The sequence below is a fragment of the Alnus glutinosa genome, chromosome 14, assembly GCF_958979055.1.
Source record: "Alnus glutinosa chromosome 14, dhAlnGlut1.1, whole genome shotgun sequence".
Lineage (NCBI taxonomy): Eukaryota > Viridiplantae > Streptophyta > Magnoliopsida > Fagales > Betulaceae > Alnus > Alnus glutinosa.
This window is the reverse complement of record NC_084899.1, coordinates 3607533-3751055: the sequence shown is the minus strand read 5'-3', so window position 1 is coordinate 3751055 and position 143523 is coordinate 3607533. Positions and strand designations below refer to the sequence as shown.

At 36.2% G+C, this 143523-nt stretch overlaps 12 protein-coding genes, 1 non-coding gene and 1 pseudogene across 16 annotated transcripts; 6 read left to right on the top strand and 8 right to left on the bottom strand.

Annotated features, from left to right (window-relative positions):
• Positions 1-10129: 10129 nt before the first annotated feature.
• On the bottom strand, positions 10130-10256 carry LOC133858213 (small nucleolar RNA SNORD14). The gene has a single exon (XR_009898490.1). It is a non-coding gene; the product is annotated as a small nucleolar RNA SNORD14 (small nucleolar RNA).
• Positions 10257-31118: 20862 nt separating this feature from the next.
• On the top strand, positions 31119-32003 carry LOC133857863 (18.1 kDa class I heat shock protein-like). The gene has a single exon (XM_062293221.1). The coding sequence runs from the start codon at positions 31300-31302 to the stop codon at positions 31762-31764; it is 465 nt and encodes a 154-aa protein (XP_062149205.1). The 5' UTR covers positions 31119-31299; the 3' UTR covers positions 31765-32003.
• A 2069-nt stretch (positions 32004-34072) lies between these two features.
• On the bottom strand, positions 34073-41855 carry LOC133858066 (dolichyl-diphosphooligosaccharide--protein glycosyltransferase subunit STT3A-like). Of its 2 annotated transcripts, XM_062293493.1 has the most exons (11): positions 39168-39591; positions 38918-39023; positions 38778-38828; positions 38165-38260; positions 37833-37892; positions 37630-37743; positions 37266-37352; positions 36518-36621; positions 36330-36425; positions 35483-35687; positions 34073-35329 (listed from the first exon to the last, which is right to left on the bottom strand). In XM_062293493.1, the coding sequence occupies exons 3-11, from the start codon at positions 38778-38780 to the stop codon at positions 35303-35305; spliced, it is 792 nt and encodes a 263-aa protein (XP_062149477.1). In that variant the 5' UTR covers positions 38781-38828; positions 38918-39023; positions 39168-39591; the 3' UTR covers positions 34073-35302. The 2 variants fall into 2 exon arrangements, with proteins under 2 accessions (XP_062149477.1, XP_062149476.1); XM_062293492.1 differs by lacking the exons at positions 34073-35329; positions 35483-35687; positions 36330-36425; ... (3 more) ...; positions 37833-37892; positions 38165-38260 and adding an exon at positions 38480-38567 and having other exon boundaries at positions 39168-41855.
• A 7986-nt stretch (positions 41856-49841) lies between these two features.
• Positions 49842-56449, top strand: LOC133857010 (protein unc-13 homolog). Its single transcript, XM_062292099.1, has 5 exons — positions 49842-50745; positions 51344-52210; positions 53026-53481; positions 54683-54872; positions 54964-56449. Exons 1-5 carry the CDS (start codon positions 50221-50223, stop codon positions 55911-55913), a joined length of 2988 nt encoding a protein of 995 aa, XP_062148083.1. The 5' UTR covers positions 49842-50220; the 3' UTR covers positions 55914-56449.
• A 932-nt stretch (positions 56450-57381) lies between these two features.
• Positions 57382-59883, top strand: LOC133857526 (protein phosphatase 1 regulatory inhibitor subunit PPP1R7 homolog; annotated as a pseudogene).
• A 1477-nt stretch (positions 59884-61360) lies between these two features.
• LOC133858067 (SNW/SKI-interacting protein A-like) lies at positions 61361-64646 on the bottom strand. Its single transcript, XM_062293494.1, has 2 exons — positions 64150-64646; positions 61361-63438 (listed from the first exon to the last, which is right to left on the bottom strand). Exon 2 carries the CDS (start codon positions 63383-63385, stop codon positions 61571-61573), a length of 1815 nt encoding a protein of 604 aa, XP_062149478.1. The 5' UTR covers positions 63386-63438; positions 64150-64646; the 3' UTR covers positions 61361-61570.
• Positions 64647-65571: 925 nt separating this feature from the next.
• LOC133857137 (dolichyl-diphosphooligosaccharide--protein glycosyltransferase subunit STT3A) lies at positions 65572-76741 on the bottom strand. Its single transcript, XM_062292270.1, has 23 exons — positions 76522-76741; positions 76023-76085; positions 75714-75769; positions 75467-75538; positions 75186-75291; positions 75046-75096; positions 74435-74530; positions 74094-74153; positions 73888-74001; positions 73526-73612; positions 71717-71820; positions 71529-71624; positions 71002-71122; positions 70841-70921; positions 70616-70747; positions 70282-70512; positions 69610-69753; positions 67419-67605; positions 67250-67347; positions 66989-67068; positions 66807-66894; positions 66098-66187; positions 65572-66007 (listed from the first exon to the last, which is right to left on the bottom strand). The coding sequence occupies exons 1-23, from the start codon at positions 76636-76638 to the stop codon at positions 65945-65947; spliced, it is 2337 nt and encodes a 778-aa protein (XP_062148254.1). The 5' UTR covers positions 76639-76741; the 3' UTR covers positions 65572-65944.
• A 236-nt stretch (positions 76742-76977) lies between these two features.
• On the top strand, positions 76978-85631 carry LOC133857138 (SNW/SKI-interacting protein A-like). Of its 2 annotated transcripts, XM_062292272.1 has the most exons (3): positions 76978-77289; positions 80838-81006; positions 83545-85631. In XM_062292272.1, exon 3 carries the CDS (start codon positions 83598-83600, stop codon positions 85410-85412), a length of 1815 nt encoding a protein of 604 aa, XP_062148256.1. In that variant the 5' UTR covers positions 76978-77289; positions 80838-81006; positions 83545-83597; the 3' UTR covers positions 85413-85631. The 2 variants fall into 2 exon arrangements, with proteins under 2 accessions (XP_062148256.1, XP_062148255.1); XM_062292271.1 differs by lacking the exon at positions 80838-81006 and having other exon boundaries at positions 76979-77289.
• A 1141-nt stretch (positions 85632-86772) lies between these two features.
• On the bottom strand, positions 86773-90562 carry LOC133857659 (protein phosphatase 1 regulatory inhibitor subunit PPP1R7 homolog). The gene is made up of 6 exons (XM_062292951.1): positions 90145-90562; positions 89479-89709; positions 89103-89249; positions 88844-88986; positions 88637-88751; positions 86773-87402 (listed from the first exon to the last, which is right to left on the bottom strand). Exons 1-6 carry the CDS (start codon positions 90418-90420, stop codon positions 87322-87324), a joined length of 993 nt encoding a protein of 330 aa, XP_062148935.1. The 5' UTR covers positions 90421-90562; the 3' UTR covers positions 86773-87321.
• A 2050-nt stretch (positions 90563-92612) lies between these two features.
• LOC133857690 (pentatricopeptide repeat-containing protein At1g77170, mitochondrial) lies at positions 92613-94286 on the top strand. Its single transcript, XM_062292997.1, has one exon. It carries the CDS (start codon positions 92723-92725, stop codon positions 94163-94165), a length of 1443 nt encoding a protein of 480 aa, XP_062148981.1. The 5' UTR covers positions 92613-92722; the 3' UTR covers positions 94166-94286.
• A 923-nt stretch (positions 94287-95209) lies between these two features.
• LOC133858037 (eukaryotic translation initiation factor 6-2-like) lies at positions 95210-101950 on the bottom strand. The gene is made up of 8 exons (XM_062293449.1): positions 101830-101950; positions 98953-98997; positions 98437-98533; positions 98156-98241; positions 97912-97956; positions 96893-97023; positions 95765-95875; positions 95210-95680 (listed from the first exon to the last, which is right to left on the bottom strand). The coding sequence occupies exons 2-8, from the start codon at positions 98960-98962 to the stop codon at positions 95423-95425; spliced, it is 738 nt and encodes a 245-aa protein (XP_062149433.1). The 5' UTR covers positions 98963-98997; positions 101830-101950; the 3' UTR covers positions 95210-95422.
• A 2674-nt stretch (positions 101951-104624) lies between these two features.
• Positions 104625-116625, top strand: LOC133858053 (cell division cycle protein 27 homolog B-like). The gene is made up of 16 exons (XM_062293477.1): positions 104625-104797; positions 105375-105447; positions 105593-105702; positions 105978-106024; positions 106803-106900; positions 108273-108577; positions 109993-110148; positions 111181-111397; positions 111761-111984; positions 112119-112184; positions 112432-112551; positions 113639-113715; positions 114400-114519; positions 114658-114877; positions 114973-115254; positions 116141-116625. Exons 1-16 carry the CDS (start codon positions 104693-104695, stop codon positions 116189-116191), a joined length of 2271 nt encoding a protein of 756 aa, XP_062149461.1. The 5' UTR covers positions 104625-104692; the 3' UTR covers positions 116192-116625.
• A 3347-nt stretch (positions 116626-119972) lies between these two features.
• LOC133857992 (lachrymatory-factor synthase-like) lies at positions 119973-120877 on the bottom strand. Its single transcript, XM_062293393.1, has one exon. The coding sequence runs from the start codon at positions 120808-120810 to the stop codon at positions 120286-120288; it is 525 nt and encodes a 174-aa protein (XP_062149377.1). The 5' UTR covers positions 120811-120877; the 3' UTR covers positions 119973-120285.
• Positions 120878-122160: 1283 nt separating this feature from the next.
• Positions 122161-127677, bottom strand: LOC133857654 (uncharacterized). Of its 2 annotated transcripts, none has more exons than XM_062292945.1 (3): positions 127562-127677; positions 123928-124278; positions 122161-123296 (listed from the first exon to the last, which is right to left on the bottom strand). In XM_062292945.1, exon 3 carries the CDS (start codon positions 123294-123296, stop codon positions 122490-122492), a length of 807 nt encoding a protein of 268 aa, XP_062148929.1. In that variant the 5' UTR covers positions 123928-124278; positions 127562-127677; the 3' UTR covers positions 122161-122489. The 2 variants fall into 2 exon arrangements, with proteins under 2 accessions (XP_062148929.1, XP_062148928.1); XM_062292944.1 differs by having other exon boundaries at positions 122161-123354; positions 127562-127676.
• Positions 127678-143523: the final 15846 nt, after the last annotated feature.

Genomic DNA, 143523 nt, shown 5'->3' with positions numbered 1-143523 from the left:
GAGACATATTCTTAGTGTATGGTCATCCAAAGGGAAGTGTTATGAATGCATTCATGCATTTGATGGATAACCATTTAGTTCCATCTCTTGAAATTTTATACATTCATGCCACCTTTTAGAATTCCTATAACATTCATGTAATACATTGATGTAGCATTTTAATTCATGTCTTATCATTTCCTATTCCTTAACCTCACATTATGATTCTATGTCTATAAAATGGAGTATTGAGTAGTTTGTAAATCATACAATAATAGAGAAGTATTATACATAGTTCCTGAAGAACTACTTTCACATATTGCAATCTCTTTATCTTATCTTGTTATTTTCTTTTATTTTACAATATGTTTATTGCTGAGAATGAAAAATGGTGAAAGGAAATAGTTATTATTTAGTTTAGTGACAAAACATATGCCACAATTGGAATTAAACCAAAATTACTAAAACAATTCATATGATTTTTTTTCTTCCCTAAAATTCCATCCTAATTTTTCTAAAACTCACACGTGCCACAGATTCAAGGTGTTTTTGATATTTTTATGTTTAAAAAAAAAATTGAAACAAAATAAAGAAAAATATTGTTTTTTTTTTTAAAGAAAAAAAAAAGGTTGTTTTAGAAAAATAGTTAATCTTAAGAATAAGTCTATATATAATAATAATAAAAAAAAATAAAAAATAGTTATTCCATAATACAGAAAAGCGGCGATCACATCTTATTTATAAATCTTGGCATCTTTTGCACGTATTAATCACAATTAATTATATATTGTTTGCACGCAGAAAAGTTGTTGTGGCTTCCATTGTTTTGCATGGCTGCGCACCAGAAGACAGATGGCATGCATTGTTAAACTTTATTTTATCCTAAAATCAATTAGTGCTTTGATTGTAAACTTTATATTATTTGTTGCTATCCCCTTTTCTTTTTTCATTATTTGTTGCTATCATAGCCTCTCTTTTTTCTTTTTCTTTTTTCATTATTTATTGCTATCTAGTATCTAGCTAGCCTTTTCTTTTCTTTTCTGTTATTTGTTGCTGTCAAGTTTTCTTTTTCTCTTTTCTCTTTTCTTTATATATATATATATATGGATACCATGCATTTATCATATGTGGCTATGATACAACAGATGGTTTAGAAATGCTTGCATAAATTACAGCAACAAATCAAAAGAGAAAACTTCCATGAAATAATTAATTTTTATTGGTCAGGAATAAAGTTTCTTCTCACATGCATGCCTTTTTAATAATTTTTTTTTTTCTAAATTTGTCTTTGCAATTAAAAAATAATGTACTTCTCACATACAAAGAGACATATTATTTTTATAAACTGGTTAGAGAAAGTTTTTCCAACCCAGTTTGACGAAAATCTTTGTTCATACTTAAAATATTACAGTGAAAAAGAAAGGATTGTTGAAATGCTACAAATTAAGGAGAATGGTCGAGACAATTTTTGAAGGCTATGTAGTTCTGAACGCTTGAATTCGTGATGCCTCCACTGTTCCACACTCGCTCCTTTTATAATTGCAAAAGTGCTGGTAGATAATTGAGCTCGATCACATGACAAACAATAATTTGAATGGTAAACATTCCTTAATAATTGTCTGAAAATTAAAAAAAAAAAATGCTTTATAGTTGGTCTGAAGAAACAGATTCCATGATAATTGTTGAGAATATAATTATTTGAAAAGAAAAAGTAATTGCTAGAGGACTGAAAAAAAAAAATTAAAAAAAAAAAAAGAAAGAATTGTCTAAAAACTGGACTTTTTTTTTATTTCCATAATGCTTCATTGCATCTATATATATTCAAATGATGGTAATCTTCTAAAGAGAGTACTCATAATCTTCATATGGGTCCTAGAAGTCTTGGAATAATTTTGGATTTGGAGAAACTGACGAGATCATGGGGGCCATCTTCATCTCCTGATAATTGTGACACAACCTCGAGTAATTGTCTTTTGTATTCTTCTTTGGACATTGCATGGGCCAACTAAGCTTGAAAGTGGGTCTTTTGAAGCAAGAATTCACACTAATTTTTTGGAGCACATTCTATTCAACCCTTCGAATAATTTGATCGTAATTAATTATATTGGTCCCACCACTTAATTTGAACTTGTCTAGCCAAAACTGAATACTTAATTACAGTATATGGATTAATTATGTACGTAGGATCCTGACTCATAATGCTTGATAATTTGTTATGTAAATAGAATGGCAATAATTATGGAAAAAAAAGGTGCAAGAGGTGGAGGAATTTGGTAATTTTTTGAGAAAATTTCAAGGGTGCATGGTTAACAAAGGAGGAGGGAGAATAATCGATCTATTCAACTCCAAAAGCATTCCACCCTTGATGAAACCAAGTAGAAAGCTAAGCAATTTCAGTGCGATGTTTATCAAAATGGACAAACCAATTAAGAATGACGATAAAGATTATTTTGGTAGGCGAAGGGATGGTACCAAACATCAGTGTAATCATAATAATTGTAGAATTGGGAAGTAAAAGGTTTAGAAAATTCGTCGGTGGCATATAATTATGACTTACCCCACTAACAATGAGTAATAATTTGTTTAATTTGATCTCTTTCAATCCTTTATCCATAGAGATCAAATTTGCAGGCCATATGGGAGAGGATAATTGAATTACTATCAACTAGGATAAATTCATAAATATGTAGGATTTTATTAATATCTATTGGTTTAAAATGCCCATTTGGAGGAAAAACTTGGGAGATAATACTTTAGAGATCATTAGTTCTAGGGAAAACTTCACTTAACCTCCCATGACCTTCCATCACATTTGTAATTAGGTACCCCTTTAAACTTAAAAAACCCCTAAATTTAGTGTTTATCCATCTTTCAATTTTTATTTTTATTTTTTTTTAATTTCTCTCAACCATTAGGATTTTTGGTTAAATCCCCATGGATGGGTGCCATAATTTCCAAAATAACTCTTCTTTTATTAGGAAAAAAAAATTAAAAAAAAAAAAGGGGTAAAGATTTAGGCTTTGGTTAGGACTTAACGGAATTTGCAACAATACCCATACCTAAATCTTTGAAAAATATTTATATATTTCTTAAAAAAAAAAAAAAAAAAAAAACCCGAGTATTTTGATATTATTTAACGGAAAATCCTAAATGAAATTGAAAAAAAATTGAAAGTTGGATACGCTAAATTGAGAGTTTTTTAAGTTTAGGGAGGTAATTGCAAAAGTGATGATAATTCATGGGGTTAAGTGAAGTTTTTCCTTAATTTTAGAAAATTCATGTTCAAGAGGAAAACAATTAATGGTCCAATTAGGTTTAATAAATTGTAAAACTTATTAAAAAGGGTTGAGTAATCGGTTCAGCTAATAGAGAAGAAAGATTAATAGGGCTTAGTGGATAATTGAGAGGTAAACTAGAGTACTCCAGGGATATTTCCTAATTAAGTCTTCCTGTTTGAGGGGTTCGGGGAAGGACATAAATTTCCTACAAACGAAATTTCTTACAACCCACATATAAAAATGATATGTGTCATTTAAACATGTAAACATGTGAGAATTACATATCTTTTTATTAATGCTATTAAAAAATCATGTAAGAAGCACATACTATATAAATAACATGTGATTCTCATATGCCAAAGGACACATGTCAATCTTATATGTGGGTTGTAGAAATTTCTGTCATTCGGGGAATAGTTCATAAAATTTGTTGGGTAGAAGAAGAATATGAGGATGCAAAATATGTGTTATAATGTGCTAAATTTTTTTATTTATAGGTTAGTGAGTAAGTACAAATATGATAATTAAATATAAAATATACGAAAAAAAAAAAAAAAAAAAGATAACATATTTTTCATATATTCTAACGGAAAAGACGTTAGCTCATCCTTGTTTTTTTTTTTTTTTTTGGTTGAATTTATTCATTATTTCTGAAAAACAAGTGGTAAATTAAGCCAGTGAACCTGAAAACATGAAATAAGATTCCTTGCTAGCTTTAATTAGTTCTTTGAGTTTCAACTTTACATTATTTGTTGCTATCCTGCATTACTGACCTCTTTTTTTTTGGTAGGGGGGGGGGGGGGGCCGCGGGGAGGGCATGTTGTGTTGGCCATTGCTGTCTCCTTTTGCATTTTTTTTTTTTTTTTTAGGGGGGCCATGCCTTTTTTTTGGGGGGGAGTGGGGATATTGTTTGCTATCGCTGTCTCTTTTAGCATTAATATTTAGGGTTACATATATTTTAACGACTTTATTTTTTGTTCATTATGATTCATTTCGTATCGTACACGGTATCTTATTTATGGCTAAAGACGGAGATGATACCTCTGTCCAAAAAATTGACGGAAGTCCATGTCACATGCCTTAAAAAAATCGACACGCGTCCCTATATATAATTAAAAAAAAAAAGAAAAGAAGAAGAAGAAGGGATTTACATGTACAGCTGCTCTTTCCTTGTCAGTCCAGGTTTTAACATAAAATTTAGGGTTAAATACATATTTGCCCCCTGTGCTTTACGACCTTTATTTTTTGCCCACTTAGTTTCACTTTTTATCAAATTTGGTACTTGTGGTATATGAAAAGACGGAAATGGTACCTCTGTCTGATTTCCAGTCCAAAACTAACGTCCACCCACGACATTTTCTGTCATGTTGTTGTCTGGATGTTTTAATATAAAATTTAGGGTTAAATACATATTTGCCCCCTGTGCTTTACGACCTTTATTTTTTGCCCACTCAGTTTCACTTTTTATCAAATTTGGTACCTGTGGTATATGAAAAGACGGAAATGGTACCTCCGTCTGATTTTCCGTCCAAAACTAATGTCCACCCACGGCATTTTCTGTCATGTTGTTGTCTGGATGTTGTTGGAAACGATGTGTAAAGAATTGGGTTCTAGGCTTCAAATTTTTAGATACCAATGACGTGAGTGGATGTTAATTAGTTTTAGACGGAAAATCAGACGGAAGTACCATTTCCGTCTTTTCATATATTACAGGTACTAAATTTGATAAAAAGTAAAATTGATGGGACAAAAAATAAATGTTGTAAAGCACATGAGACAAATATGTACTTAACCCTAAACTTTATAAAGGAACCCAAAGCCATTCTCCTAAAATTTGCTCAAATAATTGAAACTTGAAAGTAAAAAGGTTGTGGTACCTTTTTTGTTTTTTTCGGAGCAAGATATATAGTGTGTGCTTGGATTCTCTTCTTTTTGACGCGCATCAGAGAAAGCATTTGTGGCCAAGTCCAATGTATTAGAACAATGGTGTCTTGTTTCTCATCAACAACGTTTTATTGCGTTGCATGGGTTTGCATACATGCATAATAGTCAACATACGTGTTTCACACAAAGTAACAAATTCTCGTCACTCTTTTTGCATGGTTAAATCAAACAGTACTGGTGCGGGGGGCAAAAGAAACCTTGGATGAATTAAAAAGGCCAATGCAAAGAAAATTGGGGGCAGCAAGAGCATGGGAAAAGGTACTTCGTAGATGAAAAGCTCTTTTAAGAGGCTGCAGAAGGTAAACTGGAATGTTGTGGTTAACACGACTAATGGGTGGTTGGGCATGGGTATCATAGATTCATAATGAGGGATCATGAGAGCTATGTCCTCGCAGTCACGAGAAGCCTGACCAAATTGGAAAAATTAGAGCCTGTCACGGCTGAGATTTTGGCGGCTCTACATGCACCAGAATTCAGCAGAGATCTCGGCTTATTAACATTAAGTTTCTGATTGCATTCTTCATTTTGTATGAAACAATGAGAAATAATGAAAGAATATATGAGAGTAGTATGCCAATTAATAAATAAAGAAGAAAACAAAACTGCAGATGGGCATAACAATGAAAAGAAGATGATGATGAAGAAAAAAAATGGCCAATTTCTAGTCCAAAAATTGTGTGGGAACAATGTATTATCAAGTTATTACAAATTAATGTTTATTTTTCTCCTTTTTCTACTCGGAAGGTTGAACTTCTTCTTGTATATATGAAGTTATAATAACAAGTGAGTTTTGGTAAATCAGCCCAATTGAATCATTTAATTGAGTCTTTTAAATAGTTCTAATGTTTTAAAAAATAGGCCACCAAAATATTAATTAATGATGCAGGACGGAAGGAATTTTTACAAAATAGATCAAAAACTACATAAAAGATAGATAATTCTTACATTATTTCAGATTCTCACCAAAATATAAGAGAGAATGGGTTGAATAGGGCCTCACTCGAAATTATCTCAAACAAAACATCAGTATATTTTCATTCATCATAATCAGTCTATTAGAATAGAACATTATGCTTAAATAGCTTAAGAGGCTAAAACCTAACCCTCATGTGACTGGCCCATTATTGAGTTTCAAATAAAACTAATAACAGAAATAAAACTCATAATCTAAATAAAATTAAATGACCAATTTACTCTTGGAGAAATGATATAAATACATTTCATACACATCTCATTTTCAAATCCACCATTAGATTTAATGTGGGTCCCATAAATCTAATGATGGATTTGAAATTTGGCTGTATGAAAATGTGTAGGAGATGCATGTGTATCGTTTCTCTTATTCTTGTCTCATTCTGCATCAAATTTATTCTTATCTTATTCGTATCTCATTCTAGTTTCTTCAATGTTCTCCTTGAAGGGGATGCTAAGCAAGTGGTAAATGATGTTAATCATGGTTCTCTAAATTTGTCAACGGCTAGCCATTTTATTGAGGGGATTTTTTCAAAAATGCAAGGGCTCAGGTATGCATCTTTGGTTTATATGGATAGAAAGGTTAATAATGTGGCCCATTGCTTAGCAAAGGAGGCATCTAGTAAGGTTGTTGATTTAGTTTGGCTTGAGGATATACCTCATTGTATTTTGCATGCACTACTTAGAGACCGTTCTTATCCCTAGATCCTTTTTTTGAGGATTAGTTTTATTCTACCAACGAAGAAGTTCCAACATTGTTCCCCCAAAAAAAAAGAAAAAAAAAATTAACTTCCAGCATTTACTTTTGTTATCAAATAGCAAATTACTAGCAAGATGTTGAATAAATCAACAACCTTACGAGTTCATTTCTTTTGGTTACTCAAATTAAGAACTAATTAAAGCTAGCATTAATGAATATAATTTACATGTAATTTAAAGCACTAATTAACTGGAGAGGTACTTAATTATGTCCAAATAGATACTTTTGAAAAAAAGAAAAAAAAATTATCATGCAGTCACGTTAACTTCTTATTTCTTCTTTCTTTTTCGTTTTTTTAATCCAAAGCCTAATTGAACGTAAAGACTTATACATAGAGGTCATGCTCTCTAATTAGAGTAATGCTTGCATGGCTCATTGGGCTAAAAAAGTTTTCCCCAATATTGCATTTTTGTGGAGACCAATCATTCACTTCCAATTATTATAAGGAAACACTTTTTTATCGGGATGAAAAAGTGTTCCCAAACATTACTCTGCTCTCTTATATCTTAACGATCACTTAAAAATTCTTTAGGCAAACCTAGCATTAAATCTAAATTCTTTAGAAAATTTTAGACTGTTTTTTAACAATCGTCGATGTATTTATAGATGGTTATATCAGACTGTCTGTAATTTCTAATTACAGACGGTTTTTTTATAACCGTCTAAATTTTTATGGACGGTTTTATTCAAACCGTCTATATTTTCAACGACGGTTAAATTAAACCGACCAGAATTTTTTTTTCCTAACGGTTTAAAAAAAAAAAAAAAAGACTATAATTTTTTTTTAAACCGTCTATAAAAAAATTGTCCAGAAATCCCATTTTTTTTTTGTAGTGTCAACTGGTTTTTTCAATTATACTTTATATATTAATTAGTCTAAGGGCGTAAATTTTCTTTAAACTTGCTTTGAAGAATCTTCTTCAAGCTCCTCTATTAAATTACCATATGTCTCTTAATCATGTACTTGAGAAGTACATAATTTTTTAATAATTCCATTAAAAATTATGTGCTTCTTCCATGTACGTTAAGGGACACATAGCAAATTTATAGATCGGAAGGGAGGGAACATGTCATATTTGATTATTTTCTATTAGAGGTAAAAGAGTATGAATATCAATCATAAGCAATATATATATCACATAAGAAAAGAAAAATTAAATCAATCAATCTTAAGGAAAACGAAATTTAAAAAATTCACAAACATACAAATTCGAGCAATATTTTAATTTACAATAGCACAAAATTCAAGCAAATCTACACAATTACTAAAAAAACAAAAACAAAAATTTAATGCTCATATTCACAAAAAATAAAAATAAAAATCCTCTAAGTTATATATTCATATAAAACATTTCATCCGATTCATAAAAAAATTAATTCTCGTAAACAGTATGTTGGGATTTTTTTTTTTTTTCTCGATTTAATTAAGAAACAAAGATTTGTTCAATGGCTGGAAGCTTGAAATGTTTCTGTTCACTTTCTCATCTTCGAAACTCTCTGTTTGTATTGGTAGTACTCTGTATAATTGGATTGCTATGGTTGTTACAAGATAAATACAAAGTGATTACAAATCATCTTATCTCAACAGATTCATTATCTCTTTTTTGAACTGATTGTTGATTATTATGACATTCCTCCTTATCCTTTTCTCTTCAACTTCAAGTGAATGCTTATTTGGTGGTTAGGAGAGTGATGTCTGCGTTGACACTTAAAACTTCAAATTTATTTGGGAGGCCCATATTGACACTTAGCTTTAAGCTGATAGGAATCCTAGTTAGAATGGGAAGCATAGATAGTAGCTGATTTGCATTCTCATCTTTGTCTTTATTTTATTATATTTAGCTTAATTAGTATTATCGTATTCAGTAGTTGGGTAGTATTATATAGGGATAATTACACTTAACCCCCCTGATTTATCCATGGTGTGGCGATTTACCCCCCAATGTACCAAAATTGGTATATGACCCCCCCGAACTTGCAAATGTGTGGCAAAATCAACATTCTGTCCAATCGACCGTTCGTTTGGACGGAAAATAGGTCACGTGCAAGTCACGTGACCGTTTAAGACAAAGACCCTCCCCAAGTCACATGACTTGCACGTGACCGACTTTCCGTCCAAACGAACGGTCGATTGGACGGAAGGTTGATTTTGCTACATGTTGGCAAGTTCGGGGGGGTCATGTACCAATTTTGGTACATTGGAGGGTAAATCGCCACACCTGGATAAATCAGGGGGGTTAAGTGTAATTATCCCTATTATATATTATACTTATCAATAAAAGTAGTATGGTTATCATAATGTAATGGTAGTTCATTAGGTTTCTTATAGTTTTCCTATAAGATGAAGGGCGATGACAATAAGAGGATAATTAAGAAATATTGTTAAGCGTTTACGGTGATTCCTACCTTAAGTGGAACCTTTATCTATCATAATTCCCTTTTTCCATCTCTATATTTCATCCAACATCACAAATCACGCATCAATTGGTTGTAGACCAATGTCGAATTGGTGTTAGAGTAATGTCGACCCAAAAGGATCGCATCAAGAAATTAAAAGGAGATATGCAGGAGCTTAAGGACAATGTCCAGAAGCTCATGACATCCCAGCAACAGCTCGTCACATCCATGACACCTCCATCAAAGGGCTAGAACGTAATGTGCACGAGTTTATGGAGACTTCATCAAAAATCAATGGCAAAACTTCAAACCCCAACCGCGAACTACAACCTACCATCGAAACCAAGGATCGATGCTCTTTCTATCATTATAATCATCATCGTGACAATCGGGAGGAGCAACCCAATTTCCATCAGCCAATGAAAATGGTTTTTCCTCGTTTCTCTGGCGATGAACCCATTGAGTGGTTGGACCGGGGTGTGCAACTTTTTGTAGGGGTGTAAATCGGGTTCCGGTTCTCGATTATTGGCCAAAACTGAGAACCGGAACCGGGGTGCCCAGTTCTTGAATTTCAAAAACCTGGTCCAGGTACCTTGGGTAACCTGTTTACAATCAAAAGAACAGAACAAACACATACAACAACCAAAGAACAGAACAAACACAAAAATTTCAATAACAAATTAACAATATACAATTCATCAGTCAAAACAATAAATGGGATTCAAAAAATATCTTTCCACGGCATCCATGAGATCCAATCATAACTGTAACTAGTCACAATGATAAAAGTATGGGTACAAGCCTCAGACATCCAAGTAAGGATAAAAAGCAGCACGAGCTCTCAAGCCCGGCGAAAGGCGAAAGCTCTCAGGTGGCCACTGCGAATGTTTTTGAGAAACAAGCCTTTGGATTTGTCATCACCGACAACAACGAAACCCCATATCACAATCACGAATATACCCTTTCTGTTCTTTAGATCTACAAACGATTTAAAGAACAAATTCAACAACCCAGTACAAAGAAAAAAAAAAAAAAAAAAACCCCACTTTGAAGAAGAACTGAAGCAGAGTATACGGCCTAGAGCCGAAGAAAGTCGGAGATGACAGATTCACGGAGATGGGCTTGGCGGCGTTGGAGTATGGAGAGTGGTGGCTGAGACAAGTTGGAGACTTAGAGCGACGCTGGAGACGAGTTGGAGAATGGAGAATTGTAAAATGATGTTAGGTCCAGGGACCCATAGGGTTTTTTCTTATTATTATTATTAAATTAAGTAACAAACCCGGTCCCGGGTTCCCGGGTATAACATGGTCTTGGGAAAACAAGGACCTGGGACTAGGTTCAGCTACCCCAGGTACCAGGTTTTAAATAACTTGGTACTTATTCGGTTTCCCGAACCCGGTTAGTGCCCAAATCCGGTTCCAGTCCGGTTATAACTGGTCCGAATTTACACCCCTAACTTTTTGCTTACCAACAAACGACAGAAGAATAAAATGTGACACTCGCTGCATTTTACCTTGAGGGCAAGGCCAATCAAAAGCAATGGATACAAAAGGTGTATTGGATGGATGGCCAAACAATGACCTGGGAGATCTTTGTGAACGAATTGCTGGCTCATTTTGGGCCAACCGAATATGAGGACTTTGATGAATACCTCTCCCATATCGTACAACAGGGTACCTTACGGGATTACCAGAAGGAATTTGAGCAACTGGCCAATCCGGTGGAAGGATGGCCCCAGAAGGTTCTGGTCGGGACTTTCTTGGGTGGACTTTTGGGGGACATCTCGAACGTGATAAAGATGTTAAAACCTTGCACGCTTCGTGAAACAATTAACTTTAATTTGCTCGAATGCAGGATGAGCAGTTATCGTGAACAAAGGCAACGCCATGAGGCGAGAACTCACCACCAATAGACTGCATGCAACCTATTTCAAGTCAAAGGTCTAATGCGTCCCTACCTCCAACGAAGAAGCTATCATCGGAAGCAATGCAAAAGTGGAGGGAGAAATGCGTTTGTTTCAACTGCGATGAACGATTTACACTAGGCCATCGATGTGAGGTGAAACATTTGTTCATTATTGAAGTAGAACCTGAAGGAGAATAAGGGAAAATTGGAGAGAATTTTGAACACGAGGAACTAGAAGAAATTAAAAAATAAAATAAAAATTCGATCTTGTGGACAAGGCTTGTGTCCAAGGGGGAGCAATTGATAGGAATCCTAGTTAGAATGGGAAGCATAGGCAACAGCTGATTTGCATTTTCATCTTTATCTTTATTTTATTATGTTTCGCTTAGTATTATTGTATTCAGTAGTTGGGTAGTATTATCATTCTTATCAATAGAAGTAGTATGATTATAATAATGTAATGGTAGTGCATTAAGTTTCTATTAATTTCTTATCAGTAGAAGTAGTATGGTTATCATAATGTAATGCTAGTGCATTAGGTTTCTAATAGTTTTTCCTATAAGATGAAGGGCGATGACAATAAGAGGATAATTAAGAAATATTGTTAAGCACATTGTGTTTACGGTAATTCCTACCTTAGTTGGAACCTTTATCTATCATAATTCCCTTTTTCCATCTCTATATTTCATCCACCATCACAAATCACGCATCATAAGCTTTATCACCATTTTTATTATAAGTCGTTTTGGCTATCTTAAAAAAATTTGTCAAGTTAATGTATTGCATTCACCACATATTTTTTATTATTTGTTTTTGTTTTGTTGATGCATTTTTTGAGACACTTTTCCTATAAGGATTTAAGGCCACCACGATTGTATGATGACGAGTTTGAGATGAAACCTTCATTGAATTCAATTTTTCTCTTTCCTGTGAAATAGAAAAATCTTAAAGGATTCCCGGCCAGAGCTAAAGACTCTCTGATGCTTAAGATAGCATCTTTTGCTATTTTTTGAAATATAAAAGTTGAGAATTTTTATTTTTATTTCTTTATTTCTTTATTTCTTTTACATGGATGCTTACCCTTTATGTAGTGGCCAGTTTTTCAAAGGGGAGTTGATTCCCTTATCACGTAGGTCTCAAGACTGGGAAAATGGCATGGCTTTAGACGTGACTAGGTGCCATGTGTCGTTGAGAAAATGCTTTTCGTACTTTGTGCATAGAGATATGATTTCCTCCTAACTTTTCACACAACTATCGTAGATGGCAGGGAATCATAGGTTCTTCGAAAAAATATGAAATTAGAACTATTCTATGATTCCCTGCTACATATGATAGTTTCATAGAATAGTTGTGTGAAAAGTTGGCAATGAATCATATCTCTTGTGCATAAGGCTTGAGATCTGCTAGGGCTTATGCGATGTGTTCTTCCCCTGCCATTTAGTGGATCAAGGGGGAATGATGTGAGACTTGAGCATACCTAGCCCTACTTGCAGGTATCTGATTGATGAAGGCTAATGACAACAATCGTGGATGATGATCGAGTGAGGTGGAATCAGGGACGAACCTCCCATTTTTGTTATGGCTGGCAATCGTTGATTCACTTAGAAGAAGGTGATCGTGGGTTATTCAATCCAATGGATAGGGAGTTATTCTCGAGTCCTGATCATTGAGAGGACCTCGGGGCTCGACTCCTTCACATTGATGGTGTTGGTACAGTTTCCGGTATGGTGTGACTCTGCACGTTCCTTTGATGTTCTTCACGCTTCTCAATAACTCTGCAAAACAACAAAACCTAGGGACCCTTCCGGGGGTCCCGCTCCGATGCCTAAGTTAGCTTCTGTGAAAGAAATAATGCTCTATGCATAAAAATTGAGACTTAGTTTATACCTGGGGTATGGGCCTATTTATAGGCCTAGAGGTGGAATCAAACCTGGATTAGGACTCCTGCTCCTTGTTGATCTAGAACTGCTGTCCGAGTTCTAATTGGACTTCAATCCTTTACTAGACTTCTAATTGGATATCTTCTTAGACTTCCAATCTGATATCTTCTTAGACTTCCAATCTGATATCTTCTTAGACTTCTGATCTGATATCCTCTTAGACTTCTGATATGATCATTATTCTTATCTGATCATTATTCTTATATGTTTGGACTTTATTAGACTTTTGAATCTTTGGATCGGGTTGAGTGGGATTTATCCCCAACAGTTACCCCCCAATTCCCTTATCCAAAGCTTGCTTGAATAATGGGAATTCCATGTCTAAGGAAACCCGATCTTTGTCTCCTTCTGAAAACCTGCTAACCTGCAAAACCTGAGGGTTAAATCTTACCCCCCATTACCTTCTTGTTTTTCCTTAGGGTTTTCTCCCTGTCTCTTGAAAAATCTGCAAAACCCGAGGGTTAAATCCGACCCCCCGAGAAGTTTCTTCTTGCTCTCGGCTAGGACTGATCCGGGACTCTCGGCTAGGACTGATCCGAGAGTTTTCTTCTTGGTCTCGGCTATGACTGATCCGAGACTCTCGGCTAGGACTGATCTGAGAGTTTTCTTCTTGCTCTCGGCTAGGACTGATCCGAGAGGCTCCTTCTCGGCTAGGACTGATCCGAGAAGTTTCTTAGCTAGGACTGATCCGAGAGGCTCCTTCTCGGCTAGGACTGATCCGAAAAGTTTTTTCTTGCTCTCGGCTAGGACTGATCCGGGACTCTCGGCTAGGACTGATCCGAGAGTTTTCTTCTTGGTCTCGGCTAGGACTGATCCGAGACTCTCGGCTAGGACTGATCCGAGAGTTTTCTTCTTGCTCTCGGCTAGGACTGATCCGAGAGGCTCCTTCTCGGCTAGGACTGATCCGAGAAGTTTTTCTTGCTCTCGGCTAGGACTGATCCGAGAGGCTCCTTCTCGGCTAGGACTGATCCGAGAAGTTTTTCTTGCTCTCGGCTAGGACTGATCCGAGAGGCTCCTTCTCGGCTAGGACTGATCCGAGAAGTTTTTCTTCTTGCTCTCGGCTAAGACTGATCCGAGAGGCTCCTTCTCGGCTAGGACTGATCCGAGAAGTTTCTTCATGCTCTCGGCTAGGACTGATCCGAGAGGCTCCTTCTCGGCTAGGACTGATCCGAGAAGTTTTTTCCTGCAAAAGAAGCAACATCAACGAGTTCCCGGTCCCTAGACCGGGAACACTCCGATGCTTAAGTCAGCTTTATTCATTTATTCTGAAAATACTTATTCCCAAAATCTGGGGAATTTTCTGTCTAGTCTGAATTAAAAATAAAAGTCTAGTTCTTTGCAAATATAAATACTGAAAAATAAAAGCAAGCCTGAAATTCCCGAGAGTCCTTTTTATGGGATCACGGGTAGATACTGTTGTTGCCTCGGCTCTCTATGCCTAGGGCTTCTGCTTCCTCGGTCTTCTCTTCTTTCTATGTCATCTCGGGGAGCATTCTCTTGATGCCTTTCGTCTAGCTGAGGACGGTCTCGGGGATAGTAATCCCGTGGTTGTTGATCTCGGGGCTGATAGTCCTGATGATTCCGAGGCCTGTTATTTCCTTGATGGTTCCGTCGCTCTCCCAAGAACCGAACCAGCTTACCATTCTTTATGAATTCTTCTATTAACAACCTTAGGGTTACGCACCCCTCGGTGTAATGACCTGCTTGTTTATGGAAATCACAATACTTCCCTGCATTCCTATAAGGAGGATTACCTGGTATCTTTTGCGGTTCCCGAAACGCCGGATCTCTCTTGATCTCCATGAGGACTTCTGATATCTCGGCATTGAGAGGTGTAAAGTTGTAATCTTTGAACTTCTTTACCTGCCTCTGCTCTTCCCAATCAGCTTTCTTGAGTTCTTTCCTTTTCTTTTCTGGGGCTGTCTCTCGGGGTAGTCTAGAACTGGCCATAGACTTCAGCGTCTCTTCCTGATTGATGAATTCTTCTACCTTATCCATGAGGCCCTGCAAGGTACTCGGTTGCTTCCGGATCAACTTCTTCATCAAAGGCTCCTCGGGTGAAATTCCCTGATAAATGGCAGCAAAAATCATATCCTCGGTCGGATCTTCGACCGTAGCCTTCTCTCGGTTGAACCGAGCCACAAACTCCTTAAGACTCTCATTGCCCTGCTGGTGCAATGATAGCAAATATCCCGAAGGCTTCTTCCTTGTCCGGAAAGCCAAGAACTCCGTTAGGAATATCTTGGACAATTCCTTGAACTGATCAACGGAATTCGGGGGCAGCTTCCTGAACCAGTCTCGGGCATTCCCCGAAAGAGTAAGAGGGAAGGCCCGACATGCTACTTCATCGGGTGTCCCGTGAAGGTCTAGATGAGCTTTGAAATTCTCTAGGTGATCCAAGGGATCTCTGTCTCCTGCATAACTTAGAATTTGGGGTACCTTAAACTTATCGGGAAGCTGATAGTCTGCCACCCGTCTGGTGAAGGGTGAGTCTGTACCCATTAGGAGCTTGTCCACCATTACGGATCTGCCTTTGTCCTTTCTTTCCATCTCCATGTCCGTGCACCTTCTCTCCAGCTCGGCAATAATTCTGCTCAGATCTCCTTGACGGTCATCCTCCCTCCGAGGATTAATGTTGCTATTGTGATCTTCTTCCTCACGCTCATCCCTGTTCATCTCGGGATTGGGCTGTCTCGTCCTCATGCGTAACAATTCTGCATTTAAGTCTTCAATCTGGGCTTCCAACGCTGCTATGCGATCTTGATCTCCACCCCCCGGGGGAGGGTTCGGTGGAGGCTGCAAATTATTCTGAATAGCCAGTTCCTGTGGGGCCACGGGCTGTCGATTGGTCTGGCTTCCGGAACGTGTGTTCATCACCATGCTGGATCTTCTTTTTCTTTTATGAGGAACGAATAATCGTTTCCCACAGACGGCGCCAAACTGTTGGTACAGTTTCCGGTATGGTGTGACTCTGCACGTTCCTTTGATGTTCTTCACGCTTCTCAATAACTCTGCAAAACAACAAAACCTAGGGACCCTTCCGGGGGTCCCGCTCCGATGCCTAAGTTAGCTTCTGTGAAAGAAATAATGCTCTATGCATAAAAATTGAGACTTAGTTTATACCTGGGGTATGGGCCTATTTATAGGCCTAGAGGTGGAATCAAACCTGGATTAGGACTCCTGCTCCTTGTTGATCTAGAACTGCTGTCCGAGTTCTAATTGGACTTCAATCCTTTACTAGACTTCTAATTGGATATCTTCTTAGACTTCCAATCTGATATCTTCTTAGACTTCTGATCTGATATCCTCTTAGACTTCTGATATGATCATTATTCTTATCTGATCATTATTCTTATATGTTTGGACTTTATTAGACTTTTGAATCTTTGGATCGGGTTGAGTGGGATTTATCCCCAACAGATGGGATGTTGAACTTATCAAAGATACGTTTTGCTTGTCAAGGAGAACAATTTACGTACCCTATAACTTTTGGCCACGAGATACGACTAGAAGATCCTCATTTAATGCGAGTTTGACAAAGCTTGCTGATCCTTGTAATGCAAGCTATTGTTTCGTCCTCGTACCACAATTGTAATTGGCGATTGCGGCAGATCCTCGTTGACTGTTTTCTCTAAAAGAGCCGATCATGAAGTTGGGCCTCAATCACCTAATAGACCATATCGAGCTTGCAATTTAGTTGTTGTTTGGGCCTTTATCACGCGGCCCGCTTCCCACCATGTTTTAAATCTTTTTTTTTGGGGGGGGGGGGGGGGGGTGGGGTTGGGGGTTGCTTTGGTTCAAAATCTATTTGGGGAGGGGGCGTGAATAAATAAATTCTTCAATAAAAGACCCACATGAAATTTTCGCCTCAAGTTTCACATCATTAATACATTCATCAAGAATAACGTGACACACAAATGTCATCACAAAAAGCATTAAGCATATACTTGCATATCGCATGCAAATTAACCCAAAAAGAACATGAATGCACATGCTCACATGCACATGCACATGCTCACATGCACATGCATGGAGAGGCCGCACCACAGGCGGGTGAACCGCGCTGGGGTGGGTGTCACATGTAGCCGAGGCCAGTAAAGCAGTGAGTGGCGGTGGTGGCAGACACTGACCCATCGACAGCGTCTGTCGGCATTGCAAATGGTCACTCCACGTGCGTTTCTGGGGAACCCGTCAACGCTTCTTCACTACCCTACACACCGGACTGCTGGCCCCTAGGCAGGAGGAAAAAAGTCATAGGGTCCCCCCTTAATTTTCATATTCATAATTAATATATATATACTGATAAATTCTACTTTTTCAAGATTTGCGGCTGTCAGAAAGATTTTTTAAAATACCGACAAACAAAATATATTTCAATCAAAATATAGAGAATTTTATTATACCATGCATTCTAAAAATAGCATTAGTCTTAATTTCCTGATAATTGACGGGTTATGATATTATAATTTAGGGGCCAGTGCCTAGTGGGGCTTATAGTAGACTTCAAGAAGTGCTTCAAAGCTCACTTGGGACCCACGATCCAAAATTGCGATGTGATTGAGGGAAATGTTGTTCACGTATATAATAAAAGCTTTTAATCTTTTGAAAGAATTTGGCTCATAGTGTTTTAGGATTTGCTTCAAATTAAAGCTCGTTAAGTCATATTATGGTCCCTCGACATGTAACCATGATAGTAATTGACGACTCTAATCAACGAAAAGGTTGTTCATGCAAACAATATTATCCAATCTAACCCCATCTGCTAACAAGATGTTGAAAGGATTTGACATATTCATAATACTTATTTAACAAGTTGCATGATAGAGCTCTACGTACGTCACGATGGAGTAGCTAGCTAGAGTCCTAATATAGCCAAGATGAGAAACTACATAATAGTTCTGCATGCCGTAGAAGAAGTCTAAGAGAAAGTAACAAAAGTATAAGTTATATTTATCTTCCTAGCTGTAGTAATTGTAGTAGTCTACCAGGAGTTGCATGTAGTAGTAGTACGTAGTCTAAGTTTAGCTGTAATTCTTTACGTGTTGCATTAATAGTATTACTTTTACGTATTGTTTTTATGAACAATAGTATTGTAAATAATGAGTCAGTGTAAGTAACGATAATTAAGAAGAAAATTATTAAGCAAAAGCTTGTTTTTGGTTTAAGTTTAGCCATAGTTCTTTACGTGTTGCATTAGTATTACTATTACGTATTGCTTTCATAAACAAGATCATGATCATGAGTAGTGTAAGTAACGATAAGAAGATAATTATTAAGCAAAAGCTTGTTTTTTGTTTGTCTTTAATCCTAATTGAATTCACTAATAGTCTCTCCTAACGAAAATGAACTATTGTGTCTCTCTTATACTCTAAATGAGTTAATATTATCAATGTATTTCTGTTATTAGTGCATGGTGGAGTCCATTCATCATATAATTTTATTTTGTTGATCGAGTATTTCTTTTAAGATGGTTTTAAGGTTATGTTATAACGAGGCTCATTATATAATTTTCTTTTGTCCTTTTCAGCTTAAAAAAAATTATATCAAAATTTGCTGATGTGTGCACCAAAAACCTGCTAATTCAAGACCAATTCCCTTCACGTTTGATCGAGCATCTTTCCATAAATAGTTATAATATGTTTGTCGTTGGATTATTCTGTGAGTTTGAGGTGGTTAATTTGTTCCAAGAGAGAACGATCGAGAGATTACGTATGCCTAATTAATTTAAATGGAGGTTCTTTGGCTTTCATGTACGCAGTCGGACCCACAAAGCATTGAATAAACTTAACTGATGATGATGATCATGCAGAGAAAGCAAAGTGCAATTTGTCTGTGGAAAAGCAAAGATGTTTTGGCCTGACTTTGTTAACGCGTAATTTACGTGGCGAATTCGATCGTTATATCATTTTCAACGTGAAAGAAAGCTAGACACAGTACGTACTGTGTGGCTAACAATATAGACGTTTTATATCATCTCCAACGTGAAAGAAAGTATAACAAACTTTAATTTCACTGTACGTGTTTAACTTTACTACTTTATAGTTGGCGATATTTATTGCTCATCTCTTTTTCAGCATGTTTTTCGACATGTCAATAAATCAACAACGTGTGACTGCCTGTCTTCTTGTGTTTTTAACGAAAACGATGTGCGTGGACGGCACACGGCAGTCGGCAGTCGGCAGATCGTCGATATTCTATTCAGGTTTTTTCAAGTTGTACGTTGCAGCTATCTGGGGAGGAAGATATATATATGGGCATTAGAATTAGTTTGTAAAGGCTAAGTGAAAGCCTCTGTTCATCGTGAGAAAGGACTAGATAGCTTGTCTGATTAGTATTGACTTAGAAAGACTTTGGCCAGTTCAATTCTTCTTAAAACATTTGGTACACCTAACATCAACATCGATCTATCTGGATTAGGATACTCTGCAATTTTTTTAAAATTTTAGTTTCTCAAGTTATAATAATTCAGATTGTTTTCTACATTGAATAACATGAAAAATGCTACATATTAAATATATGACATGTTCTCAAGGCAACAAAAAAGAAAAAAATCATTTCAAAATATTTTTTCTTTACTATTGAATAGACGCTTCTTTTTTACTGAATTAAAACACAATTTTTTACTCAAAATTTTTATACGACATAAAGTATATATAAGAACCTGATAAAAATTTACTCAATTCTTATTGTTAATATATCACATTTTTTAATATGTAACAATTTTCATGTCATTCAAGGTATGAAACGACATAAATTCACATAATTTGAGAATCTAGAGATCCTAATCTTTTTAAAAAAAAAAAAAAAAAAAAAAAAAAAAAAAAAAAACCAAAATTTTATAAGTTATTTTCAACTTTATTGGAGGGGACAACCCCTTTTTGGGGCTCAGCCATGAGCCACGTACCATGCTGATCCATGGACCCCCGGAAAATATTTCCCGTTCATGTATGATTAGGTTCTTCCCACAGAAAAAGTTGGACCCCAGAAAATATTTCCGGTGTAATTCATGCATGACGAGGTTCTTTTCACAGAAAAAGTTGGACCCCAGAAAATATTTCCGGTGTAATTCATGCATGACGAGGTTCTTTTCACAGAAAAAGTTGGACCCCAGAAAATATTTTCCGTGTAATTCATGCATGATGAGGTTCTTTCCACAGAAAAAGTTGGACATTAATGTACAGCACACGAAATCGACGGTCTCTGTTCAGAAAAGATCTGTGGGTCACCCTGATGCACCGAATACTTCTCGCCGACTTCATCTCAGTCGTTTGATCAATATTAGGAAAACGTGGCAGTCGAATGAGCCGTTGGATGAACAGAACTAGTCAACATCAACAACTTTCAACGTGTATTTTGCGTGGTGAGTAAATGGTCAAAATCTGACTGGGGGAGACAGCAGACGTGGCTGTAAAAAGTGGGGCGGTGTTGTGGCGTTATCGAGAGGAACAGCGTGTCGGGGCTACAGGATTTGCGGCGTCCACCGAACCGTCGGCATAATTCCAAACTTTTCAACGGAAACTGCACGTGTGCAGCTTTTGAAGACTACTTCTGTCGACCAATGATCAAAGTCTATAAATAAATAAATCAAATTGGAGGGATGAAATTAAATCCCAATAATCCAATCTATTAAATTTGAGTTTATATTAAAAAAATTGGGTTAAATACTTTTTTCTCATTGTGCTTTAAAGACTTTATTTTTTGCCCCTTATATTTCATTTCGTATCACAAATAATAACTCGTTTATGGTTAAAGACAAATGATACTTCTGTCCAAAATTTGAGAGAAATTCATGTTAGCACCATTAAGAAACTGACATATGTCTTATGTCCTATTAAAAATAAAATTAAACAATAAAACAATTAAAAAACTAAAATATTAAAAAAAATTAAAACTAAAAACACGGGTGACTCAGCCACCTCTATGGCCGGCCTGGAGGTGGCCGAAGCACCCCCATGGGTCATGGGGGTGGAGAACCACCCCCAAAGAGCAATTGTGGGGGTGCCCGAGCCACCTCCACGGGCAAAACCTAAACGATTTTTTATTTATTTATTTATTTTTAGTTTTTAAATTTTTAATTAAACATAGAGACCCGTCTTTTTTTAAGGTCAGTGACATGGACTTCTGTCAGTTTTTGGCCGAAAGTTTGACAGAAGCACCATCTCCATCATTAGTTATAAACGAGGTACCATATGTGATATGAAATAAAGCATAAGGGCAAAAAATGAATTCTTCAAAACACCGAGGGTCAAAAATATTTAAACCTAAAAAATTTGGTGTCTTTTGTTTGATTAGCACGTATCTTCATAAGTTATATATGGACTGTGTTACAGGTCCAAATCTAAACCCCACAGAATACTTATCTGTAACACAAAATCTAGTAAAGGACGGTTGGTACGATTTGGCCACAAAATTTGATGATTGAGAACAAAATCTTGAGAGTTAATGCATTGTTTTAGTGAGATGAATTAATTCGTTTGATAAAAAATTCAAAAATTTGGAAAATAAAACATTTTTCTTGTTTTAATGATGAATTACCTCGCTTGAAAAAAATAAAAAGTATTTTTTTAAAATTTTTTATTAAAAAAATATTTTTAATATAATATAAAAATAAAAATAATATAATATAATATTTTTACCTTTTAAAAGTAATTAATTTATTTTTGGCTATACCCACCCGGCTCATGATTGACACGAAGAAAAGTCTAAAAGAAAGGCGACCCCCCACAGCGAGCGATTGAAAAGTCGTGTCCTTTGAAAAAAAGGACTCGAAGAAAATCAGGCAGAGAAAGGAGTCCGTTAAACAAAAAATGACAAGATACAGCTAATTTGGATGGTGACGAACCAATGGAATGGCGCCGTACCAAGTCTAAAGAGAAATTATTTGTTGATTTGATTGGGAAGTCAATCACAATCCCATACTCGTTTCGTACGGCTGATTGTGAGATACTAGACACAAACTAGACCACCACATGCTCGCACAGGTGATGAGCTATCTCAGTTAAAACAATCAACATCAGTATCAGTGATTCAGTATCCACATGATTTTTTTCCTTGTCGCTCCAGACCTCACCCTGATTTACTCCGTAAATACTATATATATATATCCACCATAAAATTATTAAATTAATGATAAATAATAATTAAAAAAAAAGGCAATTACATTTCGACAAAAGACCCACGCCCAAGGGCGTGTTTGCTATAACCAGCTCGTTTTTCCTTTTTTTTTTCCTTAGGAAAAAAAAAAAAGTTAAAACATTAACAAATGACTTTTAACACACAAAAAAAAAAAAAAAAAACTCAGATTTTTTTACATTTATATCGCATCAAATCATTTACTCATCAAAAACACCTCCTAAAAAATATTATCAAACACATCTGAATTCTTTTTTTGGCCAAAAAAACTAAGAGTATATTTGAATTTGCGATTTCAAAAAATGCAATTTAAAAATAATGATTTGAAAAAAAATATTTTTAAAAACGCAGTTAAACGTTTAGTAAAATCGCAGGTTAACCTTTAAAATTACGCGTTTTCAAAATAACACCAAATTGTCTGCGATTTGAAAAGGCAGATATCTGCGCTTTCAAATCTCAATTTTTTCATTTTCTACGATTTGATTTAAAATTATATTTTTTATCTAAAAGATAACAAGCTCAAACGCACCTAAATATTTGTTATTAATGTTTTCATTATATATTAAAAATTTATGCGTTCTAAAAAGCATTGGGCCAGCCCAAGAGACTAGTCCTAAACCCAGTGGAGGACCTTGGGCTCAATTATAGAGCTTTTTCCTAGACCGTGTGTAGGCTTAGGCGTCCATACTTCATGAATGGGTTATGGGTCGGACCAGCCATGTTACTTGTTTACCTCACATCATGTGGGCCAAAAGATTGAATGTTACTTCTTTTTCTTTTTCTTTTGTCTTGTTTGTTTACCTCAAAACTGAAAATACATTTTTTTTCAAAACCATTAATTAACTAACAATTCAAAACATAAAATAACTTTTGAATGTATATTTTACCAAAAAAATAATAATAATTTCATATCACATCAAAATATTTTTTTCAAAAAATAAAAATAAAAAATTGTTTTGAATGGGCTACCACACACTTTGGCAGTTTGGATCCGGTCCAATTATATTTGTGTTCGGAAAAAAACAAAACCGCAAACCCCACTAATCATATCATATATATATAATAGAGGAATCACTAAGAAAATTACATAACATTCAGATAAGTGACATTTTAAAATGCTTCTAAGTGTTCATTTTAAGTTAGACGGTAAGTTTAAGTTTATATTACAATGTGATAGTAAACTCAATCCCTATTTGCATGCTAAATAAAAACTGAATCCTTATTTTTTCTCTCAAAAAAAAAAAAAAAAAAAAAAAAAAAAAAAAAAAACTGAACCCAATTTTTGTGTTAAACATGTAATAGCCAACTCATTAATGCATCAATTATTTTTTTCCTATAAACTAACTAAAACTAAAACGTAGTGTTTCATAATAATTGTAATTGTTTACTGCACTCTCAAAATCACAACTCTTTACAAAATCATTCTCTATACAAAATTCAAAACTATTTACTTCCCCTTGGAGTTCATCTTCAAATCTGATCAACCAAAATGTTCTATCTCTGTAGATTTGTAGGGATCATATGTATTTTACTAGAGTATATATATATATATATATATATTTATTTACAATTATATGATTTTTTTTTTTTTTAATGTCTTTTGTTGTGTTCCTGCGAATGATGTTTTGCTTTTCTTTGCAGTGTCTAATATTATGCATCAACATTTCAACCTATTTTAATATATGTGTGTATGTTTAATTACAAAGTTTTTGTGTAGCGATAATTTATGAATTGTTTAAAATTTGTGGAGCGCAGAGTTCTTGGAGTATTCACTCACTTCTTTGAAGAAGAAAAAAAAAAAAACATCTGAACTTTTAAACTGTCAAATGTGCGTCCAAACTTCAAATAAAACTATGCAAATAAAAAATATTTATTGCACTCTCAGCCCTTTACCTTAAAGCACAACGATTATGATTGTGTTTTTCAACAAAGAAAAAGAAAAAAAAAAGAAAAAAAAAAAAAAAAGAAAAAAAGAGAGAGATTATGATTGTGTGATCATTTCTTTTTACTTTTATAAAATCGTTCTATACAAAAAATACAGTAAACAATTTTTGTTTCAATGGAAACAAACGCTACTTGAGAATTTAGTTTGACTCATTGCATCTGACACCATTTTGTAGGAAATGAATCCCTCTCAAATTCCAATAAAAATTCAGATATTGTATTATTAATAATTTATAATTATCACTTTCATTATTCAAAAGCTATAAGCGAGAGGCTTACATGATTCTTCAAATCTTTACTCTGCCGTATTAAACGTAAGGATTGATTTCTAGATTTTATTTTCTTTGTAAGAAAATAGAGGTTAATGAATGCATTTATGCAATATATGATTAGTACTTTCTTTTCTTTTTCTTTTTTTAATTTTCTGTGATTTTCTTCTTCCTTTCCTTTTTTTTTTTTTATTTCCCCTTATTTTTTCCTTCTAATTTGTATATTATTTTTTCTTTCGTAAATTTACAGTAAATTTAGTAAAATTATGGTGAGAGAGAAAAATTCACATCGTTGTGTTTTGCACAAAGTATGACGATTTTTTTGGTTTACACTGTTAGTTATTAATTTTTTAAATCCTTTTTTTTTGGAACGTGTAACACACATTTTTTACGTACTTAATTGATGAGACGGCATTGCTTTCAAGGTTTCATTAGAACGGGAAAAATTATACATAAAATACAGTTATTTTCGGTTATATTAGTATGTTTGATTCTTTTTTCTCTTCTTTTTTTGTTTGTCTTCATTTTTTGTCAAAATAAATAATGCTCTTACTTTCTTATTCTCTCATATAAGTGGTTTTTGATTTAGCCTATAGCAAAAATTTGGAGTACACATACACTCCATAATTTTGTTTGCTTTATTGGAATCGGGAAAATATACAGCAAATAATTGTTTTCCTTTATTTGACTAATTTCTCTTCTTTCTTTCTTTTTTTTGTCCCTTTTTTTGTCTTTATTTTTTATGGTCATGTTAGTTTGTTATCTTTTTTTTTATTTTATTTTTGTTATAATTTATATATTATTTTTATTTATGTTCTAAAAGTAGTTTATATATATTTTAATTTTAATTTTTTTAACATTATATATGCAAAGGATGATCGTAAGAAAAATCTCTAAAGTTTTTTTTTCCTATTATGAGTATATTTCGTTTGCCGTTGGTCATCCGTTTTCATTATTTTTTTCTTCCTTATTTGATGTTATAATTTATATACAAAAATACAGCTATTCTATATTATATGAGTATTTTTCTAGTTTCTGTTTATTGTCCGTTTTCATATTTTGTCCTTATTTTTTATTCTAATTTATATATTATTTTTATTTCTATTCTAAAAGTAATTTTTTTTTTTTAACGTTATATATGCAAAGGATCGTCGGGAAAAAGAATATATGTTAGACATAACTTCTTCCTATACCTATGAGGCTATGAATTTTTTGTAATTGGAGAAAATATACAATAAAAGAAAAATAAAATTATTTTTATACTATATGAGTATTTTCTTTTTCTTTTTTTGTCATCTATTTTCATTTTTTGTCCTTATTTTATGTTATAATTTATATATTATTGCTTATTTTGTGCTAAAAGTATTTTATTTTATGATATGTATTGTAAGGACAGTGGTCGAAAAAAAAAAAAATCTCATTTTGTCGGGATTTCTTTCTATACCTATTAGTTTCATTGAAACTGAGAAAATATACAAAAAACACAAATCTTACGTTTCAATTTTTTGTTCTAAATATAGTTTCTTTTACGTTATACATGCAATACATATATACACCTCTAGAATGTTGTATGAGTTACACTTCATTTCATATTGCCCTCAATTTTAAAGGTAATAAGAAAACAATATTTATAAAGATGACAATATAATATTTGGCTTCATGTTTGATGGTTTATAAATTGTTTATTATTCATTATTTGATTACGGTAAGAGTGCGATTTTCTTTAGTTTAAATATGGGGTAATTACCTTTTCCCCCCATGAACTATCGGCCTGTGTCATTTTGCCCCCACGAACTACTACTTCGACCAAAAGAGAGCATCAAACTACCATTTTTACACACTTTGGCCCATTCCGTCAGGAATCCCGTTAACTTGGATGGAATATGTCATTTTTTACTGTTAATTTTTATTTAAAGACCAAAATGCCCTCTACAGTAATTAATAAAAAAAAATATTTAAATTAATATATATTTAAAAAAAAAAAAAAAAAAAAAAAAAAAAAAAAAAAACACACCTGAAGGAAAAGGGGTGGCGGCAGCCACCCCTGAGGTGGCCGGGTGGCCTGCGAGCCACCCCCAGAGGTGGCTCCGGCCACCCTAGAAAAGACCTAGGGTGGCCGTGCGGCCACCCCTTAGGCCGGGGTGGGCCGCGAGCCACCTCTGGGGGTGGCTCGCAGGCCACCCGGCAACCTCAGGGGGTGGCTGTCGCCACCCCCTTTTCCTTCATTTTTTTTTTTTTTTTAAGATGAGGGTATTTAGGTCATTTTTTAAATTGAGTTAGGGCATTTAAGTCTTTGCATGAATTAGACCAACGGAAGGGGCCAAAGTGTGTAAAAATGGTAGTTTGATACTCTCTTTTGGTCGAAGTGGTAGTTCGTGGGGGCAAAATGACACAGGCCGGTAGTTCATGGAGGAAAAAGGTAATTACCCCAATATGTTAATTGTTAACAAAATTTTCTTTTGGGTGTTTTTTGTAAATATTAAATACAAGTTATAGCAATGATGTGAGTACACTATTTTGTTCTTTGTTTTTGTGAATTCCTATATTATGTAAAATGTCTCTTGAATTAATGTTTATAAAAATTGAATAATGTTATTACTTATAAATAAAAAAATTGAATACATGTGATTTATGTTAATTCCTTACAAGATAATTTACAATATACATTTACGTATTTTCAATCTTATTCCTAAATTTTTATTTTGTTTCTTAAATTAAATGTAACATTCTAATTTGTTATTTAATCAGTAAAAACCCGCACATGACATGGGTTACATGCTAGCTGTAATAGGATACTATATACATTCCGACTCTCATACTTGCTCACTCCCTAACGTAACTGTGAAAATTATCATTGAATATAATTCAATAGTAATCAATTAAAAATTTAATGGTGATCTTTACCTCCACGTCAGGGAGTGTGCCCTTGAGAGTGAGGGTATGTGTAGAGCATTTCTCATTGTAATATAATATTGCCTCTCCCAATGACATTGTGTAGGAATTATGAAATTTTCATAATGGTCTCTTTCACCCAGTTTTTCTAAAGAAAAATCTTTATAAAGATGAGAAAATATTCATAGACCAAAAATGTAACTAAATAAAGTAATTTGGGCCTATAACAAAAACCATTTGTTGGATTTGACTGTGGGTTAATATATTGATGGATCATTTAAAAAAAAAAATGTTGATGGATGGATTTAATTAACTTAAAAGAATGTCATTAGGTCACAACAACAAAATAAGCATATTTTCGTGTTTTCAGAGGTTTCCATCCTTCCTCCTCCATGCTCGCTGGTTTCTCCCCCACTTTGGTGTCCGATTTCAAAGCTTTAAGATTTGTTTTTTTCAAAGCTAGATCTACAATCTTTCGTTGGTCCTGGCATCACACGCTTCTCTCCACTGCGCTCACTGACGAACCAGCTTCCCGACGCTACAAGTTGAGTCCTTTTTTGCCTCCCACGCGCTGGGCTGACTCCACTGGCTAGTCCCTGTTGTTTCTATGTTTTGGGTTTTATTGTTGTTTTTATGTCTTTTTATTTTACTTGGGTTATTGTCTCATTTTATGGGAGACTTTTATATTTGAATTTGTGTTGGTGCTTTTCTTTTTTGTAGTTTCAAATTTGAGCTTTTATAGTGTATATATATATATATATATATAGTAATATTTCTTGCACAACTATTACATAACTTTTATACAACTCTAACAATTTTTTTTTAAGATCAACCATTAAATATTTTGGGCTCACATGTTGGAAAACAAATCCAATGGTTAATCATAAAAAAAAAAATAAGAAAAAAAGAAAGAAGAAGAAGTAGTTAAAGTTGTGCAAAGGTTATGTAAGAGTTGTACAAGAAATATTACTCATATATATATATAGAGAGAGTAATGATTCAACACTACTTAAATATACAACTTTTCACCACCTTGCCTATATGACAGGATAGTTCCTTACATTAATTTATTGGAAAATGTTAGATTTACAATACCAAAACAACAACTGCACAACAACCCCTCACATAAGGGTAGGCCCTACACACTTGGGCCCATCCTCATGTGAGGTATTTTTAAAAAATAAAAAAACTCAAAAAGTAGTGGAGAACCACCTTGTCACATAAGCAAGATGGTGAAAAGTTGTACCTTTGAGTGGTGGTGAATCATTACTCATATATATATATATATATATTCTACTTTTTCAAGATTTGCAGCTGTCAGAAAGATTTTTTTAAAATACCGACAAACAAAATATATTTCAATCAAAATATAGAGAATTTTATTATTCCATGCATTCTAAAAATAGCATTAGTCTTAATTTCCTGATAATTGACGGGTTGTGATATTATAATTTAGGGGCTAGAGGGGCTTATAGTAGACTTCAAGAAGTGCTTCAAAGCTCACTTGGGACCCACGATCCATAATCGCGATGTGATTGAGGGAAATGTTGTCCACGAGCTTTTAATCTTCTGAAAGAATTTGGCCTATAGTGTTTTAGCTAGGATGTGCTTCAAAGCTCATTAAGTCACATAAGAGTTCATTTAGGTTTATGATTTAAAAAAAAAAATGTAATTTAAAAATAATAATTTGAAAAAAATAATTTTTAAAAATGCAGTTAAGCGTTCGGTAAAATTACAGTTTGACCTTTAAAATTACGCATTTTTAAAAAAACACTTCATTGCCTGCGATTTGAAAAAGCAGAAATCTGCGTTTTCAAATTGCAATTTTTTAATACGTAATTCCCAAATAATTCATTTTTTAGAATATGGTTTAAAATTGTATTTTTTACTTATAAAATCGCAAGCTCAAACGCATCATAATATTTGTTAGTAATGTTTCCATTATATATTAAAAAACATTGGGCCAGCCCAAGAGACTAGTCCTAAACCCAGTGGAGGACCTTGGGCTCAATTATAGAGCTTTTTCCTAGACCGTGTGTAGGCTTAGGCGTCCATACTTCTTGAATGGGTTATGGGTCGGACTAGCCATGTTACTTGTTTACCTCACATCCTGTGGGCCGAAGGATTGAATGTTACTTCTTTTTTTTTTCTTTTTTTTTTTTCTTGTTTGTTTATCTCAAAAATACTTTTTTTTTTTTCAAAACCATTAATTAACAAACAATTCAAAACATAAAATACCTTTTAAACGTATATTTTACCAAAAAAAAAAAAAATTAATTTTATATCACATAAAAAAAATTCAAAAAATTCAAAAAAAAAGTGTTTTGAATGGGCTACCACACACTTTGGCAGTTTGGATCCAGTCCAATTATATTTGTGTTTGGAAAAAAAAACAAAACTGCAAACCCAACTAATTGTAATATGGATGCCCTACACACTTCGACTTTCATACTCTCAAGTACTCACTCCCTGGCGTAACAGTAAAAATTACCATTGAATCCAATTTAATAGTGATCAAACAAAAATTTAATGGTGATTTTTACTTCCATGTCAGGGAATATGCACTTGGGAGTGAGGTTATGTGTAGCATTTCTCATTGTAATATAATATTGCCTCTCCTAATGACATTGTGTAGGAATTATGAAATTTTCTTAGTAGTCTCTTTCACCCACTTTTTCTAAATTAAAATCTTTATAAAGATGAGAAAATATTCATAGACCGCAAATGTAACTAAATAAAGTAATTTGGGCCTATAACAAAAATCCATTTGTTGATAAAAGGATTTGATTGTGGGTTAATATGATGGATCATTTCAAAAAAAAAAAAAAAAAAATTATATATATGGATTTAATTAACTTAAAAGAATGTCATTAGGTCACACCAACAAAATAAGCGTATTTTTCCTTCTTCCTCCATGTTCGCCGATTTCTCCCCCGAGGTGGTCGAAGCTTTAAGATTTGGTTTTTTCAAAGCTAAATCTACAATCCTTCGTTGGTCCTGGCATCACACGCACCTCTCCACCGCGCTCACTGACGGACCAACTTCTCAACGCTACAGGTTGAGTCCTTTTCTACCTCCCACGCGCCGGGCCGACTCCACCGGCTAGTCCTTGTTGTTTCTGTGTTTTGGGTTTTATTGTTGTTTTTGTCTTTTTATCTTACATGGGTTATTATCTCATTTTAGGGGAGACTCTTGTATTTGAATTTGTGTTTATGCTTGTTGTTGATCCCAAGTGAGGATATAAGACAGGCTTGTCTTATTCTGTACCTCTTTTGCTTATGAAACCGCCTTGTGCGGCCCCTTTGAAGGACCCGGTCATTTATTTGTCAAATTTCCTACTTTTTTTTAATTACTTTAGCACTGTTTTGATTTCTTATGGGTCAATTGTTGGGGAGCCCACCCATTTTTCTCTTACACGATCAGCCACTTAAACACACTATATATATAATTTTGTTTAAATTTGTCTAAATTTGTAACCGCCACATAACTGCTTTCCAAATTTGTAAGCCAAATAGACATTTTAGTCTTATAAGTTCTACCCACCTCATTTGGGCTGGGTTTTGGTGCAGAGCCAGACGGGAGAAAAGGGAGTGAAAGTGATCGATCCAACATGTAAAGGTGTAGGAGCCAGGAGGTTATAGAAGTTTCTCTATCCAGTTAGAAGATCCGCGAAAAAGTAGTTATAGAAGCTTCTCCATCCCTTTATGATTGCTCAGAAGAGCCGAGTACCAGAAAGAACCAGAATCCCTTCTACTCTTCTTCTTAACTATATAAACCACGCACTTGTGCATCGTCTTCATCATCAAGAACAATTTCTAAGCTTCTTGTACGTCTACTCTCAAACAGACAATCTTTCATACCAACCAGCTAATCTTTCTTCATCAACCATGTCACTCATTCAACGAACCAACATCTTTGATCCCTTTTCTTTGGACATCTGGGATCCCTTCCAAGGCTTCCCTTTCACCAGCACCATCGCCAATGCTCCCGCTTCAGCAAGTGAGACCGCTGCATTTGTGAACGCGCGTATTGATTGGAAGGAGACCCCGGAGGCTCACGTATTCAAGGCTGATCTTCCTGGGCTTAAAAAGGAAGAGGTGAAGGTCGAGGTGGAGGAAGGCAGAGTGCTCCAGATCAGTGGGGAGAGGAGCAGAGAACAGGAGGAGAAGAAGGATAAATGGCACCGGATTGAGAGGAGCAGTGGGAAGTTTCTGCGCCGGTTCAGGTTGCCCGAAAATGCAAAGATGGATCAGGTGAAGGCTAGCATGGAGAATGGCGTGCTCACTGTGACTGTCCCAAAGGAGGAGGAGAAGAAGAAGCCTGAGGTTAAGGCCATTGAGATCTCCGGCTAATTCAGAAAATATGTTGATCTAGCTCTGAGACTGTTTTCTACCTGAAATAAAAGAGTATTATGATAAATGCTCTAGTTTGTTTGTCAAAGTGTGTGGTGAGTGTGCTTTAATCTTTACTCTGTGCGGTTTGTGTCTATTAAAATGGTGGTCTGCATCATTGTAATGTTACTGGTATGCTAGTGAATGTATCTGAACTTGTCTCTCTATTCAGAGAAAGGCCCTAAAGTTCCTTCTTTGCATCGTAGACTTGACCCTAATCGTCTTGTTACAAGTTGCAACAACGTAAAATTTCATCTATTTTCACTCGCTGCTATGTTATTCGGGCATATATTCTTTCAGCTTTCAGCTTTCAGCTTTCTACAGAACAATATGCAGAGCTCATCTCTCAAAGACAAGGCCACTAATCAGGCCCATATGTGGTAGACCCTTGCATAACTATCTCATAATTCTGAGATAGATTGGGTGAGACCTACATCTGGGACCCACATGCATAAATCCCACTCAATGTGTCTTAGTTGTGCAATATGGATTGTGCATGAATTACTTCCTAAAAGGTTATCCATTACTTAAAAAGCAGATAAAATATAAAGAATCCAAAGCAAAACCGTGTCAGATAATAGCACAAACACAAGCAAGCATCCTTAAAACTCTTCAGGCCACAAATATAATAACATAAAAGAAACAGAAGCCTTTTACAGATTCAATAATGCCAGCGCAATCCTACTCCAATGGCTCTCAGGTACATTTATAGTTATCAAATACAGTAACTGAATTGAGAAAAATTGCCTATCAGAAAAGAAAATATAACGTTCAGTGCCATGGATTCTTGTTTTTTGTTCCACCTCTTTTCGCACTCGATGTTGAGCTTGCTTTCTGCCAAGCCCAAAAATAATTAAAGCAGTTATTTAGATAACATTGGGCCCAATCTCAAGACATAACTGAGTAAGGAGGAAGAAGAATACATACCGATTTTTATTTTTTTGCCTTGCCCTTGATCCTGTTCTTCGGAGGTTTCAGTTTGTATATGCGAACGATCCAATGATGAGTTGTGAACACCTAAATTGATATTAAAGCCACAGAAATCCAATCAGAAAAAGAACATGAACTTCACATGAGAAAATTTTCAAATAAATTTGACTAGTTGCACCAAGATCAGTAAAGCTCATCAATCATTGGTTGCCCTCATAATGAAATGAGAATGAGCACTTGCTTATGGTACCTATTCTTTTTTTTAATAAACTGCTTAAATAAAACAACATTTTGGAAAAGAAATCCACGCAAACATCACAAGAGCTAACCAGTTCAAATCATATAGAAGAGGCGGCCAAAACTAGCAAAGGCCCAAGGGGCCATATTTAATTATGTGACAAGAAAGAAGCCGCTTTATTGGCAATGTTCTACACCCTGGGGGCCACTGTTTAACAGTATGGAAGAATAACAGAGGTTATGAAAACCAGATTCCAGGACTACATAACGTTTGCATGGATTAATCAAACTGCTTTTATTTCAAAGCCCACCACATTAAGCAAGAATTGGAATAATAACCAATTAAAAAGACGCCCTAGCAAAATTTAATAGTCATATATATCAAATATTTTAATCACATACAATGCTAAGTATATCCCACAATGCATTTTTTTTTTAATAAAATGGATGTTCAGATCAACTGACCTCTTCAAAATGGGTAAGTTTGAAATGCTTCTTTCCAATTTCTGTCCGCCTGACCCTATCAAAGGCTTTAGCATCTGTCTCCACAAACCTGTAGTAAAGAGATGAAAAAAAATTCAAAATTTAAACAGCCAAAACAAATGTACCCTCCATATAGAAACCACTGACTTCACAGCAAAATCAGACCTGTAATAGGAGATTTTGTACATGAGGCAGTTTAGCATGGTGGGTGTGGCCTGAGAATCGATCTGATATTGACCATCTCTGTGCAAACAGAAAGAAAACATAGTAAAACACATTGCTAACTCAAATGAATTACATAGTAAGCTACAATATCATCCAGTTCCTTTGCGCAAAAATAAAAAATCCAAGACCCTTTTTGTTAGTTATTACTTTTTTTTTTTTTTGATAATCACTTACAAGGTAATCGGGTTCCTTGAAATGAGGAAATACACCACCTCCTATACGGACCATCCACAGGAACTTATTAATATCGTCACTGGGGTAGCCAACAAGACCTGTAAAGAAAGACATCAGAAGAAAGTACCTTTTTTGGAGGGTATATCTCAGCATACCAGACAGAAATTACCTCCAAAGACAACAAGCACATATTTTACGTCCAAAGAGTTAAGAATTTCCCAAGCTGCCTTTTCTGGAGAAGACATGGCAGTACCAACAATTGCAATGTGTGTGTGTTGTTCCATGTATTATTGTCAACAATGACAGTACGATTAGCCATAGCAGTAGTTTGGTACCCATAGTCCCAACAAGATGCAACCTGAAAGAATAGAGCAAGAATCAGTGTCAGGGAATATCTTCGTTTGGTCAGGCGATGCTATGTTAGTGGTCAAAGTTTATTATTAGCAGACTCAATAAGCTGTTATATAGGCCACTAAATCCATCTAGTGGAGAACTCATGCTCCAGCAAATATTCTAGTAGAAATACCATTAATTAAGAGCATTCTCAATGGTTTAGCCTTTTTTCTTTTTCTTTTTTATACGTAACAAAGTAAAAGGTCAAAAAGGTACATTTTAAAGCCATTTTTCAATGCAAAATGGCTAACCAAACCCTGTTTTTTTGCTAGTTTATCTAACCAATTTTCAAAACCTCATCCATAAGCTTATCTAAATTTTTCACTAATATATGAAAATAATACTTCTTAAATTTTTTATTCATTTTAATTAAAAACTCATCTCCACCATAAACCACCAAATTAAACAACCAATCACCCAGAATAACCCTTTTCTTATAACTTTTTCTACTTTCCCTTTCTTTAAACACCGGTTCTCAGCAACCAAAACCACATACTACTCCAGCTCCGGCATCCCAACAAACTCCAGCCCCTCCAATTGCTCCTGTGGCGCTGCCGCCTCAGCTTGTATTTTTGCCGCATAAGCCATGAGCACCAACACCAAAAACTGGTCTACCTCCATCTCCAAATAAGGCACGGCCACCAACACCCAAAAATGGTCCAATTCCTCAACCAAAATCATCTCCAAATACAGCAATACCACCAAGAGGATACAGCAATACCATCATCCAACAATTTCCTTATCTGACGATTTCGCACACACTAGGCAGAAAATTCCAAAAATCACAAATCACAAATAGGAATTCCAAAGAGTAGTGGAGAGCTCAAATCAGAAGTTCTCTGATGTCCTCCCTCACCACGCCAGCCTTGGTCAGGAAGTCCTCCAGAGTCATCTCTTCCAGCTCACCCTGCCTTATCAGATTCTCAGACCCGGCCACGATCTCCTCCCAGACCTCGTTCCCTATCTTGTTGCCTAGCTCCTTCGGCTGGGAGATCGACGACGAGCCGTCGGGGAAATGGGGCTCCGGGACTTTGCACACTGGGTGGACAAAGCATAGTCATGGAGGGTTGAAGGAAGAGAAGACCTTCCATTTCGTCCATGGTAAGCGACAAAAAAGTGAGTGAGATGTTAAAAAAAGAGGGGAAGGAAAAAGAAATTATAAAAAAAGTGAAAAAGAATAAAATAGATTCTTAACAAAAAGATTACTATTGATGAAGAAAGAAAACAAATCCAATACCACATAGAAAGCACCCAGCAACACAAGCAAGAGAATAGCAATGACAGATGCTTCCAAACGTAAGACCAGCAGTCTCTTCTTAATTTGGGACTTAACGGAAGGCTTTTCCACATGCTCCTTTTCCTTCTTCCTATTCTTTTTTGAGGGTCGTTTCTTTAATGCATCCTCACTTTTTTCAGTCTCACCATGACTCCAGAAAAATAAACTGATGTGACAATATAAAGGACCACAAAGCAGCTTGCATCAGACAGTGGTGAGAAGCACTCCTACCAAAGTAAACTGACCATGTTAGATGTATAAGTATATACCTTGAATTGAAAATTCAAAACTTACATAACCAAGAATGCCAAGACGTTAATGTCCATAAAATAAGAAGGCCAAGTAGGAGGTTGATGCTCACTAACACTAGCAATAATTGGTATGTACATGCTTGCATATGTTCTGTCAAAACAGAGTGAAAAAAATAATAATAAACAATGTTGATTTATTACTACAAATATCAAAGCCATAATAAGCACCATTCCGCATAATAATGAGAAAAGCAATAGAGTGACAAATAGGTCACACGGTTCTTTTACGTCTCAAAAGAGAAAAAAGGGGCTGCACTGCGTATGGATTTTATTTTTATTTTTGGTGGGGGGGAGTTGTAAAAGTTCGATGTATTAGTAACTCATGGGCAGACAAAGCCTACTTATGAAAACACACTGTACCAACCAAAAGGACAGTCAATTGGGAATCAGCTTGCAGTTAACTCTAATTATGACTTCTATTGCTATAATAATTATATCATTACAGAAGAGTCGAGCAACTAAACAAATAAGACGTGAAGTATGAACTAGGTACTTACGGATCAAGCAGACTCAAACTTCGTCCACTCCATCCCATTGTCGGACTGGAAGCTACCAATGCTACAAGTACTGCTAACACAGCACAACACACTACCCTGAAGAGTAAATAATGCAAAAAGAGTGGAAATCAAATTTGTGTTCTGCCATGTTATGAATATATTAAAGAAACTGAATAATGGAAGCTTACAGGCCTATAGATATAACAAAGGTAACAGCAACTTTGAACATTTTTGGAGAGAGAATCCCTTTGATATAATACACAAGAGCCACCACATGGATAATAATGAAAACCTGCAGACGAAAATTAGCAACAAGAAATCAAGATAGGAAGAAATAAAAGAAAAATGATATAAAATGGACAATGTCAAAAGTAAAAGAGAACAATCTTGTGGCAAGCTGAACAAAATCTAAAAGACTCAGTGGACCACATTGAATCAATGTCATCTAGCAATTTATCTTAAGTCACGTCTCTCAATGATATATTTCAAACACTTCTCGCTTCCTGTCCCTTTTTCTTAGTCCTTATGAAACTCTTCCCTGTTTGCAAGACATCTCCATTTGAAGATGCTGTTGGCCTCCAAAATACCATCATAGAAGTAATTTGTCTTTACTTATAACTCTTGAAAGTGGCATGGCCCAGATATGTAGTCCCAATAGTGGCTATTACAAATCTAGCTGGAACTTATTTATAACAAAAAACAGTAGATAAGGCAAGCAAAGCACTCAGAAACAGAAAATCATTGCTTAAACAATTTTATTTTTATTTTTTTTATGACGAAGAACCCTTCCAAAGTAGGGCCACTTAATATAACCACCCCCTATCGGGTAAACCTCGGACACGTGCAATTGCTTAAACAAATTTTCAAACTAATATTTTTTTTTCTTCATATATATACATATCAAAGCCGATTATCTGTGGGGAAAAGACAACTCACCAGAAGTGATGCAAAATGTTCTGATGTCATGACTGCATTGAATCCAACAACAGGCACTAATGCAGCTAACAATGTTCCCAAGACAACCTGCATTGAAAAAGCTATAATTTGGACGAGAACCAAGAGAATTCATTTATGAATTGAAGAATATTTTCCCAGTGACATAACCTCAATTTCTAGTAAAGGAGATCACTGGGAAAATTTGTGATCTGCAGCAGTGATATTAGTAGTTCAGACAGCAATGGATTAGAGACTACACACCAATCAATTTTAGCATGTATTCTACAATCTTCATATACAATGCATGTTCATTTTTTTTTTTTCCGCATACATAACAAGTACAATGAATGCAATGGATACTTACAAGAGGAGCATACGCAATGTATAGTCGAGAAGATAAGCGACCAGTCACAATGCACATAAGAACATGCATTGAAATAAGGTTAATAATAAAGGTGTAGCCTCCCCAAGAGCAAACCTGAAAGAAATAACATTTTTGCACACAAAAATAAATATGGTGAAATATGAACATAGAGGACTCAAATAGCATTAGGAAAAAAAGCTTACCATGTAAAAGTATGCTATGGCATTCAAAGTGGCATAGAAGAGGGATCCTGTATTCAGTGTCTTGAAGAACATATTTGTAGTCAGCAACAATCAAGTAGATAAGACAATAATCCATGTAGAACATCCAACACTACATCAGTGGGAAAACATTAACCGGACAAGTACACCCTACTATTTCTTTTCTTTTTTCTTTTTGTATAACAAATCAGAATGGTAAAACTATTAATTGGAAAACTACGCCTTACTATTTTTTTTAAAGAGACACCATTTTAGAAGTAAATACAACACCACAAAAATCTAAAAGAGTATACTGAAATTTAACAAAAACTAACCTTTATGTAAAGGTAAAAGGTAAAGATCAAAGCAAATATAGCTACAGCTTCCTTGTCATAGCTGCCAGCCACAGATCGGGATATATATGACGGAACCTGGAAAGAAAATACAAGAGAGTACAGTGAATATTATGCAATTGGTCATATTAATGTGTTGCAAAGAACTACCAGTAATAATACACAATGGTTCTGCAATCTCAAGAGAAACTTCTTCTATTTACAAGACCAATGTTCTAAACTATAGAATAAAACAATTCATAAAAATTCCAGAGATAGGCAGCAAGACATATTTCTTCAAGACATTTAAAATTCCAGACCATTTAAAATGCATCTGTTCCTGTTTTGTTTCATTTAGTGAACTTTTTTTCCAGGGTTCTCTCCTTTCAGACTGAGATCAGAATATCTGATAGAAAAGAATAATAGAAATTCAGATTAAAATACCTCAGCTGAAAGAAAGATACATAGCAAAAGAAACAGGATGAAACAATCATAGATCAAAACTATTTAGGACAACTCAGAAGAAAATGACTTTGTTTTGCTGCTATTCTCAGTCTTACAAAATTCAACTATAAGAAAAACTTGCAGAGTTACGAATACCGGCTGTATAATTTACCATGGCCAAAAGAACCGCCGCTGTCAATCCAGCACCAGCACCTTTAACTTCCTGTAAAGGTGGGAGTGATTTAAGATCATCATCAAAGCTGGGGATAAAATCCAAATTCTGAGGACACACCTTTCAGTTAGAATACATACCTTTGTCAGAAGGTAAGTAGCCCATGAGGCAAATGCAGAGAATATAGGTACAGTAAATACACAAACAGTTTCCACAAACAGAGGAATGTTTAAAGAATTCAAATACCTGCATTCACAGAATAATTTCTCAAACATATTAGTAACATAAAACTCGTATAAAACAAAGCTCCTGTTGCGCTTTTTTTTTCTGCTGTACATCTATTGTTAAAACCTTCATCTACTTATTTTCAAGTTCAAAATAAATCACAACCTTATAGAGTGTTTTGTTTCCAGCAGCGCTTGCAAAAACACACAATCTCTCTCACTGCAGCCACTTTCCAGAATTTCCAAGGAAGAAGTGCCTTCATCTACTTATTTTGAAGTTCAAAAATAAATCACAACCTCATAGTGTGTTGTTTCCAGCAGTGCTTGCAAAAACTCTCTCTCACTGCAGCCACTTTCCAGAATTTCCCAGGAAGAAATGCCTTCATCTACTTGTTTTGATGTTCAAAAAAAATCACAACCTTATATAGTGTTTTGTTTCCAGCAGTGCTTGCAAAAACACTCTCGTTCCTCTCACTGCAGCCTCTTTCCCGAATTTCCCAGGAACGAGTGTCTTGCTCCTGTTTTATACTCACCCTAGCTGCGGTGTTTCGATTCAAGTTCAGCAAATTTTCCACTCTGCCAAGGACCTTCATTACCAGTTGTCCTTGCAAGAGCACTTCCCTCCAATGAAATGATGATATCTGTTTGAATCTCTCAAGATAATTGGTCGTCCAATTATTTTGGATACAAACTTCATAAACACATGGCAATCTCCACAAACACGAATATTCTTTATAATCCTTAAGGGTGTCCCTCCCTGAGGTTTTCGAATTAACCCATATGCAAGGGCAAGTTTCTCGCTGTGGTAACAGATAGATTCATACTTTTCCTTTTCCCCCACATCATGTAGAACCAAGTTCGTATTAGGAGCAAAGCCAGCTTTATGGAGTTCCCTAATCAGTCTGTTTAGTTCTTCATAAATTTTTTCTGTTTCCGGATGAGTCCGATCTTCTGAAACAAATTTGTGTACTTTGTTATCAATCTCAATCCAACTGTAAGCAGCAAACTTTTTTACATTCTTGTTCTTCATGAGAGATCTCATGGATGCCACATCTTTCCATCTTCCACAAGCAGCATACATGTTGGAAAGCATGATGTAAGGTCCAGCATTGAGCGGATCCAATTCAAAGAGATGCCTAGCAGACATCTCTGCTTGTTTGATGTCACCCTTGATTGCACTAACAGATAAAAGGGTAGACCAGATTAGACAATTTGGTTCATGGGGCATACCTTCAATAAGATCTGCTGCTTTGTCCATGTAACCTGAACGGCCAAGGAGATTGATCATGCATGCATAATGATCCAAAGTGGGTGTCATACCGTGCTGTTTGCTGATTGAATCAAAATATTCATGTCCTTGTTCAATCAAATTAGCATGGACACAAGCAGATAAAACACCTATAAAAGTAACATTATCAGGTTTCAACTTTTCTTGCAGCATTTTCTCATAGATGGCCAAGGCCTCTTGATGCTGTCCATTCTGTGCATAACCTCCAATCATCGCATTCCAGGAAACCACATTCAAAGTTGGCATTGTTTTGAAAACCATCCAAGCATCTGAAGTGACTCCGCACTTGCAATACATATCGACAAGGGCACTAGACACAAGCAAACCATCATCAACTCCCATATGAACTGTTTTTCCATGAACAGCCTGGCCATTATACAAAGAAGCTAATTTGGCACAGGAACTAACCACGCTTGAGATGGTAAAACTATCAGGTCTGACATCTGCTAGTAGCATCGCGCCAAACAACATCAAAGCATCCTCTTCTCTCCCATTTTGTGCATAACCTACTATCATTGTGGTCCAACAGATCTTATCCTTCTCTTTGATCTCATTAAATATCTTACTAGCTTCATCTACATATCCACTTTGAAAGTAAGCACCGAGAACATTTGAAATTGTAACTTGGTCAGGCTTCAAACCCCATAACTTCATTTTATGGAATAACTCGATGCATTTCTCAGGCTGCCCATTTTTCACATACCCAGAGATAATCGAATTCCAGGAAACCACATTCCTGTTAACCATTCGATCAAACAACCATCTCGCGCGATCCATGTCACCGCATTTGGCATATATATCTATCAAAGCATTCCAAATAAAAACATTCCCACACAAATTACCGACAGTAATCCTCCCATGAATCTGTTTACCACGCCTCAAATCCAATAACTGCGAGCATGCATGCAATGCGCTGACATGAGTATACTCCGTAGGCTCAAAGCCTTCTTCCTGCATTCTCACAAACAACTCCAAGGCCTCGCTCGAACACTCATTTCCAGCAAAACCTGCAATCATCGTATTATACGAAACTGGATCACGGAAAGGCATCTGACCAAAAGTTGCCCGCATATCCTTGACCGACCCCGTCTTCGCATACGCAGATAGCATAGCATTCCACGAGAAAACGTCCCTTTTAAGCATTTTGTCAAACAGGTTTCGAGCATCCAAAAGTTTCCCAGATTTGGCATACATATGAAGAAGACGATTTTGAATGAAAGTGTTGTCGGGTTGGAAGAAGTGAAGCTCCATGTGGTGTTGCAGTCGCTTGGCTTGGTCGACTTCGTTGGCTCGGACGCATTCGAGCACGAGACGAGTGTACGCCTCAGAGGTTGCAGAGCCACGAGAGTACAAGAGGTCTACCGCGTGGCGAAGCTTGTAGTTGATCATCCTGGTGCAGAAAAAAGAGGAAAGGATAGTCGTTTAAGACGAGCAACAAGCTCAATTGACAACTGGTTTAGAACAATTGAATATGGGTACAGAACAGAAAGAAGATTCCGTTTTTCTCTTTCAAAAAAAAAAATCGCAGCTTTTTCTCAAACACGGCAGTTCCACAGCCATGGTCGTTGCCGCACCTTTTCTCAAAAAAAAAAAAAAAATCGCCGGTCCTTCTCTTTGTTCTTCTTCTGTCCTTCTCTTTATTCTTCCAGAAAACTCTCCCTCTCCCTCTCCCTCTCCCTCTCCCTCTCACCGAATCTGTCGTCTCCTCTTCCTTCTTCTTTTTTGTTTTTCGTAGTACCAAAAACAAGAAGAAATCCTTTCCTCTTCTTCCTATGGGAGAGAATAGGAGAAAGAAGAAAGAATGGACACGGGAAGGAGATGTAGCAGGTGAAAATGAACGAGCAGTTGGGGAAATAAACGCGGGAAGGGAAGGGAAGGAGATGTAGCAGGTAGAAATGAAGAAGGATTTGAAATTTTGAAGAGCTTGCTATGCAGTTCCCATGAATCGAACCACCGTCCTGGTGCACTGTGCACTTAAACTGAAAGCGCATTTAGCTTGTTTTCGTTACTGTAGATAAATACCTTGAACAATTTGGGTAAAACGGTAGCGTCACGGTGAGCATTTTAACATTTATGTTTTTGCCAAGCAATTTAGCTCTATTTTTTTTTTTTCATTCATTTTCCATGAATCTTTATTTTGTTTCTTTCTTGGAAAACTTTTCCAAAAGTATTTTGGCTTAAAATTTTTCTCAAAAACTATGTAACCTGATTTTTAGAAGTGGCCCACCATTAACACTTTTCAAAACAAACAATAAAATTCTACTCAAAACACATCATTTCTCAAAACAAATAAAACACAAAATACTCTTTAAAAAATAATTACCATGAACTTTCGGTGGACTTACGATCGTCGTCAAGAATGTTCGGCAGCCTCACGGTGGTCTCCAGAAACGTCTGATGGCTTTGTGACAGCCATCATGAACTTTTAACAACCCCGCAATGGCTGTCATGAACTTTCGACGACCCTGTTACGGTTGCCATGATCTTTCGGTGACTACTTGATTCGTTCGACGGCCCCACAATGGTCACCAAGACCGTCTGGCTTGGACACCATAGTGGCTACTATTGTGAAGTGTGCAATAGTTTTTTCTTTTTTTAAAATTTTTTCAAAAACATTTCTCAAAAATTTACAAAACGAATTTTTGTTTGTGGACTCCAAATTTTTCAGATGTAGCCCTATCAAATCAATTCTCAAAATTTTACCTTTTTCATAACCCTTTTCAAAGCCCAAAACTCAAAACACTTCTCAAAACTTTATCAAATCCACACTCTCCCTCACACGTGAGCTCAAACTCCTCACTCAACTAATAAATATTTCACCATGCCTAACATGTGAAATTGGGTGAATTGTGGAGTTCGGGTTCGAACTCATGACATATGTTACAATGTTATGTTAAATCATCAATTACTTAAAAAGCTTAAACTGATAAAAATTAATAAATTTAATCATTTAATTAATGTTCCAACAACCTTCCATTTTAATTTAATTAGAATATTCATTTCTTATCCGCTTAAACTTTTGGAACAACCACCTTAAGTGTCACATAATGATGTTTGAGAAAGTCTCTGGCCTAATCATCTTGTGGATCATATTTGGAGCCAAATGTCAATAGATCAACACTATAAATTCCATAAAGGGTGTTATCAATGACCTAAGCGTCTGAAATTGGGCACATATATGGTTGACAACAACCTAATAAAAACCAAAAAAAAATACCTTAATAAAACAAACTAAAAAGACAGAACACTACTAATTTGAATACTAATATGAAGCGCCAAATGTAAGATTGCCCCATGGAGTGTGAAGCCGCCTTGCAGGCCATTTCTTCTGTGTGGTTTAGCTTGAGTGAACCCTTGCGCTTTGAACAAATTAGTCAGTATCAAAACTTTCAATTTTCCCGTTGATAATTCATATTATTTGTGCAGGGAAACCTACACAAATATTGATCTTTTGATGCTAATAAAGGGTTAAGAAATGTGTTTTAGCTGGCTTCAAAATCATGAATAAACGAACTAGCTAGAGTGCAATTTCGTTAGTGAGTAAAAAATATAAATTAAACATTTTTTTTTTTAATAAAAGATAAAAATTAACTAAACTATAATGTTTTTGTTATGTCCTTTTGTTGAACTAATAAATATAATGAAATTTTAATACGACCTTAATGAGATATATAATTCATTCATTGGAAGAGCCAAGTAAGAATTCTTGATTATGAAGAGATATTTTGTAGAATATAATAAGATTAACTAATGACTATACTAGTCAATGAAATTAATTAAAATAATAAATTTATTTTTATCAATAATAAAGAGTAAAGTTACTCATTACACCTATTTATCACATTTATTTTATACCGACAAATATGACATATTTTAAGTGATTTTTCATGTCAACCATTTAAAAAAATATTATAACAAAAAAAAATTATTAAGTCGAAACAAATGAAAGCCTACGAGATAATTGAACACGAGTAGTTATAGAAAGGAGATCAGGTAAAGGAGGTTCTTGTGCCTCATGGATGCAATTCTTTTTAGGGTTAGCGCTGAGGTGTACCACGAGGACAGGTATCATGCATGCACGCCGACACCTGTAAGATGGCATGGCTGGACGTTAGTTTTTGATGAAAAATTGGACGGAGGTACGATTTCTGTCTTTTTCCATACCACAAGTACTAAATTTGGTAACAAATAAAACTGATGGGACAAAAAATAAAAGTCGTAAAACACAAGAGGCAAATAAGTATTTAACCTTTCTTTTTAACTAACACCCTTCACACTCCTTCAAGCTAAAGGAAAAAACAAATGATAAAATAAAAATAAAATCTGGTACAAAAAGTAACACATCTAATGAATCGGCTTGTGGTAGTTGGATAAAATATGAAAAAAAAAAAAAAAAAAAAAAGAAGAAGAAGAAGGAGAAACTATAAAGGGGACATTAAGCCAAGCTAAAGTTGGCAGTTATGTTAGCAAAACTATAAAGGAGAAATTCATTTCCACTTTCATGGAAGAAACTTTTCATACCGACGTAGTGGTTGAGTAAACAAATGCATCATCATAAAAGCCACGACAATTCCACCAGCTATAGTAAATAGTACTAAATATACAAAGATAAGGAACTTAAATTTTTTATAAATCGGTTCGTTAAAAATTTCATACAACTCATATATAAGAATGACATGTGTCATTTAAACATGTAAGAAATACATATTTTTTTTATTTTTTATTAATGTTATTAAAAAAACATGCTATTAAAATAACAAGTGCTTCTATTTTTTTTTTTTTTTAAAAAAAATCCCTTCTAATATATATTAAAAGAGACCAACTGGTAAACAACGCAGGGTTCCAATGAATCCCTAATACACTAAGTCACAGCACAACGATGAGAGTTTCTTCCACCCAGGCAAAATAGATTAAGACCATTACAGAATACAGCTGCTCAAAAAACCTAGACTACAGAAATATGCATCTACAGCACCATAAAATCCTACTTGATCTAGGAGAGGACACACAAACTAAGCTATAAAATAGCTTTGAGTACCAGGTTTTGATCTTACAAAAACAACCCAACAACTGCATTCAACAACAACCATACATAAACAAAGACAAAAAACTACAAATGTAGTACTAACGGACATGCTAATGAACATATGTCACTTTTATATGTCCCTCTCGTATTATTATTTTTTTTTCGTGGGTGCTTTTGAATTGGATTTAAGATAATTATTCTCTTTATTTTTTTGGTTAAAGCCAAAATTAGTTATGGTGCTTTTGATGATGATCATATTACTTTTGTCAAGAAGCCATTTGCTACCTGTACAGAAAAATGAGCTTATCGAATCAGATTACGTGTATATATCTTCACGTAAACCTCGTTAGATCAGTACATCTGGACAAATCAACGGCAATATCTTATATCTATTTATTTTTAATAAAAACATAGTGGTTTAGAAGTTGATTAGGAGTGGCGACTGGGAACAGCAAGTTCTAATCCGATTTCCGTAGAAAACGCGAAGTTAAAAAGGCGGCGAATAGACGGTGGTGATGGTTCCATATTGATGATTTGGCCGTTCCCAATTCGCCGCCAACAGTGAAGGCGCATGTAACAGGTCCTTAGTAGCCGGAAGGGTTGAATTGTAATAACTGAAATAATTGGTTAGTTAGTCACTTGATTAGTTGAACATAGTGGTTACAAGCTAGTTAGTTAGTTGTTATGTTAGTTGAGTCTTGAGTTGTATAAATAGAGAAGAGAAGGCTGAGAGAAGGATCTTGAATCATTTGTATTGTTCTTGGAACAAGAGGAGATTAGCACTCTCGAATGTTGCTAAGGAGACCGGCAATCTCGAATTTGCCATTATCATTACTACTTGATTCTCTTTCAATTGTTCATCTTTTCCCTCTCAAATCTACTTCCATTTTCATATTTCTTGTTAAATTCTGTAACAGGTTAGGGAATTGTTACAAGTGGTATCAAAGCCTAGATCCACTGATTTTTGATTTTGTTCCTTTGCAAACCCTAAATCCATGGATCTTCACCATTTCGACGGAAAAAACCTTTCAATTTGGATGTTCCAGCTTCAGCAAAATTTCCTTTACTATAATACTCCCGACGATCTTCACAAATATATGATGGCCTCATATTACATGGAAGGAGAGGCTCTAACTTGGTTGGAAACAATGGAGAGAAGTGGAGTTTTCACAATGGATGCTGATTGGGAGAAGTTTGTGCAACTCATTAACCTTCGATTCGGACAAGAATCAGAGGAACAAAAATGTGATACAATCCACAAGTTAGAAGAAGATTTTGATGAAGAAATTGAAGAAGCAACCAAGGAGCAAATCCAGACCACTGTGATAGAAGAAAACCTAGAAAATTTCAAGAATGCAGAAGAAGAGAAGAGAGACAATCCTGAAGCAAGAATTTCAGTTCCTGAAAATGTAGAAGACCTAAAAAAAATCAAGAACGGAGACGAAGCTCAAGACACGGATCCGGCCACAGATCATCAACAATTGATCAACGAAACAGATCCAAACAAAGAAACAAATACGGTTGAAGCTCCCTACCACTTGTTCGATGAAATTTCCCAACCGAAGAGTTCAGATACTCTAGTGGAGAAGCAATTTCCTGATTTGATTCCTAAGGAGGTAGAAAACGAGGAGGAATTCACGACCGAACAAGAGGAAAAGAGAGACAAAATTTCCCCAAAAACAGATTCGGATGAAGCTCCAAAATGCACAATACACCACAAGTTGATTTCAGCAACAACTCCAGTTGAAGATGCATCTCACCTGTTCGACGTCATTCCTCAACCGGTTGAAGATTTGGTTCTCTTTCGGATTGGGTGTGATGAACGGTGGGATTTTTGTGTGATCATTTTCGAGGCCTCATTTCACATTGTGAAGTCCTTAGTGTCTCAGTATTCGTATGAGGATGCGGTGGACTTTGTTGTCCTGAAACACCGCTGGAGATGGAAACAAATGGCCGACATAGAGGGTGCGGCGGCTGAAGCGGAAGCGCTGGAATGTGAAGCCGTGCACCTAGTGACTCGGACCGGGTCCGGTGGAAGGCCGAACCTGGAAGAAATGAAGAACCTGAGAAGCTTGTAGCAGCTTTGCACTTCTGTAGGGTGGTATCATGACGAAGGGCAGAAACGTTAGATTTGAAAAAGAAACTTGGTACTTGGGCTTGACTGTGGAAAGCTTGGGTGTGGGTTGCGTTTTGGACGTGCGTGGCGCTACGTGGCCTACGGAGATATCACATATTGCATCCGGCTTGGTACTCTTCGTAAAGATAAGGACAGGTGTCATCTGAATATTGGGCTTATGTGATAGCTGGAGTCTATTACAAGTCAAAGCCATGAGTGTACAGCTAGATGCTACGTGGCAGTAGTGGGCCTTTGAACAACTTTTCCAAATGGCTGGATTATATTTTGTGCTTCTAGAAGATTGTGGGCAGCAGTCCCTGGGTTGGCAAATAAATAAAAAATGGGTTACAGTTTTTGCTCAACCAGCACCTTGAGGGCAAGGTGCTTAAAAGGGGTGGGTAATGTAACAGGTCCTTAGTAGCCGGAAGGGTTGAATTGTAATAACTGAAATAATTGGTTAGTTAGTCACTTGATTAGTTGAACATAGTGGTTACAAGCTAGTTAGTTAGTTGTTATGTTAGTTGAGTCTTGAGTTGTATAAATAGAGAAGAGAAGGCTGAGAGAAGGATCTTGAATCATTTGTATTGTTCTTGGAACAAGAGGAGATTAGCACTCTCGAATGTTGCTAAGGAGACCGGCAATCTCGAATTTGCCATTATCATTACTACTTGATTCTCTTTCAATTGTTCATCTTTTCCCTCTCAAATCTACTTCCATTTTCATATTTCTTGTTAAATTCTGTAACAGGTTAGGGAATTGTTACAGCGCATTATCAAATCATACGCGCTTCGCTGTTGTGTGTCAACCACTTCCCCACGGACAGGTCACAGGTGCCAGAAATTTAACCTTTTTTTTTTTTTTTGTTGGATTCGAATAAATCGACAAGAAATAAATCGGAGAAAATCCGGTTTGTGTAATGTGAAAGACAAAATTGTTTACAAAAATGTAAAAATATAATTTTACCCTTTGCATTATACTAACGGGATACTCTCCAGTTCATTTGAATATGAGAAGATCCAAATCTCAAATAGATTGAGTGGAAAGGTTTCGGAGAAATCGCTAATAGAAAAATTATCCTTAAATACCTCTAAATATTTTTTTTTTCTTCAAATTTTGAATAAGGATAGGGACAAAATTTTCCTCCAAATTAAGCTAGTAGAATTAATCTGATATGAGTAATGTTATATTTCTTACATCCCACCCCCAATTTTACTGGGTTGATGAAGTTTAGTATATAGCATTACTCATGCCTATTAGCTCTTAAAACAAACGTTAAAAAAAATAAATAATTTCAAGAGCTGATGATATTGCCACATCAGTCCAATAGAATGGATGTGAATAAGGGTGTAGTATGTAGCATTACTTTTTATCTATCACATGCTCTACTAAAAAAAATGTAAGAAATAGAAATTCATTTGAAATTTGAATTTTGAATTTTGAATAAATATTAATTTAATAGACTAATTTATTTATTTATTTTTTTAAAAAAAATCTCCCAACTTAATTTGGAGAGAAGCTTTGTATGTAAACACCCTAATACTCATTTTTTCAACTTTGCTAATCAAGTCTATTTATGGAACACTTAGTCTTGGAGGTAAAATATTATTGCACATCTAAATGATGAAAATATTGGGTTTTATATTGATATAATTGGAATAAAAAAAAAATTGTTAGGAAATTTAATAGAAAGGGATGGATTTTATCAATTACAATAATAAAGTATCACAAGAAATGTGATTACAAAAACAAAAACAAAAACAAAGAGAAAGTGCATTTTACCCTTTACTTTAATCAAGCATTAAAAAATGACAAAGATTTCTTCAAAACATAGTCTATAAAAATGTCACATGTCTATTTGCATGTAAGATGCACGTGCATTTTTAATAGCAATAACAAAATTGAAAGAAATTTATTAAAAAAACACGTCATTCTCACATGATACACATGCTAATGGACACATGGTATTTTTGGAGTTTGTAAAAAATTTCTTATAAACCAACTTATAATTGTGGGTGCATTCTTTGCATGTGAGAAACACATATTTTTTAATTATACGTGCTTTTTAATTGTTTTTTTAATAATTTAAAAGACACGTGCCGTTTTTAAAGACTGCTTTGTATGAATTTCCTACCAAGCAGTTCGTAAGAAATTTGTGTCTTGGTATTTTTATAGACGGAATTGAATTAAGTTCTTCCAACTATATATGTGGAGAGAAATAGAAAAATTCTGTCCTTCAAAATAAAATATAAAAATATAAAAAAAAAAGTCGAGTATGACAAAGAGAAAATACACTTTACCAGTTTACCCTTTACTTAGACACGCGCACCGACCCCACCTCAGACCATCATCAATGGTGACTGTGTCTCACATCTTTATCAAATATCCAACTCCTCAACCTTTTCAACTCTCCGTGCTTTTTTCTTCCTCTCTCCCCAACCCCACTCCACCTATTCTACCCACCACCCAACTCGTCCTTCAATCCCAAATTCCCATCTCTCTCTCTCTCTCTCTCTCTCTCTCTCTCTGTGTCAATACAATATATACAGATATACTGGTATACAGATTAGAGATTCCTTCTCTTCGTGCAACAGAAAGAGCAAAAACAGATAAAACTGTCAGCTTTGCGATTGTTTTATCTAAAATTTACTCTCCAACCTCTTCTTCCTCTGTCACACCATCATGGGATTTCTTTGAAGTCAAGCAACAATAAGAGAACCAACCCCACAACCTAAAAAGGGACACGCACATACACGCACAACAATAGAACTGACCCACCCATCGGACCAACAATGGCCAGCATTTTGAGGGACAGAATATTGGGATCCTCCAAGAGACACTCACTTGGCGGCTCCAAAAGACACGACGAGTTCCAGAAACCCATGCAGCACCAGCAACAGCAAGTGTACCCGGTCGAAGACCTGCCGACCCCGTTCGGCGACCTGGGTACGAACCTCTCGGACTCGGAGCTCCGAGAGACGGCCTACGAGATCCTCGTCTCGGCGTGCCGGAGCACCGGGACGAGGCCGTTGACCTACATCCCGCAATCGGAGAAGGCCGACCGGGCTCCGGCGATCGCGCCATCGGCTTCGCTGCAGAGGTCGCTGTCGTCGTCGGCGAGCCGGGTGAAGAAGGCCTTGGGGCTGAAAACGACGTCCTCGAAGAGGAGAAGTGGTGGTGGTGGTGGTGAGTCGGTGAGCCAGGGGCGAGTGAAGAAGGCGGTGACCGCTGGGGAGCTTATGAGGGTGCAGATGAGGGTTTCGGAGCAAACCGATTCGAGAATCAGGAGAGCCCTGTTGAGGGTCGCTGCTGGGCAGGTGAGAGAACTAAGAATGAAACTAACTTTGACCTTTTCTTTCTTCTTTCGAGAAATTTACAACTTGGGTTGGTCTATTTTTTTTAATTCTAATTTTTATTTTGGTTTAATTATTGGTTTTGTGATTTGGGTTCTGTTTGGAAGCTGAGAAAGTTGAGGGAAATGAAAGGACGGAAAAAATAAATAAATTGAACTTGTTCTCTTTTATTCCTAAATATAGTATTGAAAGGAGAAAACGCAAGTGAGGACTATGTTTAGGGTCTGTGAACTTGTTTTGGATTGTCTGAATTGACTGTCTGGTCTCGCTTTACTGTGAAAGCAAAGAATATATGATTCCAAATTAATTTCTTTTTTTTCGTATTAATTTAATGATTGAGGATCAAGTTCTGGCACCATTTGTATTCATTATCTTCTTGTAATTTTGCACTTATTAGTCGTTCTCGTGTTTGTTTTTATATTGATTTTTGGGGATTATGTTTACTTACCCATTTGGATAAGGCCATTGTAGCGAGACTTGCTTATATAATCCATGGTTTTCTCTTGCTTGTGTCCTTTTAAGACGGTACATTAATTTATTTGGTTTCTATATCATGAATCAGCTTGGAAGGCGAATAGAGTCAATCGTTTTGCCACTTGAGCTATTACAGCAGTTCAAATCTTTAGATTTTCCCAATCAGCAAGAATATGAGGCTTGGCAAAGGAGGAATCTGAAGGTTTTGGAAGCAGGACTTCTTCTGCATCCTCATCTGCCACTGGAAAAGACAGACACTGCAGCACAACGGCTCCGGCAGATTATTCGTGGGGCCCTAGAGAAGCCCCTAGAAACCGGGAAACACAATGAATCGATGCAAGCCTTGCGGAGTGTTGTTACGACTCTTGCTTGCAGATCATTTGACGGATCTGCATCTGACACATGTCACTGGGCAGATGGGTTTCCACTGAACCTCAGGCTCTACCAAATGCTCTTAGATGCATGTTTTGATATCAGTGAAGAGACAACTATTATTGAAGAGGTTGATGAGGTTTTAGAACTCATAAAGAAGACCTGGGTAATCCTCGGATTGAACCAGAAGCTGCATAATCTTTGTTTCTCATGGGTTTTATTCCACCGTTATGTTGTAACTGGTCAAGTAGAAAGTGACCTGCTATTTGCATCCAATAATCTGTTGATTGAAGTTGAAAAAGATGCCAAGGCAATAACGGATCCAGTTGACTCAAAAGTTTTGAGCTCTACGTTGAGTTTGGTATTGGGCTGGGCAGAGAAAAGGCTTCTTGCTTACCGTGATACTTTCCACAGTGGTACTATTGAATCAATGCAAAGTGTTGTCTCTCTAGGAGTATTATCAGCCAAGATTTTGGTAGAAGATCTCTCTCGTGAGTATCGTAAGAAGAGGAAAGAAGTTAATGTGACCTTTGAAAGGGTTGAAACCTATATAAGATCATCGCTACGCACTGCTTTTGCTCAGGCAAGTTTCTTCCTTTCAGCATGATATCCCTAAATATGAATATACTTACAAAATGAAACTGATGTCCAACAACCAGTTGATCCTGACGTGTATATGGTAGGCTTTTGACAGTGAACATCAGTTAAAACTGTTCAGTTGGTGAATCCTCTATAAAAGCATTTGACTCCAGAAAATGACTTCCACAGAGGACTTCACCATTCTGATGTACTGTTCGGTTGGTGAATCCTCTAAAGGTATTTGCTTCCAGAAAATGACTTTCATACGGGACTTCACCTTTCTGATTTAGAACTTGAATCTTTATCACAATTTTGTAATATTGAGGAGGAGTTTGTGACCATTTCCATTCTTTTTGTGACACGCTACCCAACCAGATTCATCACGGAATAAAAATTTTATGAATTTCTCCTTTCTCCTGTACTCCTATGATAGCTTTTTCTCTCCTTAACTAGATCTGTTCTTCCCCAAAACTTGAATCTACTATTCCTTGAATTCTTTTTACTTGTCAATCATCATTAGTCAATTGACATTTTCAAGAGTGTAAAGTCCAGGGGGGTACAAACCATGTGCGTTGACTGTTAGGAGTATATTTTATTTGTATCTATGTGCATGGTGTGAAATCCTGACAATGCACTTTGACCTATATGTATTTTCCAAGTGTATTTCTTTTTTTAAGTCAATGTTTGGGTGTACAAAATCCAAATTATTTTTTCCCCAGTTTATGTTTAAATACGTTTATATATTTTTTAATAAGCTCACTTCTTAGTCATGGAATGAAAAATATGACTCATGGTTCTAATTGATTTGTCTTAAGTCAGAAAATGGAGAAGGTGAACTCGAGCAAGCGTATATCTAAGAACCAGAACAGTCCTCTTCCTGCCCTTTCCATCCTTGCACAAGAGACTAGTGAACTGGCTCTTAATGAGAAAGAGATATTCAGTCCAATACTGAAGAGGTGGCACCCTCTTGCAGCAGGTGTCGCTGTAGCTACCCTTCATTCTTGCTATGGGAATGAGTTGAAGCAATTTATTACAGATATTAGTGAGTTGACACCTGATGCAATACAAGTGCTGAGAGCCGCTGACAAATTGGAGAAAGATCTTGTGCAGATTGCAGTTGAGGATGCAGTGGACAGTGAAGATGGTGGGAAGTCTATTATACGGGAGATGCCTCCTTATGAGGCTGAAGCTGTAATTGCTAATCTGGTAAAGTCATGGATAAAGACAAGAGTGGACAGACTGAAGGAATGGACTGACAGGAATCTGCAACAAGAGGTTTGTGATAGAAGGTTCTTGTTGATTTTATATTTATGTATTAATGGGATGGGATGATTTTCTTTAAATTTGATCAAAGTTGATTGCAGCCTGGATTTGGCCAGCACCTGCAGATGCAAATTTGACAGGGCTTAATATTATGAGACCTGGATATGTTTTAGTTTATTTATTTATTATGTGATTTAGATCAATATCATCTGCGATTCAAAAGGACATGACCACACAGTTACAAAATATAGTGATATCCCTGTCACATTTGTATTGCAATGCCACCATCATTATGCATTGATTCTCTCCTGGACCACATGGGGAGGTCAAGAGTGAAAAAGTGCATGATGAGAAAACAAGGCAGACAAACTCTGGAGTCAAATAATAAGACATCTCCATATGCTCTGCTTGTTGATGAGTATCTTTTTTATGCTTATCAATGAGCTTTGGTATGCAGTACATATATACGGGGCAACCAGTGAAAAAGTGCTTCTGTGTATTAGCTTAGGTGTTAAGGGATGGGGTTTGGTTGGGGGAAGTCTTGCAAAAAAGGGAAGGGAAGGGGGGGGAGATGATGGCATCATCTCAATATCTTGAGGATGACCCAATAAAAGGTTGTTCTCATTGTTGGTTTGATTGGGTTTGGGGAGATGTGGGTTGTTGTTTTATCTCTATTCATTGTCTACACTTTTGTTGCACAACTAATTAATAATATTAGAATACAGGTTTTTACTTTTAGGAGTGAAAGTATTTGCTTCATCTTTTAAAAAGGAATAGCTAAGATGCTAGCTGTGTACAATGGGTAAAATCTCTTGGGCATCATCTTTTAGGATATAAACCTTTTAGCCAGGTTCAAGTTTCCACTTTGCTTGAATATGGTTTCACCTGCTAATACGAGTCACTTGCTAAAAATGTTTGTTTGTTATAGTATCTTGCTCCAACACCTTTGAGTTAAGGCTTAATTTATTTGTTGATTTTGTTCAACTTCAAATATTTTGAGTCAACCTTATGGCGATGAGATTCCAATCTTACAGAAATTTGTTCAAGCCTGCAATACATTGTCCAGTTTCCTTCATATGTAGCATGTGATGGAAATTGGCTTCTGAGCTTCATAAACACATTTCCAAAATGATGTCAGTCCTTAAAGATCAGTGTTAAAAGTATCCTTTTGTTAGTTGTCCATGACCAAACCGTGTTGACCTCTTTCCTGTAGGTATGGAATCCAAGGGCCAACAAGGATCGGTTTGCTCCTTCTGCAGTTGAAGTTCTCCGAATCATAGATGAAACTTTGGACGCATTCTTTCTGTTGCCAATTCCTATGCATCCAGTCCTGCTTCCTGAATTGATGACTGGTTTTGACAGATGTCTTCAACATTACATATTGAAGGCCAAGTCTGGCTGTGGTATTATTCCATTCCCAAAGAAAGATGGATATATTGATTTTTAAGTTATTACTCTTTTCAATGATCCCCAATTTTTTTCTTTGATCTGCAGGAACCCGAAATACTTACATTCCTAGTATGCCTGCTTTGACTAGATGTTCAACTGGATCAAGGTTCCATGGTGTATTCAAAAAGAAGGAAAAATCACAAACAATACACAAGAGGAAATCTCAGGTTGGAACTTCAAATGGGGATAACTCCTTTGGGATACCCCAGCTTTGTGTTCGCATAAATACTCTGCAGCAGCTTCGAACAGAGTTGGGAGTTTTGGATAAGAGGACAATCGCTCATCTTGAAAATGCTGAATGCACTTATGCGGACAATATTGAAAATGAGATGGGAAAAAGGTTTGAGCTTTCAGCAAATGCTTGTGTGGAAGGGATCCAACAACTCTGTGAGGCAATAGCATATAAGATCATCTTCCATGAGCTAAGTCATGTTCTTTGGGATGGCTTGTATGTTGGGGAAGTTTCTTCTTCTAGGATTGAGCCCTTCCTTCAGGAGCTTGAGCGAAATTTGGAAATTATTTCATCGACAGTGCATGACAGAGTCAGAACGCGTGTCATTACGGACGTAATGAAAGCTTCTTTTGATGGGTTCCTATTGGTTTTGCTTGCTGGAGGCCCTTCTCGTGCTTTCACTCAACAAGATTCTGAAATAATAAAGGAGGATTTTAAGTTTCTTACAGACCTATTTTGGTCCAATGGTGATGGATTGCCAGCTGATTTAATAAATAAGTTTTCAGCCAAGGTTAAAAGTATCCTCCCTCTACTTTGTTCTAGTACAGAGAGCCTAGTTGAGCAATTCAGACATTTAGTTCTTGAGACCTATGGCTCTTCCGCTAAATCTAAGCTTCAGTTGCCTCCAACTTCCGGTCAATGGGATCCAACCGAACCGAACACTATTTTGCGAGTTTTGTGTTATCGAAATGATGAGACTGCTGCAAAGTTTCTTAAAAAGACTTACAATCTGCCCAAGAAATTAAACAATGCTGGGTTCTGAAAATATCAAGTTGATGCCCTCGTGGGCAAGAAATGCTATACCATCATATTTCCTAGGAAAAAAATATAGTTCATGTATAGTAATCAATTGACAGCATTCGATTTGTTCAGAGCCTTCACTTCTCAGTTGCGAGAAATTCATGGGAACAGTGGACTTGCTCCTTGGTCTATGATTGAAGAAGCTTGGGAATCTATAATGTACGAGGAATCTCCCGTGAAGACAACTCTCGTGTCCAAACTACCACGCAAACATTTGTTGGACATGGTGGGGTTCTTTGATCTCTCTTTCGTTTGACCTCATTTTATTTCTTTTATCTCACACTGCACAATGACAAAAGCGTAGAATACAAAAGATAAAAAGGTTTGGTAATAGCCTAATAGGAATGTATTGTTCTTTAAATTTGGTGTGTGGGCATTTTTATCTGGTAGCTTCTTGTCAGATGGCTGAGCTATTATTTATTTGTATAATCTAATATTATTAACTTTTCAGAATTTTGGCAAATAATGAGAGCTGCTTGTTGGAGGAGTTCTGCAGAACCAATTGCATGTTAGGCTGGGACTTGATTTTCGGTTCCTTTTCTCAGATTAGTTAATCTAGATCTTGGGAGGCATTTCAATACGATAAGACCTGGTTTGGACATAAATTAGTTACAAACTAATCTAATAAATTGTCAATGTCTTTTAATACGTGAGAAACGTACATTCTTTTTTTAATAACAATGTGCTTTCCACATTTTTTTTAGTTGCATTAATAAAAAAGGAATTGCTTTTTACATGTTTTAAAAACACATCAATTTATTAGATTGGTTTGTAGAAATTAGCTGCAAACTAGTTCTTATTCGTAACTAATTTCTGTCCACAACGATGCCAATATATAAACAGATTCCAAAGCCAACGGTTGCATCCCTTGTCGCCATTAGTCACAATTTCTGCCCTCTTTTGTTGTTTCTTTTTGTGGTCGGATTGAATTTTGAGGATGTTTGGAGGAATTGTGGGTCTCTATTGATTGGATTAGTTATACATTTAACAATGTTATTGTGACTTAAAAGTGAAATTTTAAAGTTGGCTACGACTTCAACTTTGGACTTCAATCTTGCTAAGAATATCTTCTCGTATCCTCAAGTTGGTACAGAAGGCCAAAAATGTAGCTACTGGAGATGTGCCTCCACCCAGAAACAAAAGAGCGTTGTCAGAATGTAAAGAACCCATTGAATTTGTTAGGGAAAGAAAAAAGGAAAAGAACAAACAATATAATCCAAGTGGGTAATGCCACAATGCATTACATGGCACGAACTACTCTTAAATGGATCATAGAAGATGTACGCTGAATGTAGCACTAGGTGCCAAGCCCAAACAACTAATCCAAAACTCTTCTCTCCCATCCGCTCTACCCAAGTGTTAAAAGACTAAGATAAGTACAAAATCTTTGACCTGATCATTTGCATTTCTGTAAGGAATATGACTTAACTATGCCAGCGCAATCCTTCTCCAATGGCTCTCAGGTACATTTATAGGTATCAAATACAATAACTGAATTGAGAAAAATTGCCTATCAGAAAAGAAAATATAACGTTCAGTGCCATGAATTCTTGTTTTTTGTTCCACCTCTTTTCGCGCTTGATGTTGAGCTTGCTTTCTGCCAAGACCAAAAATAATTAAAGCAGTTATTTAGGTAACATTGGGCCCAATCTCAAGACATAACTAAGGAGGAAGAAGAATACATACCGATTTTGATTTCTTTGCCTTGCCCCTGATCCTGTTCTTCGGAGGTTTCAGTTTGTATATGCAAACCATCCAATGATGAGTTGTGAACACCTAAATTGATATTAAAGCCACAGAAATCCAATCAGAAAAAGAACAGGAACTTCACATAAGAAAATTTTCAAATAAATTTGACAAGTTGCACCAAGATCAGTAAAGCTCATCAATCATTAGTTTTGCCCTCATGATGAAATGAGAATGAGCACTTGCTTATGGTACCTATTCCTTTTTTTAATAAACTGCTTAAATAAAACAACACTTTTGGAAAAGAAATCCATGCAAACATCACAAGGAGCTAACCATTTCAAATCATATAGAAGAGGTGGCCAAAACTAGCAAAGGTCCAAGGGGCCACATTTAATTATGTGACAAGGAAGAAGCCGCTTTATTGGCAATGTTCTACATCATGGGGGCCACGGTTTAACAGTATGGAAGAATAACAGAGGTTATGAAAACCAGATTCCTGGACTACATAATGTTTGCATGGATTAAACTGGCTTTTATTTCAAAGCCCACCACATTCAGCAAGGAGTTGGAATAATAAACAAATGATTTATTTATTTAAAAAAAAAAAAGAAAAAGAAAAAGAAAAGCAAAAAAAAAAAAGGGGTGGCGCCCAGTCACCCCTATCTTGATCTAGGGGTAGCCCGAAGGCCATCCTCATGGGTTGTTAAATCAGTAACATGCTCGGTTAAGGTTTCAAGAGTTCATGCTTGTTCTGTTGGCGAGAAAATATGGGAAAATAGTATAGTTTTTTACTTCTCCTGTTTTGGTACGTCATGGGGTTGTTGATGCTTGGCCTCTGCGTGCGTGTGTTGTGTGGTTCTCTTGGTGCTCTGTTTGGATGGTCAGAAAATGTTTAAAATGAAAAATGAGTCGAAGGCTTTGAAGCCCAGAATTTCTTAAACTAAAGAAAAGAGTGAATGCATTTGTGTGTGTGTTGGATGCTCAGATGATTCGTTTTTGTTATCAGGCTGAATGAAATTATGCTTCTTATACATCCTTCATTTTATTCTTGTAGTATGTAGATTGTTGCTAGAATGACATGGAGGTTATAATTACTTTTGCAGGAGCTGGTGCTCAGGGATAATAAACTAAACGAAAATTCCTGATGCCAGCATATTCAAGAAGCTTTTGGTTTTCGATTTTTCTTTCAATGAGATCACTTCGTTGCACGGATTGGCCAAGGTCTCCAACACGCTCAAGGAACTCTATGTATCAAAAAATGAGGTTACTAAAATGGAGGAGATTGACCACTTTTATGATCTGCAAATTCTTGAACTTGGCTGCGACAGATTGAGGGTGAGCTCTCTACTTTCTTAAAGTATCTTTCTGATGCGAAACAAAATAACAGTTTATGCGTACACATAATTGGTGGGTGTAAGCCTTAGTATGGTTGTTTAATTGAGCACCCTTTGGTCAGTGTATCCATGTGAAAGTGTGAGGTATTGACTAGGATGGAACAGCAATAGGTTGTATCATTTGTCTTTATTGGAGTACTGGCTAAATCCTTCATGTTTTTCTACTTCAGGTAATGGAGAATTTGCAGAACTTAACAAATTTACAGGAGTTATGGCTGGGGAGAAATCGTATCAAAGCAGTAAACCTGTGTGGGCTGAAATGCATCAAGAAGATTAGCTTGCAAAGCAATCGTTTAACTTCTACGACAGGATTTGAGGTATGCCAACCTGGTGTTGTAAAAGAGTACATCTTTTGGCAATGATGCAAACGCTCAAGACATTCTGTTATGTAAAAATTGCACCTCAACATGTTTTTTCCTTTGATTATCTCTATAAGGATTGCGTTGCTCTGGAAGAACTATACTTGAGCCATAATGGTATTTCTAAGATGGAAGGCCTGTCCTCTTTAGTCAACCTCCGTGTTTTGGATGTATCATCAAATAAGCTAACATCAGTGAATGACATTCCAAACCTGACGCGGTATGTGTAGTATTCCTCCCCAATCCTGTGGGTGATATTGTGATTTTCTTCTATTGGTAATTTTATCACCTGAATGGAATATCTATTTACAGGTTGGAAGATCTATGGCTTAACGACAACCAAATAGAATCACTTGAAGACCTTGCTGAGGCTGTTGCTGGTTCAAGAGAGAAGCTCGCCACTATCTACTTAGAAAACAATCCATGTGTATGGCTATTCACAACTTGGAGAACCCAAGTCTTTTAAAGCTTCACTATTGCATTCTGCCACTTTGCTTAGCCATCTTCCTGGTTGTTAGTATATGTTAAGTCTTGTGTTTGTTTCCTTCTGGTATTGCTGGCTGTTCTGACTATTCATATGTAAACCAACAAAGCCCCTTGTCTTAAATGTTTTTACCGTTGAGTTCTAAGTGGGGTCATAAATTTTATCACTTCTAGGCCATTACAACTTGATATTGACTTGATCCAGTCTTCTCAACCTTCCTCCCTTCATAGAACGGCTTAAATCAACACATTCCGTTTTGGTGTGCTGATTTGTTTTCAAAGCATGTTACTTCTTACCCCTTTTTCAATAAATTTTTGTTTATGACCCTGAAAACAGGACTGATGGTATTCTAGAGAAAGCTGTGACAACCTCAAAAATCTACTTTAACCATTCAATGGTAAACAAAGAAAACATAGAGAGTCTAAATGGAAAATGGCAGGGGAAGAAAAAAATCAAGTACCAGTTGGCTAGAAGCCGCCGCACTCTCATTTGAGCTTGGAGCTGTAACAAGTGCCAACTCCCAGCCTGTTGCTCCATTTGCTTGATTCAGAGCAGCAGATGTTGGTTGATTAGCTGCAACAACCACCACAACAAAACAAGGGAACTCACTCCAATCAATTGACAAATTTCCAAATCTCAATAAGTTTAATCCTATCAGAAAAAACTAAAACTTATATTCTTTCCTCTCAAGTTTACCATATCCAGAGCTCTATATTCTCAATGTAAGAGCTCTGAATCTTGAAACAGAACCAGTTCAAGTTGACTTTATCAGGGACTAAATTGAATTCTCAACCTCTTTGGGTGCTGGCTAAACACTACAAATCATTGGATATATTAAAAAGGAAAAATGCCGTACCAACTGGAACGATTGCCAAAGCCATAGCATTCTTCTCATATAATTCTGAAGCTTCTGGATTAGAATCATTCAAACCCTAGCAAACGAGAAAAAACGCATTACCTTAGGAAACTATTAAGGATTCAGCGAGATTATGGACATGCCCAAGTGGTAAAGGTGAATTCCACTATAATGCAAAGTCTTTGAGGAAAAAAATGTACAGGCTTTGTTAAATCTAGGTATAGTATAGGCTTTGTTAAATCTAAAGTACGGTGAGGGAATGAAAAAGAAACAAGAAACGAAACACAAAATCATACCAAGAAGTAATTGAGACACTGGGTTGGACGGGAATGCCTGCCCTGTAAATGATTAGATCAACTTGATATTTCAATTCCAGATCAACTTGACATTCACATATCAGTTTCACTAGAGCTCCGCACAAACTGGGGTGTAAAACTCTCTTGTTCATAGCATGAAAAGCATACCATCCATTAATCACGATGTTAAACAATATACATTGTACGGTTGGAACTGCACCACTTAACCTAAATATGCATTCTAGTTTCAAGCCCCCTCTGCACTGCTTAAATGAATATGGTTAAAGACAACACTTCTATTTCGACGGGCATGTATAGCACGAGCTACGAATGAGAAATAGGTTAATTTGCAACTAATAACGGATAATAATACATTGGTAAACAAAAGTAAACGTCCTTCATACAACCGCTTCCAAAGCTAGGATTCGTTTTTGCAACTACAAGCTGATTGAGCAATAAGACAAATAACAGCAAGAACTTGTTTAGTACGACTCAAACCAAGAAAGAGAGAGAAGCTAAAAAAGAATGAAAGAAAAGCTACTTAACGCCCTCTTTCAAACCCAATACGACTTCTGCCGGAACCTCCTTCATAGCCATCTCGCATTGAAGACCCTGCACTTGCTTTCATTGTCCCTCCAGTACCAACTTTCTCGAGGGCTTTCTTACCCTTCTTCACCTCTGTCAAGAACTGATCCAGTCCAAATGGATCAGCCTCTTCAGCCACCTTCTCAAACTCAACTGGCCCATCTCTTGGACCGGCTTTTTCAGCAGCGCCTGTAAAGCCCTTGTCAGGCTTGAAGCGATCAGTCTTCATGATATTCTCCAACTGCTCATCTGCACCTCCATACATCTCAGCATCGGCATCTTTCTTCGGCCTGTAAAGGGTTGAAAGCGTTGGCTGAGCAGTAAACAAGCCCTTGTCATACACATTGTACTGGTCATCAGTGGCAAATCCAGAGTCCATCCCTTTCTCCTGGTTGAACAGTCTCTGGTCATACATAACCTCTCCTCCTCTTCCTGCTCCAGTAGAAGCCATGCCAAGAGCAACCTTCTCACTGACATCACGATCTCTATCTCTTGTGATCTTGCTCTTCTTTCCCATTGCAGCATCCTTGGCCTCCAATCTTCTCTCCCTCTCCCTCTCTCGGCGTCGCTCCTCGCGAATTTTCTCACGCCGAAGCCGTTCTTCTCTTTCCTCCCTAGTCTCCTTTGGGAAATCCTTCTCTTTGTCCCTTCCGTGCTCATAATCAACTCTCATATCAGAACTATCCATGGCTCTCTTCTCAGAAGGGATTGGAATAGCCGCCGGGGGTGCCACACCGGTTCTCTCAGCACGTGCTTTTTCAGCAAGCGCCCTCAGTTCATGCTCTTTCCTTTCCTTTTCCTTCATCATCATCTCCTTTTGAACCTTTGATCTCATGGCTACAGCTTCTCGAGCCTTCTGCTCCGCAACATACAAGGCTTCTGAAAGCTTTGCAAAATTATCATTGATCTGAACATCTTGAAGGCCTCTACCATCAGCTGCAAGACGCTTATCAAGAGGGATGGTATAACCTTTTGGGTTCTTCCAATTTGAAATACAAGGTGGGATCTTCCAATCTTGTTGATCCTTCACAGTCACAGGCCGAGGAGGAGAATGCATCACCGGCACAGGCGGGGACCCAGAAGCCTTTGGGACTCGCTTATGCTTGAACTTAGGAGGTTCAAGTGGATCCACAGGCATCTGCATCATACTGATTATCCTCTCCTTAGCACCTGAGTTGAATGCTGCCGATTGCTGTGATGGCTTATATTTGATAAACTTTGTCTCAGTGGACTGCTTTGGTACATTTTTTGGCTGCGCCGCACTCAATCTCACATTCACAATCTTTTCAAGTGCAGCTTTTGTCTCTTGTGTTGTCTCCTCAATCTCTTTCTGAATCTCCTCATCAGTTTCTGTCTCTTCGCTATCATTCTTCAGAACCTTTGGTATAAGATCTTTATGCTGCGAGTAAACAATCTTCTTTGCATTCTCATTCTGCTTCACAATCGCATCATAGGCAACATTGCCATGGGCATCAACTGTAACAGGAAGAATCTTTGATCCGGGCTTCGATGATCTGTCCCTACCCATGTCAAGTGGGTACTGAGCCACGTGAATCTCTGGAAATGCGCCCCCATCCCCAAAATCCTCTACCTTTCGAGGAACAAAACCTGCACGCTTCAAGTAAGGAGGCACAGGATTGTGCTTGATAACGGAGGATTTTTCTGCCTCAGAGGAACTGAATCTCTGCTTGAACCATGGATCATTGGAGTGATCATAAATTGAAGTTGTGGTTGATTTTGCAGCCGGAAGAAGCTCCTTCAAAGCCGCCATGATAATCAGCTATTCAATAACCAAAAACCCAATAGAGCTTCAAAGGTGAGGAACTGCAAATAAACCACAAAAATAATGGAAAATCAGTTAGTGCAGAGACGCAAGTACATAGTAAAATTCATTAAGAGAACAATCAGTACCTTTCATCAGGAAAATATATAACCCAAAATTCATACAGGAACAACAGAATCTGTCTAGTTCTATTTCTATTAGCACATCCAGGCTAATTTTTATTTTTTCGTTTTTCTAAAACTCTTTTGCCTTCTAAAGCAGAATATAAAAAATGAAGTAAAACCCAGAGGTTATTTATTTTCTTTTCAGACCAATTCTAGGAGACCAAAGAGAGCATAAAGATTGGATATTTCCTTTTTTCGCAAAAAAAAAAAACAAAAACGTGTGAGCGTTTTGTGAGTGAATTTTTTCGCAATGAAATTTGCCCATTATCTATCTACTTCTACTGCATCACATGAACAATGAAGGCAGACAACAACAGTTCACTCGTCATTTTTACCAACTTTCTTTCACACATACAGAACAACAAATCAATTTCTAATACGCCAGCAAGTTAACCTCATCAAATTATCAATGAAAAATCGAATCCCTAAAATGAAACCCTAAAACAAACAAATGCCCTAAATCAAAATCCCAGTGACACACCCTAAATCAAAATCCCACACACTCACACAGTACACAACACACCCTAAAAATGCCGAGACAAAAGCGTGAGAAAGAGAGAGAAATTGAGAAAGAGTGGAGAAGCTTACAGTGTAGCAACGACGGAGACAAACGGCGGCGAAGACGAGATGGGCGAAGAGGTAGAGGCTGGGCGTCGTGGAGAGCGGAAGGGAGACGAGAGGCAGAGGCTTGGCGACTTGGCGTCGTGACTCGTGGGCGAGCAGCAGCCGGCAGAGCGCAGAGAGAGGTGAGGAAAAAAACAATTAAACCCTAAACCTAAAAGAGAAAAAGATGATTTATGGGTTGTAAAAAACGACGCCGGACGCCCTTCACGTTTTTCACTTTTTAGTTCATGTATAGTAAAAAAATATAGTTCATGTATAGTAATCAATTGACAGCATTCGATTTGTTCAGAGCCTTCACTTCTCAGTTGCGAGAAATTCATGGGAACAGTGGACTTGCTCCTTGGTCTATGATTGAAGAAGCTTGGGAATCTATAATGTACGAGGAATCTCCCGTGAAGACAACTCTCGTGTCCAAACTACCACGCAAACATTTGTTGGACATGGTGGGGTTCTTTGATCTCTCTTTCGTTTGACCTCATTTTATTTCTTTTATCTCACACTGCACAATGACAAAAGCGTAGAATACAAAAGATAAAAAGGTTTGGTAATAGCCTAATAGGAATGTATTGTTCTTTAAATTTGGTGTGTGGGCATTTTTATCTGGTAGCTTCTTGTCAGATGGCTGAGCTATTATTTATTTGTATAATCTAATATTATTAACTTTTCAGAATTTTGGCAAATAATGAGAGCTGCTTGTTGGAGGAGTTCTGCAGAACCAATTGCATGTTAGGCTGGGACTTGATTTTCGGTTCCTTTTCTCAGATTAGTTAATCTAGATCTTGGGAGGCATTTCAATACGATAAGACCCAGTTTGGACATAAATTAGTTACAAACCAATCTAATAAATTGTCAGTGTCTTTTAATATGTGAAAAACATATGTATTTTTTAATAACAATGTGCTTTTCACATTTTTTTTTAGTTACATTAATAAAAAAAATATGCTTTTCACATGTTTTAAAAACACTTCAATTTATTAGAAAATGATTTTGTAAAAATTAGCTGAAAACTAGTTCGTAGCTAATCTGTGGATGCCAATATATAAACAGATTCCAAAGCCTCCCTTGTTGCCATTAGTCACAGTTTCTGCCCTCTTTTGTTTCTTTTTATGGTCGGGTTGAATTTTGAGGATGTTTGGAGGAATTGTGGGTCTCTATCGATTGGATTAGTCATACTTTTAACATTGTTATTGTGACTTCAAGTGAAATTTTAAAGTTGGCTACGAATTCAACTTTGGGGTTTCAAAGCTAAGTGGTTCTAAACTTTTTCACTCCATACATTACATGGCACACAATCTTACTAAGAATACCTTCTCGTGTCCTCAAGTTGGTACAGAGGGCCAAAAATGTAGCTACTGGAGATGTGCCCCCACCCAGAAACAAAAGAGCTTTGTCAGAATGTAAAGAACCCATTAAATTTGCTAAGGAAAGAAAAAAGGAAAAGACGAAACAATATAATCCATGTGGCATTACATGGCACAAACTATCCTTCAATGGACAATAGAAGATGTACACTGAATGTAGCACTAGGTGCCAAGCCCAAACAACTAATCCAAAACTGTTCTCTCCCATCCGCTCTACCCAAGTGTTAAAGGACTAAGATAAGTACAAAATCTTTGACTTGATCATTTGCATTTCTGTAAGGAATATGACTTAACTATGCCAGCACAATCCTTCTCCAATGGCTCTCAGGTACTTTATAGGTATCAAATACAGTAACTGAATTGAGAAAAATTGCCTATCAGAAATGAAAATATAACGTTCAGTGCCATGGATTCTTGTTTTTTGATCCACTTCTTTTCGCGCTCGATGTTGAGCTTGCTTTCTGCCAAGATCAAAAATAATTAAAGCAGTTATTTAGATAACATTGGGCCCAATCTCAAGACATAACTGAGTAAGGAGGAAGAATACATACCGATTTTGATTTCTTTGCCTTGCCCCTGATCCTGTTCTTCGGAGGTTTCAGTTTGTATATGCGAACCATCCAATGATGAGTTGTGAAAACCTAAATTGATATTAAAGCCACAGAAATCCAATCAAAAAAAGAACAGGAACTTCACGTGAGAAAATTTTCAAATAAATTTGACTAGTTGCACCAAGATCAGTAAAGCTCATCAATCATTGGTTGCCCTCATAATGAAATGAGAATGAGCACTTGCTTATGGTACCTATTCTTTTTTTTAATAAATTGCTTAATAAAACAACGTTTTGGAAAAGAAATCCATGCAAACATCACAAGAGCTAACCATTTCAAATCATATAGAAAAGGCAGCCAAAACTAGCAAAGGCCCAAGGGGCCATATTTAATTATGTGACAAGAAAGAAGCCGCTTTATTGGCAATGTTCTACACCCTGGGGGCCACTGTTTAACAGTATGGAAGAATAACAGAGATTATGAAAACTAGATTCCAGGACTACATAACGTTTGCATGGATTAATCAAACTGCTTTTATTTCAAAGCCCACCACATTAAGCAAGAGTTGGAATAATAACCTATTAAAAAGACGCCCTAGCAAAATTTAATAGTCATATATATCAAATATTTTAATCACATACAATGCTAATTATATCACACAATGCATTTTTTTTTTTTAAAAAAAAAATGGATGTTCAGATCAACTGACCTCTTCAAAATGGGTAAGTTTGAAATGCTTCTTTCCAATTTCTGTCCGCCTGACCCTATCAAAGGCTTTACCATCTGTCTCCACAAACCTGTGGTAAAGAGATGAAAAAAATTCAAAATTTAAACAGCCAAAACAAATGTACCCTCCATATAGAAACCACTGACTTCACAGCAAAATCAGACCTGTAATAGGAGAGTTTGTACATGAGGCAGTTTAGCATGGTGGGTGTGGCCTGAGAATCGATCCGATATTGACCATCTCTCTACAAACAGAAAGAAAACATAGTAAAACACATTGCTAACTCAAATGAATTACATAGTAAGCTACAATATCATCCAGTTCCTTTGTGCAAAAATAAAAAATCCAAGACCCTTTTTGTTAGTTATTACATTTTTTTTTAATTAATTTTTTTTTTTTTGTGGAAAGTAGTGATAATCACTTACAAGGTAATCGGGTTCCTTGATATGAGGAAATACACCACCTCCTATACGGACCATCCACAGGAACTTATTAATATCGTCACTGGGGTAGCCAACAAGACCTGTACAGACAGACATCAGAAGAAAGTACCTTTTTTGGGGGTTATATCTCAGCATACCAGACAGAAATTACCTCCAAAGACAACAAGCACATATTTTACGTCCAAAGAGTTAAAAATTTCCCAAGCTGCCTTTTCTGGAGAAGACATGGCAGTACCAACAGTTGCAATGTGTGTGTTGTTCCATGTATTATTGTCAACAATGACAGTACGATTAGCCATAGCAGTAGTTTGGTACCCATAGTCCCACCAAGATGCAACCTGAAAGAATACAGGCGATGCTATGTTAGTGGTCAAAGTTTATTAGCAGACACAATAAGCTGTGTTATATAGGCCACTAAATCCATCTAGTGGAGAAGTCATGCGTCATGCTCCAGCAAATATTCTAGTAGAAATACCATTAATTAAGAGCATTTACAATGGTTTAGCCATTTTGCTAAACCTATTTTTGCTAATTTAGCTAAACAATTTTCAAAACCTCACCCATAAGCTTATCTAAATTTTTCTCTAATATATCATTTTAATTAAAAACTCATCTCCACCAAAAAACACCAAATTAAACAACCAATCATCCAGAATTCCCCTTTTCTTCAAACTTTTTCTACTTTCCCTTTCTTTAAACACCGTTTCTCAGCAACCAAAACCACATACTACTCCAGCTCCAGCATCCCAACAAACTCCAGCCTCTCCAACTGCCCCTGAGGCGCCGCCGCCTCAGCTTGTATTTTCGCCGCATAAGCCATGAGCATCAACACCAAAAACTGGTCTACCTCCAGCTGCAAATAAGGCACGGCCACCAACACCCAAAAAGGGTCCAATTCCTCAACCAAAATCATCTCCAAATACAGCAATACCACCACGAGGATACAGCAATACCATCATCCAACAATTTCCTTATCCGATGATTTTGCACACACTAGGCAGAAAATTCCAAAAATCACAAATCACAAATCGGAATTCCAAAGAGTAGTGGAGAGCTCAAATCAGAAATCCTCTGATGTCCTCCCTCACCACGCCATCCTTGGTCGGGAAGTCCTCCAGCGTCATCTCTTCCAGCTCACCCCGCCTCATCTAATTCTCTGACCCGGCCACAATCTCCTCCCAGACCTCATTCCCTGTCTTGTCGCCAAGCTCCTTCGGCTGGGAGATCAACGACGAGCCGTTGGGGAAATGGGGCTCCGGGACTTTGCACACTGGGTGGACAAAGCATAGTCATGGAGGGTTGAAGAAAGAGAAGACCTTCCATTTCGTCCATGGTAGGCGACAAAAAAGTGAGTGAGAGAAATGTTAAAAAAAGAGGGGAAGGAAAAAGAAAAAAAAAAAGAAGGAAAAAAAGAAAAAGAAAAAAATGATGCATTGAGCTACAGTATTACGCCATATGTGGCGTGATACTGTAGCAAAATGGATTTTGCATTTGGCTTTAGATAAGTTGATGGATGCCCCATTTAGCCTTTTGCTTAGCCATTTTGGCTAAAAAGAGGAAATGCATAGTCGGATGGGAGTGCTCTAAGGTGAAAATCACCCTAGGTACCCTGAACAGAAGCAGTTAGTGGCAACAAATTGCTATTGAAGACAAGCCCAACATGCTCAACATGTGCATTACTCATGATGTAGCTTGAAATACATCAACATATAGTATGACAAAAAAATAAACCATGATTTCATTCTTGCATCAAGATTATATATTAGGACATAGTTGGCTCTAAGCAGTTTTACTCTCCAGACATTGGCATGCATTTTACATTACACTAGATTGAAAAGCAAAAATAGTTGACTAAACCCATGGCAATCATCAAAATCACACTCCTAAAGCGAGCTTAAAGCCATCTGCCACCCATTTACTCTCACCCAGGCAGTTTAGCTATCGTAGATGATCCATTTAAAGCTCCACAAGTAACCTTTTTTCTTTTTCGTTTTGGCCATAGAAAAGGATTCCTCTAGTACTAATAAGAGTGAGCCCATTGGTGAAAATAACTGCAATCGAAATCAAGATGAAAATATTTTCAACAAAACATGTGCAATGAGAAGTACCAGGCTCAATAATAAGTTAGTATAACCATGAAGGCTATTTTTTTTTTTTTTGATAAGACCATGAAGGCTAAAATTATAAACAAGATCATGATACAGCTGCACTTCAAACCATAATACCAGAAATAAACTGAAGAAATAATAGTTCAGACTTCAGATTCATGACAACCAAGTCAGTGTTAAAAAGAAGAAGACAAGCACAGTAAAAGAAAGGAAAATACATGATGCTGAACTCACTTTATCATCCACCTCAGTGTTGTGGCTCAACCATGCATAAGCCTCTCGAAAATCATCAAAAACATGAAGACCATCATGTGAATAAGATGTTAGAACAATAGAAGGAGCTGAATAAGCTTCTGCTGCCGCCCAAACAGAGTGAACCTACAAAAATAAATGTCATTCAAATTAGAGGCCTTTCTTATTACGAAAAATATTTTACTAAACAGAAAGGGGAACAGAGAAGGAAAGGAGCAGGTATCCCCTAAAAAAATGCTAATAAAATAAAAATTGATATATGAAGAATAAATTTTGACTAGTAAAATACATGGAGAATATATTTTTTCAATTTAGAATCCTGTACAGTGACATTTAATGTCAAATATAAAGCTTTCAGATGGATGCTAGTATTCACATTCAAAGGAAACTTACGAAAAAAATAACAATTCTTTATAATAAGCAACAGAGAGCAGTAATGTGCAAACTTTAGAATCATTCAACATGAAAAAATTGGTTGACATATAATTGAAAGTTGTTAGAAGTTTAATTGATATTACTTATCAAAAAAAGAAGTTTAATTGATATTAATTGAATCTATAAGTATATATTACTTCAGCTAAAAAGTGAAAAAGAATAAAAAAGATTCTTAACAAAAAGATTACAATTGATGAAGAAAGAAAACAAATCCAATACCACATAGAAAGCACCCAGCAACACTAGCAAGAGAATAGCAATGACAGATGCTTCCAAAGGTAAGACCAGCAGCCTCTTCTTAATTTGGGACTTAACGGAAGGCTTTTCCACATGCTCCTTTTCCTTCTTCCTATTCCTTTTTGAGGGTCGTTCCTTTAATGCATCCTCACTTTTTTCAGTCTTTACCACATCATCCTGTGCTACAGTACTATCAGAAGTAGAATCCCCTGCCTTAATGATCAAAAACAGAAAATGAACTTTAGCCTGATTAAACTTATTAAGCGAGGCCAGAAGAATGCAAACTGGCAGTATAGTGTAAAGAAAACAAGCTTACATCAGTTTGGGATTTTCCTGCTACTCCAGGTAACTGAAATTTGATCGATTGTGTGAAAACATCAAAAGCTCCTGAGAGAGCAATCCCAGACACGATGCATGCTGCTGGAGCAAGTACAAGCATAAGACGTACCTGTAAAATTAGCGGAAACGATGATGACTGACATAGAAAAATAAGAAAATGAAGAAAGACAAAAAGACATTGGCTATCTCAACATTATCTCACCATGACCCCAGAAAAATAAACTGATGTGACAATATAAAGGACCACAAAGGAGCTTGCATCAGACAGTGGTGAGAAGCATGCCTACCAAAGTAAACAGACCATGTAAGATGTATAAGTATATACCAAATAAAGCAAACTTGAATTGAAAAATCAAAACTTACAATAATGCCAGCAGGAACCAAGAATGCCAAGACGTTAATGTCCATAAAATAAGAAGGCCAAGTAGGAGGTTGATGCTCACTAACACTTGCAATAATTGGTATGTACTTGCTTGCATATGTTCTGTCAAAACACAGTGAACAAAATAATAATAAACAATGTTGATTTATTACTACAAATATCAAAGCCATAATAAGCACTATTCCGCATAATAATGAGAAAAGCAATAGAGCGACAAATAGGTCAAACGATTCTTTTACGTCTCAAAAGAGAAAAAAAGGGCTGCACTGCCTATGGATTTCATTTTTATTTTTGGTGGGGGGGAGTTGTACAAGTTCGATGTATTAGTAACTCAAGGGCAGACAAAGCCTACTCATGAAAACAAACTATACCAACCAAAAGGACAGTCAATTGGGAATCAGCTTGCAGTTAACTCTAATTATGACTTCTATTGCTATAATAATTATATCATTACAGAAGAGTCGAGTGACTAAACAAATAAGACGTGAAGTGTGAACTAGGAACTTACGGATCAAGCAGACTCAAACTTCGTCCACTCCATCCCATTGTCGGACTTGAAGCTACCAATGCTACAAGTACTGCTAACACAGCACAGCACACTACCCTGAAGAGTAAATAATGCAAAAAGAGAGGAAATCAAATTTGTGTTCTGCCATGTTGTGAATACATTAAAGAAACTGAATAATGGAAGCTTACAGGCCAATAGATATAACAAAGGTAACAGCAACTTTGAACATTTTTGGAGAGAGAATCCCTTTGATATAATACACAAGAGCCACCACATGGATAATAATGAAAACCTACAGATGAAAATTAGCAACAAGAAATCAAGATAGAAAGAAATAAAAGCAACATGATATAAAAATTTTTTTTGATAAGTAATAAAACAACATGATATAAAATGAACAAGGTCAAAAGTAAAAGAGAACAATCTTTTGGCAAGCTGAACAAAATCTAAAAGACTCAGTGGACCACATTGAATCAATGTCATCTAGCAATTTATCTTAAGTCACGTCTCTCAGTGATATATTTCAAACACTTCTTACTTCATGTCCTTTTTTCTTAGTCCTTATGAAACTCTTCCCTGTTTGCAAGACATCTCCATTTGAAGATGCTGTCGGCCTCCAAAATACCATCATAGAAGTAATTTTCTTGACTTATAACTCTTGAAAGTGGCATGGCCCAGATATGTAGTCTCAATAGTGGCTATTACAAATCTAGCTGGAACAGCCTATATATATATATATATATTTTTTTTTGATAAGTAAAATATATAAAAAAGGCGCAAAGGGGCACAACCCAAAGTACACAGAAAGTATACAAGGAACCCCTAATGAAAAGAACATAGAGAACATCTATCTAAGAAATCTAAATAGGAACAATCATACAATAACTTAAATCTATCTTTCCACAAAAACAGCATTTGAAGCATCTTTCTCTTCAGATTCACCAAAGAAGACTCACAATCTTCAAAACAGCGAGCATTCCGTTCTCTCCAAACGCACCACATCAAACACAACGGAGCCATGCGCCAAATTTGAATCGCAATCCGATTACCCTTCTGACCCCTCCAACTCCCCAACATGTCTATCACCGACCCCGGCATAACCCACTCCACCCCAAACAATTGCAGCAGAGCCCTCCACAAATCTGTAGCCACCATACAATGCTGAAACAAATGATCAATAGATTCTCCAGCTGTCTTACACATAGAACACCAATCCATGACGATAATGTTTCTCTTTCGAAGGTTATCCAAAGTTAAAGATTTCCCTAAAGTAGCCGTCCAAACAAAGAAAGCCACTCTCGAGGGAACATTAACTTTCCAAATACTTTTCCACGGAAAAGAAGACTGAGTAGGACTAGACAACAACTTATAGAATGACTTAACCTCAAAAGATTTCTTTCTCGCTGACACCCAACACAACTTATCCTCGCCCTCGCTGCTAACTTTGAGGGAATACAACATCCCAAAGAACCTACTAACCACTTCGACCTCCCAATCATGAACTGAACGAGAAAAGACCATATTCCATAAGATGGTGCCATTTTGTCTCTGCATGATATCCTCCACCCAAGCATCCTTATTTCAAGCAATCAGGAACAAATCTGGAAAGAGGATCTTCAAGGGAGTTTCCCCACACCAAACATCATGCCAAAACAGAACTTTCGAACCATTCCTGATCTCATATCTCACATGCGCAGCAAAAGTATCCCATCCCCTCCTAATACTTTTCCACACGCCAAACCCATAAGAACCCCCCACCTCATAACAAAAATCAGTAGATAAGGCAAGCAAAGCACTCATAAACGGAAAATCATTGCTAAACATTTTATATATATATATATGATGAGGAACCTTTCCAAGGCAGGACCACTTAATGAAACCACCTACTGTCGGGTAAGCCTTGGACCCGTGCAATTGCTTAAACAAATTTTCACACTATTATTTTCTTTTTGATATATATATCAAAGCCGATTATCTGTGGGGAAAAGACAACTCACCAAAAATGATGCAAAATGTTCTGATGTCATGACTGCATTGAATCCAACAACAGGCACTAATGCAGCTAACAATGTTCCCAAGACAACCTGCATTGAAAAAGCTATAATTTGGACGAGAACCAAGAGAATTAATTTATGAATTGAAGAAAATTTTCCCAGTGACATAACCTCAATTTCTAGTAAAGGAGATCACTGGGAAAATTTGTGATCTGCAGCAGTGATATTAGTAGTCCAGACGACAATGAATAGAGACTACACTCCAATCAATTTTAGCATGTATTCTACAATCTTCATATACAATGCATGTTCATTTTTCTTTTTCCGAATACATAACAAGTACAATGAATGCAATGGATACTTACAAGAGGAGCATATGCAATGTATAGTCGGGAAGAGAAGCGACCAGTCACAATGCACATAAGAACATGCATTGGAATAAGGTTAATGATAAAGGTGTAGCCTCCCCAAGAGCAAACCTGAAAGAAATAACATTTTTGCACATAAAAATAAATATGGTGAAGTGTGAACATAGAGAAGGACTCAAATAGCATTAGGAAAAAAAGCTTACCATGTAAAAGTATGCTATGGCATTCAAAGTGGCATAGAAGAGGGATCCTGTATTCAGTGTCTTGAAGCAAAATATTTGTAGTCAGCGACAATCAAGTAGATAAGAAAATAATACATTTAGAACATCCAACAATACATCAGTGGGAAAACATTAACCAGACAAGTACACCCTACTATTTCTTAAACAAACATTTTTTTTTTTTTTGTAAAACAAATCAGAATGGTAAAACTATTAATTGGAAAACTATGCCTTATTATTTTTTTTAATGAGGCACCATTTTAGAAGTAAATACAACACCACAAAAATCTAAAAGAGTATACTGGAATTTAACAAAAACTAACCTTTATGTAAAGGTAAAAGGTAAAGATCAAAGCAAATATAGCTACAGCTTCATTGTCATAGCTGCCAGCCACAGATCGGGATATATATGACGGAACCTGGAAAGAAAATACAAAAGAGTATAGTGAAAATTATGCACTTGTTCATATTGATGTGTTGCAAAGAACTACCAGTAATAATACACAATGGTTCTGCACATTCAAGAGAAACTTCTTCTATTTACAAGACCAATGTTCTAAACTATAGAATAAAACAATTCATAAAAATTCCAGAGATAGGCAGCAAGACATATTTCTTCAAGACATTTAAAATTCCAGACCATGCATTAATGTACATCTGTTCCTATTTTGATTCATTTAGTGAACTTTTTTTCCAGGGTATTCTCCTTTCAGACTGAGACCAGAACATCTAATAGAAAAGAATAAGAGAAATTCAGATTAAAATACCACAACTGAAGATTCATAACAAAAGAAACAGGATGAAACAATCATAGATCAAAACTATTTAGGACAACTCAGAAGAAAATGACTTTGTTTTGCTGCTGTTCTCAGTCTTACAAAATTCAACTATAAAAAAAACTAGCAAAGTTACAAATACCGGCTGTATAATTTACCATAGCCAGAAGAACCGCCGCTGTCAGTCCAGCACCAGCACCCTTAACTTCCTGTAAAGGTGGGAGTGATTTAATATCATCATCAAAGCTAAGGATAAAATCCAAATTCTGAGGACACACCTTTCACTTAGAATGCATACCTTTGTCAGAAGGTAAGTAGCCCATGAGGCAAATGCAGAGAATATAGGTGCAGTAAATACACAAACAGTTTCCACAGACAGAGGAATGTTTAAAGAATTCAAAAACCTGCATTCACAGAATAATTTCTCAAACATATTAGTAACAGAAGACTCATACATAGCTACTACTTCAATATTATTAAGATGGGTAACCCATATCAAGACAAGTGCACCAAATTCAGAAGAAAAATAGAACGACAAAATACACTCCACTAACTTAATATGAAGTCTCAAATACCCACCACCATAAGGTGCCTGCAGTCAATGTCAATCCAGGGTAAACAGTTCCACCAATAACACGACCGAGAGGATACCTTGAGAAAAGTGAAACAAACAAAGTACCTTTAGAACTGTTAAATAAGAACCTCAGTTGAAGGGGAAAAAAAAAGGTGTAACAAGAAGTCTGCATGAGAGTTCGTTTTTCTTTTCTTTTCTTTTTCGTTTTTTATAATGAATAAGAATCCTTCTCCTATATATAGAAGAAATTACCAGGTGCGATCGTCAAACCAGTTCCAAAAATCATATATTCCATTCTTTGTCAGGTACTGAAACCAAAAAATAAGGCTGTCATCTTCTGCATTGCTTTATATTATGACAAATAATGAAATTTGTCGATACAGGCACTGCAGACTTAGATACTGAAGTTCAACGTAGTTACGTAGAAGTGAACAGTTTTCAAGTAATCAAACAGAAACTTCAAAACATTGTGCTTACCTACGCAATATAAGCAAAAAAACACTTAACAAAATAAAAATAAAAAATAAAAAAACTAAAGCTTTCACTTGACGGAAAACAAACCTGAGTGACTCTATAATTGAAATAAGGATCGAACTCGTGAATCACACTCTCGTACTTTATAACCTGCATGTTATTCCACAGAACAATGTTACAGCGAGCACTAGCTTCACGCATAAAAAGAAAAGAAAAGAAAAAAAAAAATCTAGAAAGACACGGCTACACTCCATTTGGTTGCTGACAAAATGTAAGAACACGAACGAAATGCAAATTTAGGTCAGGCCTCAGTAGTACGGAAAAAACCTCCAGCAAACTGATCATACAGCAACTATTTTGTTTTGCTGAGTTATATACAATCAATTCCTAAATGGCCTAAAGCATTTCCAAAACCATAAGACACATGAAATTACTCGAGAAAGTTTGTGTGAACGACTGTAAACTCAAATTTACTTCCATTCCCTTCATTTTCACAGCAGCCAAATGGAAAGACTTCAAAATTGAAGACTGAGAAAAGATCGGATCTAGAGGGAAAGTGAGGAAGGTTAAGGATCAGATAGCTTACAGAGAAGAGACGGATCGAAAAGGCCAGAACGCCGATCAGGACGAGGATGAAGAAGGAAAGGACATTTCCGAAAGCATATCTCAGGGATGTCCCTTTGGAGGTCTCTGAGGCCTCCATTGACGAGCAAATCGAGCTTAGTTAGTGCGAGAGAAAGGTAGAGAGAGGGTGTGAGGGTGGTTTTGTAGGTCGTGCGTGGAGAAGACTTTGGAGCGAGAGAGGGGGGAGGGGGTTTGATTTGTTAGAACTACGAAAGTACCCTTATTATCTTAAATGACAATGATGGGTCTTAAATATCTATCGAAATGACGGGAGTATCCTTTTTATTTACTTGTGGCGGAAAACTATTGGCTACCCAGGACGTGGGTCGTCGTTTTGGTCCTGGACTACGTGGTTTGCAACGTGGTATGATCTTATTGGAAAGTCTTTTGGGATTCTTGGTCTTCGGACTTCATAATGTGTGAGGGAAGAAGTAGCTCCGTTTACTAATATAACCATGTAGAAGCCAATTCGGTTCGAAGCGGACGATCAAGATTTGTTTAAAATCTTCAATTCGATACGAAGAAGGCGAAGAGGCCTCAGGGTTGCCCCTCTCAGCTCTCAGGACTTTTGTGTAAAATCTAAGCTCTCTAGATTTTGTTTCCTCGACCCTGCCTAATCATATCGACCTTCCAGTTCGATTCGAAGAGGGCGATCAACCTTACGACGTCGCACTCTCGTTTTGAGGGTCGATTCTTGCTTTGAATCTCTGCCCCACTCCTATGATTTAAGGTTAGTGTTTCGTTCAAACGGTGTTTGTTTCCCCAATCTAGGATGTTAGGGTTTCGTTATTTTGCGCCCCAACGTTGCTGGTCAATTTGGTCTTTCTTTTAATAAATTAAGTCTATTCTTTTTTGGATTTGGTTTGCTTTGGACGTTGTTTTTATAGTGTTATTGAGCTTAATCTATTCGATATTTTTTGTGAAAGTTTGTTTGATCGATTTATTTGTTCACAAATGGGAAATATTTAGTTGCCTTCTAAAGTCTAAGACCTCTCATCCTCCCTTTTCATTAAACAAATTGATTTTAATGAAAAAGTAGTCTCTGATGTCACATCAGAGACTACTTTTTCATTAAAATCAATTTGTTTAATGAAAATGGGGGAATGAAGGGGGATGAAGGGATGTTTTTTAGCATTTCTCATGAAGAGGGGGTTAGCTTCTAGAAAATAATGGAGGTTCGGCCCACATTATGGAGGCTCACTGCATTGATTTCAATCTTCTAGAAGCTAAGTGGGAGTGTGCATCCAGCTTATCACGATGTGGTTCTTTGCTTCTTGCTCCAGAAAAAACTAGAGTGCAGCGATTTGGGCCGTGAGTCAGTTGGGTTGACAGCAGAACGGTCAACCTTGAAGAAATTTTGCTACAGTCTAGTGGGCCTAAAAGTCCATGGGTTAGCCAACAAACTTCACCCCAATAAATAATGGGATTACTTTTGTTTAGTTCAACCCGCACCTTGAGGGCAAGGTGCTTAAAAGGGGTCGGTAATGTAATGGTCCCATTAATAATAGATGGGCTGGGTTTAGTAGAGGGCTGAATGGGCTTGGTCCATTCCAATTGTTAGAATTAGCTTAGGGCTAAGTCTATATAAAGCTCAAAGTCTAATGATAGGATTATCGAAATAGATCGTAAAGTCTTTGGACTTTTGGAGGTTTGAGCACCTCAAATGCTCTAGGAGATTGGCACTCTCGAATGTCGCCATTTGCATTGTAAATTCCGTTCAATCAATTTACTGTTCTTCTTCCTAGTTCTTTCAATTCTTCCATTTTAATTCATCAATTCTGTCATTTCTTCCAATTCCATTACAAAATCCCTAAACCTAACCCTAGAAATTATTAACAGTAAATCGGTACTGTTACATGGAGCCAGTTACCCCGATTACAACCGGGTTTTTAAGAATCTAATAACCGGCTCTGGCTCCGGCTCCGGCTCCGGCTCCGGCTCCGGATGCCCGGTTATAAATAACCGTGTACCAACGGTTACCCAGAGCTGGTTGGTGCCTGGTTACACCCCTACTTTTGATTACCAACCATAGGAAAAAAGAGTGTTAAGAGATAGCCATGGGAAACCAAATCAGCTTATCCAAAGCCACTTTAGGTAACGTCACTTCAACAGTATCCCAAGTATCCCTACTAGAAAATCTATTAGACTTTGAGAAATGCTAAAAAACATCCCTTCATCCCCCCTTCATTCCCCCATTTTCATTAAATAAATTGATTTTAATGAAAAAGTAGTCTCTGATGTCCATTTTCATTAAATAAATTGATTTTAATGAAAAAGTAGTCTCTGATGTGACATCAGAAACTACTTTTTCATTAAAATCAATTTGTTTAATGAAAAGGGAGGATGAGAGGGGGATGAGGGGTGCATGTGTAGCACCCCTCATTGTCTTTCCACTTAAATGATTCTTAAGTAGCCTCCAATTGTTCCTCGTAATACTTCAACTCCATCAAAAGGAGGACACGTAACCGTATCTGATACAAGTTGAAATCCATTCTTCAACTTCAACATTTCTTGACTTTCCGAATCTGCCCTTTGTCTATCTTCGTTCTTCTCTGTTTGTCCACGGTGCAGGTTTGACAAGAGGAAAAAAAATGAGGGGTGCGTCACATCAGAGACTACTTTTTCATTAAAATCAATTTATTTAATGAAAATGGGGGAATGAAGGGGGGATGAAGGGATGTTTTTTAGCATTTCTCAAAGACAATTCAGCTTCAATAAATAATGAGGGGTGCATGTGTAGCACCCCTCATCCCCCTCTCATCCTCCCTTTTCATTAAACAAATTGATTTTAATGAAAAAGTAGTCTCTGATGTGACATCAGAGACTACTTTTTCATTAAAATCAATATATTTAATGAAAATGGGGGAATGAAGGGGGGATGAAGGGATTTTTTTAGCATTTCTCAAAAAAAATACCGGGTCCGGTCTCCTAGAGCACCGCCCCCATTTCGGCCTCTCGGACAGCCGATCCCCTGTCTCGCTCGGCTCTGATGACAGCAGTGCCGTCATCCTCGCCCAGCTCTCTTCTTCTGCCACAGGCTTCCAACGCCATCTGTGCTTCAAGGAAACAACATCCACCTCATCTTCCTTCAAGTATTGAGACACAAAGGAACTCAGGAAGTGAATTGAGGCCTCCAAATTTTCAGCCCTAACTTGAAATTGCTTCACCACGGCAGATTCTGAAAAGCGCGGTTGAGGAATTCCATCGATCAGTTGGTATGTGGCTTCAACCAGATTTGTTTCTTTGTTTGGATCTGTTTCGTCGATCAATTGTTGAGGATCTGTGGCCAGATCCGTGTCTTGAGCTTCGTCTCCGTTCTTGATTTTTTTTAGGTCTTCTACATTTTCAGGAACTGAAATTCTTGCTTCAGGATCGTCTCTCTTCTCTTCTTCTGCATTCTTGAAATTTTCTAGGTTTTCTTCTATCACAGTGGTCTGGATTTGCTCCTTGATTGCTTCTTCAATTTCTTCACCAAAATCTTCTTCTAACTTGTCGATTGTATCACATTTTTGTTCCTCTGATTCTTGTCCGAATCGAAGGTGAATGAGTCGCACAAAATTCTCCCAATCAGCATCCATTGTAAAAACTCCACCTCGTTCCATTGTTACCAACCAAATGAGAGTCTCACCTTCCATGTGATATGAGGCGAACATGTATTTGTGAAGATCGTTGGGAGTCTTATAATAGATGAAACATTGTTGAAGCTGGAACATCCAAACCGAAAGGTTCTTTCCATCAAAATTGTGAAGATCCATTCTGTAGGATTTAAGGCTCTGTAATTGAACAAAAACAAAGCAGAAGCAGTGGAAATTTCCGTGGATCGAATGCTCTAATACCACTTGTAACAGTACCGATTTACTGTTACTAATTTCTAGGGTTAGGTTTAGGGATTTTGTAATGGAATTGGAAGAAATGACAGAATTGATGAATTAAAATGGAAGAATTGAAAGAACTAGGAAGAAGAACAGTAAATTGATTGAACGGAATTTACAATGCAAATTGCGACATTCTAGAGTGCCAATCTCCTTGAGCATTTGAGGTGCTCAAACCTCCAAAAGTCCAAAGACTTTACGATCTATTTCGATAATCCTATCATTAGACTTTGAGCTTTATATAGACTTAGCCCTAAGCTAATTCTAACAATTGGAATGGACCAAGCCCATTCAGCCCTCTACTAAACCCAGCTCATCTATTATTAATGGGACCATTACACTCCATATATATATTTCCTGCTCACAATACTCTTCCGCCTTTTCTAAGTTTTCTTTCTTTTCTCAGTATCCGTGGCGCCTTCACCCGATCAGCTTCAGTGCATTCACCCTTCGTCTTTCACCCCTTCACTCTTCTTCTCTTCCGTCTTCACTGTCTTAAGCCAAATCAGAGTGGGTTTCAGGCTTTCAGTGGAAGGGGAAGCAGTTTTTGAGAGCGATTCGCTCCGATTTCTGAGGTAGTCTTGGTGGTTTGGTTTTAGGGTTTTCCTTTTCTTTGGATTCGTGACTGTTAGGGCTTGTGCTTGGTTTTTTTGGTTGATCTGTTCTGTTGGTTGATTATTAGACCTGGTTCTTTCTCTTCCTGAATGCATTTAGATCATGTGAAAACGTTGATGGATGTTAGCAATAGAAAGCATCTATTTGGGAAACTTGATCCAGTGTTTACCGGAGAGCTGAGATTGTTTTGTTTGTGTTTGCTTTATAAAGTTTTAATTCATCCAAAAAAAGGGGGGCATCATCTTACAGGCCTTGGTTCTTTGGACGGTTGTATCACTGATACAGTAGAATATGATTGATTGTTGTTCTTAGTTGAATGAAATTTCATGGTGTAATGAAACTGAGTGTCCGTGCTCACCTTGTGTTTGTTGAATTGCAAAAGAGAATGAATTTGTGAAAATGAACTGTATTTTATAACTTGGATAGATTCTACAAGAATAGCTATTTATGAAATATGGGTAACATGCTTTAAACTTGGAGATTAAATGTTTGTTAATTTATTTTGGGCTTTTTTTATTATTATTATTATTTATTTGATAAGGTGTTTTGATGGGTGAAATTGTTTTTGTGTTTTGGGATGTTTATTAATAATGTCTTTGTTTTTGAGAGATATAATTGCATTGTGTTTTTCAATTGCACTCAGAGAAGTTTGTAGTTTCTGTGGGTCTTTGAAAAACGTTTCTGTGGCAGAGGAGGTTACAAGTCTACTGTGTTCTTACAACATCTTGCTGCGTTTTTGTTGCCATTTTGAGTCTATAATAAGTATACACTTTTTCAATGCATTGTTGGTGGTTACCTCAAGGTTTCAAGATGATCTGTTTGATTTTAGAATAGCTGAGTGTCACTATTTGCAGTTTTGATATCTATTTGTTTTGGGATCTGCATTGTTAAACAGGGGAATGTGTGACATTGATAGGACTTATTTATGGACATGATTTTGTTCTGTTATGTTTAAGGGTGTATAGAATACTAGGTTATTTAAATTTCTTTTTTAAATGACGCAGCAATAATCATTAAATATGTAAAATCTAATTTGAACCCTGAAATGGAACCAAATTGAACTTTTGGTTATGAACTTTTGGACCATGCTTGGATATGTTTAATATGTTTATGAACTTTTGGTTGTTGGTTTGTTTAAAAATGGTTGTTGAATTTTAGTAGACTTGCTCTTAATCATTTAATTCCAGGTTTCTGGAGGTTTGAGTCAGTTTCTAGAGGTTTTGACATTTTGATATCTATGTATGTATGTGGAGTTTTGCCCGAGGTTCTGCCATGGAAGGCAAAATAGTTGGAATGTACTTGCATGCCTTTGCAACTGCTGCACTGTATAGTCAAAGAGATATTTTTTGGCAGCTCTTTTGTTTAAGCATCTCTGCGAGAAGAAATTACATATATTTTATTATTTTTGGTTTTTATGTTTAAATTCTTTTACATCCATAGATAATTTTTGTTTGGAAGTTTGGCAGATGGTAGGTGATTGAATTAGGCCCAATACCTTAAAAAATGGCTAAAAACATTTAAATAAAGCCCAAAAAACGTTTAAATGAAATCCAAAAAGTAGGCCCAATGCCTAAAATAGGCTCAAAAAGTCATTTTTTTAAAAAAAATTCAGTACCCGGTCGGGATAACCGGGGGTAGCCGGTTACTAATTATCAATAATCGGGGACCCCGGAGCCAGTTCCCGGTTTTAGCCAATAACCGGGAACCGGCTCCGGGTTTACACCCCTATCAAAGACTGCCTCTCAACTGGAGATAGACTATTGAAATGGGTCAGCTAAAGGTGAGACAAAATGCCTCTTTTTGTAGGAGCTGCATTGAATGTAGAGATCACTTGTTTATTGAGTGTAGTTCTAGTAGAAGATTGTGCCAGGAAGTGTTGTTGAGATGTCAGCCAGGGATGAGACTCTTAGTAAAGGTTTGAAGAAATGGAAGGGTAAATCAGCTAGTTGTTGTTAGAGCTTTCGGTATGGAGTTGTCTTGTATAGTTTGGTGGTCTGTTTGTATAGTAGTTGTTGGTGTCTTCTTTCTCAGAAGATTGAGATTGATGACTTTGTAAAGGCTGTGTAATTGTTGGTGGTTGGCCTTTGGTTTCTAGCTCTGGCTAGTGTGAGTTGTATTCTTTGTTTTGTGTCAATATAAATCATTTCATCCAAAAAAAAAAAAAAAGGAAATATCCAATCTTTATGCTCTGTTTGGTCTCCTAGAATTGGTCTGAAAAGAAAATAAATAAACCTCTGGGTTTTACTTCATTTTTTATACTCTGCTTTAGAAGGCAAAAGAGTTTTAGAAAAATGAAAAAAAAAAAAAAAAAAAAAAAAAAAAAATTAGCCTGGTTGTGCTAATAGAAATAGTACTAGACAGATTCTGTTGTTCCTGTATGAATTTTGGGTTATATATTTTCCTGATGAAAGGTACTGATTGTTCTCTTAATGAATTTTACTATTTACTTGCGTGTCTGCGCCAACTGATATTCCATTGTTTTTGTGGTTTATTTGCAGTTCCTCACCTTTGAAGCTCTATTGGGTTTTTGGTTATTGAATAGCTTATTATCATGGCGGCTTTGAAGGAACTTCTTCCGGCTGCAAAATCAACCACAACTTCAATTTATGATCACTCCAATGATCCATGGTTCAAGCAGAGATTCAGTTCCTCTGAGTCGGAAAAATCCTCCGTTATCAAGCACAATCCTGTGCCTCCTTACTTGAAGCGTGCGGGTTTTGTTCCTCGAAAGGTAGAGGATTTCGGGGATGGGGGCGCATTTCCGGAGATTCACGTGGCTCAGTACCCTCTTGACATGGGTAGGGACAGATCATCGAAGCCTGGATCAAAGATTCTTCCTGTTACAGTTGATGCCCATGGCAATGTTGCCTATGATGCGATTGTGAAGCAGAATGAGAATGCAAAGAAGATTGTTTACTCGCAGCATAAAGATCTTATACCAAAGGTTCTGAAGAATGATAGCGAAGAGACAGAAACTGATGAGGAGATTCAGAAAGAGATTGAGGAGACAACACAAGAGACAAAAGCTGCACTTGAAAAGATTGTGAATGTGAGATTGAGTGCGGCGCAGCCAAAAAATGTACCAAAGCAGTCCACTGAGACAAAGTTTATCAAATATAAGCCATCACAGCAATCGGCAGCATTCAACTCAGGTGCTAAGGAGAGGATAATCAGTATGATGCAGATGCCTGTGGATCCACTTGAACCTCCTAAGTTCAAGCATAAGCGAGTCCCAAAGGCTTCTGGGTCCCCGCCTGTGCCGGTGATGCATTCTCCTCCTCGGCCTGTGACTGTGAAGGATCAACAAGATTGGAAGATCCCACCTTGTATTTCAAATTGGAAGAACCCAAAAGGTTATACCATCCCTCTTGATAAGCGTCTTGCAGCTGATGGTAGAGGCCTTCAAGATGTTCAGATCAATGATAATTTTGCAAAGCTTTCAGAAGCCTTGTATGTTGCGGAGCAGAAGGCTCGAGAAGCTGTAGCCATGAGATCGAAGGTTCAAAAGGAGATGATGATGAAGGAAAAGGAAAGGAAAGAGCATGAACTGAGGGCGCTTGCTGAAAAAGCACGTGCTGAGAGAACCGGGGTGGCACCCCCGGCGGCTATTCCAATCCCTTCTGAGAAGAGAGCCATGGATAGTTCTGATATGAGAGTTGACTATGAGAACGGAAGGGACAAAGAGAAGGATTTCCCAAAGGAGACTAGGGAGGAAAGAGAAGAACGGCTTCGGCGTGAGAAAATTCGCGAGGAGCGACGCCGAGAGAGGGAGAGGGAGAGAAGATTGGAGGCCAAGGATGCTGCAATGGGAAAGAAGAGCAAGATCACAAGAGATAGAGATCGTGATGTCAGTGAGAAGGTTGCTCTTGGCATGGCTTCTACTGGAGCAGGAAGAGGAGGAGAGGTTATGTATGATCAGAGACTGTTCAACCAGGAGAAAGGGATGGACTCTGGATTTGCCACTGATGACCAGTACAATGTGTATGACAAGGGCTTGTTTACTGCTCAGCCAACTCTTTCAACCCTTTACAGGCCAAAGAAAGATGCCGATGCTGAGATGTATGGAGGTGCAGATGAGCAGTTGGAGAATATCATGAAGACTGATCGCTTCAAACCTGACAAGGGCTTTACAGGGGCTGCTGAAAAAGCCGGTCCAAGAGATGGGCCAGTCGAGTTTGAGAAGGTGGCTGAAGAGGCTGATCCATTTGGACTGGATCAGTTCTTGACAGAGGTGAAGAAGGGTAAGAAAGCCCTCGAGAAAGTTGGTACTGGAGGGACAATGAAAGCAAGCGCAGGGTCTTCAATGCGAGATGGCTATGAAGGAGGTTCCGGTAGAAGTCGTATTGGGTTTGAAAGAGGGCGTTAAGTAGCGTTGCTTTCTTTCTTTCTTTTTTAGCTTCTCTCTCTTTCTTGGTTTGACTCGGTACTAAACGAGTTCTTGCTGTTTTTTGTCTTATTGCTCAATCAGCTTGTAGTTGCAAGAACGAATCCTAGCTTTGGAAGCGGTTGTATGAAGGATATTTACACTTTTGTTTACCAATGTATTATTATCCTTTTTTAGTTGCAAATAAGCCTATTTCTCATTCGTTGCTCGTGCTATACATGCCCGTCGAAATAGAAGTGTTGTCTTTAACCATATTCATTTAAGCGGTGCTGAAACTAGACTGCATATTTAGGTTAAGCGGTGCAGTTCCAATCGTACAATGTACATTGTTTAACATCGAGATTAATGGATGGGATGCTTTTCATGCTATGAACAAGAGAGTTTTACACACCAGTTTGTGCGGAGCTCTAGTGGAAACTGATATATGAATGTCAAGTTGATCTGGAATTGAAATATCAAGTTGATCTAATCATTTACAGGGCAGGCATTCCCGTCCAACCCAGTGTCTCAATTACTTCTTGGTATGATTTTGTGTTTCGTTTCTTGTTTCTTTTTCATTCCCTCACCGTACTTTAGAGTTAACAAAGCCTATACTATACCTAGTTAGGACGGACTACCAGCTCACCCAGTGTCAACAAGGATTCTAACACTAACATGAAGAAGAAAAAAACCGTGAGGTCTCGCACTTATTCAGTGTATTCACCCCCTTTTTTCCTGAGCTCCTATTCCCTCATTTTGAGATAATGAGAACCGAATCTGGCTCATTTGGTAAAGAGTACTATTATATACCACATTTTTATTTCGCAATTATTTTACGATACTTATACTATTGCAAGAGTCTCAACAAACTCTAAGATTATTTTTTATTTAAGAATTAATGGTTGGTTGAATAATTATAAGATAAAAATATAATTTCTAGCATTATTCGTTGGCAAGGCATCAAGCTGGATTGGGAGGACTGGGATTGTAATGGCCAATAGGAGAGAGTCTAGCAGTGGCTACTCCTACCACAAAGATCAACAAAATCCATTCCAATCTTCTCAGGATGGATGCCAAAGCAGCCAAACGCGTTTAACCCTATGGGGGAAAAAAAGTTGTTATTGGCCAATCGGCTGCCCTACGTCCTGCCCTGGAATTCTCAAGGAAGAATCAACTTAGTTACAACATTGCAGAAAGCCTTATCTGATGCTTGAAGAAGGCTCACAACTCTACCAATGTCACTAAGCAAATGCCAAATCCCTAGTGAGAAATTCAGCAGCGAGTTGAGCCAACTCATCCCACATCCTATTTGTATTTGAACCATTACACGCAAAACATAGACCTGGTTGAAATTTGATGGCTCTGGAGGTCAAAGTGAAACCTTTTGATACAATGCAAGGGTAGTGCAAATCATGCATGAACCCTCAAGTCAACATTATAATTCTTTGAAGACCCCCTAAATCAAGTTTCTAATACAAATTACACCTCCATGAGTTCACAGCATTTCATAACACATCCTTCCGTAACAGGAGTAACAAAGTTAGCTTAAAATGACCATAACAAAAACAAAATTTAGTTCAAAAGTGGGCCGGAAAAAGGAAACAAGGAAGAAGGTGGTCCCAAGAAACATTTGTTAAACTATCTCAAATGCCTCATAACCAATGAGCAATCATGACTCTTGAATATGCCATGCTTGATCAACATACAGTTCCTCGTATAAAGGGTGTTCTTCCAAAACCACTACTTTGCCTTTTAAGCGACCTCCAGAACCACGGTTTGCCTGAAAGCCAGATTAGTGAACACTCATCCTATTAAGCTGAAGGCAGTAACACTCAATCATGTAGGCTTATTACTTTTGGCTGGGGCTTTCTACTACAATGGTCCTCACAACAGCTGTAGCCACAAAAACCTTTTAAGCAAATACATCAGAATCAATTTGTTGGATGTTTGGGAAGATTTGTCTGAGTGTAGCAGAATAGCTTGGAGACTTTGCCTGGAATAAAGAAGCATGATCAGATATAGAAACTGCAAAAGGAATATCAAATACAAATGCCAAAGTAGAATGAACAATATAGGTTAAACATCCTTAACTATATAGAAAGAAGTATTATATTCATCAAAAAAAATATAGAAAGAAGTACTACCCATATATCACATACAAATGGCAATAAAGCAGAATCATGAGTCTGTTCTATAATTAAACAAGTTTCTTTTACAATCATCAAACAAGGATCATTACAGTCTCTATCAGTTAATTAGACACCCGAGAAAATGTGATAACCTTCCATGTCTGCTTTCTATGGTACTTTATTAAAGTTTGTGTTTTAATAAAACAAATAGGAATTGTCATTGATGACAGAACTTCCTAACAGGAAATCCTAATAGGAGTGAGAAGAGAAAGAGGATAGCTAAAATTTCTTTATTTGGTACATAGCTCTCAGATATTATGGCATAACAATACCTGTGAATATATAAGCACCACTATATTTTAGAGATACATATTTTTCAGCAAACCATCAGCTGATTTATAACTCCCCAGATAGGTGTGCATGACCCCTACTGAATGCCCGCTTACCATCTCTAACATTTGTGAACAGACTAATTTGTAACTTCCTCTATGTTTTCAGTAACATCGTCTCATGAGACAACTGTTGGGAAACTTGTCAAGGAGACCTATTAGGACAATGAACATCAAACATGGGGTGGGAAAATAAAGAGCAGATTATACAGCTGACGAGTAGATAATCTAGATGACACTATAGAGCAAAATGAAATTGTATTTGGTTGCTAAGCGAAGGATGGTAACAAAAAAACTTGCATCATCTCACTGTTTTTACAAGGAGAAATCATGACACCAAATTTATTGAAAAAGGGGTAAGAAGTAACGTGCAGTGAAAACAAATCAGCACACCAAAATGGAATGTGTTGATTTAAGCCGTTCTATGAAGGGAGGAAGGTTGAGAAGACTGGATCAAGTCAACATCAAGTTGTAATGGCCTAGAAGTGATAAAATTTATGACCCCACTTAGAACTGAACGGTAAAAACATTTAAGACAAGGGGCTTTGCTGGTTTACATATGAATAGTTAGAACAGCCAGCAATACCAGAAGGAAACAAGCACGAGACTTAATATATACTAACAGCCAGGAAGATGGCTAAGCAAAGTGGCAGAATGCAATAGTGAAGCTTTAAAAGACTTAGGTTCTCCAAGTTGTGAATAGCCATACACATGGATTATTTTCTAAGTAGATAGTGTTGAGCTTCTCTCTTGAACCAGCAACAGCCTCAGCAAGGTCTTCAAGTGATTCTATTTGGTTGTCGTTAAGCCATAGATCTTCCAACCTGTAAATAGATATTCCATTCAGGTGATAAAATTACCAATAGAAGAAAAGCACAATATCACCCACAGGATTGGGGAGGAATACTACACATACCGCGTCAGGTTTGGAATGTCATTCACTGATGTTAGCTTATTTGATGATACATCCAAAACACGGAGGTTGACTAAAGATGACAGACCTTCCATCTTAGAAATACCATTATGGCTCAAGTATAGTTCTTCCAGAGCAACGCAATCCTTATAGACATAATCAAAGGAAAAAACAGGTTGAGGTGCAATTTTTACATAACAGAATGCCTTGAGAGTCATCATTGCCAAAAGATGTACTCTTTTCCAACACCAGGTTGGCATACCTCAAATCCTGTCGTAGAAGTTAAACGATTGCTTTGCAAGCTAATCTTCTTGATGCATTTCAGCCCACACAGGTTTACTGCTTTGATACGATTTCTCCCCAGCCATAACTCCTGTAAATTTGTTAAGTTCTGCAAATTCTCCATTACCTGAAGAAGAAAAACATGAAGGATTTAGCCAATACTCCAACAAAGACAAACGATACAACCTATTGCTGTTCCATCCTAGTCAATACCTTACACTTTCACATGGATACACTGACCAAAGGGTGCTCAATTAAACAACCATACTAAGGCTTACACCCACCAATTATGTGTACGCATAAACTGTTATTTTGTTTCGCATCAGAAAGATACTTTAAGAAAGTAGAGAGCTCACCCGCAATCTGTTGCAGCCAAGTTCAAGAATTTGCAGATCATAAAAGTGGTCAATCTCCTCCATTTTAGTAACCTCATTTTTTGATACATAGAGTTCCTTGAGCGTGTTGGAGACCTTGGCCAATCCGTGCAACGAAGTGATCTCATTGAAAGAAACATCGAAAACCAAAAGCTTCTTGAATATGCTGGCATCAGGAATTTTCGTTAGTTTATTATCCCTGAGCACCAGCTCCTGCAAAAGTAATTATAACCTCCATGTCATTCTAGCAACAATCTACATACTACAAGAATAAAATGAAGGATGTATAAGAAGCATAATTTCATTCAGCCTGATAACAAAAACGAATCATCTGAGCATCCAACACACACACAAATGCATTCACTCTTTTCTTTAGTTTAAGAAATTCTGGGCTTCAAAGCCTTCGACTCATTTTTCATTTTAAACATTTTCTGACCATCCAAACAGAGCACCAAGAGAACCACACAACACACGCACGCAGAGGCCAAGCATCAACAACCCAATGACGTACCAAAACAGGAGAAGTAAAAAACCTTACTATTTTCCCATATTTTCTCGGCAACCGAACAAGCCGCCGAGAAAATCACGGAAACACGACCAACCCCAATTTTATGGTATTAAAAAAAATAGAGGAAAGAGATTGAATACCTCGAGGCCCGATAATGCGTCCCAGCGAGAGATCGGCTCAACGGCGTTGTCGTCGACGAGGTTTTGGCGGAGAGACAGCTTTTTGAGGTTGGAGAGGTGCCCAATCCGAGGGTCCAAGGCCGACAACCGGTTTGCCGTCAAGTCCAACTCGGTGAGACTCGGGGGCAACTCGACCGAGTCGAGATCGTGGAGTTGGTTGCTGGTAAGGTCGAGGACTGTGGAAGAGGGATCGTCCTCCACCATCGGATCATCCGGCAGTCGGATCTCGTCGTCCATTGGAGAGAGAAGCACCGAGGTTGTAGAAAACGGAAAAGTCGAGAGAGGTTCCGCTGTTCTTGATTGTTCGCGTATGTATTGTGAAAAAATGTCAAGCCAACGACATCATTGGATTGACATGGCTGCTTAGATTAATATCGTCTCAAATTATTTGTTTAAATTCCAGAGATTTTCGGCGATTATGAGATATTTCTTATAAGATAAGACCAAATAAAAATTAAATTATTTAAACAAAAAAAAAAAAAAAAAATTGGACAAATAATTTGTGAAACAATAAATTTTATTGTCATGATTTAAAAGTACGTTCATCAAATGGTTTACAGTTTTTTATATAATTTTTTTCATTCAATTAGGTTGGACAACAAATTGCTCGATTCAATATTTTTAAGGGTGTATCTATATAAAAAATATTTTTAAGGGTGTAATTTTGACATGTATTTTTAATATAAAAAATATATATTTACATAAATTTTAAATGCATGTGAAAATCATATTCTCTAAAAACATGTCAATTTAAAAGGTTAGACCAAAAGAATTTTCGCCAACCTAATTTAAAAATAAGAAAAAAATATAAAATCAGTCTATGTGGTTGGCTTAAATTACAAATTATTTACTGTAACATCAAAGTGAATTTAGAAATCCCTAAAGTATGCCAAAAAAATAATTTAGTCCTTATAATCAAATTTTATCAAAACATTTTATAAATTTTGTTATGTGCTACGTTAACAGCAATACAAGAACAAGACATGTCACTTTTAATAATATATATATAAACAAATGATTTATTTATTTATTTAAAAAATAAATAACTAAAATGAAAAGGTTGGCACCCAGCCACCCCTAGCTTGATATAGGGGCAGTCTGAAGACTGTTCCCATGGGCTGGGGGTAGCACATAGGCCACCTCCAAAGGGGTGGCTGCCCAATCAACAGTCACCCCTTTCCTTTTTACCATTTTTTTAAAAAAAAGTAATAATAATAAATAAATTTATTTAGATTTATATATTATTATTATTCTTATTAAAAGTGACATGTGTCATTTTTTATTGGTGATAATGTAGCACCTAACGGAATTGATTAAATGTTTTGATGGAATTTGATTCCATTAAACTTCTTTTTTTTTTTTTTTTTTTGCGCTTATATATCAAAGACCTCTAAATTCACTTGTGCGGAGGTGGAGATCCACTCCCATAGATGGGCAGTCACAGTGGCTTTATCCCAGATTCACTCCCACAGTGCCGGTAAGGGTGGAAGCCACTCTCACTGCTCCTTGTGTGGGGTTGATTTTCCATCTTCGTAGAGGCGAAAATGGTAGAGCCACCCCACTCACCACTTTGTGGGGATGAATCGCCACTATTATCGAGCCAACAAAGGGGCATAGTCACCCTCCACTCCCTCCCTCCCACTTTGGGAAGGAGAGCGGCTAATAAGCCATGTGGGTGGTTCTTTATCTTTTATTTCTCGAATATGATAAAATTTTATTTGTTAAAATTTTAAACTGGAATACGAGGCAAAAGCTGGTAAAACTCAAGAGATTTGAGGACAATATTCAAATAATTTAGGAAAAATTGCACCATTAATTTTTATAATTGGCCTAAATTATAAATTATTCAATATGGTATAACAAATAATTGTAAGAATGTTCTTGTAGTAGGCGAAAATTACAATTTATTCTCTAAAGTCGTTTTCTATCCACAAACTTAACAGAAATCGTTAGGTTGCTACCTCAGTCTAATAAAAACATGACACATGTTACTTTTAATAAAAAAAAATATATATTAAAAATTAAAAACTTCAAATTTTGTTTTTTGTTTTTTTTTTAAAAAAAAATGAAAAATGAAAAAGAGAAGTTTGGTGGGGAGGGTGGTGGCTCGCAGCCTCCCCATGGGCTGGGGGTGGTCGTGCGCCACCCCAATCCCATTTGAGGTGGTGCCAACCACCTCTGGGGGTGGCTCGCAGGTCACCCCAAGGCTCAAGGGAGTGACTCAACAGTCATCCTATATATATATAAGTGATACGTGTCGCGTTTTTATTAGACTGACGTAGCAATCCAACAGTTTCTATCAACTTTATGAACAAAAAATAACTTCATAAAGTAATTTGTAACTAGGTGCAATAAGCTTCAATTATTCTATCACTTGAAAAAAAAAAAAAAAAAAAAAAAAAAAAAAAAAAAAAGGAGGAGGAAGAAGAAGAAGAAGAAGAACGAACGTCGTGATTGATGATAATTTTGAGATCAAAGTTCGAATACTCTTGTTACACCACCGAGCGGGCTAGGACCCTATTCACAGTTCTCATAACGTATGAGCTCCATTCAGCCCCTCCTGCTCAGGCTTTCCAAATCACAGCCACCCAAATACCTCACAATTTTTCCCCATCTCAATCAAAGTCTCTCAACAACTAGTGGCGCCCCTTTTGACACTCAATTCAATGCTGAATCTCCAACAAACCTGGGACCCTATGACTCAACCCAAGATCCAGCAAAAATCATTGCGACCCAATTGTCAAATTGCAGTAACTTATTAGAACTGAATCAAATTTATGCACATATTCTCCGGACCCAACTCCTACACTTGTACCCTGCACCATTTCATTGGAACAACATTATAAGATCATACACAAGGCGAGAGGCTCCTAGCAAAGCGCTTTGTGTCTACGTTGCCATGTCACGAGCCGGGGTCTTGCCCGATTCTTATACGTTCCCCATCATCTTGAAAGCCGTGTGTCAACTTTTTGCCACTGAGATTGGTCGGCAGCTTCACTCGTTGGCCATAAGGCTCGGGTTGGAGTCCAATGAGTACTGTGAGAGTGGGTTCATTAACTTGTACTCAAAAGCGGGAGAATTCGAACATGCGCGGAAGATGTTTGAGCAAAATCGTGAGAGAAAGTTGGGTTCTTGGAATGCAATCATAGGAGGTCTTTCTCAAGGTGGGCGTGCCAAAGAAGCGATAGAAATGTTCTCGGAGCTAAGGAAATGTGGGTTCCTTCCGGATGATGTGACTCTGGTTTGTGTAATATCGGCTTGTGGAAGTCTTGGGGACTTGGGTTTGGCTCTTCAATTGCATAAATGCGTTTTCCAAGCTAAACCCATTGAAAAACCGGACATTTTGATGTTGAATTCGCTTATAGACATGTATGGAAAATGCGGTCGGATGGCCTTGGCATACAAAGTATTTTCGAGGATGGAGCATAGAAACGTATCGTCTTGGACATCCATGATTGTGGGTTATGCGATGCATGGGCATGTGGATGAAGCACTAGAATGTTTCCGGTGCATGAGAGATGCAGGAGTGATGCCAAACCATGTGACTTTTGTTGGGGTGCTTAGCGCGTGCGTGCATGGTGGGACGGTGCAAGAGGGAAAACATTACTTCTATATGATGAAGAATGTTTATGGGATAATGCCCCAGTTGCAACATTACGGGTGCATGGTGGATTTGCTTGGCCGCGCTGGGTTGTTTGAGGAGGCTAGAGAAATGATAGAGGGGATGCCGACGAAGGCGAACTCAATAGTATGGGGTTGTTTGATGGGTGCCTGTGAGAAGTATGGGAATGTGAAGATGGGGGAGTGGGTGGCTGAGCACTTGCGAGAATTGGAACCTTGGAATGATGGGGTTTATGTGGTTTTATCAAATATCTATGCCAGCAGAGGCTTGTGGAAAGAGGTTGAGAGGGTAAGAGAGTTTATGAAGCAAAGAAGTCTTGCTAAGATTCCTGGCTATAGCTTGGCAACCAGTTCAAAGTGAAACCCAGAAGTTTTGTTTTATAAATTGGAGTCTTCCTTACACCTTCTAGTTGTGTCCATTTTGCGAAACATTCTATGTTTATAACGATTTATTTGCCAATTGCAGTCAATCCTTCCTCTAACAGTTCCCATTTCTCTTACCTTCCCTTGTGTTCATGTGTTCGTGGCTTTTACATTTTTATTTTTTTTTACTTCAAAAGTATGAAAAAACATTTAGGACTAAGATAACCAAAAAATTAAAAATGATCCGAATTTTTTATGGAGAGCATTCTCCTCTTCATTCAACACTTTCTCAGGCAAAAATATCCGGTGCAATGGCCTAACTTGGCAGAGCAAAATTTTGAACTTTTCTTCGAATCAATTAAAAATGCCCCCAATTTAATTGTGTAGATCTTTTTCTCAATCAGGATAACAAAGTTCATGCACCTAACGGTCTCAAGACTCTCGACAAGTTATATCAAGGTCTTTCACTTGGAGATAGACTTCTTAATATTTATCTTCGGAATAAAATAAAATAAAAGTTGAATTTCATAACAGGAATTATAATCCTTTTTTGGGGTCTTAACAGAAATTATTATTTAAGTTAAAACTCAAGAAAATTGTCGCTTCAGTTTAGGCTCGTATATCACATTCTTACACCAAGAAATATTCTAAAAAAATATGGGGAAAAGAAAAAGAGTTGTATCAATTTGAATGTATATCTCTACTGAACTTTTTTCTGCTACAAAGTACAAACCAGCCTAGAGCTTGGAGAGAGGGAGAGCCGGAGAGTTCAGACAACTTTGAGCCTTGAGGGTTGAAGGAGGGACGGAGGACAGGAGGATGGCGCCATTGGAGATTGGAGAGAGGGTTAGGAAATGACGAAATGTGATATTGTGAGTCTAGGGTTAGCCGGGTTTTCTGTTTTCATTCGGTTATTTTTATTTTTTATTTTTTAAAAGTTCACGGGTCAACTAGACCCATTTGACACGATTGTAAACGCGTAATAAACCGATTGACCTGTTTATGACTCGAATCGGGTTAATATAAACGCAAACTCTATAACTTCATGTCAAATTTATAGATCTTATAAAAAATTGACAGCTCTACTTACAACTACTTGTCCGTTTCCAAATTCATGCTTCTTGATTGAAACAGCGTATTAAACATCTGGAAAACAGAATAATAAGTAACTGCCAAACAAGTCGAAATTAACATGTTCTTCAACTTTATGCAACTATTTGTCATCAGTCCTTGGGATGAAAGCTGAAAACACAACTCAAACGTAGCTGTCAATTAATGATTTCCTCATCTCCTCCACAATGGAGCTAGGCTGGGCTTCCCTCAATTTGAAAACGCTCTCAATGACAGAGAGTTCTGTTGCTGTGGTATCCGAACCACAGAATGATGTCCAATCGTTCACTGTCATGCCAGAAGCTATCACTTCACTACCACGGTTCACAGTCCCAGCCACCAGAGGGACCTGAAGAAGTGTTGAAAGTTCATCCAAGTCTTCAATGGAAGTATGGGGATGGACCTGCAAAAAGTACTTGACAAAGACAGTAAGCGTACATAATATGCCTCAATAAACACCGTTTCAAGGAGAGCCATTTTTACTTACCAAACCACCTCTGTTAGAGAGGGCACAGTAGCTGCCCACAAGAATATTACCAGCAATTGTCTGCCTAAAAACTTCTACTCCGAGAACGTCTGCAATCATCTCCTCAGTTTCCTGTGCAAAAATAAAACAAATTCAATATGAACATTCTGAATAATTTACCAACTTCCAAGTTGACAAATGAGAAATTAATGGTGACGGCTAAAAAAGGAGGAAGATTTAAGTGTTCACACTTCTCTTTGTTCATTTAGCTAATTAAGATTATCAATCACTCGATTAGTGGAAGGAATAGTGCATCAGCGGTGGTTCTCAGAAGAGAGATCATCCCACCACACAAAAAACTACAATACCCAGAATTGCTTGCTTCAAAACAAAGAAACTACATAAAGAAAACTAAAATACACAGAGATTGCTTGGTTCATTACAATAGACACTAGCTCACATTACTAAACCCTTGGTAATCATCCAACCAAAATTTATCTGCTAAAAGATTCTAGGATATGACATCCCAACTCCAACCATCCAACTAATGAATGCTAAACGATTCTATACCAAATCGTTGTTAAGAGGTTCTTCAGGTGCCTTTTAGGGTAACTTCAAGGGAAAATAAACATGTATCTAAGCGTTAAACTCTGCATATTCTTTCATATTATCCAATTACTTTTGGTGCCTTTGCAAAGGAACCTTATGCATCACCTCAAATTTCCACAGATTTATAACAAACAATGAAAGCAATACAACCAATCGCAGTTTACAGTAAAGTTTTGATGTTATCTATTCTGTATGCTTTTAAGAGAAATTTACCATAATTGCCCTTTAAGAACCAAGCATGTCTCAATAGATAATTTGGTCAGAAACAGAACAAAGGAAAGCAAAGGGTATCTAAGGTTTACAAGGCCCTGTTGGATTCTCCCCTTGTTTGTCTACGCAAAGATAATTTATCGTCACTTACTAAAAATTTCTAAGAACACTTTGGCAAGGGAGATTAACATATGAAGAGAAGAAAAGGGGGAGGGGAAGGAGAGGTTCATGAAATGAATGCAGTCACAAAGCCTCTTTTTCAGATTGAGCTTGTAAGTCAGAGATTACAAAATTATCAGCTCTAAATATAAGACAATGATAGTATGATACCCTGTCAAGATCTGTGTGCGTGAGAGCAACGTGGTCATTGCACGCTATACAATTTCCTAGAGCAGAAAGTCTCTCCTCTGTGCGCTGAACAACTACTTGATCTGGTAGACTGTTTCTCAAGTGCTGAAGTTCTGCAGCAATAGCCACAAGACAATAAGACCTCAAGTAAGTCAGTCAGTAGATAAAATTAAATATACAATGTTAATTTGCGTGCACATAGAAAAATACAATGAGATCTGTAGTAATCACACCCCCATTGGCGTTTATAATAAGCAGACAATCAAAACTGAGAAAGCTTCGTTTTTTACTATTTTTTTTTTTTCCTTAATGAACAGAGAAAGGATCAATTATGCTGGCCCCAAGAAAACTTGAAACTTAAGGCACTGTAGAATATAACAACAGATATTCAAAATACTGCGAGACTGAAGGACCAAGCATGCAGATTCCAAGATATTATTAAATAAGATAACATGCAGCTTAAAGAAGTACATGAACTGTTGGAGACCATCCTCACGTCTCCCATGTACAAATGAAGAATTGAACAGCACCATTATTGTAATTGTAACGAGGAGTTACAAGTTAATTGCCCATTGTTAATGAATTTAAAAGAAAATGTTTCTAAATTACAAGTTAATGGCCCACTACATCTTCTTATTAGCATCACCAGTGCACATGAATAAATTAATTAAAGTTATGATATTATGCATTTCCCTCTCCCTTTGGCCGAAGTTACAGAATTGCTCTCAAGAAAAACCTTATACAGCCTGAGATACTTCATAGAACGTCCAATTTTAATTTTAATGGCCTCCATCAAACACACCGCATTTTTTCAGTTTAAATCAAGGCCAATAGTATTTCCTCCACAAATCAGAAGCTGATATAACACATCTTCAAGCCAAATCAAACAGAAGCAATGGATATGTGGCAAACATTACCTATAATCAGGTGCAACTTAGATAATGATTTGTAACATGAGAAAAAAATTAGGCCTCAGTCCAGAAAATGAAAATGATACAAACCTTGGTCGGTGGTGGTGTGAGGCACGAGAAGCCCATTTTTGTTTCCTGCAAATGGCAATTGAAAGTAAAGTGACATGAGGTTTTCTGAATGAAAGGGAAATATGATATGTGAAGGCAGGCAGCTATATATATCTCTATCTATCTTTCTCTAACAGCAAAATAATACAATAAAGAGAAGAAAAATAGTAGAATCAAGAATACTGTATAAAAATAACGGAGTTGAAAGAAAAAGGGTTATTAGTACCAGCACAAAGGCGCCCAATAATGCGAGTACCGCTAATGGAGGTCTTAACAACAGGGATAGCATCTGCTAACTCGGACTCGAACGTACTGTAAAGGCACAGGCAAAGGCAAAAGACGTGCATTTGCATTGTAACCACATTAGTTTATTTTAATTCATTTTACAATGAATAAATGATAACTAAATAGATCAATAAAGAAATAAGAGTAAGAATAACAACAAGAAGAAAGCAGAAATTGGAAAGAGAAAAAGAAATTCTAGAGAGAACCGAGAGAAAAGGAAACCTGTAGAAATTTTCAGAACCACCAATAGCAACTAAACAGTAAGCATTGGTGAGCTTTGAGAACACGCCCACCTCGCACGAGTTCTCAAACTGAAGTCCTGTATGTATGTATTTACATATTCAATTCATCATATCTCTAGCAATTGTAAATAACTAAATTAATAAATAAAAGTAAAAAAATATTTTTTAAAAACAAATACGTTTGATAAAAATGGTAAATAATAAAAATAGAAATTTTTGGAGCCACCAATAGCAACTAAACAGTAAGCATTGGCGAGTTTTGAGAACACGCCCACCTCGCACGAGTTCTCAAACTGAAGTCCTGTATGTATGTATTTCCGTATTCAATTCAATTAAATTCATCCTCTCTGGTAATTGTAAATAACTAAATTAATAAATAAAAGACAACAAGTATTTTTTAAAAACAAATACCTTTGATAAAAACAGTAAATAATACAAATAGAAATTTCAATAATTTTCTCCATAAATAGCAGAAAAGAAGAACAGAAAAACTTACTCGTCGCCATGATAAAACTTCAAATTAGAAATTTGCCAACTTTATCTACAATAAAAACAATTAAGAAAAATACGTAAGATCGAGGAATATCAAAACTACAATGGCCGACGTAAGGTTTACATGGTGCGTTTCAGTTTTCTCTGCTCCCGAATATCAAAAAGTTCATTCACAAAATTTCAGATTTATTTCACTTCCCACGTTTTCTCAGTAGGCAAACACACATAAATGGATACACAAAGCAAAAATAGGAAAATCAACATATCGCCACAAAATAAGAAATAAAAACAAGTAGTCCTTGCACATCTTGTCTTTTGAAATATATTTGACAGTAAAATGAGGGATAGGGAGATAAATAGTACTTGAAAAGGTGTTCCGATGACTAACAGCATTTGGAGGGGCGGTAGATCTTACAGCAGGAAAATGCTACGTACTCTCCCACTCTCACACCCACACTTTCAGGTACACGATCCTTAATGTGACAATTAAAACTACCATTATCCGAAATTTAATATTGATCCATCCAAAATCTAATAGTGATTTTCACAGCTACATCATGGAGTGGGGGGGTGAGGGTGTGTTTAACATTTCTCTTTGTAGCATTTGTATAATTTGTTGGTTCATTATTAAGTTGTCGAGTTTGGCTTACCTCGTGTGAAAAAAAAAAAATCACTTTTTTTTAATAAGTGCCTCTAGTGAAAAAATACTGGAGATCTCTTGTGCAAAAATTAACGGTGAACATTGAATGATTGGGAGATTTTTAGTTATTTTTTCACTAGAGGCAATCTTCACTGTTAATTTTTTGTAAGATTAGTGATTTTTTCAGGGGGATAAGCCAAACTCTAGGTTGACTTGTAAAGTCTGTATTTATTTGTTTTTAGTCTGGTTTTCATGTTGCTTAATGCTTTTGTTCCAATTGTTATGACTAGTATATATATATTCTTTCTAAGGAAAAGTTCACGTACTCAAACTATCACCCTATTGACAATGTCTTCCCAAACTTTCAATTAGGACAATGTCCCTCCCATATTACCAAAAAGTTGTCAATGTCCATCCCAATGACGAAAATACCCTTAATAAAATTAAAAACTGAAACTAAAAATTAATTTTTTAAAAAAATATCCAGGGGTGGCAGCCACCCCCTTGGCCACATGTTTTCTTTTTTTATTGCCAGTCCATGGGGTTTCAACTGCACCAACCATTATCGACCTTAATTCCAATTTCCATCCATAAGCCATCTCTTCACATTCATTCGTTCTCCTCTACAACCCTTCTCTAACCACAAACCCTGATCACATATACATATACGCCTATCCTACAAACACCCAGTCTCTGCTCACCATGGGTTGCTCCTCATCTCTTCCAGTGATATTCTCATGCACACTTTTTTACTCCCTTGTATTTCTAGGGTTTTTGCTAGTTTAGATTGATTGAACCCAAAATTCTCTTTGACGCTTACAAATTTGTACCCAACTTCATATATTCTTATTTGGGTTTAATATTGGGTTTTTTATTTAATTTGTTTGTTTTTAGATTTTTTTTTTTTTTTTGTTCGTTTTAAATTTTATTTTATTTTTCGAATTTTATAGGGATATTTTTACTGACTTTGGAAGGGACATTGACAACTTTTTGGTAATTTGGGAAGGATATTGTCCCAGTTAAGGGGGCACTGTCAATTGGGTGATAGTTTGGGGGAAGTATGTGGACTTTTCCCTTCTTCTAAGTATAAAGGACTGCATCTATTTCATACCACCAGAATATTAATATGTTCTTTCTTTCTTATTAGTATCAAGAAATCTCACATGGTCAACTGAAAAGCGCACCATGCATTTTTAATAAAAATGAAGACAAAAGAAAAAGCAAATAAAATTACACAAAAAAATAGTATATTATAAGATAGAATAAAGCATAATATACTGCAATTACATGACAAAGAGATGTACTGCTGTTCCTAGAGCAATACGTGGATTTATAGCAGCAAAAACTAAAATAAAATGTACTTTGGCAGACTTACAATGAGAATTAATAAAATAATGATGTTTAATAAACTCATTTTGAATACCAGTTAAATATGTTTTTCAAACATTTGAGAGGTAGAGACAAGACAAATACAACAAAAAAGTCTCAATTCCAAAATCAGCAAAACTTTCAAAAGCCTACGCAGTCTTGGGTATATGCAGCTAAACACATAAGCTTTAACACTCTGCTAGCATAATATACAAGCTTCAACCCTGTTGGTTGCTAAAAAATTCTAATAAAAGAAAACAATGAAAAACAAACACTTTACTCAGTCTGGGCAATACGAGTTACCCATCTTTCTGATATAGCCAAACAACAAATAACATAAAATTCAAAAGTTTATTCTATTTTCCTCAGCTTCCTCGCCAACCAAAAAAAAAAGGGGTAGGCAAAACACTTATACCCAAACCCTTAGTCAAAACACCAAAAATCATCATTGGGAACAAACTGCCTCAATACAAAATCAGCAAACCAATTCAAGCGCATGAAGATATATGGTAAAGAATGAAACGCCATCAAAAGTCAAGCATTCATATACATAGAAATAAAGGATAAAAAAAAAAAAACCAAGTTATAGTTGCAGAACAGACAGAAAGAGGAAAGGTTTCAACTTTGAGACCCTAGGCAAATGGCGAAGATTCTCTTACTAGAATTGCCACTGTGCTCTGTAAACCCTAGTTTCATCAATCTCAATTTCATCTTCATTTCTCCATCTTTTTCTCTCGATTATTCTCTCTCGTTCTCTCAATTCAGTTCTAAAATCAGTAACAGCTCTTGAGGACTGTTACAATTCATTATTTCGAACCCTGTCAGGTTTCGAAGTATTTAAAGCTTGGAAGGACCGAAATTGAGAGAGAGTACCTGTAGAACTGTAAGAGTAGTCTCTCTGTCTCTCTCAGTTTGGTCAGGGTTTGCCGTTTGTGGAGTACTCTGCCTGCTACGAAGCCTCTACACACACAATGCCCGTTTAGCAACTCCTGCCCCTCAAATATGAGGAGAATTTTTTTTTTTAGTGATATAAAGGAAAAAATATATATTATACGAAAAAGCGAAAAAAAAATTATACCGTAGTAAATTTTTTTTATTTAAATAATAATAAAAATATGTTAACGTGATATAAAAAGTAAAAAATATTTTAAAGTTGATATTTTTTTAAATGGATAATTGCATCGTTGTTTCATGTGATATGCCATAATTATTTTTCACTCCCTATGGTTTAAAAAGTTCATGGGAGGTCCCTGTGGTATACAATAATTACGTTTTACTCCCTGAGTCGATTTTTCGTCCACTATTTTGATGAAATCTGTTTGACCTACACGTCAGCGCCACGTGTCGCCAATAAGATGGCGATACGTGTCCATCTTAATAAAAATAAATAAACTTATTTTTTTAAAAATTAATAAGATGGCGACACGTGTCCATCTTAATAAAAATAAATAAATAAACTTATTTTAAAAAAAAAAACAAAAAACAAAAAAAAAGAAAACAGGGCAGGCTTGGGGTGGTTGGGCCACCCCCAGCTACCTCTGAAGGTGGCCGCAGCCTCCCTAGTGGCAGGCCGCCATCTTTTTTTTTTAAAAAAAAATAAGATTATTTATTTTTTTTAATAAATTTATATATTTTTATTAAGATTGACATGTGTCGCCATCTTATTGGCAACACGTGGCGCTGACGTGTATGACTAACAGATTCCGTCAAAATTGTGGACGGAAAATCGACCTAGGGAGTAAAATGTAATTTTGCATACCACAGGAACCTCCCATTAACTTTTTAAACCATAGGGAGTAAAAAATATTTATGACATACTATAGGGACCAACGGTACAATTATCCATTTTTTTAAAGAATTGAAAATAAGAGAGAAGGAAGGGGTTGCCAAACGCCTAGTTTTCTCAGGACAATTATCACTGGCTTTCTCTGACACAACGTTCCAGAAAAATTTGCTGGCGTAATACTTGGAAGTTGGAATCCAAATTATTGACAGTGCACGGCAAGTACTGGGTTGATAATTTTTAGAGTTAGTAAAAATTAATAGATGTGATATGCCCATTTAATAATTCCCTCCTCAGAGTCCTCTCCTTCTTTCATTATTTTTACATTTCTTAAACAACATCAATTTCAAAACATTCTTAACTTTTTTTATTTTTTATATCACATCAATCATTTTTTTATTATTTAAATAAAAAATTAATTACAATACAATTTTTTTTTTTTTTCAGTTTTTCATATAAATTCTTTTTAATTTATATTACATCAATCACTTTTTACTTTCACTCATCCAAAAAATTCTCCCCGTAAGGGGAGGGGAGGGAAGGGAGTTATTAAATGAGGCCTATAAAGTAAAAAGTTTTGTATAAAAAAATGAAATTTTTTTATTTGAATAACAATAATAAAATTATTGATGTGATATAAAAAGTGAAAAAAGTATAAATGTTTTGATGTTGATTATTATTTAAAAATGTGAAAAAGTAAGAAAAAGTACATAAATAGTATAAAATCACTATTCTAATATGGCAAGCCACTTGCAAAACATGGCCATTATGGCTTCTTTATATTAAAGCTATTATGATTCGTTTGGTGTATAATTTTTAAAAAATTGTGAATATCGAAATAATTTATTTTTTAAAAATTATGTTAAATGGTTTAGAAAACCTATGATAAAACTAAAAAGAAATAGATAAAATTTGAGTAAATTATAAAAAAATAGTATTTGAAAAATGAATTTCATCTAAACATGCCATAATGCTTACTTGTGACCATGACATACATTTACAATTAGGAGTGGCAAAATGGGTTGGCGTGTCAAGTTTGAATTAATCCATCCACCTATTAAGGTCAACCAAACCTGGCACAACTAATTATATGGGTTGACACTTGAAACCCAAACACGATACTTTTATAAGTCGAATAATCTGAGACGACGCCGATGTACCATACAATTATTTAGTTGCAATGACGGAGAGAGGGGGGGCGGTGGGGCAAAAAACCCCCGCCCCCCCCCCCCCCCCCCAACTCTTAAAAAACAAAAAATTAAGGTAAAATAAAAATAAAAATAAAAAAATTAAGGTTTTTTTGACCTATTGGCCCATAGTAAAAAAATTTTGTGGCTCAATTCTTGGTCCCTTCCTTTTTATCATCTATTTAACTAATTTCATCTCATTTGGAACGATAGTTTTATTGTCAAAAAAATTTCTTTTAATATTTCACGGGTAGTAACGAACATACATGTTTGAGAATGGTAACAATGGAAGGAATTTTATAAAGTTGTAGAGATTTTGTTCAAAGTAAATGAAAAATGTTTAGTAAATCAGTGTATTGAAAGAAAACAAATGTGGATTTGAAGAGTCGCACGCCTGATAAATAATTTTTTATTATTATTTAAATAAAAAAATTAACTACAAAACAAATTTTTTTCCTTCACTTTTTTTTATAAAATAATTTTAAATTTTTGTATACTTTAATCACTATTTATTATTATTCAAACAAATATTTCACGATAACCACTTGTCAAACAAACTCTTAAGAAAAGTACGACCGGGCACGGCAATTAGCAATACAAAACGATGACGTTGTCATGTACATATATTTTATATTCCCGTCGCTCTCACGTGCCTCGTTTTGGTTTTTGAAATCGGATGTTACACGTGCCGCCCTGATTTGAACCTAAAAGAAGCCCCCAAAACCAGAAATCACTCCTCTCTCTCGCGGTGAGAATCGAAGCAGCCATGGAAGCAATACTCACAGACTGTGTACAGAACAGCCTTCGTCATTTCATGCACCGGAACGCCATTTTCATCTGCGAACGTCTCTGCGCTGAGTTCCCCTCTGAGGTTCCTGTTCTTTCTTTTTTCCTTTTTGGTATTTTCCACTCTCTCTTTAACCGTGCCAAAAATAAAAATAAAAATAAAACATTTTCTTTGAAATCTTAATGTTGTCTCTCATTAGCCAAAGGAGACATTAGCGCATATAATCAATATTGATACTTCGCGTTATCAAAGCTCTCAGTTTAATTTGTTTTCTATTAGTTCCTTTTTTTTTTTTTCTGTGGTTAGTATTATGAGAAATTTGTGGTTATTCGAGGGAGGGGGGTGATTTAAATGCAGCATAGAGTGCTGGATGGAGTTGTGGGTGGAATTGTAATGAAATTACTTGTTCACTACCTAAAAAATGAAAAAAAAAAAAAAAAAAAACAACTGTAAAGTAGTGGGTGAAATTGCAAAAACGGTTCAATGGGCTTGGTTAACTAGGACTCTATCTTGAAATAAAGACAAAGCAAAGTAGTTTTTAGGTTTTTTTATTTAAGTATTGATTGCTGTTCATCACGGGATACATCAATTTTTTGCATTTTCTGAATCATTCCTCTTAGTTTTTCTTGAATCCTTGATACTTACTTTTTGTTATATGCAGACGAATATGCAATTATTAGCTGGCTGTTACTTGCACAACAGTCAATCTTATGCCGCGTACCATATTTTGAAGGGTATCTGTCATAGTATTAATGTTTTTGCCATTTTTGAACCAATTTGTTGTTAGGGTTCTTCTACGTTTCTTTATTGTGGTTGATTTTTTTGAAAAAATTCTCTTCCATTAATCTCTCTTCTTTTTTCGTTCATTGTTCTATGAAGGAATGCAAATGGCTCAGTCCCGCTACTTGTTTGCACTATCATGCTCTCAGATGGACCTTCTTAAAGAAGCCGAAGCTGCATTATGTCCTGCTAATGAGCCGGGTGCAGAGGTATTGGAGAGTAACTTGTGTACAAGTTAACTTCTTCTGACTTTGCTCTTTACAAGCAAAATATTCTTAACCATTACATTTATTTTCTTCAAAACTGTGTTTCAAACAAATTGCATGATTTATACTTTGGTCACTGTAATTTTTTTGATGTTCCATCACTGCTATTTATTGATCTTTGGTTGTCTGGTTTTTATTTTTTGGGCAAGTGTCTGCTTGTTCAGTTGCTTTTTGGGATGATGATGACTTGCTTCTTGTTGTTTATCTTCTTTATGCAGATTCCAAATGGTGCAGCCGGTCATTACCTTCTGGGGCTTATTTACAGGTCACTCCTTTTTTTTTGGTCAAGTAGGTTGCTATTTTGTTGTCCCATAGATCATTTTCTAAACTTCCAGAAATGTATTACGCGATACTTGAAATACATGTACAGTACAAATGAGAGACAAATAAGTCAAAAAAAAAAAAAAAATCAAAACAAAAAGAAGTGAAAGAGATACCCTTAAAACGGGTTTCTCTCATACAGTATATGAAGTGGATGTCTTACGAAGCGGTCTTAAACTTATTCTCAAAGTTACAAATCTATTTGCATTTCAATTGACAGAGTATCCGGTGAAAGAAGCATATTTAATTAAAGTTTTTCCCCCTCCTTCCCCATGAAATAGACTCTCCCACTCTCTGTGTCTCCTTTCATGTTTCTTTGCTGATAATTTGTAGTAGAGGTACAAAGCTGCTTTCTCTTATTTTGTGTTAGCTTCTATTCCTTAATTTATTTCTATTACTTGCAGCTCGAGCTTATCCAAAGTCCTGGATTGAATTAGTGCTTGGACGATGTAAACAGGGTCATTAAGCGCAATTAATTGAATTTTATTACTATATATCTTTTATCCTCTGTGCTCTATGAATTATACTTCCTTCATCTCATGACTAGGAAGTGATTCTGAATTTAATTCAATTCTCATCTTTGAATTTTGGAACTAACATAAAGTCTGAAATGGGTAGTTGTTATTGACGTGAGTATTGCATAATTATGTCTATTTGTGTTTGTGCAATTTCTTAATTCAGAATATTAGCTTCTTATTTATTGAGATTTTATGTTGTTTTAGGTACACTGATAGAAGGAAAAGTGCTGTACATCATTTTAAGCAGGCATTATCAGTAGATCCTTTAATGTGGGCTGCATATGAGGAGCTGTGTGTATTAGGTTTGTACAAAACATTTCCACATGGTCCAAGTTCTTGAACTGCTGTGCTACTAGCATAATTGATAATTTCACGCAGCAACTGATCAGTTAATTCTCAGGGCTGAAAATGTTATGTTTAGAAATTTAAGTTGATTAAGAGCCAACTTACTTCATATGTTGAGTTTCATTTTGACTTGCTAATTAGTGGATTAAAATTCGATTCGGTTATCATTGTTAGTAGATGTTCTCCCCCGCCCCCCCCCCCCCCCCCCCCCCCCCCCGCCCCCTATTATCTCATCTTTGTACCTTTTGTCGTGAGAATGTAAATTCCATGCATATTCTAATATTGGACTAGGCCTCATGCCTCGTGGATGTGTAATATCATATTCAAAATCTGAGTTTGCATTTTAAGGTAAACTGATCTGTTGTTGGGCAGCTGCTTTTGTTTCTCTTGTGGTGATTAGTAATCATGATTTTCTTCTTCTTCTTCTTCTTCTTTTTTTTTCTTCTTTTTTTCTTTTTTCTTTCTAGCTAGGTGTTTTCTCTTGAATACTCTATGTACCTTGGGGCGCCTTACGCTTTTAATGATATCTCGATTACTTATAAAAAAAATATGTTGTCAGTTGAGTTTGATTGTTAAAGGATAGAAATAATGTCCTGCATGTTGGAATGGTTTTGATCAATGCTAGTGCTGTGATCAATGCCCTTTAATTTGAAGTTCTTTTCAAAAGATGTATGTCAGAGAATTTAGCTATAACTTTACCCTGGCTTTGTTTAATATGACCCTCCTTTATCAGGGAGTTTGATAATGTAACCATCAGTGTGTCATTTGGTGGTGTTGGGATAAGGATATTAGAAATTATTGGGACATATGAGAAAATGCATTGTAATTTTGGTGGATGATGGTTGCCCCTTTTATTGAGACATGCACTTTGTCCTTTAATCATGATTTCTAGTAGTTCTGATTTTCTTTTTAAAATTTCTATCTGACCATGATCATGTAATTAGGAATATGACCCATTTCCATCCCCACTTATATACCATGCCTCTGTGTCTGTATTTTAGTTCCCTTTGCTGACTTGGCCTTTATTCAACGTATACGCAGTTGTTGCCACAGGGCATAGGATGGTGTCCTTTTAGGCTGATAAAGTTTGAGACTTTGAAAATTAATTAAGCCATAGCTATAAGGGCCGGATTAATTCTTAATAAGTTCGTAGTAAATGCATTCTATGTTATGGATATGACTGCACTGCTAGACTCTTTTTTTATTTTTATTTATTTATTTATTTTTTTATGAATTGACAATGCTCACGATTGAGATATATAGTTTGGGGCTTGATCTTGTACTTTTGATCCATATTTAATCAAGGCCTTTCTTTTTTGATCATTTTAGGCGCTGCTGAAGAAGCAACTGCAGTTTTTGGTGAAGCAGCTGCTCTTTGCATACAAAAGCAGTACTTACCCCATGGATCAGCTTCCCCAAGCTTGAACATGCCAAATGAGGATCGTAGCTCAGTTTCGTCTAGGAATTTTGGTCCCGGCCCAGATGATGCCAGTCCAAGTCAATTGAAACACATGCAAGGCAATAACCTAAGAGACATTCCTGGAAAATATCATGGAGCAGCTGCTATTCAGCCTTCAAATGGTGGTTCATCAAACATATCATTCTATAATACTCCTTCACCAATGGTTTCACAGGTAAAATACTTTGAATACACCTCATAATGTTATATCAGTGTATAAATCTTTGAAACTCTAAGGCAAGCTAGTTTGTTTGCTTTGCTTATAAAAGAATGACTAACTTGCTTCCAAACTTCCAGTGGAGCTATCCCATTTGTTTTCACTTTTTAATATTCAGTTTATTATAAAGAGGAGAATGCTCAAGAAATTCAAAAAAAGAATATGAACAGACACTGCCTAAAGCAGTCATCTAGTTATACAAAGATTTCAAGAATAAAGATTTAGTTGAAACTAGATTAAGCTCAACCTTTCAAAACTCTGACTTTTCTTTTCCTTCGAGATTATCCATTTAAGACATGGCATAATTGCATTCCAAATTAACCACTCACATTGACCATGTTTAACATTCCTGCATGCATGCGTGCGCACAATGACCATTTCTTTCTGTTTAGGATAACATGATTTGAGTTTCTTTTTTGATTTGACGTTGATGTGTTGGTGAAATATATACTAGGATTATCTTTGTCAGTGTGTAGTGTTCACACTTTCTGTAATTATATTCATATCAAGTTATCTTTAACTAAGGCTGTATTGTTATGCTTCACATTTATTCTAGGCGATTTATTATTCGATTTCTCTAACTTTCATAATTTTCAAACTTTTAGAATTATCGAAGTTTGTAATGGAGGGATTTCTTGATTTTACATGGAATGATAATTTTCCTGTCTACATCAATGGCCTTGGCTTCAGTCTCAACCTAAGCTTAAACACATTCTTAACCTGCTTGCTTATCAATTATGAAAGGAAGAGGTTGTTTCTGATGAATATACACGTGTGAGTGTAAAAAGATTGAGTTCTACGTTGGAAAGATGTCACAAGTGAGTGGTTAATACATCACAGTTGGACCCAAACTCATAGGCTTATGCTTTTGGGTTGAGTGGTGTCCCAACATGCTATATTATAGTCTCACTGAAAAACTCCCCAAAATCTCAATGTCCCTAATAGTTTCATATATAAGATGTATCTTTATTTCTGGATTTTGTAATCCCTACTACTCCTTTGCATTTCCCATATTTCATAAGTTCCCTCATAATTCTTGTCTTTATCCCATTCCTTTTAGCTTCTTCTAAATCTTATGCTGGTGAATTGCAAGTTTCTCTACTGTAGTTGCTTTAATTTTCATGTAGGGTGTACTTAACTTTTATATGAGAAGTTCTGCATTCATAATCCTTTTTGATGCTACCATAAAACCCTTGGTAGTGAAAATGTGGAAATTTGCCACCACTTTTGCACCTTTAGATTATGGAGATGATTTACTTAATAAGATTTTGTTTCTTTAGCAAATGTATTGAGTTATCTACATCTTTGTTAGTTTCTATTTCCTTTCTACTGTAAAGATCAATCAGTGCTCTTAGATCCCCTATGTTTCACAGTTGTCAGGTGTTGCTCCACCACCTTTGTGCAGAAATGCGCAGCCAAATGGCCCAAACCCTAGCATACTCAGTGCTGATAGCTCTCCAAGGTCAACCGTGAACTCTACTATTCAAGCTCCTCGAAGAAAGTTTGTGGATGAAGGAAAATTACGGAAGGTTATAGATTTGTATGTTCATGCTCTTTTTTTTTTTTTTTTAAATGTCACTTATGTAAGAGGGAATAAGGAAGAGCGAATGGAATCTTTCAACTGGAATCACTCATCTCTCAACTGTAAACTGGGCCTATATGATATATATGCTCCGGCTTGAGGGGGACTGTAGATATAAAAGCATAATTACCTGTAGCACCGCTTTGATGCATCACGTCTTTTGGTCAGAATATAGTGATAATACCATTGTGCAGTAATTCCTTATTATAAATTTCAAAATTTAAATTGTCAGGTGTCCATTTGTGGAGCATTTGTTTATCAAATTACTTGGTTAGATTTTCAGAGTGCATTTACTGTGCAAGAAACCTGGAAGCCTATATGAGTTATTTGTAACGTGTCAGGATACCATATACATCTTTTGAATAAGTACTGAGCAGGGGACTCTCAGCTTTAGATACACATTGGCTTGAAAACCCAAGATTGAATTGTTTTAGGTATCAGTTTTTTTGTTTTGTTAAATTTTTTCTATGTAAAGTTGTGGGCTTTCACAGCTGGCACCAATGTATTAGTTTGCCTTTTAAGATCATTTTGTGGTTTGGTTCTGCCTTTTTTTAGGTTATTGAGTAGTTTCTGCTTTTCCTCGCCTTTTTTGGGTACAAATTCGGCTCATAGTTAGGTTGTTTTTCGTTTTTGGCTGATGCAGCCTTCAGTTCATTACATAGGTTGCACTGTCATACTTTAATCTGTAGGTTTAACTTGTCTACATATCTTATAGCATCTTTCTGCCTGATCTTAATAATTTGGTGGACGTGGTTTTTCTTGTTTTTGTGTTGAAGGTTACATTTTCATTTTGTTCATTAAGTGATTGGAGCTTGTCTTATTAAACCATGTTTCTTGCAGTAATTTTTTATATTGCTTGCTTGGTATATCCATGTAGACGTTGTTTGTGGGAGGAATATTCTTATTTCATTTTTAGATCTTTTTGATGCACAATTTGTAATCTTCCCCCTTGAAATTATTTTGTTTCCTTTGTTTTCAGATTTCTGGAAGGTTATTTTCTGATTCTGGCCCTCGACGAAGTACAAGGCTTTCTGGAGATGCAGGGGCCAACACAAATGTGAGTGCCACATTGGTTGTTGGAAATGGAACTAGCAACTCTTCTAAATATCTTGGTGGTTCCAAGCTGAGCTCTATGGCATTTCGTGCCATGACAGTTCGTAAGAGTCAGTCATGGACAAGTGAAAATATTGATGAAGGTAATGAATCTCTTTTATCTTTTACCAATTCAATGAACTTATACTATCATATGAGGATTGAAAAGTGCAAAAATAATGATCTTTCACTGATATTCGTTACAATTAATTGTTCTCTACCACTTGGTTAACGATAAAAGGACTTGATTGCAACTATAGCTATAATAGTTTTCTAAGCCACGCATGAACTCAAATTAACTGCATTATGGATCCAAGATTTCTTTCCTACAGATTACAGATGATGACTTCAAATATGTTAATGTGAACTTGGTCATACCTGAAGTCAAATTTTTTTATTATGCTATATTTTTGCGTACTTGCTATTGAACTGACACTTTTTAACCTTTCAAATTTTATCTCATAAAGGGATACGCAATGAGACTTTTGATGATTCTCGTTCAAACACCACATTGACAACTTCTAGTTCATCTCCCTCTGGTGATACTAGATCTCTTGAACAAGGAGCAACCATTCCAATTAGTGCAGCTATCATGAATGGCTCAGGAGTCATTAGCGGTGCTTCAGAAATAATGGGCCTTTTGAGAACTCTTGGGGAAGGCTACAGACTTTCCTGCATGTACAGGTGCAAGGTATTACATGATTGTTCTTGAATAAATGAAATATAATTTTTATTTAAATAGAACCGAAAAGAAGAATTGTTTTGAAGATGATTTTGTATTTCCTGTGTCATGCTTAATTGTCTGACTGGTTCTTGGCTGTACAGGAAGCACTGGATGTCTATCTTAAGCTTCCACTGAAGCATTATAACACGGGCTGGGTGCTTTCCCAGGTAGTTTGGTTTTTCAAAATTTTGTTCTCAACCCTTTTCTTGATTTTATACCTTTTTCTACTATGCTGATCATGTACTTACATAAGCTGAGTTGTGACTATATGTATAAATGCATTTTTTTTAATCAATAACTGGTTTATTTACATGCCATTGATCTGTAAATGACTCTTCTGCTAGAGCAGTAGAATGTCTGAATATTACTGACTATTTGGCGTGTTAATTCGTTCATGTGTTAAATTAAATGCAGGTTGGAAAAGCATATTTTGAACTGGTAGATTATTTAGAAGCTGAATGGGCCTTCAGTCTTGCCCACCAGGCATCCCCTTACAGTTTAGAAGGAATGGATATGTATTCTACAGTTCTTTATGTGAGTTCCCACTATATTGTACTTGAAAAAATGGTCCGTTTTTCCCCAGGATGCAATCTGAAAATAAACTCCCTTAGAGCATCTCCAGCAACACTTGTTATTTTAGCTGACCAAAAACACATTTTTTATATTTTACCTACTACTTTTTCAATAAAAACTCCAACAGATTCTATTTTCTTTAAATATTATTTATTTTATAAATAATGTCAATTTATTAATAAAGCGAAGAGGGGCGCAACCCTAATATACAGGAAGTATACAAGAGTGTCCCTAAAAGGAACGAACAGAAAATAAGTTTAAAAAATCTGCATCAGTAAAAACATTCAAACTATTGTTTGTTTATTAATTTTTTCTCTACTCTACCACCGTCTCTCTCTCTCTCTCATGGAGAAAAAGAAGCAGAACAAAATAAGGTGGTTCTTGAGCTCACTGGTGACGGGCTAGTGATCCACCAGCCCAATTGCTCCGGGTCTTGGGTAAGACCAGAAAACTATGAGCCCGTCTGATGGAGTGGGAATTGAGGCTGAATCTCTGGGGCTTCAAAATGGGACCTGGTTGGCAATGTTGCTCCGCATGGCTTTAGTGGAAAATTTGTGGATTTGCGAAAGGGAAGAAAATGATCGATTTGTTGCTGAGAATCGCAGAGTATATTGGGGTTTTACTGATGGACATCAATTTGCTACTAGAGGGAGAGAGGGAGAGAGGAGAGAGAATATGAAAGAGAATAAAAAACTCATCTAGTATGCTAGCAAGAAAATTGCTATTCATTGTAGCAATAAATGTATTTTAGCTAGTCTCTAGCTAATCTGCTGAAGGAGAAAAAGAGACAATATTAGGTAAATTTAGCTAATATTGTCCCTTTAGCTAATCTTCTGGAGTTGCTCTTAGATGGGTAACGTCAGTGAACTTAAGCTAACCACAAAATGGGGGCTTAAAGTCATTGTTATTCTACTTATTATGTCATAACTACTCTAATCTCAAGCAAACTCTTAATCTATTATCTTGCATTTATGATACTGGATGGTTGCATTAAAAGTTTCTCTTTTACTTTATTGCTTCACTGACAGTTACTCTATCTCCATTGCAGCATTTGAAGGAAGATATGAAGTTAAGTTACCTGGCTCAAGAACTTATATCAACTGACCGCTTAGCTCCTCAATCTTGGTAGCGTTATTAACCTTTCCTCAAATAACACAGTGCATTCTAGTCTTAGTTTTCTTATAAAACTGCTTAGCATTAGAATCCGGGAGTGACTTTTTATTTCTCACATTTCGCATCCTCAGAGCTGTTTCTCCAATCAATTTTTTTTTTATTACTTTAATCTTGTGTTTAAAGTTTAGCTGCAATATGCAGTACAATTTTTAATTATCTCGTCTTAATGAACATGGATTTTGGTTTTTTCCTCTCTCGTGCGCCACAAGGTCTTTAACCTTGGAGTGCTCAATTGGAAAAGTACTATTATATTCTCTATTGAACTCTGAAATCTTGAGTTATGCAGACTCATATTTAGAGAAGTATAAATTGTTCCTGCCTACTTGTTCAGCGGAAGAAAGGAAAGGTCTTTTTGGCATTTATCTTTCAATTTTGCCTTTTGAGCTATGTTTATTTTTTGGCCCTCCTGTTAAATGGTTGTAATTATGATGGTTACTCATAGCAGTTCAGTGATTTTTGGTTTTTTGGCATTAATTACCTACTTTACACATAGCTAGGAATGTGTCTTTTGCAAATTGAGGGTCAAAAGGATGTGAAGCTCTTAGATTCTTGATTTTGATGGCTGCGTTAGGACTTGTTAATTGTTATATTCAACATTATTATTTCTTATATGTTTCCTTTTGAATGGAAATGCAGGTGTGCTATGGGAAATTGCTATAGCTTGCAGAAAGACCATGAAACTGCTCTGAGAAATTTCCAGCGATCCGTTCAACTTAATCCAAGATTTGCATATGCACACACACTTTGTGGTCATGAGTATGACAGGCTCTTTTCCCACCCTGATTTTAACCCATAAAATTGAATATCTACTAGAGTCAATTTTTGCAATGATGGTTAATTCTTACTTTTTAGAGCTAGGTATTTATGATCTTGCAATTGCATTCTTATCTGCAGATATGTAGCTTTGGAGGATTTTGAGAATGGAATTAAGAGCTACCAGAGTGCACTTCGGGTTGACACAAGACATTATAATTCCTGGTATGGGCTTGGAATGATATATCTTCGCCAAGAAAAGTATGAGTTTTCAGAGCATCACTTCCGGATGGCTTTCCAGATAAACCCATGTTCTTCCGTTATAATGTGTTATCTTGGTACAGCTTTGCACGCCTTAAAGGTTTGACCTCTTGCTATAATGATTCCAATATTTTTGGCTTCAGGAAGCATACCTTCTTTGAAAGCTCTCTTAATTACGTTTCTATCATCCGACAGAGAGATGATGAAGCTTTGGTGATCATGGAGACGGCTATTTTAGCAGATAAGAAGAATCCTCTTCCCATGTATCAGAAGGCTAATATACTAGTGAGCTTGGGAATTTTTAATGAAGCCCTAGAAGTCCTGGAGGAGCTTAAAGAGTATATTCCTTGTGAAAGCAGTGTATTTGCTTTGATGGGTAACATTTATAAGCGGCATAATATGCATGAAAAAGCGATGCTTCATTTTGGTCTTGCATTGGATTTGAAACCACCTGCGACAGATGTTGCTGCCATTAAGGTGATTGACTTATTTCATAGTTATCTTATTGCCTGTAAAATTGGATATTATTTTTGAAATGCACCTTCAGTTTTCAGAATTCCACATAAGAAAAAGATTCTCTTTTTGAGGATCGTGGGAGTTTAAATGATTGGGCACAGTTCACTATATTCCATTGATTCTCGCAAGAAATTGTGAGCTCTATGAAAGTGGTATTATCAAATTTCTTTGGAATACATTCATCAAGGTTTTAATTTGTGAACCAATGGTTTTATAGTCTAGCTGTATTTCTTTTCTCGTTCAGGAAGGAGTTTTGGGATTTGACCCAATATGAGTGTGGTGGACATGTGGAGTTGGGGATTCTTCTATCATTAGTTAAAAAGGGTTTAATGTTTCAATTATCCCACAAAATAGAGAAGCACGGGCAGGGATTCCTCAAAGGCCTCACCCCTCTTCCTGGTCAAGATAGATGGGAAGGGACCCTACCAAGTAAAAGCCATAACCAACCTCTTTTGTTTCGTACATACACATTTGTTTAGGGGAGGGGCTGCTGTTCCTCCTGTTCTGCCATTTCCAAATCTCTCTTTTCCATCCATTAAATTTAATGCAGGCCTTCTCAATTCTTGTGATTCGAATCAGCCCCCTTATCTCATTATTACAAACAAGTTTGCCATTCAGTTTTGTCATATGATTAGTTATGCATCTTTTAGCTTTTCCTTTGCATGTATATTGTCATCAACATGCTCTTTTCTTTTTTTTTTTCTTTTTCGTTTGAAAAAACAAAAGCATTTATTTTAGGTCTGATTACTGCACAAATAGATTGCATTTTTCTTTTTTAGTTAGTTGTTTCTTCCTAGAGAACAAGGAATGTTTGCTATTTTCATCATTTCTTCTGATCTTATAACAGTCTGCCATTGAGAAGTTGCATGTGCCGGATGAACTAGAAGAGGAGTTGTAGATCTACTTGCTTTGACATGCAGAATTGGAGAATGATCTAATTCGGCTCAGATCATTTGGCCCCAAGGAGTTTGGCCTGCTTGTGCTTTCGATGGATGATGAATAAGATGGCTTGATGCTTGAGGCCTGGTTTTTTGTGCTGGCGCCCCTTCTAGTTGACAGATCATGTGAAGTGACCTCAGTTCTGTCTGTGATTCACATACTGACAGAGGATGATGTTACGAAGGTATTAAAAGCTCTCATGCTTGTATGGACGGTGGTATCGTGATGCCAAAGAAAAAGTCTAGTATCATTAGTCTGTATTAGTTGTTCATAGTTGTAGTCAACTCGCCAATCCATTGATACTAGGGCTTAATATTCATCATTGTTTAATTCTGTTGTTGATCGTGGGTTACTTTTTTATTTCAAAATTGTGGGACTCAAGTTTAGCCTTTACGTGAGTTGGCTCTTCAGATTATAGCTCGTTTGTTATTTGTGCTAACAGGCCTTTGCTGCAGCCATTCCACTGAAAAATTTAAGGTTTTAGGGTCAAATGGTGTCCATATAGATGAATAAACTGCAGTATATATATTTCTATACAGATCTTTTGGTATGTTTACAAGATGTATTGTTTACTACCACAACATGTGTCTATTTTGGAAGCCATTTGTTGTGAAGAAGTCCTCCAAGAGAGGCCATACTCGATCTGCCTTTGAGCCCTGTTAGCTTGGTAGTAAGCCTGGCTTCTCGTTTTCTTTTCACCTTGAATTTATTAGGCATGAATGGCTCAACAATGTGGTCAAAAAGGAACAAAAGAGGCGGTGCGTGCCTCTATGCTCTGCTACATTGTGTATGGGATTCTGTAAGGTACGTGGGCATGGTGGTTCATTGGCCTTGGGTCACTCCTGTGAGTGCAGTACTCCCCAAATCTGGAGAACATTGTTCATGCTCTCCAAAATTTTCACCAAATTGGAGAGCCGAAAAGCGGCATTTTAGCATTTTGACTCACCAAATTAGGGATTTCAGCAAAATAAGGAGTCAGATGAGAATGCTCTTAGAAATTATATTTTTATCTTATAATTATCTCACAAGGGGTTGACTCAAGTGGTAAGGGCATTGGTTTTTGTGGTAGTCCCATGAGGTCAAAGGTTTAAATCTTTTTGGGTGCAAACAATTTCTTGGAGCTAGTTCGCCGGCGAAGCTGAAGTATTACCCGATTCGTGTGGAGGGGGTGCTTTACATGGATCCGATGTTTACCTAACAGGGGGTACACGAAGAAGTCCTGCCTTGGATGTGAGTTTTTTTTTTTTTTTTTTTTTTTTTTTTTTTTTTTTTCTTTTAAACAAAGATTGATCCAATGATTGGTTGAGTCAGTATCGTAGATAATTAGGAGAGCTGTAAGATCAAAATTTAGATCCTTACATTATTCTTAAGCCATAAAGTTTTCTATTGGGACTTTGGTTGGGAGTCACAAAAATAATAAAATCTCTCTCTTTTCTATTTCTTTTTCACACCCAAAAAGCGAACGTTCATTTTCATTTCTTTGCTTGAATGTAAATAACATTTTTTGTAAAATAACTAAAAAAAAAAAAAAAAGAAGTAAAAAATATAACCATTAGGATAAGATAAAGACAAGAAAATATGATCGTTAGTAAAAGATTAATTTTTAAAAATATGGCTATTAGAATAAGATTTAAAAATATGATCGTTAAGAAAAAATAAACATTTAAAAATATAAATGTTATTAGAGAAAGAATAAAAAAATCTTCTAAAAATAATATTGAAATGAAATAGTAAAAGTGAATAATTAAAATAATGATGTTGTTGGATGTGCTTTCACTGCTTTAAAAAAGTGAATAGTTAAAATATAAAAAATGTAATTTTTAACAATTTAGGATAGTAAAATTTGGTAAATCTACTATAATTGCTAGCAAAGCACAAATGCTGAACGTTCGGGTCAATGCTCTAAGCTCAATATACCTCTGGGCCTCCCCCGTCCTCCCAACACCTCCCTCTCCGTCCACTGATTCCTGGTTGTGGAAAGCATGCGGATCAGCTAACAGCGGTAGGCAAACCCATAGAAGACGGAGATTTGATCGGGTTCGATGTTTTTCAGAAATCAGATTACTCATCAAGTGAGGGCAGAGCTTCTTTGTTTTTTCATTGTTCATGTGATGCAGTAGAAGTAGATAGATAATGGGCAAATTTCATTGCGAAAAAATTCACTCACATACAGCTCACATGCCTTTTTTTTTTTTTTTTTGTTAATTTTTATTGCTTTTATGGCTTGTGAAGAAGCATTACTCAACAATCGGCAACTAAAGCAGGGGGCATGTTAATAACGATGGTGCAGAAAATGGCAACAGTAAAACCAAAACCAGCAATAAGAACTACCAAAGCATGAGTAGTAATATATCTACGTGAATGATTTCACAAATACGCAACGGGATTTTAGATTTCAAAGGCAGTCTAAAACTTTTTTCAAACACAACGTTTGAGATTAATTCTGCTTACTCTTTATGAATTGATTATCCTTTAAATAAGAGACTACACATACTACACGAATCAAACGAAAAGACATACTCGGAGAAAAACTTTTACTCTAACTTAAAAGAAAAATATAAACTTACTAATAAATGACTTTTGCATTATAGTGCTACAAATAATTAAGAGATAACTAAAAGACTCTGACTTTGAAGAATAACTATCCTTATTTAATTAAGGAAAAATTGCACCATTGGTCGTTATAGTTGACCTAAATTACAAATCGCTCACTATAGTATAAAAAATAATTGTAAAATCCTTGTGATAGGTGAAATTTATAAATGACTCATTGAAGTCATTTTATGTCCACAAACTTAACAGAAACCGTTAGGTTTTTTCTACGTCAGTCCAATAAAAACACGACACATATCATTCTTAATAAAAATATATATTAATATATTAAAAATTAAAAACTTCAAACTTCAAATTTTATTTTTTATTTTTTAAAAATAAAAAATAAGAAATAAAAAGTAAAAAATGGGAGGTTTGGAGGGTGGCTTGCATACCACCCCCAAAGGTGGCTGGCACCACCTTTGGGCCATGGACTAGGGGTCTGGGGGTAGCTCGTCACCACCCAATGGGCTGGGGGTGGCCGCACACCACCCTTGGCCCCATCTGGAGTGGCTTGCAGGCCACCCCAGAGTAGGTCGGGGGTAGCCACGCGACCACCCCATAGGCCAAGGGTGGTTTGCTGCCAACCCCCTACTCTGGGGTGGCCCCCCAAATTCGCAAATTTTTTTTTTAAATAAAAAATAAAATTTGAAGTTTTTAATTTTTAATATGTTTATATATATATTTTTATATATATTTTATTAAGAGTGACATGTGTCACGTTTTTATTGGATTGACATAGCAACTTAACGGTTTCTGTTAAGTTTGTGCACGGTAAAATGACTTCAAGGAGTAATTTGTAATTTTCGTTTATCACAAAAACCTTACAATTATTTTTTATATCATAGGGAGTGATTTGTAATTTAGGTCAACCATAATTTAATACTATTGGTGTAATTTTCCCTTTAATTAAACTACAATTACTCTAAAATAAGGTACAAAAATTAAAGATAACTTCAAAAGCTTCATAGGATACATGCTTGTGGCATGGGTCATGCCAACATCTTCTCCCCAGTGTAGATTTCTACTCTGATAATGTTGCGTAAATGGCTTATTGAACACGCAATTGCTAGGTTCCGAAAAAATTTAGACCTTTAGATTTTGAGGGAATCTAGATCTTTTCAAACACAAGCTTTGGGCTTAATTTTGCTTTATTTTTATTAACCACTCATGCATATAAATAAGAGAATTATAAAGACATAGAATATGAGATGAACTCCTACTTTTACCTTAAGATGAACTTCTAATTAATAGAAATAAACTACTTGAAGATAACTCCAATTCTAATTTGGAGAAATCTACTAGTAAATAACTTTTGCACCATAATGATACAAATAATTAAAAGGATCTGACTTAGATAGATAACTACAATTATCCTTATTCAATTAAACTACGATTACTCAAAGATAAACTAATTATGCAAGTTATACCAACGTCTTCTAGTGTTGTAGAATTTTACTTTCATGACGGGTATACTAATGATGGCTTCTGGTTCGAGCTTGCATGGAGAGCTTCTTCCATTCTCTTTGCCATGACCATGACCTGCAAGCCCGAGCCGATAAAAGCGTCCAAATCCTCCAGTTTCCAGCCTTCCACTGCTTCAACTTCATACCACCAGTGAATGTTACACCCATCTTCACCGGGAACCACTTTCACGGTCGATATGTAGGAGTTGAACCCAACATTTCCATCAATAATGGAGTAGCTAAAACTGAGTTCTGTTGGGTCAATGGACAGCAGCTTCTGCTTCGTCCAGTTCACAATTTTGTCGCCGCCATTGACCGGCGTTTTGAAGCCAGCGCAGTAGCGGACGCACCCAGGTTGACCATTGATGCCTTCAACACCAAGGCAAGTGGTGAGAGTTGGGAACCACTTGTTAAGGCCAAAGAAGTCTTCCAAGAGAGGCCACACTTGTTCTGCTTTGGGGCCTGCTAGCTCTGCGCTAGCCTTGCCTTTCCATTTACTTTGCTGCTGATCATGAGCCATTTGGTTAGTTACAATCAGCAGCTTCAATGAGATGAAAAGCCAAGGATGCTTAGAGATACATACATAATATGGAATCATACCATTATATATTCCACCTAGCTAACCATTTTTTCTTTTGAAGAGTGGTTACCGCCATTTCTCCACCACATGATGGATGTGGTCCTCGTTCTATATGAATATGGTCCTCCAATTTCAAAGTGGTACGATCGATCGCGATATCTTTCTTGTTTTTTTTCTTTCTTTCCTCCCCACATCCTCGTACTGTGTTATGAATAGTGGTGCTCTCCAATTTCCAATCTTTTGATTTAGTTCACACGTAGCTAGAGTAAGGGAGAGATAATGCACGTTTTTGTTTTGGTAATCGTTGTTTCCGCAAACTTGTCTTTGTCTCATGGGGCCTTCTTCCATCTTTTATGGGGCCTTCTTCCACTGGGAGCCTTAAGCGACCGCCTAAGTCTCCTAGTGAAAGAGCCGACCTTGACACAGACACTGGAGTAAAGTTCGCTAAATATCATGATAATTGAGGTTTGCAACAATTACGTTTTACAGTTTACATGGTGTGTGGGGGGGGGGGGAGGGGTGGTTGAGTTGTAGATTGTGCTGGTTTGATTGCACCAACCTGATAGACGTATCAATCATTTCTTAGTTGATGAGTGAATTTGATTTCATGTCCCTCGAGTTTGAAGTATTTAACTCGGTGCGATCGGGTTTTTTGACACGCAATCTTTCAGAATCAGACTATAATATTTATCTCCATTAAAGACGCTCTTTCAACTTCGAAGTCCAAATGAACAACCCTTTTACCTTTCCTAAGGAATAATAATCTCATAATTTATTTTAGAGCAATAGAATGAAATAAAGAAAGTATATAAAAATATATATTTCAAGTGCTCTTTGGTGAGAGTCTTTATAGACGTGAAAGTTGGCTTATAAAAGGAAGCTGATTTTTTTTTTTTTTTTCTCCTTTTAGAATCTACTAGAATCCAAAGGTCTTGAAAAAGATTTATGACCAAACGGTTGCGTGGGTTAATTTATTGGAGAGAGTGGTGATGCCCCAACTCTGCTTCTTACATTGGTCTCTGATGTGAACCAAGGCCCTGCCACTCCGGTACTTCTGTTTATTTTTTTACTGAATCCACTAGAAATTACAATTATTTTAAATTTGTAAAGAAAGATATAAATTTCTTGTTTTTCATGGACTGCTAATTGGCAACAACTATCCTATTTAATAGATCAAAGTTTTTGGATTTTTAACATAGGAACAAGATCTGCTGCTATAAATGGGGGTGAGTGTAAGTTAATGATCATATATTATCCACAACTGTAAAATGATACAAGAGAGTCAAAGAATTTGGTTCGAAAAATTACTTCAATTGCAGAGCTAATATAAATTCAACATGGTAAAAGGTAATAAAAAAAATAAAAAATTGTTTCTCCCCTGACTGGAACTAAAACCTCACATGTGATATAGCAGTGAGGCTAGGGTGCTTAGATAACCAAATGGGCAGATCTTTGTGTTTGTGAGCTCCACATGAATGTGTTGCTAAGAAATAGAATGAGGATCTTCTGTGTCTAATTAATCTATCTTCTTGTGTTGCTTCTGAAACATGATTGATGCATGAGGTTAATTTGAGAAGTGATTAATTACTGCATGACTCTTTGAGTCTTCTAAGCTGCTTTTATTCTTTAGTTTCTCCATGATCAGCAGCTAACATGTCTTCTTGGGATGCAACTTCTTCACTGAATCTACTATGATAATTACTTGAATTTAAAAAGGTTTCTTGATGTAGAATGTTTGCATGATCATCTCTTGACTCTAAAGGATCGTTACCATCTTGTGGAACCCCATTCTCATCATGAAAGCCATGGACTCCATCCAACATTTCGCTTCTGCCAACAACAGTACCATTATTGGCCACTCCAATCTCCTGTTTGCTTTCTATAATGTTTTTATCTTCTTCATTCTCCCTAATTAAGCTGCCTGCTTCAATATCTTGGTCTTGTTTAAGAGTATCATCAGTAATTTCCTTATTCTTTTCTGGTTCCTTAAGTTGTACTCTTTCTAAATCCTTGTCAACTCCCTTGTTAACTTGTTTTTTAAAGTTTCCCCATGAATCATTATTTTCTTTCTTGGAATAGACTCCTTGATCCAAATGCTTGTATAAGCCCACTGCTTCATCTGTTTTGCTAATGACTTCAACATCAGAGTTATTTTCCTCATTGTTTAGAAATACCATATGCTGTCGTTCCAGTTCCTTTCCAAATTCTTCTTCAAAATTTCCATCTAATTCATCATCTCCAACTCCTCCATCCTCTTTCCTTTTTTCATCTTCTCCCACAAGATTCATATCCACACTAGACCACCCTACATCCCCTTTACGCCCCAAAACACTAACACCATGTTGTGAGTGCTCAATCTGGTATAGCAACCAGAAGCAAACACCCAGAAGGAATGCCAACTGTAAAGCCTGCTTTGCCTTTAGCATCTGGTAATTCATCACACCCTTTTAATAACTACTTGTTCCAGAGTGGTGGACTAACCAACTAAATAATCACAGGGAAAAAAAAAAAAATAAATTACAAAACGGGCATATTCTAAGAATATATATAATTAACATGCAAATAAAAGAACAAATTCTTAAAGTTAACTGTTGAAAGAATAGATATGCACCATGAATTGCATCAGAAAGTGAATGGAAACCAATGGCAGATGTCTTTTGAGCAAAATAAATAGCAATTCCCCTTGGCCCTTGGGCTTCCAGAGCAAAATATCATTACCTGAGCATGAAGATTTCTAACCTAAATATTCTCAACATCGTCAAATTCACCAATCTTTTTCCTTCTCCCCCCCACCCAAAAAAAACAGAATCCTATGTTGCTTTTGTTTCCAAAAACTCAAAATTTTCATATGTTCCTCAATTCAAAACAATAACGATAATAATAATAAGTAGTTTCTTTCTCTAGTTTTCGACAGCCAAGCAACTCGGAAGAGATCCATCAGTTTTGACAGAGAAATAGAGTTCAAGCAAGATCATAAATATCAAATATAAACAAACTGCATATTCAATCAATGAAAACTAAAATTACAATATTGAAAAGAAAACGAATATAAATTACCTTTGTTCAGTAAATGAAAAGTGCAAGAAACCCAAAACCGGCCTGACGACAGAACTAACCCACAACTGTGTAATGTCTTGTTCTTCTTGCTTTCTTTTCATTTCCTCTTTTTAGGCGTCTCTACTTTGAACGTTGAAACTGGGACATGATTGAGAAGAAGAAATTAACGGCTATTTTTTAACGTAATCCCCAAAGTGCCCTCTGGTTGACGGATGACCTGCTGACCTGTCGTCTTAGGAGTTGGCGGTTTCACGTAAATAGGTTGAGAAAAATGTGGTAATTTGGGAACTCGGAGATTATATTGCCATTCATGCCGCCTTCGCGATCGGACCACTCACTTGGTTGACTCCGCTGGTGACGGGGGGCACAATCGGTTGTTACCACGTGTCCAAGAACAAGCTTTGAGAATTGAAAAATTGGTACTTACTCTACTGGTCCTAGGGTATGCCATAATTACGAATTACTTTCTATGATTTAAAAAGTTTATAGAAGGTCCTTGTGGTAAACTATAATTACAAATCGATCCCTGAACTCAAATTCTGTTAAAAAAATTGACAGGTTCGATTAAATGACACATCAGCACTACATCAAACCAATAAGATGGCGACACATGCCTATTTAAAAATAATAATAATAATAAATTTATTAAAACATAAATAAATAAACTTTTTTTAAAAAAAAAAAACTAAAAAAACTAAAAAAGAAAGGAGTGGCCACACGCCACCCTAAGTGGCCGGCAAAGGTAGCGCGCAGCTACCCCCAGCCTCTAGGGAGGCCACGGCCACCCCTTTCTCTTTTTTTTTTTTGAATTTTTTTTAAAAAAATAAATAAATTTATTTATTTTTAATAAATTTATATTTTTTTATTCAGATAGACACGTGTCGCCATCTTATTGGTTTGATGTGACACTAACGTGGCATTTAACATAATCTGTTAAAATTTTTAACAGAATTTGATTTTAGGAATCGATTTGTAATTATAGTTTACCACAAGGACCTCCCATGAACTTTTTAAATCCTAAGGAGTGATTCGTAATTATGGCATACCCCATGGACCAATAGTGTGATTATTCTATTGAACAATATACAAAGGAAGCGGGTTAATATTAAATAAGAAACGATTCTTTTATTTTTATTTTTTTCATTTTTCTATCTTCGCATTTTTTAAAATTATTATTGACACTGTAGGGTATAAGTGGGTTCATTATATAGAAGAGAAACTTAACTCATAAAATAACGGTTATTTTATGAAAGAATATGTGAAAGTTTTTAGGAAAATCAGGTGATTATCTATGCGCTTTTCAGGTGATTTTTATTTTTAATATCTTAATTTTAATTTGTTAAGTTCAATACTCGAGTTTGGGTTCAACATAATGAAAGAAATTTCCTCCTCCAAGTTGCAAAAAGAATTTTCATTAAAAGGGTTTAAAAAAGAATGAGAGGAATAATAAAATAGAAAAGTAATCTGATTGCCATAAAAAATAAAAAATAAAATAATAATTTCTTTATTAATTAAGCTTAGAAAAACAGACAAACTTCATTATTTGCTAACTTTTCCCATATCTCCACGCACTTACACGCGCCGACTCAGAGTTGTGCTCGTCTTCCTCACGCGCTCAGGCGCCTCCAGTCCCTCTTGTGCATCTTCAAAACGCGCATCACGAATCCGTTTTAGCCGGTCCGTCAAGGCTAGTCCAAATCGGCCCGTTTCATGCGTTATCAACTCAGTTTAGGCCTCCAAAGACCCAGTTCAGTCAGTTTTAACTCTGTTCCAGAGCCTCCAAAGTTGGTTCACAACTGGTTCATCCCCATCCAGTGTTTCAAGCTTTTCTTAGTCCAGTTCAGGCCTTATCAACCCAGTTTAGGCCACCAAAGACCCGGTTCAGTGGGTTTTTGCTCTGTTCCAGAGCTTCCAAGGCCAGTTCACCACAAGTTCAAATGTCTTCAAGGCCAGTTCATCTAGTTCATGCCATTTCAGTCCGGTTCAACCCAATTCATTGGGGTTTTCAGTCCATCTTTAATTGGTTCAAGATGGTTTCTAGGAACAACCCAATTTTCAGCTAGCTCAACCAATTAGGCCAGCCGCTTTCCACCCCAGCTCAACCAGACAGGCCAGCCCCACCCATTATTGAACCGGTCCAGAAAGCTCACCGAATAGGCTTGCCACTCAACCTGTTCCGTGGGGTGAGACCCGATTCCTTGGCCCAGGTGTCAAAGTCGGCCAAAATAGGCCAAACACGACACAATCCGTTAACCCAGCTCACCCATACAGGCCAGTTGGGGTAGCCATGCATTTGGGCCTACCAATTTAGCCCAACAAGTTCAAAGAGGCTTACAATGGCCAACTCCAGCAGCCATCAGCTTAGCCGCCATTGCCAGTCATTGCCGCCTCTCCTCAAGCCACCGCTTCTAGCAATCTTACAAGATCAATTCTCTTTCTTTTCCAAGCTCAAGCTTACACTTTGAATTTAAGGAAGGATGTTAAGAATATTATATTATTCTCTAGGTTTATTATTTTTCCTATTATGGTTTATTCACAACCTTATGAAGTCTTGGATAATTTTTGCTCACTACTAGTTGTCTTTTTATAAATAAAGACCTATGTAATTAATATTGTTTCATATACTTCAATATAGTAAAGATGTACCTCATACTCCTCTTTACGCTTCCGCTCTCTCTTTCCTCTATCTCTTTCTCTTTCATAAATTTCTTCAATATATTTAACACTAGAGAAAAGTGGAGTTGTGAAAGACATTGTTCAAGAGAAGGGTGAACAAGAAAAAAATGGGGCTGTGAAAGCTACAACAGCCCGCTAAATATCATGGATGTGCCTTTTGAAATTCCAGCAAATCTTCAATTGGCACCGTTTAAACGGATCTATTAAGTTACTTTAAAACACGACGTTGTATGCTTAAAAATATTTGTCATTCAATCTTTATTGTCCTTTTTTTTTTTTTTTTTTTTTTTTTTTTTTTTTAACAGTAGATTAGATAGATACACATAAACGAATTTATTAATGGCACTCTCAAGGCCCTTCTACTATTAAATTTTGGCCATCTCGCACTCTAGTAAAGTCCTAAAAGTCATGCACATTAAGTCGATCGAGGAACAGAAAAACGATAAGTTGGTGTTTCATTAGTATTGAAAAGTCCAAAATGTTGGTCCGGACCTGTTTGGCAGTGGCGGAGTCACGTTAAGGTCAGCAGGGGCCACGTGCAATATATATATATATTTTATAAGAAAATTTGTTAAGTAATTGAACCATGCCCCCACTAAAATCTCAACAAGAGCTCGTCAAAATTGAGATCTCAACAAAACAAGAAATGATATAAATATATATCATACACATTTCATTTTCAAATCCACTATTGAATTTAAGGGACACACAAATATACGAATTAATAAATAACTAAACAACCTTGTCTCTTTTTTAGACTAAGCAGGTTTTAAGGTGAAATATCCTTCCAATCAATTGTTGACATGCAGGATTTCTGCATCTCAACTGGTAAAAAAAGCTTTGATTAAATTAGACACTTAAAAAAGAAAAGAAAAGAAGAAGTAAGAACACTACCAGAGAATTTGGGTAAAATATAGCACGACATTCATTAGTAAAAAAGAAAAACAATCCAAATTACCTGAATGTGAAAAACTGTGCTACAAGCTTTTGCAAATCTGGTAATTTCTGCTATAGCACATCTGATATTCATCAAGTACACCTTCATGATATTGTGAAGCTTATAGTGTGTTAGCTAAAGAGGAAAAAAAAACAATTGTTATAGCTTCACGATTAAAAGAAATCAAACTCTTGATTAGTAGGAAATAAAAAAGAGCACATTACTTGCTTAAATAGGAGTATACATGAGAATCAGTAAAAAGAAGAAGATATGGAATTATATATTTCCAGCACTGGATTTATTTAATTACCATTAGAAAAGGGTAAACTAATTAGAGCTAATTTGTTTAAAAAACCCACTTAGTTTTTGAAGTGAACTGAAACGGGATATTGATCAAGCATATTAACTATGGTTTCTGTTCATTAGCTCGTTGTTGTGTGTGAACACTTAACACAACTAAACAGTACCCAACTTCTCAATTGCAAGTCTGGTGAAGGGAAGTTTCATAGTTATTACCAAAAAAAAAAAAAAAAAGGAAATTCCATCTTGATTGTTTCCATCTACTCCTTGATTGTCAAAGCATGCATCTAATCCCATATCTAGAAGCGGGCAGTTAAGAGCGTTATTCATGGAGCATATCCATGGTCTTCCTGAGCAATAAAGCTTTCTTTCCTTTATAAATCGAAAGTTACCATCTCACCACTCATCTGAAAACAATCAAAAAACATCAATAAAATAAAATATTTTTCTAGCAATTTCTAAATAGAATAATTAACTAAAAAATATTAATATTTACCAATTGAGCTTCCAAGCAATTTGCAGACATAAACTCTACAGATTCATCTCCAGAACACGACATCCGAAGGATAACAACTTCCTCTCCACAATCTGTGTTTTCTCCAGTATATCTTGCGAGTCCTTGTTGAGGTAGTCTAGTCACCTGCAATTTCTCTTTGCATTTTGGGCACTGTGTATGTGTATATATATATATATATATATATATATATATATATATATGAGAAGAAAAAAAAAAGAACTACAAAGTTACACCCTCATATACAAATTAATTAACAAATAATTAACTTTGTTGTTTTTTGGACAAATACGGCTTTGAGCAAGACTGGCCTTTCAATTAAGTGACTACAACATCATGCATCTTGCCTAATAGAAATGACTTGATTAGATATAAAATAATAATAATAATAATAAACTATCCTGAGAAAGAATGACTCTACGCTATAACTAGAGTAACATTCCTAATTTAATCACATAATCCAAATTACCCTAAATTGAAAATTGGTGTCCGAAGTTTCCCAAAAACCGGCCATATCTGCCATTGCACAAGTAATCCTCAGCACATGAGTCTCCATATCGTTTCAAACGAGCTGCATAGGAGAAAAAGAAAAAAGAAAAATGACAACACATACATCCTAGAAGATTCTTAAGTCCAAAAAAAAAAAAAATGAGGGCAAACAGAAAAATGTATCATACAACTATCATACTTTAACAATATATTATGTCTTCCATATTTTCTAAGAAAATCATTTTTTACAAGATATCTCAATATAATTTTATTACAAATTCTAAGTATTTGTTATATTACTGATTCATTATGTATAACATATTTCATTTGTAGTGTTTTCTCACTATGAATAAAAAATCAAACATTACTTAAGATTTCCATAAACATAAACGCTCATTACCTAAAGCTGCAACATTACGGATACCAAAATTAGAGTATCAATCCGTTTCTTTTTCTTTTCTTCTTCCAGAAACCAAACACCAACAAACACTAAACTAAAAACCTAGCATCAGCATGCATCCGAAAGAGAGATCAATCTAGCATTAAAGAAAAATCCTATAATTCAATTAACAGAAAAATACATTAACCAAGTAGGACAAGAAAAGACTGGTTGCATACAGATTTACACCCAGTGGTGGAGCCACGTTAAGGACAGCAGGGTCGTGGCCCTTGCAATTGTTTTTTTTTAAAAAAAATATTTTATAAGAAAATTTGTTAAGTAATTGATCCACGCCCCCACAGAGATCTCAACAATAGTTAATCAAAATTGAGATCTCAACAAAACGAAAAATGATATAAATATATATCATACACATCTCATTTTCAAATCCCACATTGAATTTATGAGACCCAATGTGGGTCCCACAAATTCAATGATAGATTTAAAACTTTGTTGTATGGAGATGTGTAGGGAATGTATGCTGTGACGGAGCCACATTAAGGCCAGCAATGGTCGTGACTTCTGCAAATGGTTTAAAAAAACTATTTTATAAAAAAAAAATTGTTAAGTAATTTATCCATGCCCCCACACGCGTTTCCTTATTGGATTTTTTTTACTATCCACATAGGATAGGTATGTAGACTTGTAGTGTCAGGTTCTTTTTAGAATAAAATGGATTGTAGTTTATAATAGATTACAAATGAACAAAAAAAAAAAAAAAAAAATCCCAAATTGAAAAGTATGAACCTCTTTCAAATTGCATCCTTATTTATTTATTTTATATATATAGTTTTCTCTCATGGATTTATTTATTTATTTTTTGTTTTGTTTTAGTTTGCCAAGTAGAATTCTCTTCCAAAAGTAAGTATTTTTTTTAGTTTTCTATTCTAAATTGCATCAGTGACTTCCAAATTGTAGTTGTTTTAATTTTTTATGTATAGGTCTATTATTTATATTATAAGATTTTTTTTATTATTATTGTTCATTCTTTTGTTTTAAAATTATTTGAGTTACTAAATTATTGCACCATAAACTAGCTAGTTTGTCTGTTTTGAATATACATTTTGTAACAAAATTGAAAAATTAAAATATGATTAGAGGTCTAATAGTCGTCTTTGCACATGCTGCCCTTTAGTTTATATTCTTTTTGAGATTTTGATAGAGCTTCACATAAAGGCAATGCTAGGTGACATTTTTACTAGTATTCAGTTATTTTTAATTCTTTTGTAAGTCTTTTATAGACCTTTTATGTTATATAGTTTAGCTTGTAGTTTGTTAGTTGTGAAAATGACAATAAAATTATTAAGAACTTTAATTCAAATTCTATACTTGATAATCGAGGTTACATACTACGACTTGACGCGGTATGTGCTTTTCAAGTGCGATTGGGCCGACATTCAACTGAATAAGAGATACAAAAAGGACGAATATGGATTCGATATTGTAAATTTACCTAATACACATGGGTGCGCGAATCACCGATGATCCGTTCGTACTACCAAATCAAGTATCGCAGGTGTATTATGTCTAGGATCTCAAAAATCCAAATTGGGTTGTTGCTGTAAAGACAAAACCAAGAAATGTGTACGATGTTGGCAGTGGTGAAAGTGATGATTATGCCGAGGTTGACAATTATCATGAGCACGAGCCTTTCAGCATCAACGTGACGAGAGACGTTGGTTTTGATAACATTGATTGTGCACGTTCTAATGTACCGGCCACCGAAGCAACATAATAATTGTATGTAGAAATATGATTAAACTATTAAATAGAATCCAACATAATAATTGTATGTAGAAATATGGTCTCACTTTTATGTTTTAAGCATGTCGTTTCTGTTGCTGCATATTGTATATTTTATTTACTATTAAATTTGACCCATTTTAATGTGTTTGCAGGTAGACATGGCCCCAAAACAAAGGACGCTGCAACCAAGAAAGAATTTTTGGACGCCTATAGACCGCACACCAGTTGAGCGACCGGTTGTAGGGTCAAACGATACGACACAAGACCCTAACAAGACACAAGGGGGCGTAGATTTTCAGTATGTACTACATGAGTAACCTGTTGTAGGGTCAAACGATACGACACAGGATCCTAACGAGACACAAAGGGACGTAGATTCTCAGCATGTACTACATGAGCAACCGGTTGTAATGTCAAACGATATGACACAGGACCCTAACAAGACACAAGGGGCTGTAGATTCTCAACAATGTGTAGCACCTGATATGAAGTTTGGATCATCAACACAATCAGGACCTGAGACTTCACATCGTAGTGGTACTACCTGGATGCCGCATATATTACAGGATAGGAAAGTTCACACAATAGGTATGAATTATTTTATATTTGATGATAGTCAGTTACTTTGATAATCTTCTACTAATTTAGTAATAATCAAGTGTGACGAAATTTTTTTTCTGAGTTGCAGGTGAGCAGGGTAAAAGGAATGTTAGGACTATTGGTAGTCCTAAGGACATATGACACGAACCTGAAGGGGAAAAGGTAGTAATCCAATTCAACCCCGCCTACCAACCAACCGGCCCGAGGGTCAAGAAATTTAGAAGGACTTGTGGGAAGATCATAAGAAATGATCGATTTGTATAGTTGCATGGTAACTGGAGTAAGTTACCATTAGAAGGGAATGAAGATATGTGGCTCACCCTAACGGCATGAAATTTTTTATTGACATGTCATTTCTTATTTATAGTTTTGTAGCCTTACATTTCCAATTAAGCTATGGGATTTCATTTTTTGTGTAGAAAAATTTTTATTTTGAGCCTGTTCACGACCTCGCGCACATAAAGAGGTTAACGTTGATGGACCTAGCAAAGAAAAGAAGGCAATATAGGTACGAGGTCAAGAGGGTTCTAAATTTGAAAGAAGGTGATACCGTAGAGTCTGTGGTTAGTAGGGCTTCGACAACACTAGTTTTCGATACAGAAGACTTCGAAATGCAAGTTGATACGTGGTTGTCTTCGGATGATAAGGAATTTTTATTTATTTATTTTGTTGAATAAATTCACATATTAACATTACCAAGTTTATAGGAGAGAGCGTTGAAGTCCAAGACAAGCCATGGCTACAACACATTTCTTCACTCTCTTGGATCGAAGAGCATCGCATAGGTTGCAGGAGAAAAGGTACGTATAATAGAAAAACGTTCACGGCTCGTACGTACTATAGTAAGATAATAAGCTTATAACTGATAATATTAATGATATTGCAGGAGGAAGACATAGGAGAAACCTCGAACCGAGATGATATGTTCATTGTCTCGCATACCAAGAAAGATGGGAACCCTGTGAATGTAGCGGTTGGGGAAGCTATCGTAAGTACTAAATACGTAATATTAGTTGTATATTCAAGTTTTCACTCTTGTATGTTTTGTGCAGGCGAAGATGAGAGAAATTATCGATAATCAGTCGCCTGCAGAACGAGTGTGTTCACAAGGGTCAGTCTATTGGTCGCATAACGATTCGTATGCACAAGTGCTAGGACGAGAACATTCCGATCGAGTATGCGGGGTGGGGCTAGGGCCGACTTTTGGTAATTCTACCTTTTATACCTCCGGACAAGGATCGATCTCTAGTGCGCCTACTCCCAAGGAACTAGAGATGGCTGCTGAGATGGAACGTTTGAAGACTTTGTACGAAGCTCAAAACATCCAACTACAAGAGCAAAACAACAAGTATGAAACAGGAAGAGCTGGCAGCTGTCAAACATATGGTAGCCATGATTATGACAGGGAAACAACCATCAATGGGAAACAACCAAGAAGGTGATATTTTGGTTTAGTCTTAGTTTTTTTATTATTTAGTCATTAATTGTCCCCTCTTATTGTTCATTGGATTTGTTTTATTTTTATTTCAAATTCCAAGAGCATAATTTATGATTACAGATGAATGTTAATAGTTAAGGGGGATGTTAACTATTATATGCTTAGGTTGAATCTTGGAATCCTCGTGAAGATGTCTTTTCTTGGGAGAAAACATCGTCAGCTCATATTTTCTATTAGCTTCAATTTTAGCTGCTTATCAATGATCTTATGTAAAACTTTGTACTCTTTAGTAGTATAGGTGCTGAAATGGCTCTGTAGTGCAAAATACCATCATTGTTTTCTCTATTTTATCATTAGCTTAGCAGTGTGATATTGTCAGTTAAAAGTTAGTTTGTTTCATTCCATGATCCTCTCAAATGCGCTTTAAAATCATTTTGTATTCATTTATATTTAGTACTTGAAATTAATGATTTTAATGTTGAACCCCGCAGTTGGATGTACACACTTCAGTTGAAATGAAGCATTATATTTGTGTTCGAGTGTAAATGTGGGTTTTTATATGTGTGTGTGCGCGCGCGCGCGCTTAACTTGATTATTTTAATTAAACGTGTTAGATCTTTTAATCCTAACCCGTTAATTTTGTGTTGGATTCGTTAAGTCGTCTAAAAAATTGTGAACCCTAATGCTACTACTAGTTCAAAGATCTATTCTATCATTTGAAGCGAAAAAGAAAAAAGGAAGTTGGTTATACGAGTATCTAGGAGGTTATATTATAATCATTAGTTGTGATTAGTTTTCACCTTGCAACATGTTAATCATAGCCTCATCAAGATGATTCTTACCTAACAATTTGGGATTTGTATACCTAGTGCAGCAAACACTATAAGCATAAATGAACTAGATGATTGAAGCAAGCAATGCACACAAGGCCGTAAATCAGATTCTCTTCTGGGCTTGCATGCATTAATGATTATGGGGCATGGATTATAGGTTTCATTTTTTTTTTTGAATTTTAATTATGTATTTATATTTGAATTCTGTAATAGGTATGCATGAATTTTGTAATATGTAAGCTAGTAGACTGTTGTTGTGAAAAAATTTGAATTTGGATTTGAAATTTTGTATTAGGGATTTTTTTGGATTTGAATTATATATATTTTTAAAAAAATATGAATTACCAAACTATCCAAAAAATTATGACCAGAAAATGTACATTATTCTGGACGGTTTGGGCCCAAACTGTCCGGAATTAATTCCAGATGGTTTGGGAAAACGGTCCATATCAGGATATGGACGGTTTTGTCCAAACCGTCTGGAATTACGGACGGTTTGGCACAAACCGTCCGCAACCAGGATTACCGACCCATTCTCCTGTACGGCGTTTTTTTCCCATTTCTAGACGGTTTCAAATCGTCCAGAATTCCAATTTTTTTTTGTAGTGTACAAAACTGAAGGCTACAATTTTAGATACTTTTTTTTTCACACACACACACACACACACACACACACACACATTATATATATCTTGTTATACTCATGTTATGTTATAAAATATTTCATTTCTATTTTAGATTGTGTTTATTATATTTTTTTGTGTATAGTTAAAATATAGAACATTAAAAAAAAAAAAAAAAAAAACCGCGGCCCTCCAAAGATAAATTTCTAGCTCCGCCACTGCTGTTGTTGGGTTCCCGCATGTTTTCATTGAACAAGGCATAAACAAACCCCATAATGAGATTTGTTGGTCAAGCAGGTGTCCCTTGTTTCCTAGCTAGATGTCTCATAAAATTCTTTTTTTTTTTTTTTTGAACGGGAGCTGGAACTTCCATTGATAACAAGCCCGAAGACACACGCCTGTAGGCCCATGGTAGTGAATAGAGATACAGAATCCTAACCACTAAGCTAGATACAAACCTAACTTAAAGCAGCTACCTAAGCAACAAACTAAAATTACATGAACAAACAATTGGGTTCGCTCTTTACACTGAAGCACAATCCAACTAAAATGAGAGGGCTTGGTCTAGGTTACAAGCCACCTAAAACGCCCAAGTAATTTATAGCCCATTATAAAGGTAAACTGTGAACAAAGACAATGATGTACAAAAAGAAAAATATAAGAAGCTGCCAGATAACCACAAAAACAACCAGCTTCGGGAATTGTTGTCACCGGAACCGGCGTGTGCAAGACACGTGCCGTCGCAAGAGCAGGCGAGTGCGGCGCAAGCGCGGTCTTCAGAAGCCCTCCAGCAGCAGACGACATCTGAAAACATCGATCCACCAACCACCACCGAAAACGACAAGCTGTGGCCCTCACAAGTTCAGCAGGAGAAAACTCCCTATCGCGTTCTGGCCACGCACCGAGCAGGAGGTACCACCACGGTCGTGGCTTGACACAACGGGACCAGAAGAAGCCGGTGACCACCACAGAGGAGCGCGTGCCAAGAGAAAACCAGCCAAAGACCACAAATATAGCTTCAAAGATATCCCCAAATTTTGCACGTGGTAGCGGACTAACCGGCTACGTGGATTTTAAATTTATAAGTTTACCACTCGCAATAGTACGTATCGATTGTACTATAGTAAGGGTGATCGAACCACAGAGATTATTGGTTGTTTTGCGTAACGGAATATTAAAGAGCGTATCTAACTTAACTTAAAGATAAAAATAAAAGTAAATGTTGTAGAATTGAAGCTACAACAATAAAGTGAAGGAATGAAAGAGGAAAATGAAAACAAACTAAGAGAAAACTTAGGGTATTGATCTTGTCCAATCCTCAACCAATGAAATACTTAAAGTCTATATGGATCTTTCCTAACATACATGATATGAGCGCGTAATGGGCGTCAACCATTACGACGACCTTGACATGAAAACACTTTTGTTAAGACGTAGTTATAAAGCACCTAGTTTTACATTAATCAACTCCACATAAAGATTAGTCTATAATTGAAAAAAGTTTACACTACGAAAGGTGTGGAGTGATTAATGCTCCCTAGCTTACTACTCTACAACACATCCTAATAAGCATACACAATATATGAAAACCCTAGTTAGGCCACAATGATAAGGTATCTAGTTTTACACCGAACGCATCACGTAAAAGTTACACTATAATTGAAAAACGGTTTAAACTACCAAAGATGTGAAACGACCGGTATTCCCTAGTATGCCCTATAAGGTGACTCTAATGAGAAAACACACATTATGTCAAAAAGCATCATTGCACAAGACATCATTCTCTTTCAAAAATGTTGATTTTACTCATGAATCCAAGAAAACTCATAGACAAGCATAACTTTTTTTCATGAATAAATGGATTGAAATATTGAAAACAAAACCTTTTAGCATGGGTTTTGCAATCCTCTAGCCTTACACAATCATCAAACATATTAAGAAAATCTCAAGAACACTTCATGGTTTTTGGAGAGGATTTTGATCAAACCCTAAGGACTAATTTAGCTAGACATGAAGTAAATTAATTTAAGCATAAAAATAATAAAGAAACACGATCAAAATAAACTAAAAACAATATATTGAAAGTATGGAATTCGGATTACATAAAAGAAATTAAAAGCATTAAAATTAACTAAAAAGATACACCTGAGAAAATGGAAGTCCCAATAAGATGCATGCCTATTACTCTCACCCATGCCTCATATATATAGAGGAGGAGATTTACAAAATAAAATCTAAAGAAGAGATAAGATAAGAGATAAGATAAGATAAGATAAGATAGGATAGGATAGGATAGGATAAGATAAGATATGATAGGATAAGATAAGATAAGATAGGATAGGATATGATAAGATAGGATAAGATAGGATAGGATAGGATAAGAGATATTTGGAAATATCTAAGATATTTTTGAAATATCTGAAAATATCTAAAAATATCTAGGAAATATCTAGAAAATATCTAACAAATATCTAAGATATTTAAAATATCAAGGAAGAGTGACATGTCAATATTGTTCCAGATTGTTCCGAAAATATCCAAATGCGATTGATCGACTTATTCGATCGATCGATTATAAAGTCGATCGATCGCATTCGTGGTTGCCTTGTCTCGATCGATCGCATCTCGCACGATCGATTTTTCTTCGACTGATGATTCGATCGATCGATTATAAAGTCGATCGATCTATTTGCCTTAGCCGATTCTTCACTTGGCATGAGCAACTTTGAACTCTGAAAATGACCAAATCGTCCTTGATATATTTTCAGGTCTAATTCAAGTGTTTTGAACTAGATTTCAACTAAGACCTGAAAATAAGACAAAACACAAAACTACAACAAAATGTTATATTTACAACACAAACTGGGCATAACAAATGTAAATTAAGGGGTCTTGAATAGAATAATTCAAGACTTATCAGCACGACCAGACAGTACCTTCGCCGGAAACACACCACGAACGACCACTCCCCTCAACCAACTACTAGTGTAGCTTCTGCCAGAAAAAACCAAAAAAGAAAGCAATAGAAAGGGAAGAAAAAACTCCATAGCTCTAAAAGCTAGGGGAAACAACAACCAACATTGGTACAAACTAGGGGGAACAAAACTCCACAGCCCTAGAGGCTGGGAGACATCTAGCCTCCACTGGTTCACACCAGGGAGGGCCAAAAAAACCACCCTAGCCTTTCTAAGGCTTGAGGGACCAGCTTAGGGAGGAGGGTGGCGTGAAGCCTCCCTCCCCCAGCACAAAGATGCTCAACTAGCTCGATCTCTCTCTCTCTAGAAACAAAAGCAAACTGCTGTCTCATAAGATTCTGATTGTACGTCGATGCAAGTCCTGATGTGGTAAATTCATCGTTCCCATTAGAAGGCCAACCACTGGCACCCAGCCACCACCAAGTTCACTAGCCTTGAAAACTTCACTTTCACCAGTGCAGAATTAAAAGCATCCAACAACGCGTCAAGCATGTTCCAATAACCAATATAGTTGTTGTCCCCCAAATAAACAACTTTTTGTGTAGTAAATGTTGCAAAATCCTGGCTTATAAGACCCGTTGCATGATAATGATAAGGATACACATTCACCATAAGAACTACTGGTTTAGAGTTCCATTTAATTACTATAGTATCGATGGTGGTGATCATCATATCATAACTTGTCTCATTCTTAAGCACACCATTTGAAGGGAAAAGTAGCTCCCAAAACAGACGTGGACACCGCAATGGTCACCTTAATCATTCTTAGACCATTTTTACTTAGTATTACATTAATAGCCAGTATTGCTGGCGTAATGTCCTTGCTAAAGGAATCGGGAATGGCCTCGTTGCCAACAACAATATATTTGATCGGAATTTTACCAATGTAGGGTTTAACAGTAGTCCTATACCATAATTGAAAATTTTTCACATTCCATACAACCCAAGGTAATAGGTCATTCTTAACGCCAATTCTTACTACAATATTCTGATTGATTAAGGCTTCCATCATATCGTAATTGTAATCCAAAAGCTAGTGGTACTGTACAAGCGGTGCGGTTATTAATCGAAAATAACCAATAACAACCGATAACCGGAGAAATCGAAAAATCGAAAATAACCGCAACCGGATAATCGGGTAACCGAGTACCCCGTTGCTGTTACCGGTTATTGTATTCTAAAAAACTTGTTAATAACCAGGTAACCGGTTTTTATTATTATAATTACAAAGAAGGATGCCACAATGCCAATTCCTAAGTTCAGATACGCTTTAAAGACCTGTCCTGCATGGGTATACCTCGTAAGCCAGCATCCACACTAATGTGATGTGTTAATGCGAATGATGGCAACGAGTTGTAATAACCAAAGCTGAGTGATAAGCGTTGAATGTTTACATTCAAAGCCCCTTAATTCGCATATGTTAAACCCTAAAATGTGTTGTTAAATAATGTGTTATTGTGTTTTAATGTTTCAACTCTTTTTTAGGTCCTAATTGGAAACAAGAGAAAAATCAGCACCATTAGGCCTAAGGTACATCAAGGACAAAATTGAAGACATTTGAGGTCCAAAGTGCTCCTGCCAAGAAGAGCAAGAATCAGTCAAGTATAATCGATCAATCGAACTTTCCTTGCATACAAAATGTGATCGATCGATTTTGCAGTCAAACTTAAAGCGATCGATCTACATTCGATCGATCGAATTTTCCAAAGCTAAATAAATCGATCGATCGACTTCGGATATTTCAGAAAAGATCTTCAGATGTCGACATATTTTTGTGTGATCCAAATTCATCCTCAAGCTGTGCGGTTCTAATCAGATATTGTCACCATCAATTTGTGCGGCTGAAAGTGATTGATTGGGTTGGATTTTATTGTATCAAATCCTCTATAAATAGAGGATGGACGTGAGAGTTAGAGGGAGAGAGTTTTTAGTTATTTTCTTAGTTTTAGTTTTTGGTGCATTTCTTTGATGCACTCTTTCCCTTATGTTTTCCAGAAAGCTTAGATTTAATGTATTCTAGTTCTATAACTCACTTTAATTTTGTTTTTATTCAAGTAAAGGTTGAATTTAATTGATGCAATTGTTCTAAATATTTTTCAACAACTTCTTTCTTCTTCTTTTTCTTGTTTGTTTCATTTTATGTTTGATACAACCCTGGAATTCGAAAATTCCAGAGAGTTTAGCTAGTTTCTTTAATGCTTTTCTTTAGATTGTCCTTTCCTTAATTCTTGTTCTTTCTTGTCATTAGTTCTCAGATTAGTTATTTTATTCAATTATGTTGTTTTACCTAATTTTAGTTTGAATTGTAGTCTCTAAACCTCTTAGGGAAATGGGTTCCTCTTTTTCCATAAGAGAATCTCATATCAGCATGAGTAGCTAAACTAGTTATAGGATTTTGATGAAACTCCTTCCAATTGCTATGGTTTGATTGTGTTATTCTTGGGTTTTCATACATGTGTGATGATTACATAGCCTAGAGATGGTTATGTAATGGTGCTTGTGACATAATTTATGTGAACTTGATAAATCATGCTAGGGAATATGTATTACTCCACATCCTTTTTGTTTAATTATTGCTTAGATGTTTTTTCATTATAGTGTAATTTTATGTGGAAGTTATGTGCTAAACTAAGATGATTTATTCTTTTTCCATAGATGTGTATGCTTGTTGAAAGGTCTTATAGTTCATACTAGGGAGCATTAATCATTCATGCATAGATATTAGTTGAATGATTATTATATAAGTAGATGGATTATCATTACCTTTGAACTAAAGTAATTTCATGTTGAGATCGTCGTGTGATTGACAATCATTACGCGCTCGTATTATACTTGTAAAGGAAACCTGAGATGAACATAATATGCAATGTGTATGAGGATTGAGTAAATTCAATGCCCTATGCTTTCCATTTTCTTAAAATCTCTCCACTTTAATTATTCTTAGTTCATGTTAACTTAGTGATAAATTAAACAAATATCTTCTTTAAAATTGAATTAGAGAAAGTCTTAAGTATTTTATAACCAAACAACCCTCAATCCTTGTGGTACGATACCCTCTTTAGTCCTATTCTGCAAAGTCTCATACTATTGCGAGTGATTATAAATATTAAAATCCATGTAGTCGAGAAAACCGGTCAAGTTCAAAACCAAAATTCTTTATTTTTAAAAAAAGACCAGTTTGATCGCTATCACTGAGGTTTACTTGTGTGAAAAGTACTTCTATTCCAACCCTTCTTCTAATTCTATTTTTACTATATTCTATAGTAAAAGATGGTCGTATGTTTCGGGCTGCTGAGGAGATGCTCAGGATTGAAGGGAAATCCCTGGACCAAGCGAAAGGTCCTGTGTTTGATCAAACCAAATATGGTCTAACGACCAGTTCAACAGCAAAAGCTGATTAGGTCTCTTGTCTTGTGAGAAGTCATCGTGATAGTGATTTAAATAAAACATGAAATGACGATAGAAAATGATGTGACTAAAATTTAGGTATTGGATTTTATTTTTTTTTTATTTTTTTTTTAAAAAAAATTGAAAATATTCAACAATACATGAAAATCGGTTATCCAGATAACCGGATAACCGGCGGTTAGTAAAAATGGCAACCAGTCAGTTATTGAAATAGGAATAATCAAAGACTCCGGTTACAATTTCGGTTATGAGTAAATAGCTGCAACCGGTTGTACATCGATCTCTACCAAAAGCCTTAATTATTTTCTTAAAACCATATTTATGGCAAAGTTCAACTACCGATTTTGGATGGTCTGGTAAGTCACTTCCTGCCATTCCGTAGACAACGCCTAAAGGAGGAGGATCATATTCCGCAACTACCATCCCAATATTGCCAGACAGAATGCTGATCTCAACATCAGCGCCATCACTGTACGTTGTTGCTCGATCAGCGCGCACCTGCATACCCAAACATGCGTTTAGCAATTACATCAATGCATCAACAAAACGAGAAACAAATTATTTCTTCTCATAACATATTCTAATCAGAATTAAGTATGCAAGTATGGCTTATACTAGCTAGCATGCAATGTGGCAGGAGGGTTCGGATTTGTTCACGAGAATTTTGGCAAGAAATTAATAATGTATATAATAACATTATTTAAAATTTTAAATGACGTGATAGTTTATAAACCATTAGACATGTGAAATATTATATTATACACCATAAATAATCACTAAATTATTATGCACGGATTATCTCCATTTCACTTGAAATCATTGAATTATTTGACATGAAAAATATTGCATGTTCAAATTTGAATGAATTAAAATTATCAAATTAAGTATTACATGATGTAATATTTAACCTCGTGATTTTGATTGCTTATGATGATCACTAAAGGATAATGACTAAATCTAAAATTTCTCATAAAATAATAATTACATTACAATAAATAATTGAATGAAAGCATCTAACATATATATATACCTGTCCAACCGAATCTTTTGGAAAAAAATAAAAACGTTGTTTCGAAGGAGAAAGGAACCTCCACTGATCAGCTTTTGAGTCCTCTTATGATAAAAGATCCTTGGAATTTTTTGACAAATTCTTTACAAGAAAAGAGGTCCTAAGAACTTCGTTGACAACAATGGGAACTACCAAAAAAATTAGATGCATGTCCAGATTGTGTGCCACGACAAAGTTGCCGTAATATTCGAAGCTAAAATTGCTTTTTATTTTATGGGTAAACTTGACTTACAACTCCAATTTTAAATTTTAAAAGTGTTAATTTAAGGTATTTATCTTTCAATTTTAACCCTCTGTTAGAATTTTTCATTAGCCATTAAATCCTGTCAAAATACCTTTATTTATTTTAGGAAAAAAAAATTACAATGATTTAAGTATTGGTCAGAATTTAACGTAATTTGCAAAAATACTTAATGCCTGAATCTTTGAATTTTTATTTTTATTTTTATTTTTTTAAAAAAAACACGGTTATTTTAAAAAATTTAGCATGATTTAACGAAAAATTCTAACAAATAATTGAAATTGAAAAAAACTAAAATATGAATACCTTAAATTAACACTTTTTAAAGTTTGAGATTGTGATTACAAAAATAATAAAAAATATATAAAAAATTGTATGTGAAGTTTTCCCTTATTTTAATAAACAACCACCTTTGTAAATTTGGAGGCCTACAAGACCATACATTGTTATTTCTACATGTATAAACTTTTGCTAGACCTCGGTCAAGGGAGATCCCTTGGAATCAGTTCTTGCCCCCGGAATCAAGGATGCCAAATTAGTAATACTACATACTCATTCCACGAAGTGTACTGGCCATAAGCCTTTGACCAAGGTCCAAGGGAGTGAGTACACAAAGCAGTATATATATATATATAGTACTGCATGTATTTTCTCTCTCTCTCAAATACGTATATATTTTTTCAAATTAAAGTACTACTTATATACATCATGCTTTTGATGGTACATACGGGAATGGACTCTGAGGGGATTTGATAGCTTTTTTTTTTTTTTTTTTTGGCATTTTTCTTTCTGACAAAATGATATATTCCTGAAAGGTTTACGTTAATTAAGGATGAGGGACCTGCATATGTTTTGTATGCCTTGCATTATTAATCTCCCATGAAGATCGATCACATCTGGCAAGCAAAATTTCATAAAAGTTAGGGGTGAAAACCCGGTCCCGGTTTCCGGTTATTGGATTTTCAATAACCGGGACCGGACCCGGGTAATCCCGGTTACAAGCCCACTCCAGCGCACAAGCCCTATATTAGACCACACATTCAGCCACTAACCAGAAACAAAAAGACACATAACCGTCACAAAATCAATCAGGTAAACACAATTCCAAATACCAGAAGAAGGGCGGTGATCCAAAGACCAAAACACAATTCCAAACATAATCTTCCGTTAAGCACTCTCAATCTTTGAATAACAGGGACGCAATATGAATCCAAAAACCAAAACAAGTTTCCCACATGGAGAGAAAGAGAGAGAGAGACTCACCTAAACTGAGATCAAACTGATCCAAAAACACGAAGATGTTGGAGT

Excerpts from the sequence above, each read along its gene's own strand:
- LOC133857992 (XM_062293393.1), bottom strand. The coding sequence starts at position 120,810 with ATGGCTCATGATCAGCAGCAAAGTAAATGGAAAGGCAAGGCTAGCGCA.
- LOC133858037 (XM_062293449.1), bottom strand. Across the intron at positions 98,242-98,436 it reads GGTTCTGAAAATTTCTACAG|TACGTTCGAGTCCGAGTTAG; the intron begins GTTTCCTTTTCT and ends GTGCCTTTACAG. Across the intron at positions 95,876-96,892 it reads CGCACACAGATCTTGACAGG|GAAACTGAGGAGATGATTGC; the intron begins GTATCATACTAT and ends ATTTTTGCACAG.
- LOC133857690 (XM_062292997.1), top strand. The coding sequence starts at position 92,723 with ATGAGCTCCATTCAGCCCCTCCTGCTCAGGCTTTCCAAATCACAGCCA.
- LOC133857010 (XM_062292099.1), top strand. The coding sequence starts at position 50,221 with ATGGCCAGCATTTTGAGGGACAGAATATTGGGATCCTCCAAGAGACAC. Across the intron at positions 50,746-51,343 it reads TGAGGGTCGCTGCTGGGCAG|CTTGGAAGGCGAATAGAGTC; the intron begins GTGAGAGAACTA and ends ATCATGAATCAG. Across the intron at positions 54,873-54,963 it reads GAAGGCCAAGTCTGGCTGTG|GAACCCGAAATACTTACATT; the intron begins GTATTATTCCAT and ends TTTGATCTGCAG.
- LOC133857863 (XM_062293221.1), top strand. The coding sequence starts at position 31,300 with ATGTCACTCATTCAACGAACCAACATCTTTGATCCCTTTTCTTTGGAC.
- LOC133858066 (XM_062293492.1), bottom strand. The coding sequence starts at position 41,678 with ATGATCAACTACAAGCTTCGCCACGCGGTAGACCTCTTGTACTCTCGT.
- LOC133858053 (XM_062293477.1), top strand. The coding sequence starts at position 104,693 with ATGGAAGCAATACTCACAGACTGTGTACAGAACAGCCTTCGTCATTTC. Across the intron at positions 111,985-112,118 it reads CCTGCATGTACAGGTGCAAG|GAAGCACTGGATGTCTATCT; the intron begins GTATTACATGAT and ends TTGGCTGTACAG. Across the intron at positions 114,520-114,657 it reads CACACACTTTGTGGTCATGA|ATATGTAGCTTTGGAGGATT; the intron begins GTATGACAGGCT and ends TCTTATCTGCAG.
- LOC133857137 (XM_062292270.1), bottom strand. The coding sequence starts at position 76,638 with ATGGAGGCCTCAGAGACCTCCAAAGGGACATCCCTGAGATATGCTTTC. Across the intron at positions 76,086-76,521 it reads TTTCGATCCGTCTCTTCTCT|GTTATAAAGTACGAGAGTGT; the intron begins GTAAGCTATCTG and ends AATAACATGCAG. Across the intron at positions 75,539-75,713 it reads TGGTTTGACGATCGCACCTG|GTATCCTCTCGGTCGTGTTA; the intron begins GTAATTTCTTCT and ends ACTTTTCTCAAG.
- LOC133857654 (XM_062292944.1), bottom strand. The coding sequence starts at position 123,308 with ATGAATTACCAGATGCTAAAGGCAAAGCAGGCTTTACAGTTGGCATTC.
- LOC133858067 (XM_062293494.1), bottom strand. The coding sequence starts at position 63,385 with ATGGCGGCTTTGAAGGAGCTTCTTCCGGCTGCAAAATCAACCACAACT.
- LOC133857659 (XM_062292951.1), bottom strand. The coding sequence starts at position 90,420 with ATGGACGACGAGATCCGACTGCCGGATGATCCGATGGTGGAGGACGAT. Across the intron at positions 88,752-88,843 it reads GACATTCCAAACCTGACGCG|GTTGGAAGATCTATGGCTTA; the intron begins GTATGTGTAGTA and ends ATCTATTTACAG. Across the intron at positions 87,403-88,636 it reads ACTTAGAAAATAATCCATGT|GCAAAGTCTCCAAGCTATTC; the intron begins GTATGGCTATTC and ends TCTTTATTCCAG.
- LOC133857138 (XM_062292272.1), top strand. The coding sequence starts at position 83,598 with ATGGCGGCTTTGAAGGAACTTCTTCCGGCTGCAAAATCAACCACAACT.